We start from the raw sequence: 144,179 nt of genomic DNA, 5'->3' as shown, positions 1-144,179 counted from the left end.
GGATGAGTGGTTCGGATTCTGTGCAATCCGAACCGCAGCTCGGGTTTTCCTGACTCGGATCCCACTTCGAGGCCAAACGTCATCGTCCTGACGTCGGATTCTCATGAGAGTTGTTTTCTACATAAGGCGCTGCGACCGGAACTCAGCGCCATTTCACTCTCGCGCTTGCATGCTGCACACTGCTCTGCTGAGGCTCACTGGCTGTGCTGGTAAAGTGACTGTATAGGGGGCACTGACTTCACACTGATGTATGCTGCAATATGCTCTGCTGATTAAGTGTCTGTGTCCAGAGACTCACAAGTGGCTGTGCTGGCAAGTGACTGTGTATAGGGGGCACAAAGCACGCTGATGTATGCTGTGCTATACTCTGCTGATTAAAGGGGCTGTGGGCCTGATTCGGAGGCATCCGTCTACCCCAGGAGAGGGACCCTACCCCGATCATATCACAATTGGTGGAGAATGTGGGCATTGCACACTGGAAATTGCAGCAAGAGGAAAAATTCTACATTCAAATTTAAAGCGACAGACACCAATTTGTTGTGATGGATATCAACTCGTGTTCTGTGAAGTCCATGAAGGTGGCGTCGACAGATGCTTAGAGAAGCCAGGTTTTGCTACAAACCTACACCTAATGACAAAATGGAGGACATTGTTAAAGCCTTGCTCCAAGCTACGGCAGCTCAGCAGGAAACTAACAAACTGCAGCAGGAAGCTACCAGAGCTCAACAGGAATCCACCAATGTGCAACTGTTGGCCTTGGAGACAGCCCAGAGGCAACATCAAGTCGCCATCGAGGAAACCCACCAGGCCTTAAAAGAGGTAGTGCAACTCTTGGTAGCCCGGACTGGGGATGCTTCCACTGACTCTCCAACCCACACTCGCTCTATACGAGCCAGTCATTTTTTGCAGAAGATGACCCCGAGTGATGACGTGGAGGCATATTTTATGGCCTTTGAGAGAACCGCAGAAAGGGAGAGTTGGCCCAAGGAACAGTGAGCAAGTCTTGTGGCACCCTTCCTGTCTGGAGGACCACAAAAGGCCTACTATGACTTGTGCCTGGCTGATGCTAAGGACTATGCAAAGCTAAAATGGGAGATCCTAACTCGCTTGGGAGTCACCTCATTTGTTCGGGCCCAATGAGTCCACCACTAGGAGTTCCAAATGGAAAAGCCTCCACACTCACAGATGCATGACCTTGTCCATCTAACCACAAAATGGCTACAGCCCGAGACGCTAACAGGACCGCAGATCATGGAAAGAGTCATGATGGACCGGTATCTGTGATCATTGCCTGCATCTCTGTGCAAGTGGGTGAGCCATGCAGACCCTAAGTCCGCAGACCAGCTAGTCGAACTGGTGGAGAGGTATATGGCGGCTGAGGAACTGTTGAGTGTGTCCCACCGGGCCCCGATTCCGCAACGGCGATCTTCCGTGACTACTGGTAAGACTGTTCCAGGGGAGATGGGTTGCTGGGCGGTGGAATGAACTTAAGATTGTGAATTTGGAACCTGGTTATAGGCCAGGAAGGTTCTTACCCCATAAGAGACTTGATAATAATATGATACAATGTTTTCGATGTAGTGAATTGGGCCATATTGCTGCTAATTGTCCACTCACCTCTGAACCTATGCAATGTGCTACTGCTTATGTCCGTCGAAGAATGTCTTTCTTTGCACAGTCTGCCTGTACTGCTGACCGACAGGCTGAGACAGATAAGCAAATGTATAAAAATAGTTATGGGTTTCGCGCTATAGAGTAGTACCTCTAGCGGCTGAGCACCAAGAAGGTAACCCCACCTTCTTTAATAGATTAATAATAGTAGTACGATATGGTGTCTGCGCTCTGAGGTGCTTATTACGTCATGTGTTGTTATTAAACTTCAGGGTGTTTATGGGATATATCTGTTGTAATCTGTGAGTGGGTTGTAGATGTTAGCAATGTCTGTGTTTGATTTGAGGGCTCCCCAAATTCAAGACTTTACTTGGAATGTCCTGGTGTAATCCACCTCATGGAAGCTGTAGGGTGGTAGTTCTTAAAAACAGCAATCCTGGTGGTGTTTACTGGTGGGCAAAAACTTTGGGCGGAATTTTCATCTGTGTATATACAAAGTTACTGTAAAGTTGTTGTAATAATTATTTTGAAGTTCTTAAATAATAGTTGACGTGTATGCGGTAGATGTAACCTCCCCTCTCCAAATGGTCTCTGTCCTGGATAACAGCCATGTCTCATCATCATCAGTCACATTAGGGTCGGGAGAGAGGAGAGAGCGGATTACTGTGCTACACAGCGAGGGGCAGTGAGAGCGGGTCTCTGAGGTAACCATCAAGCAGTCGTTATAAACCAGCTGGTGGTGGCACTGTTAGGTGCGGGACCGGAGACCTGAGCGTCAGGAACGGACACAGGTGGAGTGGCTGTTATCCAGGACAGAGACCATTTGGAGAGGGGAGGTTACATCTACCGCATACACGTCAACTATTATTTAAGAACTTCAAAATAATTATTACAACAGATTGCTAACATCTACAACCCACTCACGGATTACAACAGATATATCCCATAAACACCCTGTAGTTTAATAGCAACACATGACGTAATAAGCACCTCAGAGCGCAGACACCATATCGTACTACTATAGATAAGCAAATGTGTAAGGTTACTGTAGAAGGCAATCAAGTAGCGGCTCTGTTAGATTCTGGCAGCCTGGTTACACTTATGAGAGCTGAACTGGTGGACCCCTTAAAGCGCAAGGGGAAAGCTGTTGGTGTAACCTGCATACATGGGGATACTCGGTATTATATTACTGTGGAACTGAACATAGAAACACAGTGTGGTTCCGCAATAGTCTCTGTGGGTTTGGTGCATGACTTGAAGGGTATGCAATCGGGAAGCCGACTGCCTAAATACCGGCAGCTGGCTTCCAGACTGTCATATCCCGGCAAGGGTGAAATGCTGGGCGTCTAGATGTAGACGCCTGGCATTTCACCCGATGCCGGGAGACCGGCGCACGGCATCTCGATCGTAGTGATGCCGGGCGCCGCGAGCGGACAGCCGCGGGGGGGAGGGTTAGGTTTAGGGCTCCCGGGGGGGACTTAGGGTTAGGCACCCCCGGGAGGGTTAGGGTTAGGCTAGGGGGAGGGAGGGTTAGGGTTAGGCACCCCGGGGGGGACTTAGGGTTAGGCACCCCCCCGGGGGACTTCGGTTTAGGCAGCGGGGAAGGGGGTGGTTGGGTTAGGCACTTAGAGGGGGGATTAGGGTTAGGCACTAGGGGGGGAGGTTAGGGTTATGCACCCCTAAGGAGGGTTAGGGTTAGGGGGGTTAGGTTAGACAATACTTACCTATCCACGATCAGGATTTCCAGCGCTGTCGGGCTTCCGCTGCCGGGATCTCTGCTGATGTCGGGCCGGCGGTATTTCATACCAATTCCGCTTGAAGTATGATATAATGATGCGGAGAGACTTTGCTCACTTCTGGATGTTGTGGGAAAGCCGATTTATTACAGAAGTAAATAACCCCGACCCATTTGAGAAGGTTGCTGATGCAGTAGCAGGGGAAGTTTCTTCGGAGTTTGAGAAGTTCCCTTTTCTAGCGTCACTGGTGAACCAGAGAATACTGAGGTGGGAAGTGTTGTTAAACCAGGTGATCGTCTGTCTGATCTTGAGGACAGAAAAGAGATCTTTGCAGTGGAGCAGTTCAATGACCCTACTCTGGTAAAAGCCGGGGAAAATGTAAATCTTATCAAACCTTGGAAGGATAGAGCAGCTCTGTCAGCCGTCCCGGCCCCTCCAGTAAACCCAAGGCCTTTGGTTCCTGAAGTGACAATAGCAAAAACCCTGTTGTCCGTTCAACAGCAAGAAGTTAAGGAATTTCTTATCAGAAATAGTGTTTTGTTCTCAGATGTACCGGGCAAAACCACAGTCATTAAACATGACATAATCACTGAACCAGGTGTTAAGATTAACCTAAAGCCCTGTAGGTTACCAGAAGCCCAAAGAGAATCAGTGTCTAAAGAAAATAAAAAAATGTTGTAACTGGGTGTAATTGAAAAATCGCATAGTGAGTGGTCAAGTCCCATTGTGCTTATTCTAAAGCCTGACGGGAGTGTACTTTTCGGCAACGATTTCCGAAAATTGAACAGTGTGTCAAAGTTCAATGCCTACCCAATGCCAAGGGTGGATGAACTAATTGAAGGGCTTGAACAGCCAGGTATTTAACCACTCTAGACTTAACCAAAGAGTATTGGCAAGTGCCATTAACTGAGAGTGCCAAAGAAAAGAAAAGCTTTTTCGATTCCAGAAGGGTTATACCAATACAAGATGTTGCTCTTTGGGTTACGTGGGGCACTGGGTACCTTCCAAATTATGATGGATAGACTTCTAAGACCCCATAAACGGTATGCTGCTGCTTGTCTAGGTGATGTAGTCATTCATAGTCCTGATTGGCAGTCTCATTTGCCTAGAGTACAAGCAGTGTTGGACTCCATCTATAGGGCAGGGTTGACAGCCAACCCAAAGAAATGTTGCCTAGGGATGGAAGAAGTAAAGTATCTTGGTTATACTGTTGGCAGAGGTTTAATAAAGCCACAGCTTAATAACAAGGTGGTTCTTGGCATTACAAAGTTTCAAGTTCACAGTAGAACACAGGCCAGGAAGCCAGCTGGCCAATGCAGATGCTTTGTCACGTCCATTGTTTGGTGGCTGCAGTTGTTCTGCCCATAGGTCGAAACAGAGCGGGGGATATGTGATAGAGGCACTGGAGAAGTTGAGGATGGCATGTATATGTGTCCCAGATTCCTGTCATATGTATTTTAAACCCCCAGGAAAAGTCTGTTTTGGTAAAAGCCGGATAATGGGTCCTGGGGTGTGGTTGTGGGCCGCTTCAGGTGTTGGGCTTTTCAGCCTGAGAGCAGGCTAATTAATGATTACACCTGGAAGTGGCTCATAAGAGCTGTGTAGAGTTTTGATGCAGTGTCTCACACACCCTGGGGAGAACAGACATTGAGGTTTTGTTCTGAGACACTGTGATATTGGTATGTACCATGTTTGTGGTAAGGCAGAAGGCCCTGCCACATCGTAGAGAGGGAGTTACCTTTCTAGTTAGAGCCCAGACGGGCTTGAGGCTTGGATGTAATTACCCTCAAATTAAATCTGAAAGTCTGCAGTTAAAGCACATCTTGTTTGTTTCATTTCAAAGCCATTGTGGTGGTGAATAGAGGCCAAAATATGAAAATTCTGTTAATGTCCCAATATTTATGCACCTGACTGTATATATATATATATATATATATATATATATATATATATAAAACGCAAATATCGGCACTCCACAAGGCTGTATATAAATAATTATAATGGTCGGGTGCCCTTCAACTCCTCAGAGAAATATAGACTACACATGGCGGCACTCGCGGATATATCAATACAGGGTCACAACGACCTCTCAGCTGTTCAACAGTTTCGGTTTATTCAAAAACCTTCATCAGGAACATGAAAATATAGAAAAGCATCTTACCTTAAATAAAGACACCCATAAGTGTGACATTCTCCCTGATTTCTTCCCTTCCAGCGCACACTGCAGCACACCTGTGCGGAAATGACGTCCATGCGGGGAATCTCATTCCTGTCAGGATAAAGTGACATCACCATCACCATAGTAACCAATCAACGATACGTTAATACAAAGCTAGAAATACAAGTTGCAGTCTAATAAGTACTATATACTAAATTACAAGAAACAATTTAATTGTAGAGAATCATTTAAGCCATACGGTCTTAAGGTATTTAAATACTTGATCCACCAAGCCTCTCTTTGCAGCAACTGTCTATCCCTATTACCTCCTCTACGATCTTCTGCAATCTGGTCAATCATTATGTATCTAAGTGTCGCTAGTGTGTGTTTATTCTCCTTAAAGTGTCTAGCGAAAGGCTGTTCATTGGATTTACCCTCTAAAGCGAGTCTAATAGCGCTGCGGTGCAGTGCCATTCTCTCTTTCAATTTTCGGGTGGTCTTGTCTATATAAAATAAACCACAAGGGCACCTAATGAAATACACTACAAATGTAGATGAACATGTCAGAGTCTGTTTGATCTTAATCGTCTTTCCAGAATGTGGATGACAAAAAACATCACCTGTTTCTAAATAGCTACATGTCGTGCAGCCTAAGCAGCGGAAATTACCAGGCTTTCTAGACAAGAAATTAGTGGGAATTGTACTTTTAGGGGTTCTCACATCCGTACGTACCAAAAAATCTCTAATACTTTTGCCTCTCTTATAGAAAGGGAGTAGTTTAGTGCATACTTACCTACATTGCTGGGCAGCTTTCCGGGAGCAGCAGGAGGGGACCTGCTGCTCTCCTCTTCGGGGGGCGGGGCCAGACGATAGACGGCATTAGGCCCCGCCCCCTTTACAGTAAACCCCCGTGATTGGCGGGTCCGTGAGGAGGGGGCGGGGCTAAATGACGCGATTTGACTAATTTAGCCCCGCCCCTTCCCGACGGACCCGATAATTTCAGGTAAAATCTCCCCATCCTGCCCACTTCACTAGGAAGTGGGCGGGATGCGGGAGATATGCCTACTCTTCCGGGATCGCGGGGGGTTACCCGGAAAATCGGGAGCCTCCCGCGATTCCCGGGAGAGTAGGCATGTATGGTTTAGTGTTTTGCAGTAACGGCAAATCTGTATCTGCCTTAATAATTGGCCAGTATCTCTTGGCAGTTTTGACAATCTTGTCACTACTCATGTTGTAATTGTTCCCCCATACTAAAGAGTCCGTAGTGTCCTTAGATCTAGTACTTCGGAGGGTTTCTTGTCTTGGAATGCTTAATGCTTTCTTTTTTTTTTCATCAATAAATTTTTATTGAAAATATACAAAAAGGTAGGGTACAGAAAAAAGAAAAGGGGTAAATAATAAAAGGGGAGGTAAAGTAACAGGACATCCAGAGATATTAAACAAATATTACATTTAGAAAGACATATTGGATAAATGAATTAAGCATCTGAGTCTCCCGAAGGGAGTTCGTTCAAATAACAAGGTGAGGGCGGGGTTTGTGGGGTAGGTCGTGCAGAGGGCGTACCTCTACCATCAGTAACATAGATATGCCATGGATACCACTTCACAATAGGAGAAGATGAGGCCATAGAATAAGTAGCGTCTCATCATACTTTAGTGGAAAGTAGATGTCAGGTATTGAAATGCAAAATATATAACCAATTGTATACTATCGTGAATATTTATTCCCCTAATCAAAAACAGAGGCAGTTTTTTTAGCAAGGTCTTAAGACTTCTGGAGCCGCTGAGAGAGGGATGCGTAGTGTTAGGTGGGGATTTCAATTGGTCTTTAGACCCGGTTTTAGATTGCTTGTCGAGATCATCCCCAGCCCCATTACGAGAGCATCGTAGAGTACGTCAGCTTTTTTCTGAATATCAACTGATTGATTTATGGAGGACTCAACACCCAACGGTTAAAACTACACGTTTTATTCTACTCCACACTCTGTGTACTTACGTATTGACTACTTTCTTATAGATCATAGGAACCTTCAATATTTTCCCCATAGTCAAATAGGTCAAATCACATGGTCTGATCATGCTCCAGTTTTTGCGAATATGTCTCTTCCTAATGCGACTCCTAAACCATGGACATGGTGTTTTAATGAGCTTTTACTTAGTGATCCTCGTACTACAAATGATCTTCTTAAAGCCATTACTGAATATGTTGATATTAATGATGCTCCAGATATATCTGCAGTGATGGTGTGGGAGGCACATAAATGCGTTATCATAGGATACTGTATTCAGCTAGGCTCCAGACTAAAAAAGGAAAAGATGGCCCAACGAAAACAACTTTTGACTCGTATTAAGTCCCTGGAAACATCCCATAAATCTATTTAGGTCTGCAAGTCGCATAACAAATAATTGCTTTCCAATCCAATTATGGTTCCAAAGCACAAAAAAGTTATATTATTCAATGAAAAGTATAACGTGCTGTGATCTAGACAATTAGCGCAAAAAGCAAGTAAATACAAAGGTACAAGCCCATACATATGCATGCGCACTGGCAGAGCCGGCCCTTACCAATTTGGTGCTTCTAGGCAAAATTTTGACTGGTGCCCCCTACACATACATATATATTGTATATATATATATATATATATATATATACACATACATAGTAATGCCCCTGTAGTAGTGCCCATATACAGTAGTAATACCCCCCATAGCAGTGGCGTAACTAGGGTCTCCGGAGCCCAGGGCACCCCCCAGTCCCCCCACCCCACAAACATACACACACATATACACAATGCAAAAATATTTGCGCTCGGAGGCGCGTGTCAAAGAAATGGGCACAGTCAAATAACAGAAGGGACAAGGTCACTTTAAATGGGGTGTGTAAACATGACATGTCACCCATTTCTTGTCACTCTGGGAACATTCTTTTACATACCGTATGCACCTTACCTATATGGTGGTTTCTCACAAAGTGGAACCTCTGAAGAAATGTATCTTCCCTGGAAGACAGCGTCTTCAATCAGTATTCACTATTCATGTAGGTCACATCGTCCGGAAGATGCCTGTTTGTGTAGGAATATTGATAAGGTCATCATCATACAACAGCGGTTCACCCAGATGTGTGCCCCTTGTGTAACTTCCTGCCCCCTGTGTCTCTCAGCCACACCATCTCCCCCTGGGTCATCTGTTAGCACACCATCGCTTCCCCCTCCTGCATCGTCTCTCAGTCGTGCCATCATCTGCCCCCCCACGTCATCTCTCGGTATTTGTACCCTGACGTCATCAATTACTGTCCAACGTCATTCCCTAATATCCACGTGGCCACAGAGGGGGAATAAAAACCTGTGGCGAGCGAACAAATTTCTTCTTTTTGTGGACTGTATAGGCATGGTACTGTACTTCCACCATCACTGCACGTCACTCCCAGGTATAAATACTGAAGGGGATCTATACACTATCCTGTGTATTTGATGGACACAGACATGCACACAGACACATACACACACACTGACACAGATACACACGCTGACACAGATACACCCACGCTGACATATACGCACACACGCTGACCCAGATACACACGCTGACACATACGCACATACGCTGCCACAGATGCACAGACGCACCCACACTGACACAGACGCACCACCGCTGACACAGACGCACCCACACTGACACAGACGCACACACGCTGACACAGACGCACACAAGCTGACACAGACGTACCCACGCTGACACAGACGCACACAAGCTGACACAGACACACCCACGCTGACAGACGCACACAAGCTGACACAGACGCACATAAGCTGACACAGACGCACCCACGCTGACACAGACGCACACAAGCTGACACAGATGCACCCACACTGGCACAGACGCACACACACTGACACAGACACACACACCCTGACAAAGCCTACACAGGCACACACATACACTTCTTTCAAATACAGCCAGCCTGAGCCAAATACATACAACAGATGTAAAAGTCATCTCCCACAGGCACCTTCCACCCCTGCTGGCACTACACACTGGTACGCACTTGCAATGCAGATCCAGAGCGCTGGGGAAGGAGAAGAACTCAGTATCTGACAGGTGTTACCCGGCGCCGGCAAGCAAGGTAATGTCTAAATCCCCTTCCCCGAGAGGACCCTGACGTCATCAGCCAGTGTCCAGCGTCATTCCCTGCTATCCAAGTGGGCATAGAGGGGGAATATAACCATGTGGCGAGCGTAGCGAGCCACCGTGCCCGAAGCGTGGCGAGCGCAGCGAGCTCGCGAGGGGACAACAAACTTGTGTAAGTGGGGACAACCTACTTCTGTAGCTGGCTGTCATGGGCAGGAACTGCACTTCAGCCCTCACTCACGTCAATTCCAGATCCCTAGCGCGAAGGGGAAATACATCCTACCTTGGCAGCCCTCAGTATCAGCAGCATGCAGCAGAATGAATGATAGAAGACCTGCCTTAGAGGGGCTGCGTGCTTTTGCTGCAGCTCCCCCTACAGTCAGCCCCAGCACTAGCAGGCTGCTCAAGTCATTCACACACAGTAATTGTCATCTGTCAGGGAGCAATGGTTCCGGCGGAGGGGGGGGGGAAGCAGAGAGCGGGCAGTGCAGGTATGATGCCCCAGAGCCATCGGATGCCCCTGGGATTCCTGAGTCGCCCCTAGGCATTTGCTTATAATTGCTATACCTAGGGCCGGCTCTGCGCACTGGTCCCAGTATCCAGTCATCAATCCAGAAGCCTGTGGTCATCCAAAGAGAATGGTTGCATACTATAATCAGTACTCAGATTATATACCTTACAGAGTTCAGCTCTAACAAAGAAACTAGTTAACAGATTTCCATTGGTTCTTGCTCCTGGACATTCTGGTACGATGCAGGTCATAGGTCAGTTCATACAGTGTTACTAGGGGTATGTCCCAGTTCCTCAGAAGTTTCTTTGTGTGGTTTTCCCACCGAAGAACTGGTTTAAACTAGCCAAAAGACCCTACATACAGAGGTATACATTCTAACCACTAATTTCCTATAATCCATAACTTGCGGACGCATGATGCAATCTCCTTGCCGATAGAACCGGAGATCTGCGAATAAACAGTGATTTAGAATGGTACCAAACATGACATGTCTACTAGTTTCTGTACCTTAAATATCATATACATTACATTTCACATCATAAGCATTTGCTAATAAAACCTCTAATATTAAGCTTAATATGAAGGAACCTTTTTATAAGTGCGTGCATGTGTGAATGTGAGAATATTGTGTACTTCGCTAGTATGCGTTGTGCGTCTTGTATATTTTATATGTATTATCTAATGTGCGTATATTTTTTGGTTGGACTTTCAACAATATGCAGTAGTTAAGCAGACGCACGACGCTAAAAATAACCAAGTATAGCGTCGTACCCGATGGTATAGTGCTGACAACGCAAAATGGCGTCATCAGAGGCGACGCAAGATGGTGTCGCCAGATATTAATTTAAAAGATTTGGTCTCAGCCAATCATTCGGCTTCGACACAGTTAAGGCAGGTCAGACCTTACTCAGGAATTGCTTACTTCAGTGCACGCTATGAGGCCACAGGCTGGTTTCGCAGTGGATAATTTATGCACGCCCATGCAACGGCGTTCAAATGCACTGGCACGCCTGCGGTCGGCTGACCACCCCCCCATCACCACCCCCAAACGGCACTTCCTCTCAATCACTCTGCGATGGCTCTGCATAGTCAATGCGATTGCAGTCTCGATCGCAATGACTGGTTCATGTTTACGCGCACTGCAATGCATACGCATGCGCATAACGCAACAATCGGCCACGGAACAATCGTTCCTTGCTGAATCAGGCCCATTATTTTAATATATAATATTTAGGGTAAAATAAGCATACCTTACATTGTGACATGTCATATGAGCAGATAGAATTGATAACTGACAGCTCTCTACACAAGGGTGACCTTTTTACCAAAGCATTCAGTATACTGAAGTGAAAAATCACCTTCTGGGTGCCTTTTACCGCGGTTATCAATCTATATATAATCTATCTATCTATCTATCTATCTATCTATCTATCTATCTATCTATCTATCAGGTAAAAATATGCTTACATTGCAAGGTCGGAAAACATATTAACAGACACAGGGCCTGATTCAGAGCCGGACGCTCTGACCAGAGTGCTCGCTCTGAATCAGGGCCCTCCTACCTCAACTTGGAGCGGCCTCCCGGCCGCTCGCATAGCTGTGGGTGACCACCCACAGCATATGCGAGCGTCCATGATGATGGTCGCGATGCTCAAGACCATCGCGACCATCGGGCTTGCGACGAGATCGTGCGGTAGGGTCTCGGTGACCGCAAGCCCTGGAGTGATTTTGGCTCTATCAGAGCCAAAATCACTCCCACTGATATCACTAGTGATGTCAGTGGGGCCGAACCCAGACGGTATGCGTTCCCATGGGAACGCCTCCGTCTGACAGCCACGCCCCCTGGCACGCCCACCAAAGGGGGCGTGCTGTCAATCAACATCGACAGCACGCCCCCTTTGGTGCGAGACCCATAACGACGGCTACCCCGTCGTTATTCGGGTCTCGCGCATGCGCACGACGGAGCTCCCTCCGTCGTGCACATGCGCACTAGGGCACCATCGACCCGCTTGCGAGCGCTCAGCGCTCGCGAGCGGGTCAGAATCAGGCCCACAGTTGATAACTGACAGTTCTATAGCAAGTCACATGATATAATATACATATATATTAGGGGTGTGCACCGGCCACTTTTTGTGTTTTGGTTTTGGATCTGGATCTTTCTTCGTGTTTTGGATCTGGATTGGTTTTGCCAAAACCACCCTTCCGTGTTTTGGGTTCTGGGTTTTGTGTTTTGGATCTGTATTTTTTTGAAAAAAAGCATAAAAACAGCTAAAATCACAGAATTTGTAGGTTTTTCTGCTCCTATGCCATTATTAACCTCAATAACCTTAATTTCCACTCATTTCCAGTCTATTCTGAACACCTCACACCTCACAATAGTGTTTTTATGTCCAAAAGGTTGCACCGAGTTAGCTGGATGACTATGCTAAGCGACACGAGTGGGCGGCACAAACACGTGACCCATCTAGGCATGATACTGCAGTGGCAGACAGGATGGCAGTTTGAAAAACTAGGCCCCAAACTGTACATAATGCAAAGAAAAAAAGAGGTGCAAGATGGAATTGTCCTTGGGCCCTCCCACCCACCCTTATATTGTATAAACAGGACATGCACACTTTAACAAACCAATCATTTCAGCGCCAGGGTCTGCCACACAACTGTGGCTGAAATGATTGGTTCATTTGGGCCCCCACAAAACAAGCTGGCAATTAATCTGTCCCTGCACAAACTGGCTCTACAGAGGCAAGATGTCATCCTCATCCTCCTCATCCACCGATTCCTCACCCTCTTCAGTGTGTACATCCTCATCCTCACAGAGTATTAACTTGTCCCCACTGGAATCCACCACCACAGGTCCCTCTGTACGTTCTGGAGGCTGGTCTCCCTGGAAGAGCTGATAATTAATTTTGATGAACATCATCTTCTCCACATTCTGTGGAAGCAACCTCCTACGCCTTTCGCTGACAAGGTTCCCGGCTGCACTAAACACTCTTTCGGAGTACACACTGGAGGGGGGGCAACTCAGGTAAAATAGAGCCAATTTGTACAGGGGCCTCCAAATTGCCTCTTTTTCCTGCCAGTACAGGTATGGACTGTCTGACATGCCTACTTGGATGCTGTCACCGATGTAATCCTCCACCATTCTATCAATGGTGACAGTATCATATGCAGTGACAGTAGACATGTCAGAAATTGTTGCCAGGTCCTTCAGTCTGGACCAGATGTCCAAACTTGGTCCTGCCTGCCCTGCATCACCGCCAGCGGGTTGCTTAGGATACCTTAGTTTTTTCCTGGCAGCCCCAGTTGCGGGAGAAAATGAAGAAGGAGCTGTTGACGTGTCACATTCCGCTTCAGCTGACACTGTGTTCACCAGCAGGTCTTTGCACCTCTGCAGGCTTGTGTCGGCCGGAAAGAGAGACACCACATAGGCTTTAAACCTAGGATCGAGCACGGTGGCCAAAATGTAGTGGTCTGATTTCAACAGATTGACCACCCTGGAATCCTGTCAAAGCGAATGAAGGGCTTCATCCACAAGTCCCACATGCCGAGCGGAATCGCTCCGTCTTAGCTCCTCCTTCACTTTCTCCAGCTGCTTCTGCAAAAGCCTGATGAGGGGAATGACCTGACTCAAGCTGGCAGTGTCTGAACTGACTTCACGTGTGGCAAGTTCGAAGGGCTGGAGAACCTTGCACAACACGGAAATCATTCTCCACTGTGCTTGAGTCAGGTGCATACCCCCTCCTTTGCCTATGTCATAGGTGGATGTATAGGCTTGTATGGCCTTTTGCTGCTCCTCCATCCTCTGAAGCATATAGAGGGTTGAGTTCCACCGCATCACAACCTCTTGCTTCAGGTGATGGCGGGGCAGGTTCAAGAGTGTTTGCTGGCGCTCCAGTCTTCGGCACGCAGTCGCTGAATGGTGAAAGTGGCCAGAAATTTTTCGGGCCACCCAAAGCGTCTCCTGCACGCCCCTGTCGCTTTTCAGAAAATTCTGCACCACCAAGTTTATTGTGTGAGCAAAACATGGGACGTGCTGGAATTTGCCCAGATGTAATGCCCGCACAATATTGGTGGCATTGTCAGATATCACAAATCCCCAGGAGAGTCTAAGTGGGGTAAGCCACTGGGCGATGATTTCCCTCAGTTTCTCTAAGAGGTTGTCGGCGGTGTGCCTCTTACTGAAACCGGTGATACACAGCGTAGCCTGCCTTGGAACGAACTGGCGTTTCTGAGATGCTGCTACTGGTGACGCTGCTGCTGTTGCTGCGTAAGGTGATACATCTACCCAGTGGGCTGTCACAGTCATATAGTCCTTAGTCTGCCCTGTTCCACTTGTCCACATGTCCGTGGTTAAGTGGACATTGTGTACAACGGCATTTTTCAGGACACTGAGGACACTTTTTCTGACGTTTCTGTACAGTCTCGGTATCGCCTGCCTAGTGAAGTGGAATCTAAACGGGATTTGGAACCGGGGACACACTACCTCCATCAATTGTCTAAATCCCACTGCACTAATGGCGGATACCGGACGCACATCTAACACCAACATAGCAGTCAAGGCCTCAGTTATACGTTTTGCTTCAGGATGACTGCTGTCGTACTTCATCCTCCTCGCTAAGGACTGTTGGAGGGTCAATTGTTTAGTAAAAGTAGTGGTGTTCCTACTTCCTCTCTGGGATGATGAATGACTCCCAGCAGCAGCAACAGCAGCAGCGGCAGCAGTAGGCGTAGCAATGCAGGATCCTCCGGAGGAATCCCAGATAGGAGAGTCAGTCATGCCAGTGACATGGCCTGCAGGACTACTTCCGATCCTGACTAAGGAGGAAATTGACGAGGAGGGAGTTGACGGTGTGGTTTGCAGACGCTTGGATACAACAGGACAAGGGGATTTAGGTGTCCCTGGACTGCTTATGGTCTTAGCCAAAGTTTCTGAACTTGACAGTAACTTTTTATGAACGCGCTGCAGGTGCCATATAAGGGAGGATGTTCCTAGGTGGTTGACGTCCCCACCCCTACTTATTTCACCTTTACATATGGTACATATGGCAAGACAGTTGTTGTCTGGATTTGGATAGAAATATTGCCAGACCAAAGAGGTGGAATGTTTGGTCTTCTGCCCAGGCATGACCGTGATGGGCTTTTTCATCCCACGGACAACAACTGTCTCCCCCGGAGCCTGATTTAAACAAACCACATCACCATCAGAATCCTCCTCGCCAACTTCCTCCTCAGCGCCAGCTACACCAGTATCCTCATCCTGTTGTACTTCAACAGTGACATCTTCAATTGGCATATCAGCAAGTGGACTGTGGGTGCTCCTTTCAGCACTTGCAGGGGGCGTACAAATGGTGGAAAGAGCCACCTCTTCCCGTCCAGTGCTGGGAAGGTCAGGCATCGCAACCACCACCACACTTGGACTCTCCTTGGGGATTTGTGATATCTTCTTAGAAAGCACAGTTCTTCGCTGTGCTTTTGCCAGCTTAAATCTTTAGATTTTTTTAGTGGGAGGAGGGCTTCCATCGTCATGTGAAGCTGAACCACTAGTCATGAACATACTAGGGATCGACCTTAGCCGTTCCTTGCCACTCCGTGTCGTAAATGGCATATTGGCAAGTTTACGTTTCTCTTCAGCTGATTTAAATGTTTTTTTCAAGGTCATTTTCCTGAACTTTGTTATTTGGGATTGTATGTGCCCTCTATTATGACATTGGGCATCGGCCTTGGCAGACGACGTTGATGGCATGTTATCGTCTATGTCATGACTAGTGGCAGCAGCTTCAGCACTAGGAGGAAGTGGTTCTTGATCTTTCTCTATTTTATTTTTATCGGAGAAAGTTTGGTCCTCCATCTATGTTATATCGATTTGATATATACGTGCGGCTAAACACAGAAAATATTTTTTTATTTTTGCTGGAGAGTAGTGCACTTTGTGGGTTACACCAGCCTTTATGAAATGAGCCAGCCGGCTCTTTACTTATGGGACACAGGCGCACGCTTGGCGCTGCTCCTTTGTTGATGCACGTGCGGCTACTGCGCACACAATTCACAAACACAGAAAATATTTTTTTTTTTGGTTTGGACTGGAGTGTACTTTGGGGGTTACAGCACCCTTTAACGGTCAAGCCAGCCGGCCCTTTACTTATGACACAGGCGCACGCTTGGCACTACTTTGTTGATGCACGTGCGGCTACTGCGCACACAATTCACAAACACAGAAAATAATTTTTTTTTTGGTTTGGACTGGAGTGTACTTTGGGGGTTACAGCACCCTTTAACGGTCAAGCCAGCCGGCCCTTTACTTATGACACAGGCGCACGCTTGGCACTACTTTGTTGATGCACGTGCAGCTACTGCGCACACAATTCACAAACACAGAAAATAATTTTTTTTTTGGTTTGGACTGGAGTGTACTTTGGGGGTTACAGCACCCTTTAATGGTCAAGCCAGCCGGCCCTTTACTCATGACACAGGCGCACGCTTGGCACTACTTTGTTGATGCACGTGCGGCTACTGCGCACACAATTCACAAACACAGAAAATAATTTTTTTTTTGGTTTGGACTGGAGTGTACTTTGGGGGTTACAGCACCCTTTAACGGTCAAGCCAGCCGGCCCTTTACTCATGACACAGGCGCACGCTTGGCACTACTTTGTTGATGCACGTGCAGCTACTGCGCACACAATTCACAAACACAGAAAATAATTTTTTTTTTGGTTTGGACTGGAGTGTACTTTGGGGGTTACAGCACCCTTTAACAGTCAAGCCAGCCGGCCCTTTACTTATGACACAGGCGCACGCTTGGCACTACTTTGTTGATGCACGTGCGGCTACTGCGCACACAATTCACAAACACAAAAAAAATATTATTTTTTTAGCACTTGGGGGGAGCACCCCTGATGGACAGAGCACCCCCTGGACAACACTACAGCACCCCTTTAGGACTGGGACACTGCACAGGACTTTGGAGTGGACCCTGACTGCACAACACAGTCCAGCCAGCCCCTATGGACTTTGAAGTAGTGGACACAGCCCCTATTAACAACAGCAGCACAGCACAACACAGCCAGCCCCTATGGACTTTGAAGTAGTGGACAACAGCAGCACTACACTACACTACACTACACAGCCCAGCCAGCCCTAACTCCCACCCTCCCTCTTCACTGTCCACAGCCGAGTGAGAAAATGGCGCCGACGCGGGTACCTTATATAGGATCCAAAACCCGCGAGACTCGGAAGGCGGGAAGATGACGTTTTGCCTCGATTTCAGAATCCGAGTCAGGCGAGAAAAGTCGAGCCTGACTTGGATCGGACTCGGATCGGGGGGGCTCGGGGGGGTTCGGATTTCAGAAATCCGAACCCGCTCACCCCTAATATATATATATTGTAACATGGGGTGTGCAAATGAGGATTCAGACAGGCAGGTACTTGGTAAAGCAGTGTCTTTTAATGGCAGCAGACACTACATCTTAGCATACTTGAGCTTAGGCCTGAACACACACAGGCATATAACACAAATAAACAACTAAACATAAAAAGTCTCAGCACTCCTCATACTCAGTAGTCAGCAGTGGCTTGCAGCCACAATCGGCCATGCTCTTCCAGCATAGCCCTTGGTCCCTGGCACTACAGACACTTAATCCTACTACCTGGCTGCTAGACAGCATCAGGGCAAAGAGCAACAGGCAGATGAGAGTTTTAAACTCTTTCTCTGCTGCTCAGTGATGAGCTGCAGCTGGGCCTATGCAACTGTGAAAACATGGAGCTCCACACCTCCCTAGCTGCAAATTTCACAGGGTTAATTCTATACTCCCTTGGAGGGAGCTAATCCCATAGGAATGTGGGCAATTCAGGTGAGAGACAACCCCTCTCACCACAATATATACATATGACATTTACATACATACATATATACATTATACATATATAATGGTATGCAGTCAGGAAGCCGACGGTCGAAATGCCCGGCGGTCATTCATACCGATCCCATATATAACACTTAGGTTCAAATGCATAATTTTGTGAGAAAACTAGAAAAACAGTTGTAATACTTATAATTTTTGGCTGACTGTGTAACCAGCTGAGCAGCTGGTTATCATAATGCTGATGATGGGCCTATATTTATGTGGAGGCCTGGAGCTGTGGCTCCATCCACCCCATTGTTAATCTTTCTCTGTATGAGAGTCTGTAAGAATGGCAGCCAATCAGAGCAAGCCATGTGACAGCCTCCAATAAGGTCTTAGCAGTGGGAGAAATGATGTGTGCGCATTTCAATGCTGGGGAATTTGCAATATTGGGCCTGATTTTGAGTCACACACAATCTGCTTGCAATACCGATGTTCACTTAGTTGAGCAACTGCGCATGCGTGAAATATTCTGAAAGCCCCTACAACACATGCATTACACAGTGTGTGCTCACAAAGGTGCTGTTGCAATCAATTCATATGGTATCAGAAAGTTGGCAGAAAAGTAATGGGCGTTCCTGGGTGGTGGCTAGTAGTGCACGCAAAAATAGACGATTCAGTGGGCGTATTATGGAGTGTTGCAGACGTGTCAATGCAAGTTGCTGCATTTCCTATTACACAGCTGCAAGCATAGGAGGTTGTGGTCAGACAGAGAAACTGCGCCTACTCGTAGACAGGTGACCGCCAATAGTAACCATAGTAATATCACACTGGAACCTTAACAAGCAAAGAAGCTTGCTGTAGGGATGCACATCGAAAGCCGATGTTTAGCAGCCATCGTTTTTTCCGATTCGATGAAAGTACTTTTTCCATCGGATACTGGAAATTCGATGGTTGCCAGCCATCGGATGCAGCTTTCCGATGCCCATCCGATGGCTGGCTGTGGAGGGGGAGCACACACCCCTGCTCTGCATAGCAGAGCAGCAGATTTGCAGCAGTAGAATAGATGCTGTGCGTATGCGCACGGCATCTATTCTCTGTATAGGAGGAGCCTGGGGGCAGCCCAGCATCTCGGAAAGTGCTGGACACGCTCCCAGAGTGACTTGGGAGGAAGGTGCTACGAGGCCCCATTCCCTTTTTGGCCAGTACTATAGTACCGTATTGTTGCAATGCAATGGCTAGTTGCCATCGCATCACATGATTTGATGGTGGAAGACTGGCAACTATGCGATGCTGGGCTTCTGATCAGTGGCGTCCCTACCTTTCTTGTCACCCGGTGCCGGCATTATGTACTATGCGCGGCGCAGCCACGCACCAACAAATAAGGGGGTGTGACCTCATGTGAGCGTGCGTGGCCTCGTGACCCGAACCCCCGTTTTTTGTCACACCTGGGGTGCCGGAGGTGCAGGCTGCCACCGGGGACCAGCCTGTGTGAAGTGCTGGTTCCCTTACTGTTCTAGGAGCCGAGTGCTGCATGTAATGCTGGTGACACCCAGGTGCGGCCTGCACCCCCCTTGTGACGCCAGTGCTTCTGATGTCCAGCTTGCTGTGTTGTACATGAGGGGTAGTTGTGTTGTCTGGCCTTCAATTAGGGCTCTATTTACTACAACCCGCATTAAAATGCAGATTGTAGTGTGATATTTCCGACTGAGGGCCTGATTCAGACCCGCTCGCGAGTGCATAGCACTCGCAAGCTGGTCGATGGTGGCCCAGTGCGCACGCGAGCCCCGGAGAGTGAGACCTTTACTCTCTCCAGAGCTCGCAGCAAAACGGGACAGCTGTCGATGTTGATCGACAGCTCACCCCATTTTGTAGGTGTGTAGGGAGGGTGGCTAAACAAACGGAGGCGTTCCCAAAGGAACGCCTGCCGTTTGTGGGCGGCCCTACTGACATCACTCGTGATGTCAGTAGTGGACTTCCGGCTCTATTAGAGCCGGAAGTCCACTTGGCATTGCGAGTGCTGAGACCCTACCACAAGGGTCTCCTCGCAATGCTGATGGTCGCGATAACTGCGACCATCGCCAGGCCGCTTGCACAAGCTGTGGGTGGTCACACACGGCTGTGCGAGTGGCCTAGAGGCCGGAATTAAAAAAAATAGGGAAGCCCTGATTCAGAGTGAGCGCATGCAAGTAGCATGCGCCTCTGAATCAGGCCCTGAATTCGCATTGCAAATTCAGGCAATATCACAGGGATTTATTAAAAAATCCCTTCCCTTGCAGGGACAGAGCTTGCGAAAAAGCTCTGGCCCTGATTCAGAGCCGGACAATCTGACAGAGCGCTCGCTCTGAGGGCCTGATTCAGAGCCGCTCGTAAGCGGCCGCTCGTTCGCTCCAAGCGATGTTCGCACATCTGCATATGCGTATGGGTTGTAATGCGCATGCGCCAACCAGTCAGTGCGGTCGGAAATCGTGTGCTCGCAAAATAGCGAATGCCTGCTAATTTGAGTGACAGGATGAGGCGTTTGTGGGTGGTAACAGGGGAAGGTGCTTGAAAACGGGGAGTGGAGATCCGAACGCAGGCGTGCCAAATGGTCAAAACGGGCGTTTTAAGGGTGTGCATAATTAACAAAGCAGCGTCATCGACCACGTCACTTGGTTGTCTTTTAGCCTGAACTGCTCGCATGATTGCGGTAGGAAAATGCTACCACAAGAATAGCGAGCAGTTCATACGCCTTTCAATGTACTCGATTAATCTAATAAATAGCGGAGATGACGTATGATGCGATCGGCCAAGGGGCGTCTTTACAAAATAGCGAGCGCATGTTTCGGACGCTCGCTCAGACATAGAGGCGTCAACAGACCGCAAAGAGCGAGCGCTCAATTTAAATAGCCAGCCCCTTTTTCTGAACGAGTGAGCGCAAATAGCGTCCGGCTCTGAATCAGGCCCTGAATCAGGGCCGTCCCTCTGAATTTTAGAGCGGCCACCCACAGCCGCGACCGCCCACAGCTATAGCGAGTGGCCAAAAAGATGGTCGCGATGGTCAAGACCATCGCGACCATCGGGCTTGCAACGAGACCCTTGTGGTAGGGTCTCGTAGCCGCAAGCCCTGGAGTGCTTTCGGCTCTATCAGAGCCGAAAGCACTCCCACTGACACTCCGTCTGGCCAGCCACGCCCCCGGCACGCCCACCAAAGGGGGCGTGCTGTCACTCACCATCGACAGCACGCCCCCTTTGTAGCAAGACCCATAGCGACGGCTTGCCCGCCTCTGTCGTGCGCATGCGTACTGGCCTAACATCGACCCGCTTGCGACCACCCACAGCTATAGCGAGCGGCCATGATGATGGTCGCGATGGTCAAGACCATCGGGCTTGCAACGAGACCCTTGTGGTAGGGTCTCGTGGCCGCAAGCCCCAGAGAGATTTCGGCACTAACAGAGCCGGAATCTCTCCACTGACATCACTCATGATGTCAGTGGGGCCACCCCCAAACGGCAGGCGTTCTCATGGGAACGCCTTCGTTTGGGCAGCCACTCCCCTGGCCCACCCATCAAAGGGGTCGAGCTGCTACTCAAATTCGAGAGCTCGCCCCCTTTGGTGCGAGACCCGGAGCGACGGATTGCCCGTCGCTAGCTGGGTCTTGCGCATGCGCACGACGGAGCAGGCGCCGTCGTGCGCATGCGCTGTGGGCCACCATCGACCCGGTTGCGACCGCTCAGCGCTTGCGACCGGGTCTGAATCAGGCCCTCTGTTCTGCCTGTTAGAGCAGAGCAGGAGTCGGCTAACCAGGGGAGACCCTGAATAACGCCACCTCCAGTTGGTGTTCTTATCACTGGGCTTCCCCCGGTATTTTTTCACATTTTATTTTTAGTAAAACCTCAGGCAGATCGCATTTCCCAATCATGGGAAATGCGCTCTGTTTACTAAAAATATGTGATAATTAGGGCTTGGAGTAGAATTTTACGAATTCTACTCCAAATGCCCTTTAGTAAATTTAGGTGACACTAAAATAAAGGGAAAAGGGTTTGAAAACACGCCTTTTCACTTTATTTTAGTAAAAGTAATGTCAATAATTAGAGCCTTTAGGGCTCTATTTACTACAATCCGCATATTGAATGCAGATTGTAGTGTGATATTATCGACTGAATTTGCATTGTGAATTCAGGCAATATCACAGGGATTTACGCAAAAAATACCGTGACAAGGTGACCGCGCATGCGCCGACCGCCGCTGCTACCCCCCCCCGGCACTAAGCCCCACCCCCCCTCCCTTAATTGCACTTACCTGCATGAGCCATGCGTCCGGTCAGGTGATATCCCATACTGCACTGGGACCCGATCACCTGATGACCGGGCCGCAGTGCACTATGGGAGACCAGCTGACTGGAGGGAAGACATCACCGGAGGCCTGATCACCGATCCCTGGAGTCAGGTAAGTAAAAAAAAAATTTGACAATTTTTTTTTTTTTTACAGTAATCAGCTTGTGGTCTGTTTAGACCATACAGCTGATTACTGGGACCGACTCCCGGCTCTGCTCTCCCCGTTAGAGTAGAGTAGGAGTCCGGTAACCGGGGGAGACCCTGGATAACCTCCAGGTGGCGTTATCACAGGGTCTCCCTAGGTATTTTTTTTCACATTTTATTTTTAGTAACTTTGGCCAGATCACATTTCCCATTACAATTATGGGAAATGCGCTCTGATTACTAAAAATAAGTGATACTTAGGGGTTGGAGTAGAATTTTACGAATTCTACTCCAGTTGCCATGTAATAACTATAGGTGATACTAAAATAATGGGAAAAGGGTGTGAAAACACCCTTTTTCACTTTATTTTAGTAAAAATAATGTTAATAAATAGAGCCCTTAGTGAGAACTGTGGTTAACAACAAAATTAGTTTACAGCACAGTAAAACTTGTAATACTATATAAACTAATGTTATAATGCATATTTGGAGCCAAGGAAACACTTTAGAGGATCCATGGAGGAGTTTACTAATTTTTAGCTATACATTAGACTGAAAAGAGGGACTGATGTGGAGGATAACGTGCATACCCCGATATGTGATGTGAATCGTCTAGTAACAAGCAGCAGATGGCGCTAAAGACAGAAATGTCCTGTACTGTAATGCGGGACACGGAAGGGGGAGTCTTTAGTGTCTCACATTGGCCAACCGTAACATGGCGCTGGCGCATCAGAGGGTTCCCGGAAGTTACCAAGCTGTCACCGACTAAGGATGGCGACTGACGGGGATTTTCTGCTGCGTTACCGGGCCGTGTCCAATAAACTGAAGAAGTGAGACACTGTACTAAGGCTAATATTCCAGCATTTTCCCTGACCGCTTTATCACCTATTCATTCCCAGCAACGCGTGTTATTTAGGCATCACTGATTTCTTCTCCCTCCATACATTCCGTCTGATGTACACACGGTCATCTATATGTATTCATTGCCCGTCCTGTAGCAGCCTGTCCATTTGTGCGGTGTCCCCTCCTTATCTGCAGCATTGTTCCTTGTTTCTGCCTTTTTCTCATAAGTTTCTCATTGCTGTTTATGTGCTGATGCAGTTACTGTACAGGGGTGGTCTTTGCCGAAGGGTGAATTTCCCTGAATATTGGTATACTTTCCTGTTGCTATTGTGTTTGGGGGAGGAAAGGTGCCATGTTATACAGTAAGCACTTGGACTTGTCACACTGACATCATTATACTGTATGTAACAGGAAAGATTTTATAAAGCTTTCTTAATGTTATTATTTTTTCTGGCATATCATCATCCTTCTATCCAACCTCTCTGTTGCTTCTTATTCTAAATCTGTACACAACATTATTTTGCCATGGATGTAATGATGGTTATTTACCAACATTTCTGAAAATTGTAAATATTTAGAACATATAGCTCCAACATATTATGCAGCACTGTGCAGAGAATATTGTATCCTTCACATGCCACATTGGAGCTTACAATCTAAATAAGTACCCACACAAAACGCACGCATCCTTATACACTTTTGGGATGTTTTGTCTGCATCCAATAGACTTCCAACTTGTTATTGGACTATGGGGCTAAATTATTATCGGGGACCCATTGGAGGTGAATACTATAGTAACAGAGCAATCAATATTGCTCCAAAAGGCAGCTGTCCCGCAATGCCTATCACTAATGCTGGGTACACACTGGCTGACATATCAGCCATTTAATTGAACGGGCGATATATTGTGTGCCTCTTGGCCAGTGTGTACAGACGATATGTCTGTGAACTACATCATTCACAGACATATCGTGTTAGCTGTACAGCACAGCTGATGACAGATATAGCTGCTCATTGTGTTGTGTGTACGAGCGGTCAGCGGATCTGCCCATACACTTGCGGCAGGGAGGGGATCAACCGGCCAGCGGGATCGCAGATGATGGTTGTTCAGTGTGTTTTGTACGGGTTGGGTATGTAATCCCAGCACTCGGGATGCCGGCTGTCAAAACACAGATCGCAGCATCCCGATGCTGAGGATTCTGACGGGATAAGTAAGTATGCTATCCCACTCCCCTCCACACCCCGCACCCTAACCCTCCTGGTTAGTGCCTAAACCTACCCCTTCCGGTGGTGACTAACCCCAACCTCCCGCAGCTACCCTAACCTTCCGCCTCCCAGGGTGCCTATACCTATTATTATTATTGAAAGCATGACCCCAACACTTGATATAACATGAAGCCTGAATATATATAACATTAAGATCATAGCAACCGATGAAACGTTTGATTTTGTTGTTTCACCTGGCTGATGAAAGCTACAGTCTTAACTAGTTACTATTCATTTAGAGCAGTATTGCAAGCTGTTATAATGTTAGTACATAATCTTTATTAACTCAATCATGTACACCTATGAGGTTCTATACATTGTCTCTCCTCTCTTTCCAAACCTAGGGGTATATTTACTAAAGTGAGAGTTTATAGATATGGAGATGTTGCCCAAAGCAACCAATCAGATTTTACTTAACATTTAACTAGCGCCTTCTAGAAGATAATAGCTAGAATCTGATTGGTTGCTGTGGGCAGAGTCTCCACTTCTAAAAACTCTCACTTTAGTAAATATACCCCCTAGAGTGATTCCACAGTGCTGTTTGCTTGTATTCTAGCTTTAAACTATGCTGTTTATTGATCTGTAAGGTGATAGTTTTCATTAATCATCTGTAATTTATTTAATGCAATTTGGACACATTACGAATAGTGCAGTACCTTACACTTTATACATTTCAATTGTAGGAGATTCCTTCGGAAACCGAATGTGGCTGAAGCCAGTGAACAGTTTGGTAAGCCAGTCCTCTCTGTGCTTTTATATGATCACTAATAAAACAGGCTCTAGTGTTGATACTTATATATAATTCTTCCCTAATGTCAATTATTACACTATTAGAAGTCACATAAACATTCTTTGACCATATAAAAGAAAAGGACTACAAGTAGAGTGCTTTTATAGCGGTCACTAAAAATACAGGAGTCTCCCTCTTAAGTTATCGGTTTCTGCTAATCAGCTGAGATCATGTCAAAAGGCCTGATTCAGCAAGGAGCGCACAGGAGAGAACACACACACTTGGCCGATGTTTTTGTACTGTGTATGCATCGCACTGTGCGTGCGTGAACTAGCCAGTACAATCGGGTAAGCGTACACAGACTACACGCAGACCCCTTCTAATATTGATTGCCAGGAAGTGCCGTTTGTGGGTGGTGACAGGGATGGTCAGGTGAATGCAGGTGTGCCTGTGCGTTGGGATGCCGTTTCAGGGGAGTCCATAATTAAGCCGGTATGGCGACGGACGCAGTGATGAGATCCTGTGCGCACAGGAAGTTGCCAAGATCCTGCGCGAGGTCTTGTCAACCACTATTATGGTTCACGATGTTACCAGTGTTTACGCTATCGTGTGTACTGATCAGGCTTTGAGTAAAGGGAGATGGGCGGCTTAATATAGGGCTGGGCATCTGCATCTTGTGCTTGCTGTCTCTGTGCGTATGCATTGATGAGCATATTCTCGCAGCGGACGGGTGCATGCGTTCTCTCCTTTGAGTTCCTTGCTGAATCAGGCCCAAAGTTCAGTGACTGTAATGCATAACAAATACTGGTGAATGCTCTTCTGGATTCCAGACAGGAAGACCCGCACAGTCCACTAGAGACCTCTGGTGAGCTTCAGGGATTCCAAAGTGTAGGCCAACTCATGGATTTTCATGCATATGAAAAAGTGCCGCCTTGACCAGTGTAGGAAGGCGGAACCCATTAAAAAGTATTATATAGTAATATGATATAGCTACGGTGCTGCTTTGCTAAATAAAAGGTGTGTGTGTGTGTGTATATATATATATATATATATATATATATACATACACACACACACCACAAAGTAACTGGCACTCAGACCGCAATCATAATAAATCCATGTGTATTGGTCTAACGTTTTCAGGGACATAGCCCCGCCTTCAGGACAACATACATACAACAAACAGACATTGTATGTATGTTGTCCTGAAGACTGGGCTGTGTCCCTGAAAACGTTAGACCAATACACATGGATTTATTATGATTGCGGTCTCTGAGTGCCAGTTACTTTGTGGTTTCTATGGGATTTCTTTTGATCTGTGCAAGGGAGCAAGTTGATTATTTTGATTGAGTGCCGGCAGACTGACGAAGTATGTGTGTTGTATATATGTGTATATATATATATATATATATAATATACACACGTGTGTGTTTACTCTAGCTCCGGCGGCAGGCAGGGCGCCGGAGCTAGAGAGGGCAACCTTGTGAAAAGGGGGGTGTCTATAAGATGCGTCCCCTTTTCGGCATACTTGGGGGCGTGCCCGGCGCTTACGGACATGCTGGGCAGCCCCCAAGCGCTGCAGAAAGGGAGAATAGATGCGTCTATTCTCCGGCGGTGACCGGGTCACCGCATGTTTCTCCACCCGCGGGACACTGCGTCCCGCGGGTGAGAACGGCACCCGCAGGCTGTGAGGACAAGGCGCTTTTTGCCCTCCTCCTGGGCCCCGCTAAAACAGCCTAGCGGAAACGCTATATATATATATATATATATATATATATATATTACAAACACTATGTAGACAAAAGTGATTGGACACTGACAGCAAATATATAAATGAGATTTCATTGACGTCAGTACTTTTTGGGTTCACCACGTGCAGTGATTACTGCTAACATCATTCTTGGCAAACTGTCCACAAGTTCCTGGAGAACAGCAGGGGGTATGTTTTGCCATTCCGCCTTAAGTACAGTGACCAACTGTGACACTGAAGAAGGTCGAGTCGGCCTAGAAAGCACCCGTCGCTCCAATTCATCCCAGAGGTTCTCAATGGGGGTTAAGACTCTGAGCTGGCCAGTTCATCCGGGTTACTAAACTTTCTGTTTACCAATCCAGCGTAGCCCTGGCAACTTGTTGTCCTAGCAAAATATTTGTTTCTGTAGAACTGCAAGTGCATGGGCCTCCCTACGAAGTGTTCTTGTTGAAACCGCCACATTAGTGGCCATTTGGAACTCGTGTGCAATGGTATGCGTTTCGCTTGCGAGGGACTGTCCAATTACTTTTGTTTACATAATATAAATATATATATATATATATAATAGTGTTTATTAGATCAATCAGTATGTCGGTCAATGTTTCAATCCTCACAGGGGCCTTTGTCAAGACACATCCAATGATTGCAGCAGGCAGCATCAGTTAGCAGAACAGGAAGCATACTGACACTGGGCCTGATTCAGGTTGGTTCGCAATGCTGCATTCGCACGCAGCCGGCCGATGTTTGCAATCTGCGCATGCATATAAGACAGGCAGCACACAGACCCACCACTCAGTGATTGACAGGAAGTGCCGTTTGTGGGTTGTGATGGGGGGTGGTCATGCGAACGCAAGCATGTCAGGGCGTTCGAATGCCATTGCAGGGGCGTGCATAAATTATTCACAGCGAACCTATACGTAGCCTGAGTACTCACTGCTTGCAGGAAGTTTAGCAACTTCTGCGGCAGGGTCATGTCAACCACAAGTGTGCCTGCAGCTCCGATGTTACCGATGATTTTGCATACTTGCACATTAGTACGGATGTGAGAAGAGGGTAAGGGGGTGGCATTATGTTGTGCTGGGCATCTGCATCTTGTGCTGCAGCGGCAGTGCGAATGCATTCATTAGCATATTTTCGCAGTGGCCGGTTGCATGCGAACGCAGCATTGCGATCCGACCTGAATCAGGCCCACTGTCTGCATAGCCCCCTTATATAAACAATTGGCACCAATTAGCTGAGTAAGGCGCCAAAACTGTATGCAGTTAATCATGGAACGCATGGCTTACGGGAAGCTGTTATCCAATCAGAGGCGATAAGGACGCAGTTTGCATTCCACCGTAGAACGCAGATATATAACCAATCTCAAATCAGATGTTAAACCATGACATGCATTAGACGCTAACATTGTAGCTAGCAGGCCTGTGGAATATACACACAATTCTGAGAACTTAACGAATGAAAGGCATTATGGGAATGTGTTCCAATCTGTCAGTTGACTGACTTATGTGCTGATTTGATTGATCTGAAGTTGATGTAATAAACACTACATTTATTTGGACTTGTGTGTAAGCAGTGTCTCCTGTCTTACATGAATCAGCAGTAAAGTGCAGTTACAATTAGGGGCCTTATCATAACCGATCAATAACAGCATCCTTTCACCAGAGAAACCCTACCTTCCATCTAGTGGTCCAGTGTATTTTAGTTCAGAAACTTGGGAGCAGAAGTTCCAGATATGCACTGAGTATTATAGCTAGAGTATGATGGCCAAATGCAGTCAGACAGTCCTTTCCTCTTACACAGCCCTGTTTATGCTGTATGTCTGTTTTATAAAAATGTTTTCCTGGATCCAAAGAGGCTCTTTCCTTCCATTATCTAATTCTCTGTCTGTAACTTTTCTGCAGTCTGCTCTCCACATCATGACACTGCCTTTGCCACATGGAGCTCTATCCTCCATGCCCAGTCACATAAATGGACAGGTAATTTGCTACAATGAAATAGGGATCAACACACTCATCTTTTGAATACTCTCAGTGCTTGTGCATTATATACTACCCTGTGTTCCCAACCCACAGAAGATACGTCAGCTATGTGTCCCAACACACTTGGCCTGATTCAGAGTTGCAAAGTTTCTAGATCTGTGGCGATATTGTGTGCTTGTATATCGCTTATGATTTTCGCCTGCATTCAGAGGTGGCCGGTTCTATGCGTCTTCCCTATACATTGGTTGTAAGAGCAGACGTCATCCCTGTTAGCATGGATTTGCACAAGCCCTACCGTGAGTGAAAAAGATTTATCTGAAATCACTGGATCTCTGCAAATGCCCAAAACTGAAGAGTGTTCCCGCTAGACTGCGGGCTGAGGCGCTGAGGGTGCGTGCACAGAGTCTCTGCGCGCGCTGAAGGCGTGCTTCAAAAAAGGGGTGTGGCTGGCCGGGGGGAGGGTGTGTGGCCTTGTGACACGCCCCCAATTTGTCATACTTGAGGGTGTACCCTGCACTTACGGAGGCTGGACTTCCCCCAAGCTCTCCCCTCACTGTGAAAAGATGACGTGCGCATGCACACTAAATCTATTCACCCGGCGTAGAATGGTGACTGCAACTTTTCCCACTCGCAGGACACTGCGGTCCACGGGTGGGGAAGGCATAGTACAGGCTGTTTAGGGGGGTGCTGCTAAAAGTGCACGGCGCATTTTGTTCCTTAAAAAATCAGGCAGGGCACGGTGCCGCGCTAAAACAGCCTAGTGGGAACACTAACTGAGTAGACTGCAATTCTGTCTAAACGCCCATGTCAAAATAAATGCTACGTGTGAATGCCCTATTGCCATCTAGTTATTCTCATTTCTCCTCATGTGAAGATCTGGCTGTCTTCCATGATACTCTGAATAGCCTGCAGATCTGAAGAGATGGGAATGTTGCCCCGGTCGGCCTTGTGAGCATGCACAGTACAAAAAAAACCCACACATGCGACCACATTACTTTCAACTTTAAATCAGGCCAACTGTTTCAGCCTTTTGAACATACATACCATGCCAAGACTATTCTACCAGCCTGTGCCATATACAGAATTAGCTTTGTTCACTCACATATAATATACCAGCCAGTGCCACTCACAATTAAATGGCTCTCGGAGACCATTCATAATTCAGCAGCCGTGTGCCAACAGATTAATGTACCAAACACATTCACATAACAGCCTGTTCCACACACATAATTTACCATCTACAGTGGCCTTTTTCAGTAACTGTGCCGTGGCACACTAGTGTGCCGCGAGGTCAGAGCTGACTTTACTTGTACTGCTGGCCCAGGCAGTGTTGGGCTCTTCAGGGAGGCTCAGGCGTGCCAGGACCGTGACCTATGGGGATGCTCAGCGCTACAAAGTCACACAGAGCTCCTGCGTTATGTGTGGCACGACTTGGAGCACATGGAGGATAGATGTATGTGGACACATCTGTACTAAAATGCGGATATTTACAAGTGGAGATGTTGCCCATAGCAACCAATCAGATTCTACTTAACATTTATTTAGCATCTTCATAATAGCTAGAATCTGATTGGTTGCTATGGGAGACATCTCCATTTCTAAAAATCCGCACTATAGTAAATATACACCATACTGTTTACAACACTGCTGACCTTTACACATTTTTATCTATCCTCCCCTGCTATCTAAAAATGAACCCTATATATCCCACTAAACCCTACATAATATATACAGTATAAGTCGCCCACTGTCTATACCTAAACACTCCTACACTTCCATTCTAGCGATACAGTTATGTCAGGCTGCGTTAAACTACATCTCTGAACTTTGCTTTTTATTCACACATCTACATATTAAACTTTTATCTGTACTTCCTCAAATACTGAACAGTACCCCTTCCATCAGCAGTTACACTTATTTAGCGGTCATGGTTTGTTGACCCTTACAAAGCATCTGCACCTGGGCCCGTAGATATGGGCTCGCTCATCACTTATCTTTGAAAATAAGAGTTGTACCGATGTGTCCAAAATTTTATACTGAGACTTCAGTCGGGCTAAATAGTGTCTCTCCGGTGCCCCGGGTCCCTGGCGACTCGGCCGTGCCTGGCATTTTTTGTCGCTCAAAATGTGCGTTTTATTCACATAAATAATGCAACTGGAAGCGACATAACTGCATTGCTAAATTACACAGACCACTGGGGCTTGTGACGTTTGTACATCTGTGTGCGACTGAGTCTGAATCTATGTAAGAAGGGCTCCGATGCGAGCAGCCGCTGCTTTTCCTCAGGCCAAGTTCCGTTTCATCAATTACTTTGTAGGTGTGTAAAGCCAATTCCTGTGCAGTTACAGTTGCAGCCTAGCATCTCTGTACACTGTGAGCGGCTTTTCCTTGCACCTGCGATGCGACTACGGCGCAAAACTTAAAGAAAAGCACAGTACGCTACTTGTCTCAGAGCCCGAATGTCTTGCAACATATGGCGTAAAACCGCACCGTGTATGAGGACACTTCTGTATGCTTTACTGGGTTTGTCCAAACTGTTTTATAGAAAACGTTTTCATTGCCATCATCATGCTCCATTAGAGACACACCTAACATAAATGTTGACTTGATGTTCGCAAATTTGTTGGATACATATACAGGGGCAGGGCCAGGGCTGTCAGAGAAGCTTGTTTTTAATCTCTATCCTACACTAGAGGAACTACAAAGCTTATATTAACCTATATAGTTACTGGTCTTCCTTTTAAGTACTTGTGTTTATAGTTTTATCCTTAACCTGTATGTAAATGTGATCAGGTACCCAGAGCTCAATAATAATAAATAAAGAATTATTAATAGGTCATAAGGTTCCATTATTAACATTACATTTAAGTACAAAATGTGCACCTGATCACAGCAAACAATAAGCAATTCGCTTTTATCTGTCTAGTGCTAGTTAGACAATGGAAGCAAGTCTATTAATGAAATCTTAATATTCCTTTCTTCCAATATCATAAAAAAACATTATTTGTATGGTTTGGGGAGACTGCCCTTTGCAATCCTGGCCAGCTGTTGGGCATCACATTGAATCTTAGTAGTAGACAACAGAAAATCTGAAACAGTCACCAAAACCTCAGTGCGTGCTTCTTCCATACTAATATTACGTCTGATGTCTCTGTATACAGTAAGGGGCTGATTCTGAGTCGGACGCTCGTCTGCGACTTTATGCAAAAGCCCTTCCCCGGTGAATACCTGTGCGTCTGAATGTGCATTGACTGAGATGCCCGCTGTCAGCATCCGATTGGTGTATTATACTTGCGCCGAGTTTGGCCGCCTATGTAAACGTTTGAGCATCTAAGAATGCAGCCACTTTCAGCGAACGCTACCGAAACCCCCATAACTCGCCCATAAGACGTAACATCTCTGTGCTTGCACTAAGTCACCACTCCCACTACATTTTCACCACATTTCTGAGTCTATTTGTCTGCCATGCGCCTCAATCACAACTCCGACTCTGCGCACACTATCTGGACACGTGTGGTACGACAGACGAATGTGCAGAATTAAAAACCGCTTTACTGTATCCGACATCAGCAGTGCGTGTGACACAGGATCAGGCCCTACGTTACTTAGAGATGTTCTGTTCCCCTTTTAATGACTACAGTAGTATCTTGTATAATGGATGGTGAAAACCAATGCACTTAATACAAAAGTCCTTTGACCAGCTATTAAATGAAATGACCAGTTGAATGATGCAATGGGCCAGTGGGAGGACAGTGGAAGATAGAGATAGAACACCATAGAGGTGTTACTCAATATGTAGGATCACATGTTTTTTTTTTTAGTAATCTTTACCTAAAATAACACCTTCAACTGCAATGGATGAAAATTTCCAGGCATGCTTATTTATGGTTACTGAAAAGAGTGACATATGGTTCTATCCCTAATATTTCTTAGTAATTATTTTCTTTTAGAGAATATAACAAACTATTTCCATCCATGTACTGTGTAACTGTGAGACCCTGGTGCCTGGAGCTATCCTTTCGTTTTTACATTTGTAATTTGCACTGGTCCCGGTTATGGTTACTATAGTGTGCACCAGTTCCCCCTTTTCTCCTTTGATTATGTAAAATTGTAATGTTGTAATGTATATTTCTCCATCTCTCAGGTCAGTTGGCAAAAGAGCTTAAGCAACAGGACTGCCTTCAGTATGCTGGCTTCTGTAACCTGGCCATGGCACGGTGAGTTTGTGTGTTTAGTTATCAGAAGGATGTTTATGAAGCACTGCTTCTCCATTCTGTTGGTAGCGCAGTGGTCTTAGCAAGAAGAATTCTCCTCGGCAAGTCTGTCTAACATTAAGGGCGGTATTCAATTAGAAGCGCAAAGTTGTTTTCGCATGGTTTTTAGCGATAATTTTTCCTTTTTTTTACTCCGTAATCAATCCATTTCCGTTTTCGCCTCTGCGGAAAGTCAATGCACTGTAATAGGCGATACTTTTTCTCCACAGAATAGCAGGAGAAAAAAAAAAGTGTAAAATCTGTATTCTGGGGTGCAGATGTTGGGAAACCACTCAGAACCTTGGTACTATCTCCTCCCCCCCAAAAAAAAAGACAAATCACCCCAAAAAAAGAATAAAAAAAAATTCCAGGATCCCCCCCCAAAAAAATGCCTTTGAAATTGGGGGCGAGAATGACAAAAGTGGGGAGACAACTTCAAAGACTAGCGAAACAAGCTTCTGGGGAGGCTCTAAGAAGGGGCCAAGTGTTTTTGGGATTGCAGGTGCTTGTATGCAGGAGGAATTTGACTTTTCTAAAACTTCACTTTAGAGACATTAAAATATGCTAGCCCCCATTTTCAAGTACCCCAAATTTGACTACTTATTTTCACCAAGAATACTGCTTAATGCCATTCTTCACCACTTTTGCAAGGACGCTAATAACAAGCATTTTAAACAACTTCAGTACTCCAAATAGTTTTATTAGGGCTATTGGGACACTTCTACATTGATCCCCAATGTTGGGTCATCTTTTTTTTTGGGGGGGGGGGTGTAAGGCTGATTTCCCCAAGTCTGACAGTACTTTCCGCCTGTTGTGCATTCGCCGCTTGCAGTTTTCGCCTGTTTTGGAATTGAATACGGCGGAAAGCAGGGACGCGCATGATAACTTTCCGTGTCCAAAACACCCGATGTCGCCGAAAAGTCGGGCAGGTGAAACTAAATTGGATACCGCCCTAAGTTACCAAATTTGTTTAAATGAATCTGGACCAAGTCATCCTGGATAGAAACGTGAGTGTTTTTGTTAAATTAAACATCACTGGGCCTGATTTAGAGTTTGGGACTGATTCATGATTTGCATACTAATCCGGTGGTGGCCGATCGGCACATGTGGCGATTATTGTCTGCGAGCTGGCTCACAGAGCCCAGATACTGTATCCTGATTTACAGGCTACAGCAGTGTGGAAGCAGCATCCCTGAAATTGGGGGTGTGTTGACCTCGTTTTCTGGGCATGCTGAAGCCAGTGGTTCCATCCTATCCTATCTATATATCTATCCATCTGTAGCCCAGAAACCCACAACCGCACATTTTTATCCATTTTGAAAACCATTTCTCAATACAATGTATGAAAATACAATTAAAAGCAAATAAACCTCTCGCTACAAGAACCAGCTAATTTGGTCTTAGGTTTTCTGAAATTTATGGGCCTGATTCTGAGTCGCATACAGGATCAGACCATTATGGGGAAGCATACGAAATGCAAACGGATTTCAAAAGGGAATGGTAAAGCGCCTATACATGCGTCCTAATGCATATGCATTGCCCCATCTCGCTGCACAAGTGTCATCATTAGTATCGACACAGCTGCACCAAGATCAGCCTGAAATACACACCACACAGTATAGGACATAACTCTGGCTGCGCGCCCATGACACTACCACGAGACCATTCTCTTCTACGCATATGCCTAGTTGACACCCAGAAATGCCCATTTTACTTACAGAGTGAAACGGACAAAATGTGTCTGACTCAATCACCCGGAGATACACAAAGATGCACATGTGCAGTAGCGGATGTACACAGGCCTGATGTTTGCTGAGGATTCTATGCTTTGGTGTATTTTGTTACAGGTGTGAACAGACATTGTTTAATGCACCTGGAGAAGCCATGGCTTTGACCGAAGCAGCTCGTCTCTTTCTGCAAGAGGAGAAGGAGAGGCAGCATTTGAGGTGTCCAGGATTTGAGGAGCATTTGCAGGCTGCTATCAACTGCTACAGTTTTGCTATCAAGGTTAGCTGTACAGTACTTTAGCATCCATTGTTCTAGAGTACTGTTTTAAAGGGATTCTAACTAAACAATTTTCTTTTTGTGATAATTAGGATAACTTATTTTCTTTGTGCAGGCAATTTAGTTATTCCAAAACCTTAGAGCTATATCACTCCCTTTTATTTACGTTTGTGCCCCTTTAAAAACATATATTTTTTTGTCATTATTAACTTGCACAATCAAAATGTGTCACAGGACATACAGTACTGTATGTCACCTTTAAATAAATTGAGATTAACTTTGTGTATCAGTTCCTTTACTAAACATTTGCTTAGATTATTAATACAATACTTTATTTATATTTGAAAGTATTTCTTGAACTTGGATTGACGTTCAAGATAATTGTACTTTAAAATATTTTCAAATGAATTCTTTGGTTGTCGCATGTTCTTTTAGGTACTTGACTCTAGAGTGACTTGAGTGTCTTTGATATACTTAAATTCACGATGCTCTTATGAAATTCTTTAGATTGCCAAATGAAAATCGCAATTGACCCTTTCACTCTGAAGCTTGTTTGGGCATTTATTGGTTGTAATAGTAGATTTTATATTATCTAATATTTATTTTACCTATTCTTGACAAAAACAAAGTATGACACCTGCGTGTTTGATTGTTGGTAAAAGCTATATACAAAAATTGATATAGATTTCATTGCACATACTGTGACTGGACATACGCTGTACTGCTTGGACCAAAACCTATTTTTAATTCAAATGTCAATGTATTTTTTCCATAATTATTATTAAAATAATTACAGATTTATTGATCCTTATATATCTTTGCTGCGGTCGCACTAAAAAGCCCTTTTCTGCATGCCAGGTCCGTGAGACTGTGCTTGTTAATCTGATATGCGACACTTGTATATCTGAGTGCGACTTAGACATATTATCGGCAAAAAAAGACGCCTGACGTTAGCAGAATAGCGCGACTTGCTCACTCACGGCAGGCAAGTCGCGCTGCATGGCGTATTGAGTCTAGATGTATGAGGACACATCTGTACAGTGGTTATGAGCAAGCAAATAAAATGATACAATGGTTACAATTTTGGAAACAAAACATATATAGAACATATAGTGTTCACTATAGCTCCGGCGGCAGGCAGGGCGCTGGAGCTAGAGAAGGCACCTTTGTGCACGCGCGCCCGAAAAAGGGGCGTGGTCATTGAAAAGGGGACGTGTCTATAAGACGCGTCCCCTTTTCGTCACTCTTGGGGGCGTGCCCGGCACTTAGACACGCCGGGCAGCCCCCAAGCGCTGCAGACAGGGAGAATAGATGCCGCACATTTCTCCACCCACGGGACACTGCGACCCGCGGGTGAAGACCGCACCCGCAGGCTGTGAGGGCAGGGCGCTTTTTGCCCTCTTTCTGCAGGGCAGGGTGCTTTTTGCCCTCCAGCCTAGCGGGAACGCTAAGCATAGTACATATCAATGATTCAGAACAACAAGTCAGTTGTATGAGGAAGGCATGTTTCTTAATCGCCCTGACATCTGGATAATCAGCCCCTTTATTGGTTGCCTGTATTTTACTGAATCCAAAATTAAATATACTATGTACATACATGATTATTAGCAAGACTACACTAATACACATCTCTTTATTTGCGCAAGATTTGTGTCTCTCATCCACACTTATTATCTGATCACTGTTTCCAAGACGGTTTTCTGTGGAACGTGCTCCCTTACACAACAACCTTAACCTTCAAGCTTTCCCTGAAAACTCTTCAGGCAAGTTTATAAAATTCCTGAACCACCCACATAACCTCTAGAAACTATATCACCTCGTTACACAATTCACACAAAACTTAATTCAGTTCTCTTTCTATACTCAAACTATCGCCTGATCACTTTTTACCCTTGAAATCTGGCTGGACAAATATGCCCTTAAACACGTGTCATACTTTATAGATCGGAAGCTTGTGAAGTAGGTCTCTCTTACCTCTCTGTCTGTTACAGATGTGTCCTCATACGTCTAGCCTTCCAGCAGATGGTAGACGGGGATAGTTCATCTAAGCGCAAGCCTTCTAGAAGGGGGCGTTCTCTGCCCTTATCTGAAGGCGATTCAGAATCTGAGTTGTCCTTAGAGCATGAGATTAGTATCTCAGTCGCCTCCAAAGTCGAAACTTCCTCAGTGCCTGAGGATTCTGGGCCTGATTCAGAGCCGGACGCTCTGACAGAGCGCTCGCTCTGAATCAGGACCGGCCTTCTGTTTTTCAGAGCGACCACCCACAGCTATAGCAAGCAGCCAGAAAGATGGTACCATCGCGACCATCGGGCTTGCGACGAGACCCTTGTGGTAGGGTCTCGTTACCGCAAGCCCCAGAGTAACAGAGCCGAAAGCACTCCCACTGACATCACTTGTGATGTCAGTGGGGCCGGCCCCAGAAGGTAGGCATTCCCATGGGAACGCCTCTGTCTGGGCAGCCACGCTCCCTGCCCGCCCACCAAAGGGGACGTGCTGTCACTCAACATCGACAGCACGCCCCCTTTGGTATGAGACCCGGAGCAACGGTTTGCCCGTCGCTATCCGGGTCTCGCGCATGCGCATGACAGAGCCGGCTCCATCGTGTGCCTGCGCACTGGGCCACCATCGACCCGCTTTCGAGCGCATAGCGCTCGCGAGCGGGTCTGAACCAGGCCCTCTGTGTCTAGAGTTGATGTTGAGACTTTGTTCAAGGCAGTTAGATTGGTACTCCAAGTGGAGGATTCTAAACAGATTCCTAGGTCCAAAGCCTGAGTTTTCAAATATCTGAAGAAGGCAACCACTGAGTTCTCTTCTTCGGGGCAGTTGTAGGACTTCCTTGCGGAAGCATGGTCTCATATTAATAGGCGCTTCCAGTTGTCAAAGAAAATTCCTTCTACCCACTACCAGTTGCAGAGCTGGCTAGGTGGGAGTCTCATCCTCCGGTTGATGCCCACATCGCTTGCCTTGTTAGATCTTTCATTCTTCCTATTTCTAATACGGCTTGCCTTAGGAAGCTGGATAATTTTCTTAAGACAGCCTATACCAATGCAGGGACTATTGCACGCCCTGCTTTGGCTTGGGTGGCAAAGGCCGTTGTCAGATGGGCAAAGGCATTGGAAGCCGGCCTCAGCTCTGGTACCAGCAAAAAGGATTTGTTGTCTCTTGTGGGGCACATTAAGGAGGCAGGTTCTTACCTGGGTGAGGTGGCCATTGGTACAGGGGTCTTGACCTCTAAGGTGTCGGCATCTACTTTTGAGGCCAGGAGAAACCTCTGGCTTTCTTCCTGATGAGCTAGTACTGATTCTAAGAAAGCATTAGAGATGCTCCCATATTCTGGCAACATCCTCTTTGGTGTGGAGTTGGACAGGATTGTTGCTACAGTGGCAGTGTCCAGGGTGGCCTTTCTGCCTTTGGCAGTACCTTCGAGTGCCATAACCCTTTTGTTCCGTTCGACCACAGGGAAAGGCCAGATGTCAAGCATCCTCTAGATTCCAAAGTCCCTGCTCCATGGGAACTAAGTGACGTGGTAAGCAGTCTTGGTCCACCAGGTGTCCAGCTGACAAGCCTGCCAGATGACTGGGCGGGGCTCCACCTGGGGGACCCCAGTGTGGGAGGCCGGCTTTTATTTTTCGCCAAAGTTTGAATGCAAACCTCGACAGACGCTTGGGTCAGGGGTGTAGAATGAAGATGAAGACGAATTAAAAGTGACCTTCCTTCATCCAGCTGAACCTTCACCATCATTCTTCTATCCAAGGAAGCAGGATGTACTATGGAGACTTTTAATAGGTGTATTATACAAAGTCGACCCTATAATTCTAACTGGAAGAATTTATGTCATGTCTCCTGATGACACTTTAAAAACCACTGAGGCATTGTCAAACTATCTTCAGCTAACATTGTTGACTGACTAATACAATGTCAAGTATTTCTATTCAACTTGATTTATATAATTAAATTAATGAAGCCATCAAATCTATTATTACCTATTGCTACTTGTAATACACCCGGCTTTTTTGAATAAACTACCTTTCTTTAAAATTATTTTTAACTATGAACTCATTATCCTCCCACTTTAAAATTTTTACAAACATTTAACATTAGTATAGACTATTTCCAGAATTTTTTTTTACTTTTTTGTCGACGTACTTTTTGAGATAATCATGATCAAAATTTCAGTTTGAATTTGGAAAAAGTTTTTCCTCACAAAGTCTATTGTGTTGTATATCATAGGGCATAAAAAACACAGTAAAATGACACCACTCCCACCTCTCTAGCTTAATTAGGAGAGCTGTTATGGCGATGCTGGTTGTGCGTTTTTGACAGATTTTTAAAAACTTTACATCGTATTATGGAAACGGCATGAGATATTTAAATAAAATTTTGTATTATTCTTAGACTAAATATATATTCTCCAGATACCATATTTGAACAAAATCTGAGCTGGTGAGGTAAATTTTTTTTAAAAAGTGTGTTGATTTGACACGGAATGGCTCTGAAGAATAAAAGAGGATTTATGGTCTTACCTTGTTTCTTCCTTTTCTTCAACTTCATAGGGGACACAGGGTGCCCACCTTGACACACCTGGCTTGCGGGGGTTAGTTTCTGTGATACCGGTTTTCTGCAACCTTACCTCTGTGTGTATGCCGGTCTTTCTTCTACCTCTCTTTTTCCTCGCTCCTTGCCGCGGGCTTGCTAACTGAACTGGCTGGTTGGGGGTAGGGTATAGGGGAGAGGAAGCTCTTGGCTGCTGGGTAATTAAATTAACTGGTGCCCACCAGACTTTTTTCTCCAGGCGATACCCATCGTCCTTTTTGTGTGTATGTGTGTGTATATACATATATATATATATATATATATATATATATATATATATATATATATATATACCACAGACGCAGAGCAGACTTCGACCAGCACACTTCCGGGTGCATTGCGTCACATGGTGACATCACTGCTATATATGTGGGAGAGTGGAGATATTATTGCCCACAAGCAGCCGCAATTAACAAGGATATAATAAAAAATCTGGGCAAATTGATTACTAATAGTCTAAGATTTTTAATTTCAAGTGCCGCTATTACTGAAATGATATTCGGAGCTGACTTATTGTGGGGCACTATAGACGACACCTCAAAAAAGTGCCTTTTCCATTTATAAGCCTGTGCAATACTGGTATATGAATGGAACTCAACAGATAATATTTTGAATTTGTTTTTTTATTAGGAATGTTAAATACATATTTATTCTTTATTTGGAATGTTAACTACATAGTTAATTATCCCATTTTGTTCTGTATTTATGATGCTGGATTCTAGTTAGATATTACTGCACTGAAATCGAACATAATTTGTAAGGTTGTTATTTAGTGTAGTGTACATAAAGACAATATTTGATCCTTATATCAAAATCCTGGCTGTATGAATATTATGCCATCTCACATCTTTATTTTTATTAGCGCGGCTCTTACAATTTTTCTCTGTATTGCAAATAGCAGGTCTGTAAAGCTTTTGCAAACCATTAATAATTTGCTAAACAGACACAAGAGGGCAGTAGCCCTGTGTTAATCTTGAAGCCTGATATTGTGTATTGTAGACTAACTGCCATGCCTTATCAGTACGGTAGATCCAGCAGAATTGAGAAGAGTCTAATGCTGGGTACACACAGAACGATCGTCAGCGATAATGATATTGCAGAATGATCTCCACTTAAAAATCCTGGTGTGCTGGATGAACGATATTGTTCATCCACACACCAAAAAACCACCAACGACCCACGATCAACGATCGCTGATCCCTATGAAGAGATAACGATATCATCCAGGTTGGCCTGCATGCATGAACGATGGTCGATATCGTTATCGTCCAGCGGGAGCGTGTATCGTTGGTCATCCATTGCATACACACAGAACAATACGAACGATATATCGTTGAACGATATCATTATCGTTCATATCGTTGAAATATATTCCGCGTGTACGCACCTTAAGGGGTCAATTCAATTAGACACAAGTTTGCAAAAGCAGACCCACAAAATGCAAGATTTATTTAGTAGTGGTGAAGTTGTGCGATAGTTTTCTTTAAGATAGCAGGACAGTATAGAAGGTTATTGGTTTCCATTTGGAAAGTAATGGAGGTTCTTAAAAATATGTGCTTATTGTGTCTTAGGTTTACATTGAACTCAATCAGCCTGTGATGGCAGCCAGTCTATGTTTGGAACTGGGAAACGCATTAAAGGTATTTTACAATTGTACATTAAGTTTAATTTTTTTTTCTTAATCAGTCAGTCATTGACCATTTCGGGTTTTGCATTTGTTTATTTTAAGAAATGTTTCCACAACCCAATTCGATACATAATTACCAGACGTTTTCCCACAAGACCACGTCTCTTATTCATAGACCATTCTCCTTATCCATAGATCTTATCCATAGACCATGTCTCTTATCCATAGACCACACCTTTAGGCATCCAACACATAGACTGACTTTGATACTGCATGAGTTGGCATTCCGTTGCTTTGTATGTGTTCTTTTGAGGAGAAATCACACTTCCCACCTCTGCAGATCAGGCAACCACTTAATTGGGGTATGGTATAAAAGATCGACAGTATAAAGGCCAACAATCAATATGTCGACACCAAATGGTTGACATGCAAAAGGTTGACAAGGTTAAAGGGTCTACAGGTTCAAATGGTCGACACAAAAATGGTTGACCTTTTTTTTTGTAATTTAACCATAATCCCTCCCCCTAACCTTAAAAATGTTGAAAAAAAACATGTCGACCATTTGAACCTGTGCTATTAACTGTCGGCCAATTCATTGTCGATCTTATATCTGTATACCCTTTATTGTAGAGATTTCTTAAACTTTATTTTCAATAAATAAATGTATTTTCTTTCACATAGAAACCCACAAAAATGTTCAGTCTGTTCAGATTGTAGTGATGTTTTTTCTTGCTGTCTAGGACATGAATAAGTTGGGTGAAGCTTTAATTTATTTCCAACGTGCAGCTGAGTTGCAAACACAGGTTCCCATTGAGTGCCTGCTGTCTCTGGGATATGTGGCAACTTGTAAGATCATGACACGTGAGTAGCTGCTACCTGTTTTGTATGCATGCAATTTGCGTAGTGCACATTTTGGCAAGAGATCTGGTCCATATGATAGTTCTATTTTATATACCGTATATACTCGAGTATAAGTCGACCCGAAAATAAGCCGAGGTACCTAATTTTACCGCAAAAAACTGGGAAAACTTGTTGACTCGAGTATAAGCCTAGGGTGGGAAATGCAGCAGCTACTGGTAGTAATCCCCCCCCCTGGTAGTGCCCCCAGTAGTAATCCCCCCTGGTAGTGCCCCCAGTAGTAATATCCCCCCCGGTAGTGTCCCCAGTAGTAATATCCCCCCCTGGTAGTGTCCCCAGTAGTAATATCCCCCCCTGGTAGTGCCCCCAGTAGTAATATCCTCCCCTGGTAGTGCCCCCAGTAGTAATATCCTCCCCTGGTAGTGCCCCCAGTAGTAATATCCTCCCCTGGTAGTGCCCCCAGTAGTAATATCCTCCCCTGGTAGTGCCCCCAGTAGTAATATCTCCCCCTGGTAGTGCCCCCAGTAGTAATCCCCCCCCCGGTACTGCCCCTAGTAGCCCCCGCCCAGTGGAGAGAGATGTAATAAAAAAAAAAAAAACACTTACCTGAAACCCTGCTCCTGGTCCCGACGCTGCTACCGGGTCCTCCGGCCGCTTTGCATTATGGGAGAGACATCATGACGTCTCTCCCATTACCCACTGCGGGAGCCGGAGATGGCTCCCGCAGTGGGAGCAGCAGCAGCCGATGGGAGTCTGACAGACTCTCATCGGCTGCTAATTACAACAAACACACAGCTGCCGTTGCCGGCGGCTGTGTGTTTGGCACTGTGTAGTGCTGACCGAACTCTGTCCGGTCAGCGCTACACATGCGGTGCAGCTGTGCCACAGAGACAGTTTGCACCGCGGCCTGCATGGTACGCAGCTGAGTGAGACGCCCTCCAATATGTGGCGCCCTACTCAGCTGCGTAACGGGAGATCCGGCCCTGGTCCTGGACCATCACTCGAGTATAAGCCGTGGGGGGGCTTTTTCAGCTCAAATAATGTGCTGAAAAACTCAGCTTATACTCGAGTATATACGGTAGTTATAATTGCTGGTATGATTCACATACACATGCACAGTATTTGTCATTTTTAAAGGGCAAAAGAGGCACAACACAAAATCTGCCAAATGCACCAAGATTGCTGCCATAGGGGTAAGAAACATGATGGTGGCATGTGCGAAGGAGTTGTGGTTTGCTCAGGCCGTGGGGACAAGTTGGGCGGAGCGAGGGCATACCTTGCTAAATACGGAGCAGTGCACTAATGAAATGTTGTGCTGCAGATTATAGTAATGGGGAAAAGGGGGTGCTCCTTGCAGTGCATGGAAGAGCTTGGCTATTTTCTCTAATACAGGACTTTCGGACTCAGAACTGGAGGTGTTTGCGTTATATCCTGTGCTTTTAATGGAATGCATTTTACGCCTTTCTCCTTGCACAAGGAGAGAAGCACTTTTTTATTTTTGTCCCCAGAACTAATTATTTTAACCTGACATAGCTATATTAAACAGTTATAACTTTAAAAAAGTAACATTGTTTAGCAGACATTTACTAATACAATACGCATTACTAACCACAACGACAAGCATGCCATGCTCTATGAGGCCAACCATTTACAGTCCAACTGTACATGTATCACTGATATGCATGCTGGATCTGTTACTCTGATTCTGTTGTAACTATAGATGTTCTGATTTATCTAGCTGCGACACTCTGTACCTGCAGCCATCTGATTACTCAGAAACGTATGTTTAGCTTTCTTTGCAAAATGAAACCAACTACAGTATTTCCAAATTCTCTGCAGGTGATTACGATGGAGCTTTAGCAGTGTTCACAGAAATGCAGCTTCTGGCTCAGGAGAAGGGTCTCCACACCCCAGGAAATAGTCTACCAGTAGGTAAGAAAGTCATATGAACCATAATGTATGTACAGATGTGTCCTCATACACTTAGCGTCTATACGCCATATGGCACGAGACACCCGATGTGACTGAGTCTCTCTGAGGGATGTGACGTACCGTCTTTCTCTCTAAATTTTGCTTCTTATTTGCGTTGCAAACTCAGCAATACAGTACTCAAAGTGTAATAGTGAAGCTGGGCTGTGATGCTAACGGCACAGAAATTAGTAAGCCGCAGATGAAGCACAACGTAACTTGGCGTAAGGAAGAGTAGTGGCCGCTGCGTAGCTTCGTATACAGATTCAGACTTGCATACAAATGTCGCACATCAAATTGATCAGTGCAATCTAGCAAAGTCGTTTTGTCACTTCCAGTTGTTTTATTTATGGGAATAAAACATATTTTTAGTGATATAGACATTCGGTGCAGGCGAGTCTCTTGGAACCTGACGCATCGCTGTTTAGCGCGACTGAAGCCACAGTGTATGAGTACACATCTGCACAAGGAAGAATGGATGAAATAATAGACGTCATTATTAAGGAGTGGGATTGTTGGTGGTTTTAAAATCACCGCACATCTCCAGCCAAGCTGCCAGATTTATGGTTTAACACAGAGTTTCCCAAACTCTGCCATTACAGTCCAGGTTTTAATGATATTCATGTTTGAGTTTGGTTAAATCAAATTGACTGAGGTACTAATTAAGTCACCTGTACTCAAGCATGGATATCCTTAAAACCTGGACTGTAATTGCAGAGTTTGGGATACTCTGGTTTAACAGATGGGAGGGTAAAAACTGAGGGACTGATTCAGTAAGGATCGCAATAGGGATTACGCATGCAGTCTCACTGCGAAGATATGCTAATGATTGCAATCTCAATGCCATACGTAGCCTAACATAAGGACGCCCACCTCAGCTTACACACATCCATAATACTTATCAAAACTGCAAAGCCATCGGTAACATAGAGTACCATCAGAGCCTCACGCACACATGCTCTGACCTTACTCAGAAATTGCTAACCTCATCGCACGCAGTGAAAACCCAAGCTGCGTAAGGCATCGCAATGGCTAATTGATGCGCACCCCTGCAATGGCTATTAATGCACTGGGCACGCCTGCGTTTTGCCAACCACCCCCCCGTCTCCTCCCCCAAACCTGTCAATCACTCTGCGATGGGTCTGCGTAGTTACTGCCATCGCAGTTCTGATCTCAGTGATCTCAGCGCACTGTGATGCATGCCAGGACGCAACAATCGGCCGATTGCGTGCATAATCGCAATAGCGATCCCTGCTGAATCATCAGCCCCTGAAATTGCAGTAAAATTTTGTAATGTCAAAAACCTGAAATCACCATTAGAAGTGCAAAAAAAACCAACAAACGTCTCCTTGTTTGCACATGCTGACCGAGAAGACTGCAAAAACCTTTCTGCAGTTTGAGCTAACTCCATTTTTCTGGGATTTATTATGTTGGATTGTGACACCTCAGCTTAATAAATGTCACAATCTGTACTCTTAACATGTTAAAATTTGAGATAGCAATTTCCATTGTTGTGGTTTTAACAGCAGTGCCTTTGCGGCTATTTTACTGCGGTTAGATATTTAATGAATCCAACAGTTTGATTACAGCCCAAAGAAATGCCAAAAGCGCAGTTTGATAAATCTCTGTTTTTTTTCTGTATTCATGGATGAACTGACTGCCCCAAAGCTAACGTCCTATTGAATTTAAAACCTAATTATCCCACTTTGTTTGGTTTGATATTTTTTTAAATTAAAATTGAATATTGTATCCCTGCATTTACACTTATTACACATATTGTACTTCATTACATTTGCAAGAGTTCACTGTTGTAAAACAGGTAATGAGTGAGAGATCCGCAAATTCTCAAAAGTGTAAGAACACAGGGCCTGATTCAGACCCGGTCGCAAGCGCTGAGCGCTCACAACCGAGTCGATGAGGGCGCATGCGCGTGACCCGGCTAGCAACGGGCAATCCGTCGCTCCGGGTCTCGCACCAAAGAGGGCGAGCTGTCGATGTTGAGTGACAGCTCGCCCCCTTTGGTTGGCGGGCCGGGGGGGGTGGCTGCCCAAACGGAGGCGTTCCCACGAGAACGCTTGCCATTTGGGGGCGGCCCCACTGACATCACGAGTTAGAGCCGAAATCTCTCTGGGGCTTGCGGCCACGAGACCCTACCACAAGGGTCTCGTCGCAAGCCCGATGGTCGCGATGGTCTTGACCATCGCGACCATCATCATGGTCGCTCGCAATAGCTGTGGGTGGTACCACTAGGTGCTAACACCAGGTATTACCATGATACATTCATAGCCCCCAGCAATTGGTCAAACAAGGGCAACCATAGACAACCTACCAGAGAGGTAAAGAGTTTAAATCAGGCTTCACCAGCTTATTATTATCCACTAATGGGACGTTTTGCGGCTGCACATATGCCATACCTACAATGCTGAATGGAATCCATGGCGCCAGCCCGACCATTACACACAGTACGCTGGCGTGTAGGGTGCCATGCTTCATTCAGGGAGCAGCACATAAATCTCCACCCTGCCTCCTGATCGCTGTGGAGTGAGGGGAGAGGGTGGAAAAAGGGAGGGTAAAGGGTGGGGAGAGGAAGGGGAAGCTTACCTGATGTAATCAGGTCTGTCCTCCCCTGTTTGCAGCCCTGCAGCTGTTAATGTGCTGCATTTTCTAAGCTCCTTGTAAAATATGATTAAGGAAAATTCTCAGAAAGTTTGGGTTAAATTTACTAAGTGAGAGTGTTTAGAAGTGGAGATGTTGCCCATAGCAAACAACCAGATTCTAGCTATTCTCTTCTATAAAGTGCTAGTTAAATGTTAAGTAAAATCTGATTGGTTGCTATGGGCAACATCTCCACTTCCAAAATCTCGCTTTAGTAAATAAACCCCTTTGTGTTCAACTAAATCTTAAAGACACTGAAATCTCAAGTTTATTTTTAAATCTTTCCATATGGTTTTACCAATAGTATTAATGTGAAATATATAAATATCCTGAATATTGATGCGCTAATAATGTAACTCTAGGATTTTTGCATTGAAAATAGTTTTTAATCTTTTATCATCCCTACTAGTGAATATATTATGTAGCTTTCACCATTTTTTCTGTGAACCTTGGTTGTGGGAATGTTGAGCGCACTTTGGCCCTGATTCAGACCCACTCGCGAGCGGCTGTCCGCTCGCAAGTGGGTCGATGTTCTGCACTGAGCATGCGCACGACGGAGGGAGCTCCGTCGTGCGCATGCGCCAGACGCGACGAGCGAAGGACTTTCCTTCGCTCGTTGTGTCTGATCAAAGGGGGCGTGCTGTCGATGTTGATTGACAGCACGCCCCCTTTGGTGGGCGTGCCTCCCTGACGGGGGCGTTCCTAAGGGAACGCCTCCCGTCAGAAGCCGGCCCACTGATCACTAGTGATGTCAGTGGGAGTGATTTTGGCTCTGATAGGGCCAAAATCACTCCGGGCCTTGCGGTTGAAAACCTCAACCGCAGGCTCCAGCTCGCAGTTTCGATGGTCAAGACCATCGCGGCCATCAAACTGCACGCTCGTATAGGCTGTGGGTGGTGACCCACAGCTATACGAGCGTCCAGGAGGACGCTCCATAGTTATGGAGGCCAGCCCTCATTCAGAGCGTGCGCTCTGCTCAGAGCGTACGGCTCTGAATGAGGGCCTTTGTCTCTCCAAATCTCTGTTGCTGATGTGGGGTCTGCTGTGTCCAACATTATCTGTGCATGCAGGTAATGGTTGTGAAGTCCTCCCTGTCTCAGATGACCCCTACATACAGATAGCTGCTATGAAGTCTACTGTGTCTCAGATGACCCCTACCTACAGATAGCTGATATGAAGTCGTCTTTGTCTCAGATGACCCCTACATACAGATAGCTGATATGAAGTCTACTGTGTCTCCGATTATCCCTACATACAGATAGCTGATATGAAGTCTTCTTTGTCTCAGATGACCCCTACATACAGATAGCTGATATGAAGTCTTCTTTGTCTCAGATGACCCCTACATACAGATATCTTATATGAAGTCTTTGTCTCAGATGACCCCTACATACAGATAACTGATATGAAGTCTTTTGTCTCAGATGACCCCTACATACAGATAGCTGATGTGGAGTTCTTTATGTCTCACATCATCCCTACCTACAGTTAGATGACATGGAGTTTATGGTGTCTCCTAGAATTCCTACATCCATGCATAGGGGTATATGTGCATACTCTGACTCATATAAATACTACTTCAGTGTACTCCCCCCAGAAATTTTTTACAGCTGGGCGGCATTATGAGGGGAGTGATTGAGGACTCAGCGCCTCCCCTCCCACCTGGCATCTCTCCTACTCTTTGGTGTACTCCAGGCAGGAGAGATGGAGGCTGTGTGTCTGCATTGCTTGCCTCCATTGCGAAATGGGCCGGGCCCGAGACAGAGTTAACTTGAGGAGGGGAGCCCAGGCCGGGATCCTTTTTCTGGCAGGGGAAGCTCCGTACAGTGGGCATTTCTGTTGCTTATCACGGAGCTTTCTGCTGACTGGCGCCAGCGTACACTTGTATAAGTCTGGCCGGCCCTGGGTGCCTGATGTCAGCTGCATATTGTGGGGTAAATGCTTGATGCAGCACCCTTGAAAAAGTCCTTGGGGAGAACACTGTACTTGCTGATAGATGGTTTTGGTGTACACAGTGTCTATCTCACCTGTTATGCGTTGGTATTCTGGTATTGCTATCTGACAAGGAGTATAGCGAGTCTTTAATTCTAGGGTTATTATACCTTTCCGCTCTCTGCATGGCGAGTGTTGGTGCATGTTTATTTGAGATGTGTTTCCTCCTCTACATCACTAGTATGTTATTTTAGCCAAATGGCTCCTAGTAAAGATACATAAAGTACGATGACTGGCACCTTGTACTTTGTTCATTTTTTGAGTGAATTTATATATTTTTTTGTGGGGTACTGCAAGGTTTCTAGCAGCATGAAAATCCCATAAAGCACTGTAATAGAGTAGTCACTTTGTCACAAAAAAATGTAAAGTGTGGTCAGCATTCAAGACAAATGTTCAGCCTTATATGTGAGATTGTAATGATGCATACCAAAAACATTATTGGCTGTAGAGACTGACATTATTCAGTATCTGGTTACAGTGACTTATTTTGTCTGCCTAGTTGTCCAGTTTCTCCAGTGTTATGATACAGTAATGCTGATGTTGTTGCAGGAGCCTTCTTGGACATCATAGTAAAGTGTGAAGTCTCGCGGGTCCTTCTCCTCATGTTGCTGCAGGTAAGCGAAGGCTACATCACATCTGTTACTGTCAGTGTTTTTAGCTGAAATTAATATGAAAATGTGGGGCTTTTATGTTATTTGCACAGTACATAGAAGTGTGTTTTTCCACCATGCTGCTGCAGTGCATCTCATGTGATGACATCTCAGGGATTCCCATAAATCAGGTGTTGGTACAACATTACCAAGTTAAACTTGTGTTGTTTGTAGCTGTGAAATGCTTCTACGTTTGTGACTAAAACACATTTTTGGGTGAAAAAGACGCAACTACTGTGATAATATATGGTATTGCAGCAGGAGGCATCTTGTGTAAATAGACGCTTCCTGCCGGCTTCGGTGATGCGGTGCTGTGTCCGAAGACACAGCATCGGATCATTTGCGTACTTGCATGAAGATCAGCCATCTGAGTGACCCTTCGGTTACTCAGAATGGCTGTTTGTTCACGCTTCTGGAGCCATTCAATCTGTGTCGGAAGACACGGACACTGGCCCCGTCACTTCCAGAGAATGAGGCCGACGCATCCCAATTTTTTGGAAAGCAGCCCAGTGCCACCCCGTCCCTGCCCCCAAATGGTCACAGCATGTCAATCATGCTGCAGCTTAGGGGCACTGCAACCACAAGAGACCTACACATGCACAGTGCAGCACCTTGCAGATCTCTAATCACCTGAGATGTACGTAAACCATCGGGTCTACGTACATCTCTGAATTAGGCTCTATGTGCGGATCCCCTGCTTTATTGTAATATGCTGTCTTACATATTACACACTATGAGGTCCTTCTATGTCACGTGTGGGATGTTACTGTCTCTGATGTGCGATTCCTTATACCATTAATCTATAACAAAGCTTGTGTGTCATTGACCTAAAATATATACCTGAAATAAAAGAATATGTACAGCACACAAGTGATGCTAATATATGTTTATGTTCCTGTGAATTATATCATCACATTTAATAAAACATATTCATAGTACTTTATTATTGTTATTATTATCCTTTATTTATTTGGCGCCACAAGTGTTCCGCAGCGCCTAACATAGTACATAGAACTAATAGGTGAACAAGAAACAAGTAACTTACAGTACATTACAGTGCAGGACAAAGACACGATTTATACACATTGCTGCAATAGCGATTAAAGCACTCACAATAAGCTGCCGGGAGTTGGCAGTCCTGTGTTAGGTGCCCTAATGGGGAGTAGAGAGTAGAAGAAAATGTAAAGAGAAGCACATGAGGGAAGAGGTCCCTGCTCATGAGAGCTTACATTCTAAGGGGAGGGACAGACAGACAGGCGTGACACAGAAGGGGAAGATAGGAAGGAAAGAGCATGAGGTGAGTTAGGATGAGTGCTGAAAGGCCTTGATGAAGTAGTGGGTCTTGAGAGCCCGTTTGAAGATTTGTAGAGAGGTGGAAAGTCTGATAGGGAGAGGGAGAGCGTTCCAAAGGTAGGGAACAGCACAGGTAAAATCTCGGTAGTGGGAGGAAGTAATCAGTTGGCAAGAGAGGCGGCATGCATTAGTTGAGCGAAGTGGACGAGCGGGAGTGTGAAGGGAGAGAAGGTCAGAAATGTATGCGGGAGAGGATTTGGTGAGGGCTTTGTAGGCGAATGTAAGAACCTTGAATTGGCATCTGAAGGGGAAGGGGAGCCAGTGTAGGGCTTGAAGGAGAGGGGAAGCAGATGTAGAACGTCTGGAGAGGAAGATGAGCCGAGCAGCAGCATTGAGAACCGATTGTAGTGGAGAGAGGTGAGAGACTGGGAGGCCAGCTAGGAGAAGGTTACAGTAGTCCAATCTGGATATGACCAGTGAGTGGATGAGGGTTTTAGTGGCATCCTGGGTGAGGAAGGGTCTAATCCTGGAGATGTTTTTTAGGTGAAAACGGAAGGACTGTGAGAGGTGCTGAATGTGCGGTTTAAAGGAGAGGGAGGAGTCTAGGATAACTCCAAGACAGCGCACTTTGGGGCTAGAGGAGATAGTTGTGCCATCAATAGATAATGAAATTGTGGGAAGTGATGTAGTGGAAGAGGGTGGGAAGATGATCAGCTCGGTCTTAGACATGTTAAGTTTAAGAAAGCGCTGGGACATCCACGAAGAGACAGCAGAGAGACAGTTGGAGATACGGGTAAGGAGCGAGGGGGAGAGCTCAGGGGTTGAAAAGTAAATTTGAGTATCATCTGCATAGAGACGATATTGGAGGTCAAAGGAGTTGAGTTCACCTAAAGAGGATGTATATAGGGAGAAAAGGAGAGGTCCAAGAACAGAAACTTGGGGAACTCCTACTGTTAGTGGAAGTGGAGGGGAAGAGGAGTCATGAGAGGACACAGCGAAGGAACGATCAGAGAGGTAGGAGGAAAGCCAGGAGAGGGCAGTGCCACGTAAACCGAGAGAGTAAAGGATTTGCAGGAGGAGACGGTGGTCTACAGTGTCAAATGCAGCAGAGAGGTCAAGGAGAATGAGCAGATTTGGCTTGGATTTGGCAGCAAGGAGGTCGTTGCTGACTTTCGTGAGGGCAGTTTCAGTGGAGTGGAGAGATCGGAAGCCAGATTGAAATGAGTCAAGGAGGGAGTGGGAGGAAAGAAAGGTGGTAAGGCGGTTGTAGACAATACGCTCAAGGGAGAAGAGAGATGGGTCGATAGTTGGAAAGTATGTTAGGATCAAGGGTAGGTTTTTTTAAGAATGGGGAGACAAGAGCATGTTTGAATGCAGAAGGGACAGTGCCAGATGATAGGGAGAGATTAAGGAGGTGAGTCAGATGGGAACAGGCAGAAGGAGACAGGTGGGAGAGGAGACGGGAAGGGATAGGGTCAAGAGGGGAGGTGGAAGGAGGGGAGGACCGGATGAGGGCCATGACTTCCTCTCCAGAAGCAGGGGAGAAGGATGTCAGAGTTGGTGAGACAGAAGGGGAGGGGTGGTAAGGGCTAGGAGGGGAAGGAGTGCTGAGGGTCTGATGGGATATGATGTCCTCACGTATGGAGTCAATTTTAAATGTAAAGTAGGTGGCAAAGTCGAGGACAGAGAGCGAGGAGGGAAGGCGAGGAGGGGAAGGGCAGAGTAGGGAGTTGAAAGTGGCAAAGAGACGCCGGGGTTTTGAGGACTGGGAGGAGATGAGGTTCTTGAAATATGTTTGTTTGGAGAGAGACAGGGCAGCACTGTAGGAAGAGAGAATAAATTTGAAATGGAAGAAGTCGGCCTTGGAGCGTCACTTTCTCCACTGACGCTCTGCAATTCTTGAACACTTTTGTAGGTATCTGGTGCATTTGGAATGCCAGGGTTGTGGTGTGGATCTGCGAGGGTGAGTAGTTATTGCTAGAGCAACAGAATCAAGAGCAGAAGTAAGGGAGGAATTGTACAGGGAAGTAGCTTGTTCAGGACAGGAGAGAGAAATGATAGGGGAGAGAAGAGAGTCCAGCAGGGAGCAAAAAGCAACAGTGTCAATAGCCTCAATATTACGCTGAGTAATGGTAGCCTTAGGAGTTAGAGGAGGGGAAGGAGAGAGGGATAGGTTAAAAGAGAGAAGGTGATGGTCAGAGAGGGGGAATGGGCAATTGGAGTAATCAGAAATATCACAACGGTGAGTGAAGACCAGGTCAAGTGAGTGCCTACTCACATGGGAGGGTGATGAGGTCCATTGGGCGAGACCAAATGAAGAGGAGTTTAGCTGCAGAGGATTCTGTGGGAATGTCAATAGGAATATTAAAATCACCTAGGATAATGGAGGGAAGATCTGAGGAGAGAAAGTGAGGGAGCCAGGAAGCGAAGTTGTCAAGGAATTTGGAGGGAGAGCCAGGGGGACGGTAAATGACAGCTACTCTGAGGTTTACTGGTTGGAAGAGGCGTATAGCATGAACCTCAAATGTGGGGAATGTAAGGGATGGTTCAGAGGGTATTAGCTGGTAGGAATAACTGGTGGATAGAAGGACCCCAACACCACCACCATGGTGACCCCCAGGCCAGGGGGTGTGGGAGAAGGCAAGGTCCCCAGAGGATAGAGCAGCAGGAGAAGTGGTGTCAGAGGGTGAGATCCAAGTTTCAGTGATGGCTAGGAGATTAAGAGAGTTGGAGACAAAAAGGTCATGGGTGGGGGCCAGTTTATTACAGACTGACCTGGCATTCCAGAGGGCACAGGATAGAGAGATAGCATTTGTGGGGGAGATGTGAATAAGATTATCCGGGTTGCTGTAATGTTGAGGTAAGATTAATTTGGGGGACCGATATGAATAGAGTTTAGTGATGATGCGGGCACCTGAGCTAGAAAGGGAACCTATAGGAGGTGGGCAGGGAGGGAGATGTGGATGGCAGTGGGGTGAAGTGACAGGGAGAGGAGTGTAGGAGGAGGGTTTGGTGGTGGGGTAGTAGGACAGAGGGCGGGTAGAACAGGAAGAAAGTGGAGTAATGGGTGAGGAGTGAAGAGTAGGCAGACAGAGGAGCGGGGAGAAGGGGAGGAGGAGGTGGAAGAGATAAGGGGGAAAGGATAAAGGTGGAAGCAGGGGGCAGAACAGAGGATAAGGTAGAGACTGAGGGCCTAAGGTAGAGACTGAGGGCCTAGAGACTGAGGGAGCTCCGTCGTGCGCATGCGCGAGACCCAGCGAGCGACGAGGAATCCGTCACTTGGGGTCTTGCACCAAAGGGGGCGTGCTGTCGTTGGTGAGTGACAGCACGCCCCCTTTGGTGGGCGTGCCGGGGGCGTGGCTGCCAGACGGAGGCGTTCCCATGGGAACGCCTACCGTCTGGGTCCGGCCCCACTGACATCAGTAGTGATGTCAGTGGGAGTGATTTTGGCTCTGATAGAGCCATAATCACTCCAGGGCTTGCGGCCACGAGACCCTACCGCAAGGGTCTCGTCGCAAGCCCGGTGGTCGCGATGGTCTTGACCATCATGACAATCATCATGGACGCTCGCTATAGCTGTGGGTGGTAGGAGGGCACTGATTCAGAGCGAGCGCTCTGGTCAGAGCGTCCGGCTTTGAATCAGGCCCTGAGTGAAGGAGGGAGTTGACGAAAACCTTGTCATGGTGTTTATAAGTAAACAAGAAGAATGAAATTTGGAAATGTAAATGAGATATGAGTGCAAGAGATTTGTAGGAATGCAAGTGAAAAAATAGTGATGTATCAATATGTATGCAGATTAACAAGATTGTTGTAGGGAGGATTAAAAGTGGGGTTCTAATGTGTTAAGAATTTGAAAAATAATGCAGATTGTAAGCAGATAGAGGATGTGAGGCTAGGCAAGAGAGCTGAGATAAAGGACAGTGGGCCTGATTCAGAGCCGCTCATAAGCGGCCGCTCGCTCCGAGCGATGTTCGCACATCTGCGCATGCGTATGGGTCGTAATGCGCATGCGCCAACCAGTCATTGCGGTTCGGAAATCATGCGCTCGCAAAACAGCGAGGGCCTGCTAATTTGAGTGACAGAATGAGGCGTTTGTGGGTGGTAACAGGGGAAGGTGCTTGAAAACGGCGAGTGGAGATCCGAACGCAGGCGTGCCAAACGGTCAAAACGGGCGTTTAATGGGTGTGCATAATTAGCAAAGCAGCGTCATCGACCACGTCACTTGGTTGTCTTTTAGCCTGAACTGCTCGCAGTGATTGCGGGAAGTAAAACCTACCACAAGTACTGCGAGCAGTTCAGACGCCTTTCGATGTACTCGATTAATCTAATAAATAGCGGACATGACGTATGATGCGAACGGCCAGGGGGCGTCTTTACAAAATAGCGAGCGCATGTTTCATTCGCTCGCTCAGACATAGAGGCGTCAACAGACCGCAAAGAGCGAGCGCTCAATTTAAATAGCCGGCCCCTTTTTCTGAACGACCGTTGGCAAATAGCGTCCGGCTCTGAATCAGGCCCAGTGTTTCAAAGTTGATAGATGTAAACTGACATGGGAAAAAGTACGATAAGCATTGAATTGTATGCGAGAATCAGAAGACCAGCATTATTAATAGCAATAGAACTATTCTTGCTGTGATTGTACAGGGAGTCCAGTTGTAGTCTGAGTCTATAGATTGTTGAGGTTTGTTGCTTGATGGACCTTTTCTCCTTCTGTTTCTCCTCTGTTTAACGCTAGTTTTGCACTTAAAAACACTGCACTTTGAAAAAAGCTGCACCCAGTGAAGGCTTTCCCAGCCAAACTGCTGACACTTATACAGGGATGCAAGCAAGTGTGGACACTAATTAATGAAAACCCCCAAATGGCCAGCCAGAGAAAGCTAGCAATAAAAATGGCTTAAGTCAACAATGAACACATACCATACATCTAAGGCTACAAATAAGTCAAGCATTCACTTCAGTCAATAGACTGAGAGTCCTTAAAACAATTTAACTATTACAAATCATAAGGCATTAGAAACAATAGCATAAGGATTCAGTAAAGAATAAGCTAGTTACCTATGATTATAATTAATAAAGGAGGCACAGGAGGTGAAATACTTTGCAGTCAGTCAACTTCAGTTACCTATGATTATAATTAGTACATATTTTCCTGTACTTAAGGAGTACATTTTGGTACATTTACAATTAAACATGGAATCATCTCTAATGATATTATTGTGTTAATTTGCAGATGCAGTAAGTTTAACTCATACTCAATAAATATTCCTTAATTTACACCTTACAGTATGAATTGGTAGATCTAGCCAATAACTGCACACTCTGTTTGGAAACATAATGTCCTGCTATTAAAGTGTCTGTGGGCAGTTGTGCCAGCCATGTTGGCATGTACATGTGGAGATGTCATATGAGGAAGATCTAACTGGTTGCTCTTGGTTTGGTTGAACCAATGTTTTACTAGTTAAGTAAGCTCTTACCTTTAAATTATAAAATGTATAATTCTTTTGGATTAATAGTTATTTTAGTGTTGCCTAATTATCTAGTAAGATTATTAATGATGATGGTCTATACTGTATTGCTGACATCTTGTTCTGAGTAATATTACATCTTGTTTTAGCCTCCCCCTCAAAAACTGCTGCCCGAACATGCACAGACTCTAGAAAAATATGACTGGGAAGCTTTCGACAGTCACAGCCATGGTGAGTATCTGGTTATATCTGATTTGACACATACAGTACAAGCATAAACTTTACGATTCTGATGAATTTTTGGTGCAGTTAAGTGGTTCCAGCAATAGGACTGTCAGAAAAAAAATAGGCATGAAGAAGCAGGCATCAGTACCATGAAACGTGTAACTAAGTTTATGCAGTTTATCACATGCTGTACCAGATGATCAAGAAACATTTGTATTAATGCCATACTTACTACAAGTCTTCAATAAACTATTTATTTCGAAGAAGTGGTACCGATTACTCAATTGAGGGAACTTGCGCCAGAGAACATTGGCCCTCATTCAGAGCCGTACGCTCTGAGCAGAGCGCACGCTCTGAATGAGGGCCGGGCTCCATTTTCATGGAGCGTCCTCCTGGACGCTCGTATAGCTGTGGGTCACCACCCACAGGCTATACGAGCGTGCTTTTTGATGGCTGCGATGGTCGAGACCATCGCGACCATCGAAATTGCGAGCCGGAGCCTGCGGTTGAGGTTTTCAACCGCAAGCTCCGGAGTGATTTTGGCTCTATCAGAGCCAAAATCACTCCCACTGACATCACTAGTGATGTCAGTGGGCCGGCTTCTGACGGGAGGCGTTCCCGTGGGAACGCCCCCGTCAGGGAGGCACGCCCCCGGCACGCCCACCAAAGGGGGCGTGCTGTCAATCAACATTGACAGCACGCCCCCTTTGATCGGACACAACGAGCGAAGGACTTTCCTTCGCTCGTCGCGTCTGGCGCATGCGCACGACGGAGCTCCCTCCGTCGTGCGCATGCTCAGTGCATAACATCGACCCACTTGCGAGCGGACAGCCGCTCGCGAGTGGGTCTGAATCAGGCCCATTGTTTCCATGTGCTTAAAGCATGATATAAAGTGTCCCTAAACCCCAGAGTACTTTATCTCTTTGTTTCGATATCACTGTTTTGACTCTCAAGGGTGCACCTCTGCAAACTTATATCCTACCACCCAGAACAATTTACTTACTGTGGATTAAATCTATGTCAACCCATTGTAGCACTGACCAGTAATTCTTAGTGCTCAGAATGTTCCTTTCCCTTTGTCACCTATATATTATGTGCATAAAACATTCAAACATTGGGCCTGATTCAGTAAGGATCGCTGTAGTGATCGCAATAGCGATTACGCAATCGCAATGCCATACGCAGCCTAACATAAGGACGTCCATTTTACCTCCATACACATCCGTAATACTTAGCAAGACTGCAAAACCATTGGTGGTAACATCGAGCACAATCGCAACCTCATGCACCCTTGCACAAGGTCTGATCTTACTTAGGAATTGCTAACTTCATTGCACGCAGTGAAAGCTCAAGCTGCGTATGGCATCGCAGTGGCTAATTTATGCACGCCCCTCTAATGGTGTTGAAACGCAGTGGCACGCCTGCATTTCCACAACCATTCCCCCGTCACCACCCCCAAGTGGTACTTCCTGTCAATCACTCTGCAATCGATCAGCGGAGTCCCGATCGTAGTGGAGTCTTTGCACACTGCGATGCATACGCATAACGCAGCAATCGTCTGATTGCCTGCATAATCTCAGTTGCGATCCTTGCTGAATCAGGACCATTGTTCAAAGGCTGCACACAGGCAGTGGTGCTGAGAAGGGGGGGACAGGTATTACTTACCATGGCCGATTGGAGGGGCCCTAGGCTCTGTGACCACCCCCACCTGAAAAAGTTTCCTCTTTGCCCACTACAGCTGCGTCTGCTTCTGGATAGCAGTGAGAGAGAGGAGACTGCTGCTGCTTACAGAAGCAGTCTCCTCTCTTTCACTGCCAAATGTGCTGCTGTGGCTTTTGGGGAGAGGGTGTGGTCACGCTTCCCAGATTTGGCCACACCTCCTCCCCAGTACAGGAGGCATGTTTATTGATGCAAGGACAGAAAAGAACACACTGTTTAAGGGGTTGTCCCCCTTTTTCTGGTGGGGTCCCAATTTTTTTTACAAAAGAATTACTACCTTGTACCAGTGTGTAACCTTTGACCAGATAATGACGCACACATTCAGTTTTTCTGTGGGAAGAAACTATCATTGGCTAGCACTAGCTACACACAGAGTTCATTTTGAGGTTGCTTTCTCTCTCTTGATTTACCAAGATTTGTGTAACACTACCAACTAGTGATTGATATAGTCACTTTGTTTTTTTTTTTTATTCCCCACAGTGAGCATCATGTCATATCCACCAATGATCACCATATTATTGAGTATATGCCATACCTATCAGTAATGATAATATTGTGCCCATATTTAGCATATGATATTCAGCAATGACCAACATTTTGCACCCAAGCAACAACCTGACAGTTGATTCCTAGTGTTGGCCTCTCTGTAGATCTTCAGCAATGACATGCATATTGCACTCTTGCATATCCGAATGATTGCTACATATATTTCCCATAAATACAATGACCAGCATATATTGCTTACCAAGGACCTACGTATGATTAGTATGTAGCACCCTCATGTCCTGTACGGTAAATTGCTCCTCACCCTGCTACTTAATGCTGTGTATTGCAAAGAATACTTAGGTGCTTGATGAATGAACTAAAGCCCCCCTGATATGCTACAGCTGATTGGGGTAGTCAATCCCAAAGTGCAAAAAAATCTAGTATAAAGAGCAGCTGGTACAGTATATCAGGGAGTATATACAATAACAAGGTTCGTCTTGATAAAAGTATTTTTATTTTGTATTGTTGAAATATTAAAAGGTTTTCAAATACATTAACCCCTAATTGCAGTGAAGGAATAGTATATACAATATACAATAAACAATGTCAATTGAATAAAATTAGCTTATATTCCTGGAACCCGCATGAGCAATGTCTCTTAAATAATAACCAATTTGGTTAGGATATACAGTAAGTTAGTATACTTGCCAGTCTTGTAAGGAAAAATAGAGGAACAAATTTCCTGAGTTGCAGATATTAAGCGCTGACAGTCAATTGTTGACTGTGATGAGATAGAGCAGTTTGAATAACGGTGTCGCTATGAAAGGCTCTACCTGTTTGTAGGGAGCCTGGACCTCCGTGTGATGGCTGTGGTAAGAGGCAATGTTCCATGGTAAAGGCTTAAACCTCCATTTCGGGGCCGATCTGAATGTTGTCAGGGAGAATATTACGTTGGATGGTATTCACCTTGGATCGGGAACCAAGCACGTGGGATGGTGCAGGTTGGTATCAATGTTGCATACCTGTCAGCTCAACATGAAATACGGAGCCGAATGAGAGCCTGTGCGGCTGGGCTGGCAGAGAGCTCTGGTATGTAAAGCAGCAGGGAGCAGACCACAACGGGTGCTGTGTCTATTGGCAATAGGTCTGTGTATCCTTGTGCGGCATCAGGTAGCTGTGGCAGTCGGGGTTAGGTTTAACAGGAAGTTCACCTACGCGTTTCAACGCTACTCTGGCGTCTTTGTCAAGGTGTGAGTGTCAGCTATCTCATGCTCTATTTAAACAGCCAGACAAACTGATTTAGCATGATTGATTAATATAGTTGAATTGATTAATATAAACTCCTGTTAAAAGCGAACCTTGTCAGTTGTATATCTGAACCTCAATTAAAATTAACATAGTTCATGAATTGCATATTGTTATTTATTCATATTTAGACTTAGACAACAGTTATATAGTGGACCTCTTGTATAAACACACGTAATCTCATATAACATTGTAACATTATAGCATTGTTTTAAAGAGATCCCACATTTATTCATATGCTTCTTACATACTAAATTAAATGCGTAAGGATGGTGAGAGTTTCAATAGTATTTGAAACAATTAGGTATTTCTCTATTAATCTAATACACATAAATATTACATAGAAGGCACAAAATGTATTATAAGAAGTTATATAGTGTGTTCTTCAATTTATGTAATGACTATAATTTATATAATGACTGAGACACACAGGTAGAGCCTTTCATAGCGACACCGTGATTCAAACTGCTCTATCCCATCACAGGCAACAATTGGCTGTCAGCGCTTAATATCTGCAACTCAGGAAATTTGTTCCTCTATTTTTCCTTACAAGACTGGCAAGTTTACTAACTTACTGTATATCCTAACCAAATTGGTTATTATTTAAGAGACATTGCTCATGTGGGTTCCAGGAATATATGCTAATGCTAATTTTATTCAATTGACATTGTTTATTGTATATTGTATATACTATTCCTTCACTGCAATTAGGGGTTAATGTATTTGAAAACCTTTTAATATTTCAACAATACAAAATAAATACTTTATCAAGACGAACCTTGTTATTGTATATACTCCTTGATATACTGTACCAGCTGCTCTTTATACTTAATGCCGTGTGTCCTGCAAACTCACATTATGTAAATGAAATCGGTATGTAATGCCGGCTGTCGGGATGCCTCCTGTCAAAATACAGACAGCGGCATCCCAATGGTTGGTATCCCGACAGGGATAGGGTAAGTATACCTAACCTCCCCCCTTCCCCCCCCTAACCCTAACTCTCCCTTCTTGTAGCCTAACCCTAACCTTCCGCACCCTAACCCTCCCCGTTAGTGCCTGTACCTAACTCTAACCCCCCCCTCCAGTGGTGCCTAACCCTCCCCCTTAGGGGTGCCTAGCCCTAACCTCCCCCCCCAAACCTAACACTAACCCCGCTATTCTACCTAAACCTAACTCTCCCACCCGCGGCTAACAGCTAAGGGCGCCCCGGACTTACCTTGTTAGGGCTGGCGTTCTTCTGGATTCCAGCGTCGGGATTAAGATCGGCGTCGGTATTTCGACACCTATCTTAAGTCCCTTGTCGGGCTTCCCCCGTCGGGATTTAGACCGACGGCCGCAATAACTACATCCCATGTAAATGATGTCAGACTCCTGAAGACCATGCAGCTAATTCACCAGCCTATGAGTGTCACCCTGCTCCTTACTGCTGTGTGTCCTGCAAGCTCACATTATGTTTAATTATTGCAGACTCCTATAGATCTTGCAGCAACCACACCAGCCAGTGGGTCTCATGTCTGCAGTCTTTAGATATGCAGATAATCATTCTGGGGATTTTGGTGTGCTGGAAGAATGGTGACACAGTTATGATTAGACGGGTGTTTTACATTGGCAGGTGTAGTTACAACATAGGTAATTTTTCCCTTTGTCACATTCACTAAGAATTAACTTAACTGTTTGTAGATGCAATAATTCCTCAGTACACATTTTATTACTGATAGTCATTCATTGGCTGCAGTACTGCAGTCCACTGACTTTGTGAAGGTACTGATAGAAAGTATACTTTTGTCATTTACTTTGATCCCCCAAACAGTAATTGTGCTCTTAATTTATTTAACAGTTAGAACTCTTGAAAATATTTATTTTAAAGACTCATCATGCTGCTCCCCACAGATCCTCTAACTTGCTAAATAGCGAGTCCTCGTTTCCCATTGTTAAGGGCCTTAGTTCATGTTTTTTTTTCTGGGTGTCTCAGTCTGCGGTTGACAGGAAAGCCGTGGGAGGAATTACTTGTTTCAGATTAGTATGAGTTGTGCTGCTTACAGTACTTGTTTGGCTGGTATTTTTCCCATAATTATGGGTTAAAAACCACTGGAGTTTTGTGTCATTACTAAGGTATGTGATGACCAAAATTAAAATCACAGTTCAAATTTGCTTTTTCACATTGATATGTTTAAACACCTTTGGACAAAGCAAAAGTAAATGATAATAAACATGTATGTAAAATATTGGCAGGTCAATAAAAAAATATGTTCTATATATGTAAAGTAAAAGATATGTAATAACTTGCAACAAAATTGTAAAAAGAACTCCAGTTTTTTTTTTATAAAAGAGGTGTGGCTTAGGTGCTAATATAGCAACATATTTATAAACAAAGTTCCAAGCTAAAGTGACTGATAAGGAAGTAACTGTAACAGATGTAGCATCTTTCTATTCTGTAATGGATGAAAAATGTTGAATTTTAAAGCAGTTGTGTTGAGTTCAAAGTAACATATTAATTATTTATAAGAGTTGAAGGACAGCTTCATAAAATTGTTGAAAATGTAAGCAATATTTTAAAATCTTTGTCCTCTTAAACTACATTTGTATACATGTCCCTATGAGGGCAATTCAATAATCTGCGATGGCTCCAAAGTGCCTTCAGAATGGTAACAACACTGATTCCTCTTTCATCCTATCTGGAGAACACTGACACTGGGTTATAAGAGAGAGACAGAGGAGTAGACAGGTAGGAGTAGTAGCTGACTACATAACCAGGACTATCATCACTGGACTCCCTGTTTGGTCGCTAAAAAAACCTTATGCCTCACTTGCTACTATTTGTGCTGGCTCTGTACTTTACATTTAATGCATACTGTATCTGTGTTAATGTCAGATTACCCTCTTATAATGTCTCTTTAACTTTGCCCTGTTTCCTAGTCTTACATCATCTAGCTACTACCACTGTCTACTTTATTATTAAATTTCTCCTCCATCAAATCCCCACTATTAATATACTCAATAATAAACTTTTGTTGTGCTGACACCTTTTCCTACACTGTACTTTTACTTGTATTTCTGGAAATCTGCACGTTCCCTTACATTCTTTCTTCATTCCTACTTCCAACTTTTCCTTCCCCTATTTACCTCAACCTTACCATGACCATGATTTCTTTAACTCCCCCCTTCACTCAGTGTCTACCTAATCTTTTGTTCTGCCCCCTGCTTCCACCTTTATCTTGTCCCCATGGTCTCCTCTACTTCCTCTCCCCTCCTCTGTATGTCTTCCTCCGCCTCTTCTCCCATTGCTCCATTTTCTTATACTCCACTGGAGTTCTACTACCCCACTTCTAATCTCTCTTCCCACCCTCCTCTCCCTCTCACTTCACCCCACCTCCATCCTCATTTCATTAATCCCCCTCCCTGCCCACCTCCTACAGGTTCCCCTCCTTGCACTAGAGCCTGCACGATCACTACACTCTATTCATCTCCATGTCACCTCCACGCTACAGCAACCCTGATAATCTCATTCACATCTCTCCCACAAACTCTGTCCCTCTATCCTGTGTCCTCTGGAATGCCAGATCAGTCTGTAATAAACTGGTCCACACCCATGACCTTTTCATCTCCAATTCCCTGAATCTCCTAGCCATTACTGAAACCTGGATTTCACCCTCTGACACCACTTCTCCTGCAGCTCTCACCTCTGGTGGTCTCACCTCCCACACCCCCTGGCCTGGGGGTCGCCATGGTGGTGGTGTTGGGGTGCTTCTATCCCTATTTACTCCTACCAACTCATACCCTCAGAACCATCCCTTACTTTGAAGTTCATGCTGTACGCCTCTTCCAACCAATACACCTCTGAGTAGGTGTCATTTACCGTCCCCCTGGCCCTCACTCCAAGTTCCTTGACAACTTTGCTTCCTGACTCCCTCACTTTCTCTCACCTTTTCTTTATTATCCTAGTTAACATGAATATTCCAATTGATATTCCCACAGAATCCTCTGCCTGCAAACTCCTCAACCTCACGTCTTCATTTGGCCTCTCCCAATGGACCTCCTCACTCTCCCATGTGAGTGGGCATTCGCTTGATCTGGTCTTCACTCACCGTTGTGATATTTCTGATTACTCCAATTCCCTCTCCCTGACCATCACCTTCTCTCTTTTAACCTATTCCTCTCTCCTTCCCCTTCTCTACCCCCTAAAGCCACCATCACTAAGCATTAACATTGAGGCTATCGACACCTTTCCTATTCTTCCCTGCTTGACTCATTTCTCTCCCCTATCCTCTCTTTGCCCTGAACAAGCCACTTCCCTGTATAATGCCTCCCTTACTTCTGCTGTTGACTCTATTGCTCCGGCGATCACTACTCACCCTCGCAGATCCACACCTCAACCCTGGCATTAAAAATCTACCAGATACCTGCAAAATTGTTGACAAACTGATGAGCGACAGTGGAGTAGATCACGCTCTAAGGCAGATTTTCTCCATTTCAAATTTATGCTCTCATCCTACAGTGCTGCCCTTTCCCAACATATTTCAAGAACCTCATCTCCTCCCAGTCTTCAAATCCCCAGCGTCTCTTCACCACCTTCAACTCCCTCCTCTGCCCACCCCCTTCTCTTCTCCCCTCCTCGCTCTTTGCCCTTGACTTTGCTACCTAATTTACATCTAAAATTGATTCCATATATCAGGACATCATATCCAACCCGTCCCCCAGCTCTCTACCTCCTCCTTTCCCGGATCACCCATTCCCATCCATTTTACCGACTCTGACATCCTTCTCCCCTGTATCTGGAGAGGAAGTCATGGCCCTCATCCGGTCCTCCCCTCCCCATCCACCTCCCCCCTTGACCCTATTCCCACCCACCTCCTTTGCTACCTCTCTCCTTCTGCCTGCTCCCATCTTGCCCACCTCCTTAATCTCTTTCTCTCATGACTGTCCCTTCTGCATTCAAGCATTGCCTAGTCTCTCCCATTCTTAAAAAAAACCTTCCCTTGATCCTAACATTCTCTCTAACTACCGACCCATCTCTCTCCTCCCTTTTGCTTCCAAACTCCTTCAGCGTATTGTTTATAACCACCTTTATTTCCTCCCACTCCCTCTTTGACCCATTTCAGTCTGGCTTCCGTTCTCTCCACTCCACTGAAACTGCCCTCACGAAAGTCCTCCTTACCGCCAAAACCAAGGGCCACTACTCTCTGTTCATTCTCCTTGACCTCTCTGCTGCTTTTGACATTGTGGACCACCCTGTCCTGCTGCAAATCCTTCAGTCCCTTGGTCTACATGACACTGCCCTCTCTTGGCTGTCTTCCTACCTCTCTGACCAATCATTCTGTTTCCTCTCATGACTCTTCTTCCCCCCCCACAGCCTCTTACAGTAGGTGTTCCCCAAGGTTCTGTTCTTGGACCACCCCTATTCTCCATCTATATGTCCTCTCTAGGTGAACTCATCAGCTCTTTTGACCTCCATTATCATCTCTATGCTGATGATAATGAAACCTACTGTACCTTTCCTCCCTTGATCTCTTCCGCTCTCTACTGACTCGTATCTCCAACTGTCTCTCTGCTATCTCTTCCTGGATGTCCCAGCGATTTCTTAAACTTAACATGTCTAAGACTGAGCTGATTGTCTTCCCACCCTCCCACATAACCTCACTTCTCACTATTTATCAATCGATGGCACAACTATCTCATCTAGCCCCATAGTGCGCTGTCTTGGTTTTATCCTGGACTCATCCCTCTCCTTCAAACCACATATCCAGAACCTCTCGCAGTCCTGACGTTTCCATCTCAAAAATATTTCCAAGATCAGACCCTATCTCACCCAGCATGCTACTAAAAACCCTGATACACCCACTGGTCATCTCCAGATTTGACAACTGTAATCCCCTCCTATCTGGCCTCCCCAAATCCCATCTCTCTCCTCTCCAGTCTGTCCTCAATGCTGCTGCTTGGCTCATCTATCTCTCCAAACGCTCTACATCTGCCTCCCCTCTCCTACAAGCCCTCCACTGGCTCCTCTTCAGAACCCAATACAAGGTTCTCACAATTGCTTACAAAGCCCTCACCCAATCTTCTCCCATTTATATCTCTGATCTCATCTCCATTCACTCTCCATTCCGCCCTCTTTGTGCAACTATTGCACACTGCCTTTCATGCCGACTAATTACTTCCTCCAACTCCCGCATCCAAGATTTTGCCCGTGCTGCTCCCCACCTTTGGAACTCTCTCCCTCTCCCCATCAGACTCTCCACCTCTCTACAATCATTCAAATGGGCTCTCAAGACCCACTAATTCATTAAAGCCTTCCAGCTCTCCTAACTTGCTACTACTTGTTCCTTCCTCCCTGTTTGCTCCATCTGTGTCGCATCTGTTTGTCTGCTCCTCCCTTTTAGAATGTACAGTAAGCTCTTACGAGCAGGGCCCTCTACCCTCTTGTGCTTCTCCCTATTTTTACCTACTTCTTACTTCCCACTAGGGCACCCTATGCTGCATATGCTCTGCTGCTTATGTGTGTGTTATGGTCACTAATGTACTGTAAGTCACTGGTCACCTGTTTGTTCATGCTTTGTGAGGCGCTGCGGAACACTTGTGGCGCCATATAAATAAATAATAATAATAATAGACCTTATTAATAATAATGACCCTCTCCTTTCCCTAGCTCCTCTCCTTTTTTTTAAGTGCCTGTTGGAGAGGCATGAAGATATGCTAGGGCTTATTTATTTCTAGCGTTTTTTTTCCCACCTTCATATTAGGTGCCTAAATCTCCTTACAAGATCAGGCTAAGGAGGAGCAGGGCATTGGGACAGCACCGGTAGCCGGTGTCTGTCTCCCCCTGCCGCATGCTGCTCCATGCACTGGGTCATGAGACACCCATGGGTGTTCTGGGACCCTACGTTACTAATGCAAGTCCCCCCCACATGGCGACACTTCCCAGATGCACCGGCTTAGACTACACGGCCGCCACAGCTTACTGAGGTAATGCTGGCTGACTGAGTGGCAAGATTGACATAACACAGGGTCCAGTGCGGTTTAAGTGAGCTCCGGTACATCTAAGGGGGTGCAAGGAGGCACGGTGGAGCCAGTGCTTACCTGTTTGTTTGGGTGCCGTCTGGTAATTACGGCAGCCATCTTGCACACACTCCCAGAAGACAGAGAAAGGTCCTTTCAGGTCAGGCCCCTTCCGGCTGTTTCCCAGGACTGCTTGAAAAGAAAGACAGCTGCTCCCATGCTGCATGTGAGGAGCTCGGAGGCTGGGAAGTGTGGTATTGTACAGACTGAAAATCATTGTACTTGTTTTATGCTTGTGTATTTATCAGAGGTAGTTAGAGTTATTTTATTTTTTTGTTTGTGTTTGTTTCTTTTTCTTTCTTTTGTTTGTGGCTTGACTGATATATGGCATGTTCAGGCAAGCTAGTTAGTGTTTAAAAAAAAAAAAGTGGCGATACAGGCCTTGTGTCCTTGTCTCTGTGAGTGTTGCAACTAGTGGTGACGATAGAAACATATAATTTGACGGCAGATAAGAACCACTTGGCCCATCTAGTCTGCCCCTTTAAAGGTATGTCTGCAAAGGGAGATAGACCTCCCTAATCTAAGCAGGGAGCTGCACATCTCCTAAATTATAAATGTTTTAATTATTTTGCCAAACTTCTTAAAGTAAGTAAGGTCTGGTTTCGGCTTTGTCCATACTCTTTCAGAGCTAAGAGAAGGGGAGGGTATATAAGGGAGGGGGAGTTTCATCTTATTGACCTTTTAGTGCCTACTCCTCGGCCTCTCCATCATAACCCAGCGTCAGTGTCCCCCAAATGGACTCAGAGGAATTGATTTTACAGTGAGTAGAAGAAAATCCCCTTTTTGCCTTGCACACTATAGAGGTGCGCAGGAAAATGAGCAATATTTGGCTCTGGTAGTATAATGCACGGTGATTTGGGCAGCTGAACATCGTGGTGGCAGATTTCCTGAGAATTTAATCTGCCTCTAGGTTAGTGTCTAGGTGAAAAGAAACCGGATTAGTTGTCGCTTACTGCACATTTTATGACTATGGTATTTCTACCCACTAATTTTGGTTTCTCTTTCTATTTTTACAGTGAATTATTTGACTGAAGAGGTATTTTTACTGTTGCAGTCTGTTGTGGTAAGTATCAGTATTTACCTATAAGACTTGCTTGGTACATTGTGATATGCTTACTTAAATAAGATGTTTTGTGTCAGAGATCTACATAAACTTTCGGCATAACTTCACATTTTATTTTTGGATTGTGCAGTTTTTAAGAGTAACTGTAACCACTATTTTGTTTATACAACCAGATAGGGTGTTCTTTTTTACTCATCTGCAATTGGTTGCCCTATTAGCAGAGATGTGCTTCTCTAGCTGAACAAGCAGAGAGTGATTAACAAACTTGCACTCCAATTGTTGAATATATGTCCCGAAATTCATGCTTGTCATCTGGGCATTACTGGACAAAACAGGCAGGGCTGTAACTAGGGGTGTGCAGAGCTCTGTGGGCGACACCACCACTCACCTATGGCCCCTGCATCTGGCTAGCAGGGTGCCTGGAAAGACATGCTACAGCAGTGTTGGCTAACCTTGACACTCCAGCTGTTATGGAACTACATAACCCAGCATGCACTGCTACAGTTTTGCTATTAGGGCATGCTAAAACTGTGGCAGGGCATGCTGGGATATATAGTTCCACAACAGCTGGAGTGTCAAGGTTAGCCAACACTGTGCTACAGCCAGGATCTCTGCAGCAGTGCTGCCTGGAGCATCCTTAGGACGCTTCAGACGCAAACACCGCTGCCTTACAGGCCCCCCGGAGCATCCTGAGTATCCTCCTTGCATTGCTGGCGATTGTAGCCCCGACCCCTCCGTATGACGTCATGCAGAGAGGGCATGGCCTGCACGGGGCGCTGGGACCCCTAGTTCCAGCACTGAACACAGATGTGTCCTTGCTCATCTAGCCTCAATACACCATGCAACGCGATATGCCTGTTGTGAGTGAGCCACAAGGTCCCGTGCTAGCATTGGGCGTATTTTTTTGCTGAAAATGTGTCTAAAGGGGCCTATAAACGGTGCGATTTGCAAACGATCCGATGTCGTATGCAATCGCCCTTGAGCTCTCTCTGGCAACGTCTCGCGACACCTGACTAGATTGAGGCTAGATTTATGAAGACACCTCTGTATTTGGATAAAATGCAATTGTTTGAAATGTGCTGTCTAATGTAATAGTGGAGGGTTCTGTGTAGAGGTTGAAATTTCTTGTGTGCACATATGAGAATTATTTTCTTTTATGAGTGTTATGTTTTTCAGATGGCATGCCAGGAAAATGATGTAGAGTCTCTAAAAATTTTGCAAGTTGAACTCTGGTGAGTGCTTTCTATAGTAAAAACCACAAGTAAATCCTTGCACTTTAATTTTGGCAAGAGGTGGACTACACCGCGACTCAACCTAAATGACACATGTGGCAAGATTGGATGAGAGCCAGCCTTCATTAAACACAGGCTTATGGTCTATGGGCCTTATTCAGAGGCGCTAGCAAAAAGCGCTCGCTCTGAATCAGGGCGGGCGCTGTTTTTTTTTAGGAGCGGCCTCTTGGCCGCTCGCATAGCTGTGGGTGACCACCCACAGCTATAGCGAACGGCCATGATGATGGTCACGATGGTCAAGACCATCGCGACCATCGGGCTTGCGATGAGACCCTTGTGGTAGGGTCTCGTTCATTGCAAGCCCCAGAGAGCTTTCGGCTCTAACATGATGTCAGTGGGGCCGCCCCCAAACAGCAAGCGTTCCCTCGTTTGGGCAGCCACCCCCCGGTCCGTCCACCAAACGGGGCGAGCTGTCACTCAACATCAACAGCTCGCCCCCTTTGGTGCGAGACCCGGAGCGACGGCTTGCACGTCGCTAGCCGGGTCTCGCCTATGCGCACGAAGGATCCGGCTCCGTTGTGCACATGCGCTGTGGGCCACCATCGACCCGGTTGCGAGCGCTTGCGACCGGGTCTGAATCAGGCCCTATATGAAGTTATGGAGCTGTACTGGACATGTGCAAACATGCTAATAATGGACATCATCTGAGCACATTTACACATTCACAATAACAATTCAAGCAATTTAAATTGGATCATTATCAGACAATGTCGTTGTTTTAGAGGCAGAAATGCAGCATTTAGAAGTGCATTGCCTGATATTGCTGCTTGGTCAGTGTCTGTTATTATATATTGCCAATAACATAAACCATTTAAAATTCAGGTCAATTATTTTTGCAATCTTAGTAGTAATAACTGTAAAGAGTTATTTGGTTCAGGGACTAATGTAATTTAAAGCAACAATTAAATTGACTGTTTTTTTCTTTGTAAATCCACTGTACGCAGGGTGCCACAGCTGTTATTTAATATACATATAGCACTTCTACTCTTTCCAGACAGGGTTAATCCTTGTCTTAATCTTTGATTAATCCTTAAAGGAATCCTGAAATACCATGCAGACCAATATTATAGTTATGCAATTCTCAGTCTCACCCACACTGCTCTGCAATTATTTGTTTTTATTTACCCTGTGTTGCATTCCCTATATTACTGGTTTTCCCTAATATCATTACTAATCTAAAGGTAGATACACACCTGACAGATATATCAGCAGATGATGGTCGTTCATACACACTGAACAGCGATCATCTGCTTGTGCCCTCATGTCCCGGCGGGTCGGGGCGTGTCCTGCCCCCCGTCTCGCGGCTGCCGCTGTGTGTGTACGGGCGGTTTGCGGACCACCCGTACACACCTGTTGATGGACAGATATGTCTGCAGATATATCTGTCCATCGGCTGTGCAGCACAGCAAATGTGATATATCGGTGAACGACGACATATCGCGGGTACACACTGCCCGACGGGCAGCAGATATATTGGCCGATCAATTGATTGGCCAATGTATCTGTCAGTGTGTACCCAGCATAAGTGACAAGACCAATTTTCTTGATGAAACACTATTGGAGAACAACTCAGAGACACTGTTCATTAAGTTATACTAAGCATATTCTTACCTTCTTTACTCAAATGGAAGCCTGGTAGATCAGCTTGTAACTAGCGTTTATTTACAGAGTTCCAGCATTTTCTGCAGTCCTATAAAATAGTGGAGATAGACATTTTGTGGCCCAAACTGATGTCCATTAGAATGTGGCCTATAATTTATTTAGTAACTAGTCAATCGCGGAGACATTTTGTAAATAATTACAACATGGCTGCCTCCACTTACTTTCCTTCTCTCCTGGAATTTCTGTGAGACTCCTAAATTTGGGGTAGTTCCCCAGGTTCTAGGAGAATAGGCAACCTTCACAAGAGAAGGGAACGTAAGAATGTGATTCACTGTGAATCGCTTTATTGTGGCCCTGCCCACAACACAATACGTAATGCTGTGAATTGCCACTCCCACTTGGACCATACTTACCGACATTTGGGCAGCCCCCTCCGAGAGGGCTGCCAGGTCGGTGCAGCAGGGAGGGTTGGGGAGGTTTAGGCAGGCGGAGCAGGGGGGTGCCGCCGCGATTGCTTCATCGTGGCCCGCCCCCCTGCTTTAAAATGCTGATATTACAAGCATTATAAAGCAGGGGGCGGCGCTACGATGACACAATTCAGCGCAAATCACATCATCGCACCCCCGGACCGCCCACTTTTGTGGCAATCGTGAAGGGGGACGCGGGGGGTGGCCTTCATTCCAGGGGACTTGCCTACTCTTGCTGGGTGCCTGGTGCGGCATCCGATTTTCGGGAGGCTCCCGGCAGTCCTGGGAGAGTAGGCAAGTATGACTTGGACCTTCCTCTCCTCAGATCTTCCCAGTACAGCTTGCAAATGAAGGTAGTATGCTGCCTCCATAAATTGTTTCTGTTGTGTCACAGGTTATTAGTGAAATAATGTAAATGCTAATAATAGTCATTTCATATGCAGTAACAATTGGCTAATCAAATACATTCAATTAATTCATGGTTCCCAAACTGTGCCACGATGACCGGTGGCCTAGATAGGCCAGCCAGTGAATATTTTTATTTTTGTGTAAAATATATATATTTTACACGGGTGGGAGAGGGGTTGGCGGTGCGGAGTAGAGCGGTGGTTGCAATGAGTGGGGGGAGAGCTGTTACTGTAAAGCAACAGGCAATAAATCCTGAGGCTGCCTGTTGTTGAGGATCCTATAATGCAGTATGTTGTGGGAGATCAGACAGGAAGTGTCTGATCTGAGGAGCGATGCTGCAGAACAGCGCTGACTATTACAACTAAAGGTAAGTAAGAGGGGAGACATGGAGGGGGCAAATGGAAAGACATTGAGGGTGCAAAGGAAGAGACATTGATGGGGCAAAGGGAGGGACATGGAGGGGGCAAAGGGAGGGACATGGAGGGGGCAAAGGGAGGGACATGGAGGGGGGAAGTGGAGAGACATGAAGGGGGCAAATGGAAAGACATTGAGGGTGCAAAGGAAGAGACATTGATGGGGCAAAGGGAGAGACATGGACGGGGCAAAGGGAGGGACATGGAGGGGGCAAAGGGAGGGACATGGACGGGGCAAAGGGAGGGACATGGAGGGGGCAAAGGGAGAGGCATTTTCAAATGCTTATTATGTTACATTGACCCAACGGAACTGCACAGTAATTATTTTGGCTTGGGGGTGCCTTGAAATAATTACGGAGGCCCTAAGGGTGTCACGAACTGAGAAAGTTTGGGAACCACTGAGATAATGGATCTGTATTACCTTGTGGTATAACTTAGAACATTTAGAAAGAAAAATTCTGTACCTTTTTTTTTTAAACTATTTTTTAGTGTAGTGTGATTGCCCAACTCCTAATATTTGTATTCCATAGACACACATAAAATGCCAGTAAGTCAAGTTTAGTTTTGAACAAACACAAGCTTAATTCAGATAAAAACATCAGAATGTGTAAACAAAACATTACAGTTTTAAAAGTGTGTTCCTTATATTTGCAATAAATAAGGTTTTCTTCCCATTAGAGCACACAGTAAAATGTCCTAGTATGCATTTGTTAGATTAATAGTCTACAGTATATCATGTTTATTGTTGCTGTGTCCCATTATCATCAAACACACACAGTAACCTCTTGTAATTCCTTTAATTATCATCTTATTTTCAGGCCTCTTTTAACAGCAGAACAGAACCATCTACTGCATCTGGTCCTTCAGGAAATGATTTCTCCTTCAGGTCAAGGGATCTGAGTATGGCATAATTAGATATAACACATATTTGGAGTTGTAGGACAATTGGATTCCATTTTGTTGTAGACTTAGATATGGGACTCTTACATGTTGATGCTTTTTTTTTTTTTTACATACGTTTATTTTTGTTGTTGTCCTCTATGCTTTATAAAAAAAGTGATGTATGTATTTACTTGGTTTATATGTTTCCATAAAATGTAATTAATTCAGGGGCCATTCCCTGTTTTTGCACTAGTTACATTATATAAAACTCTATAATATTGTAGTTTATTTATGTGAAATAAATGTACCAAGGAAAACAAACTTTCAATTAAAATTAGTTTCCTTTGGTTGTATAAATGCTTTGAATTTATTTTGCCATATTTGTGGGGACATCTTTTGGGGACACTTTTCCATGTTGTGATTAAATCAAGCTTCTACAAACCTAGGTAGTATTTGTAGAACCCTCTTACCACTTCACACTAACAACCCAACAAGTTTCCAAGTTCCAGCATGGAAAATATTGTAACTCAACTTTGAGCATTGGTGGCCTGAATCAGCGAGAGGCAAGGCTGAAGCCGTGCTCTTCTGTACCTGCCCACACATGTAGTGCATGGAGAGAATCAGCAGAATATATAGGTTTGTGGAAGTAAACAAATTACAGCAGCATAGCTGTGATATAATAAAAAAATGCTGATAGAAGAACAAAAATAAGAATAGAATGTAGAATCAAGTCTAAATTAGGAAATTAAATTATACACATTATGATCTTGTTCTAGGAGAGTCTACATCAATGTATGGAAAGCTTATAATCTTTTGCCATAGTTCATTAAATAAGGCTTGGTAGTACTACTTATAACAAGATGGAAAAATAGGTAAAAGCACTGTGGCATGTTACTTTGTGTGCAAAATGCTAAGTTAAAAAGCTAGGAGGTGGCCAAAATTTCTGGGGTCAAATGTAATAGCCCACGATTTGCAGTTCTGGCGAGATAGAAACAGAATTTGACGGCAGATAAGAAACATTTGGCCCATCTAGTCTGCCCCATTATTACACATATTGTTACCTCAACCCTTATTGATCCTTACTTATTCTGAAGGATATCCTTATGTCTATCCCCTGCATGTTTAAAGTGACTAATTTTTTATGTAATTCAATGGGTGATTATAATACGATGGCTGTGGTATACGAAATCGGCATTCATAATGTTGACATTCACCATATCGACATGAGAATGGTCTGAATGTCGTTGTTGTGAATGTTGAAATGGTTTCGAATCGACTCTTGTATCTATTATGCATGTCAACACTACTATGTAACCCTATCCGTAGCTTAACCTTAATGTTCATCTGTTCATAAAGTAGACCTGTATAATGTCGACATTTTTAACATGTCAACGTTATCAACATGTCAGCATTCAGAACCATTCGATATTAGTGTCAACATTGTTAAAATCCGACAGTATGATAGTATACCAATAAGAGGGCCCAGACCTTTGTTAATTAAACAATGGGACAAGCATTATATTGACAAACAATAAAATGGATTGCAAGAGTACTGTAATTCTATTCCAATTAATTTACAGCTTATTCTACTATGAGGCATGCTCAATATATTATTATAAAGTATGTAACATCTCCAGACCCATTGTAGTTTGAATCTGGCCCTGATTATAGTGTATTATTGAAGCACCAGCAAACTCGTGAAGTGTGAAGCACCCCATTAATGGACATGAAATAGATGCCTGGGAGTTTCTACCTCCTACTCAACCTTTTCTACCAACATAATCTTGTTTTTAAGATGCTGCTGTTTAATTTCCAGAGCCCATCTCTGCTCTACGAAACTATTATTACAATAACATGTGAGTAGTTCAGTTAGCAGTATGTACATGATCAGTGCTCAGAATGAATGAGAAGGGTTTAGATGGGAACAGCTGGACCTGATTGCGCTATGGATTAGGAACCTCCATTACTCTGCAGCAGATGTCTGTGATTTCATAGCAATGAGTCAGGTTGGTCTATGGGCATTGGGATTAAATGGGCACATTAGAAGCAGTTTGTTGATTCCAAGGCATTGTGCACAGTGTCTTCCTTCCTTGCTCCACTATACAACATAGGAATATTTTTATGTCCTCATACCTCTGTATATCATGCACCTATCTTCAGAAGCTGCAGCATCCGCTAGATTCTTGCAGAAAACGACGTCAGTAAGTGCTTCTATTGCTAACTCTGCTGCTATGTTCTATTCCTTTATAGTTTTTGTGCAACTTTAAGAATACTGGGCAATTTGTCCGTATTTAAATAATTTTCTCAATACATGGCTTTGTATATGTGTAATATACAGTGTGTGTGTATATGTGTGTGTGTATGTATATGTATGTATATATATATATATATATATATATGATTGTTTTAGTCCGCACACCCAAAAACACTCTCTTGTATAGCTCTGCCTTAAAGAACATATTGGGGTGGTTCGTGGTTGCTAAGAGTTAAAATATATATGGAACTGCTCATTCAGAGTTACACTATACATTTTGCTATGATAAATTCATCTGGACTTCTGTGTTATGTTGCTGAATCACTGTAATACTGTAAAGGGGCACATCCACTAGACGATCTACTCCCTGTCCAATCTCTAAACGATTTTCCCTTGATTTTTTCCCTTGAAATTTAATCTTTCAGTCTGAACGATTTGCAAACGATCTTTCATAGATCAAGTGAAATTGACCTGCATGTTTGGTCGACTGACAAGACGATCAAACGACCAGCGGGTGCGCGCATCGTTGATCGTTAACAACCAAACACTGCACGATTTATAAACGAATTTTGAACGATAACGACGTCGTTATCGTTCAATCGCCTGCTAAAATCGTATAGTGGATGCCCCCTTTAAGTCTTTTATCTTAGAGACACAGATGGGGCTGCTGGCAGAATTATACTGTAGTTAAAATTGTATATAGCGATTTCACTGTTACATGTAATATAGTACAGGTAGGTGACTGTTACACAGCATATACCTTTTTTGAGTATTGCACCATATGAACTTGCTTGCTCCTTTGTATTTTAAAGTATATTATCATATTTGCAGGCATATGTTGACTTTTAAAATAACCTAGTAAGAGTATTTATTATATCAGTTGGCATGTTTCTTTTTATAATTAATCTATGAAACCAGAATTATTTAACAACTAACATGTAACCCGCTATAGGGAAAATCCTCATGTTTGTATATTTATAATGGTTATGTGATTGTTCTATTTGTATTGTAAATGGAAGGAAGTATTAGGGTGTCATAGGATCATATAAGTAAAGGATTATACATAGTTTTATGTAAATTAAATCATGATAGCATTATTTTTAATTACTATGGCTGTAATGACCCATAAAGCCATTCTACAGCAAGCATTATGATTGGTCTAAATCGAGCTAGTCTAAAGGTGCCCACACACATACCGATCTGCACACGATCCCACGATGTGTGCGATTTCCCCTGAACTCTCCCCCGGCAGCTCCTACACACGATTTGGAGTGAAAAGCATAAGATCTATCGTGCTTCTTAACTTTTTTTTTTTCCCAGTGCATTTTGTTCCAGATTGTCAGATCTGCCCTACTGCACGGCAGATCTGACGATGCGATGTGCGACCAGCGGGGACCCGCATGGCATCGTGATCGTGAGTTAGGACTCACGATTTGGCCATATTTTACACGATCTGTCGTCACGATTCGTCGGAATCGGCCAGATCGTGTAAAATATCGCTATGTGTGTGGGCACCTTAAAGAAGCAAACATGGTATCTGGCTGCAATTGGTTTTTGTACTATTTCAAACACGTCTTATGTAACTCTTGGTGTTTGGAAGAGAGTTGTTAAATAAAAAACACCTAATTGTTTCAAAGTGCAAGCAATACATTTTTACTGGGTTGGTTAAAGTAACCCTGCATAGATGTAAATACATATTCAGGTGGTATCCCTTTTTAGTATAGAGGCACGCCCTCCTTTACATGCAATTAATCTATACAGCTTCAACTCTGTACACACACAAGGCACTATGTAATAAGTACATTAGAAGGTAGTGTAGGACATAGTCGCAAGTTCTCTTTAGAGTAATTACATTTACATTGTACAATTATGCAAATATTCAACAGAGATAGAAAAGTATAAAAATTTGAAGATACTATACTCTTTAACTTCTATCATCATACAAAATGCTAACCAGTGATATGTAATGTTACCATTAAATGTCATATATCTGGGTATTCAGTAATTTCAGAAAGTACAGTAATACTCTTTTCAGAAATAAGCAAAAACACGGGAATTTGCCAGGGCATGGTGAGTCAACCCGGGTCCTATTTATGTCTGAAAGGGTCTGACCTGGGTTGACAGTCCCGGGACTTGCAACCTGTGTCAGCGTCCCGGCTTACGTCTGATAGGCATGACCCAGGTCTTGATGATACGGGTCATGTTTTAAAGGACTTGATTGGTGGGTACAGTAGTGCTTGGAGATTACATCATCTCCAAGCGTCCACTGTTTGGACCTGTCTTCCATCTATGTGAAGGGTGACGACTCGGGAATAACCTGTGTCCATTAGCCAGGTGTGAAAGGGGGTTATGTACTGAAACCCCAGCTTCAACCCGTGTTCAAGGGCTATAATTTGCGTCCTCAAAGAATCATTCAGTAGATAGAAATCCCCAAGTTGGGTCAAAGTTGTGTCAGGGATTCCTGTGCTGACACTGTTGGAGATTCAGGCGGCCATACTACTACTATGCCATAGGTAAACAATATGACACTGGACTAGACAAACCTGACTAGTAGAAAGGAAAAGCCAAAAATAATTTACCAGTTAAAGTCAAATCTTGTAATGACCCTAGTAAAGATTTATAAAATTAAAGCTTATTGGTTTTCTTTAACTGCATTGTAATCTTTTTGAATGTTAGGGTCCTTATCTTAGTTCCTGTTGCAACAGGCAGTATCTACAGATATGTCCTCATACACCTAGCTTCACTATGCCATATGGCGCAACTGAACAGCGCCAAGAGGTGTGGCGTGTACCGTTTTTTGCTTTACATTTTACATCTTATTCACATTGCAGACTCAATGAAACACCACTCAAGTACTAGGATGCTGGGCAGCGACTTGACCCACATAGGAATTATTTTTAATTCAAACACATACAAAGTCGCAAATAACGCACAACAGAAAGGCGTGAGAAAAACCGCGGCTGCTGCATCGTGGCACTTTGATCAGTGTAATCTAGCAGCATAGTTTTGTTGCTTCCAGTTGTTTTATTTGTGTGAATAAGACTCACATTTTGAGCAAAAAAAGATGCTCAGCGCAGTGAGTCACCCATGACATCGCACGCCAAGAGTTGCTGTTTGTCGGACTGAACCCACAGTGTACCCTGCATGTACAGTATTTGCATACAGGGTATATTAACTTAATTTTAGGTAACCTTTAAGCACTGCTATATTTTTCTTATTGATTTTGTATTTTGAATAGACATTTTTTCCAGATTGTCTTTGCTTAGCACAGAAAGACATACCATATGCAGATCAAAACATCATCTAACAGGGTCTTCTAACAACTTGAAACATACATTAAACTTTGCAGATATTTAATTGTTTCTCCTACAAAATACACACAACTCGCACTGGACACTAAGAAGAGAATTAAATTAGCCAGGATAAAATGTTAAGTTAACCATAACTCTAAGGGCGTAACTACAATAGGTGCAAGGGGTACAGCTGTTATGGGGCCCATCTTCCTTGTCAAAGTTATATACACTTTCGCCATTGGGTGGTACATCGGGGCCATTACAAAATTTTTTATCCTATTATTCTGCACTTTGCAGAATTTCACCACAACATTACATGTAATTATTGGCCAAATTCAGCTAATTAAAAACTAAGGGCCTGATTCAGAGCCGGACGCTATTTGCGCTCGCTCGTCAAGAAAATAGGGGTGGCTATTCAAATGAACCGTTCGCTGTTTGCGGTCTGGTCACGCCTCTAGGTCTGAACGAGCCCCCGTGGGAACGCCCCCGTCAGGGAGGCCCGCCCACCAAAGGGGGCGTGCTGTCAATCAACATTGACAGCACGCCCCCTTTGATCGGACACAACGAGCGAAGGACTTTCCTTCGCTCGTCGCGTCTGGCGCATGCGCACGACGGAGCTCCCTCCGTCGTGCGCATGCTCAGTCCATAACATCGACCCACTTGCGAGCGGACAGCCGCTCGCGAGTGGGTCTGAATCAGGCCCTTTGTTTCTATTCGCTCCACCTTAAGCTGGACACATGCAGATCTGCTGCCACCACCAAACTCTACCATTGGCGTTTGGAACCCGCTTCTTGCGTACACTTAGGCTCCTACCTCCGGCACCTGGAACCGCTGCTGCGTATGCGTTGACTAGCTGCGGCCACAACCCCTGATTAGTGTCAGCTGCTTCCTCCTGATCCCTTTCAATGGACCAGGCTCTGCACGGTAGCTGGCAGAGGGCTTGAACTTTGGAGATGCTTTGCTCAATCCAGAACAGCCAGCGAACGGAATAGCGTTTTGCGCAATTCTGTTGGTCGCAGGATTGAGATGCAGTTGTAGTCAGGCAAAGATGTTTATTGCTCACAGTCTTGAAAAAGACCCTTCCCCTTAGCTTTAAGGGGGTATAGCATACAGATGATCCAGCAGTCTTGATGTCCACAAAGATGTACAGAGATATACAGGGCTCACATGGCCGCCTTTTATGCCACTACAATACACATTACCACAGGGGGGTAAGTCTGCCCTGGGTTCCTCTTAGCCAATCATGCTATCTCACAAAACATAAATAAACACATCTTACATTTCACAGAAATTAACTAAATTTCCTTGTTACCACCCAAAAACATTTGGCTTTCCCAAAACACACAAACTTATCATAGTCTCTCTCTCAAATGGTAAATATATCATTTTACTGATAACTTGCATTCATTCTTTCAAATACGAGGAACAATGCATAAAACCAGTTTGATTTTCCCTGTCTTAACACCTCCAGTTCTTAGGAAGTTCAATCCAATAACAGTTTATTCACACAAACAAATTGTTTTCCCCAAACTTGCTGGATATTTTACACAGAGACACACAGGAGCCTTCCTAGCCCGCATTTCAATGAAAAGGCTTGTTCAGTCAACACCAACCCTCCACTGCCAGGCTAGGGCAATTATCATATCAATCCCTAGGTGAGGATGTCTAAAGAGCAGTTTGTCTCCAAATGTCACAATACCTTTTACATTTCTACAAGTGCATAATCCTGTACATTCAAACATGTCATAGACTATTAAATATACTGTGCTTTATACACCAATGCATTGCAGATCAGATGCAGTGCTTTATGGCAATATAGATTTATGTACTTTAATACAGTTCATTATAAATCATGTGTAGTGTTTGTGCTTTTAAACTGTGTCCACGTTAGGACTTTAACTCTTTCAGTGCAGGTTGTACTAGGAGCTTTTCTCCCAGTCCTCCAGCACTCTACAGTGCAACCAGTAATTCCCTAGCCCTGTAGTCTGGGACTGCTGGGGCTCTCCTAATTACCTGGTCACAGTGCTAGGGGTCCAGGGAACTGGATCTCCCTGTCCCCTAGCGTGCAGCTACTCTACCCACACTCGCCCGGTTCAGCGCAGGGCACCCGGGGTTAACACTCCTCATTGCTGCAGCCGCCAGAGCGAGTCCGGGCTGCGGCATATAAAACATTAAAAGCACACTTAACGCTTGTCGCCTAAAGCCAGGTACACATTTACAATGGGCGCCTAGCGCCTATACATTTCAAATATGGCGCCGAGTCACAGGGTTAACCCCTTCAATGCCGTGGCTGCCATTAATCACGTGTGGTCGGCCTCCGGCCACAACTAGTATCATGTGAGACGTGTTCAGCCAAACCTGAACTGGTTATACTTACAGTAGCTGCATACTGACTGTCATAGTGAAGAACTGTTTTTATTACATTAATACCTATGTCCAGGACAGATCAGTAATGTACTATAAAATGCCATTCATAAATAAATAAATAATTCATGTTTAAACCTGTTTGGGTTAGCCTTATGTTAGAAACATCTGGATATTTAATCTGAGGTTACCAGTTCAAGTTTATTAATCTGTAACATCCTTGTGGCTCCTCCAAGATGCATGCATATGTGCTCTCCGTAGATGGGTGAGTAAGGGAATGCTAGTTGATAGTTACAGTTCTGTGTCATAGACACATTTTATATTTGTACTCTCAGCGCCAAAGAGGCTGCTAGGTGTATGAGGACACATCTAATATAAAAATAAAACAAATGATTACCATCACATTGATAGGTTGTACCTAAGAATAATTGCACACTATTAAATGAATAAAAATAAAAGTTATAGTTGTATTACAGAATTTCTCAGATTAGTAAACAGCATATATGAGAGGTATGCAGGTGACGTGCTTGTTTTCTGTGCTGATGACATACAGAAAGTAAATCCACTGAATTTTATAGTATATGTGCTACCCAGGTGAAGATGGGGGCGTAGCCTAATCAGGGGAGACGTGGCCACGACCCCTTAGGGAAAAGAAGAAAAAAAAACATTTTTGCAGCTCCGCTGGGGAGGTGGGCGCTGTGAGCCCCTCAGCCTGGCGCATAGCCAGTGGGGGGCGCGATCAGTGTGATCGCTTCCCCCACAGGCATAGGAGACTGCTGCGGCTGCTACTTGCCAGCCGTGAGCAGTCCCCCAGTGCAGCCCAGCACACAGCAGCATGCTTTGATGTAAGAGGGAGGGGGTATCGCCGGGCCTCTCCAGCAAGCCCAGGTCTGGGTAATTTTACATCAAATATCAGGAGTATGACAGCTACCCTGACTGCATGTCCCTGTCGTGCACTATGTGCATGATGATCAAATTCACCAATAAAATATATATATATATTTTTTTTTTCACTTTTTTATATTTTATTTTGCAAATTTTTGTTAACCCTTGAGGTCAAATTGTTTACTTTTATGACATTAAAATCTTAATGATAAATAGTATTATATGAGATAAATACTTGTACAGTATGTTCAGAATACAAACTATTGCCTTGAAATGTGCATTTGCTACAGAATATTACAGGACGCTCTTTCTGACATACAGTATGTTAAACTTTATTATCAGTGGACATAACAGTGTTTATTTAACAAATATTAATTAAAGCACCACTACACCTAAGATGTTAATTGTCTTCTATAAGTAGCTTATGATCAACATTCACAGATACATATATAAAAATGTGAATAAGTCATCGGTGATGAATACACTTCAGGTAATACTGTGATTATTGTGGATTGTATTTAATAGTGACTATCATTTTAAAATTTCCTTCTGTAGATGGAGCTCAGAGAGGTTGTCCACTGGCGTCGTGCTATTCTGGCAGTGAGCTTCAATTTTGTATCACTGGCTCTCTCCACCACAGCCCTTCTTAGCAGCTACTGGTGTGAAGGCACTCAGAAGGTTCCTAAACCACTTTGTGGCAATGGAAAGGCCACCAAATGCATAGTGGTCCCCATAGCCATGGAAAGCATCAATGCCTCTGGGCAAGATGTGGTCCACTACAGCTGGGAGACTGGTGACGACCGATTTGCTTTCCGTTATTTCCACACTGGGATCTGGTATTCTTGTGAGGAGAACATCTTGGGGGCAGGTAAGAAAACAATAGTTTTTGTTCTGAGTGTAATGGTGCTGAAAAAGAAGGATATTAGATTATGTTTATATATTATGTACCAGAGGGGCTTAATAAGGATCATTGGGTCACAATCTGAAAGTGTGTCTTATTGCAATAAAGATCACCAAGACACTTCTTACTAAATTGACCTTCGTTCTATGGGACATATCCAATTAGCCAGGGGCAGTGGCGTATCTATAATGGGTGCAGTGTGTGCGGAGAAACACAGGCCACTGGGTCCAGGGGAAGCCCCGCACCGCACACCCTGCACCCATATTATTTTAAACTCACCTGTCCGTGGTCCCGTGTCGGGTGTCAGCGCTGCTCAGAATAACGGAAAATAGCCGCCGCGGCCATTTTTCCGGTGTTTTGCGCATGTGCAGTAGACTCCGGGCACACTCTAGTGCCCAGGGTCTACTAATGCTCCGGTGGCTGGTCAGCTGCTGGCCATCGGGGAGAGAGGAGGGGCCCCGCACGGAGAGTGCACACGGGCCCCCTCCTCTCTTAAGACGCCCCTGTCTTGGGGGTTTACCCTATGGCTAATCGTTGGCTTGGACCTGCTCAAATAGGCCTTGTGCGTTAAGCCCTGAGGGTGCACTTTTCCTCTCATTGGCTGCAAGGAAAAATCTGCTAAAATGTACCCTCTTGAATTTAACTCACGGGAAAACTCATAGAATTTGCATTTTACATTAAATCTATGGGTTACTGCGCAGGAATATCAGAATAATTGAATAGCTCTGGCCGTTGAACCCTGGAGCTTTTCCCCAAACATTGTGTATGTTCAGACAGATTATGGTGATTCACAGGCACTTCCATAACTTGGTTTTTCACCTAAATTAAGTAATGTTAATTATATTTTAATATTAATGAACACATTTAATTTGTACATAGAAGTTAAGTTCTGGATTGCAAGTGCATGATTATTTGAATCTGAATAATCTGATCCAGAGGACACAAGGCAACTAAATGCCTCAAATGAATAAATAAACCTACCATCCATCACAAGCAATTAAAGCCTACTTATATATTGTATGCCTAATGGATACCCAACAGTGAGTGGTGGAATATATATAATATACTCGATTTGCATCTACATCTACCTTCTATAGCATTTTGAATCATTATGTGGGCATAATACTATTTTTTCGAATTAATAATCAATCACCTTCTTGAGATTAAATTGGTAAGGTAACATCTATTAACCTTACACATATATATAATATAGGTTACTTTGCTTATAAATGAAGTATGGCAATATAAGGGAATATTTATTGTATACCATAAGGAATGTCCCATTGAGATGAATACTGAGAACTTTATACCCCATGGCAAATGATGGTATGTCTAATGGAAACATTACTGTGTGAATAGACATCATTGCATATCTGTACAAGAGATACATTGTTCCCAATACACAGCAGATGTGTAATAAGCCTAACAAGATGCATACACACATAACGATCTTTTGAAAGATTTGTCGTTAACAACGTCGTTATCGTTCAATTGTTCAAAAAATTATTTAGTTTCTGAGTTATAACGATGAACAATAATCGCTCAAGCACGCTTCCGTTTGTAGTTATTGGTCATCGTCCATTTCAGACTGTCCAGCATAACGATTTTCATTAAGGGAAGTAACATTTTTCTACTTCAGGGTCCATAGGGTATCCACAGGATACCTTGGGGTATAGGTGTGACGTCAGTCGCAGGGCACCAAAGAGTTAAGCTTTCAGCCTCCCAGGATGTAGGTCCCCCTCCTATACCCCGCCCCCGAGCCAAGGCACCTCAGTTTAGTTTGGTGCCCGGCCGGAGTCGGGTGCACCTGTTGGAGTGGGGGCTAGAAGAGCCCCTGAAGCTTTTTCTTCATGCAGCTGTGGCTGCACATCTGGATGAACAGCATGGACAGTCAGTCCTGACGTCCATGCTGTCTTCCCTACACCCCGCCGTACCAGAACGCCGGTACTGATCCGGGGATGCTGGTGGGCATCTGGGGTCACAGCTAGCGGTGACCCCAGATGTTCCGGACCATGGCCGGATTCAAGGGGGACAGAGGTAAGCAGCGGGGTCCCGCGGTGGGTCCCCGCTGATCACATGGTCCTAAGTCCCCAGGCAGGGGGCTCCCTGGGGACTGGCTGCAGCGTGGAGCCAGGCGACCAACCTGCGCTTCCACTACCCCCTGGGACAGCGGACCGCAGCAGAGCGGTAGCGCTGCGGCGTCCCAGGGGTTAAATGCATGCCAGGGGAGTGCGCCTTCCCTGTCTCACAGCCGGCGCCTCCCCCGCTGCACACAGCCCTCTCTGCACTGTGCTGACTGGCCCTGTGTCAGCGCTCCTCCCCCAGGCCAGCCTTCTCTCTGCTCCTCGGCAGCCATCTTTTCAGAAGCATGGTGAACGCTGCTGGAAGCCTGCATTGGAAGCATCGTGGTCTGGGTCCCCCCGCATACCTCTCCTCCGCTGTGGTCAGGTCTGTGTATGCAGCGCTGTGTCCTACCAGGCCCTGTGTCTGTGTAGTTGAGTGATCAGCGCTGTTAGTGCAGGAATTGATTTTCTTTGCATTGTATGTGACTGTGCTAGCGCTGCTGCCTGTAACTTTTCTTCACAAGACTGTCAGCTTTATTACTGTCCCTGTTCTTTCTGCTAAGCCCTTGCGGTGCGGTGCTGCAGGGTGGTCTCTCGCCTATTTAATATATAATTGGTGAGAGGGGTCACATACGTGGTGCCATCATGTCTGAAAGTGATTTTCCCCTCCGGATACAGTGTACCACGTGTAAAGTACCGTTAGCGGAGGGGGAGGGTAGCGCGGAGGGCCTTTGCCGGCAGTGTTTGTCCATGGCGCGGCCTCTTACGGTTACAGCACCGGTACAGGAGCCGCCCTGGGCTTGTTTCGCTCAGGCGCTAACAGCTTTAGTGGGCCAGTTAGCTCCGCAGCCCGCATTTTCTCCGATGGGTTTGTCCCAGCAGTCTGTGGTGTCGTCACCCATGCAGGGTTTCCCACGACAATTGGTGGTACCCCACAGTCTCCCTATTTCCCCGCTCCCGGTTTCTCAGGAGCCAGCGTGGGTTAACTCCCTGACGAGTTCTGTACAGCACTTGTCGGATGTGTTGCAAGGGGAGTCTGTGATGCGGCCTCATAAACGGCCGGTGGCGTCTCTGTCCGCTCCTTATGAGGATGACGAAGGGACGTCTGATGATGGGGAGATTCTGGATCCTTACGATCAGGAACCTCTCCATACTAAGGACGCTGATGCTAAGTCCAAAGTATATATTCCTGGACTTATTCGGGCGGTCCGCACAGCCTTGGTGATTGAGGACGAAGTTCCCCCAGCGGCTAAGTCTAAGTATGCCTTTTTCAAAGACGTGAAGGGCGATGCCACAGTCTTTCCTCTTTCGGGTCAGTTGGTGGACCATTTAGAGGAGGCGTGGAAACAGCCTGGCAAAAGATACCAGCCGCAGCGACGCCTGGCGGTGGCTTATCCGTTCGCGGATAATTATTTTGCTAAGTGGGAATCCCCTCCACAGGTGGATTCTCACGTGACCCGTCTTGTCCGTAGTGCCACATTGCCGATGCCATCCATGTCCTCCCTTAAGGATGCTATGGACCGCAAGGTGGAAATCTGCCTGAAGTCCGCTTATTCCCTTGCAGGGGGGGCAGCACGGCCGGCTATGGCCATTTGCTGGGTTGCCAGAGCGATGGAGCGCTGGGCGGATTCATTAGAGGCTTCTTTTGATTTCGACTGTCCGGCCGAACAGGCGGAGTTGATTGGCAATCTCCGTGATTCGGCCACCTACATCAACGAGGCGGCTCTAGACATTAGTACTCTGGTGTCTAGAATTTCTTCAGCAGCGGTAGCTGCTCGTCGCACCTTGTGGCTGCGATCCTGGAATGCGGACGCAGATTCCAAGAAGGGTCTGGAAGCGTTGCCGTTTACCGGAGAAGTTCTCTTCGGTCCGGATCTGGATAAGATTGTGGCCACGCTGGCGGCAGCCAAATCGGCTTGTCTCCCGTCGGCCGCTGCTCCTTCTGGTTCTGGACCATCATCCTTTCGGTCATCTATGGCCCAGGGCAGGCCCAAACCACAGTCGTTTCCTCGTCAGGCTGGCCCTAGGAAATCGGTCAAGCCCCGGAAGCAGGCATGGAGTACCAGACGTCCGGCCCCCAAGCCAGATGACAAGCCTGCGGCCTGACGGTCCGGGCCTCCCTTTGGGGGATCCCAGGGTGGGAGGCCGCCTGCTGCAGTTCGCCCAGTGTTGGTCGGTCACTACGACAGACACTTGGGTTCTGGAGGTGGTCTCCAATGGGTACGCCCTCTCCTTCCGGCACAGACCCCCGGCTCGATTCTTCACCACGGGTCTACCATCAGACCGGAACAAGGCTACGGAGCTGCGGAAGGTATTGCACACTATGCTCCAGGCTGGAGTTATAGTTCCTGTTCCATTCTCCCAGAGGGGCCAGGGTTTCTATTCAAATCTTTTTTTGGTACAGAAACCCAATGGGTCGTATCGTCCGATTCTCAACCTCAAAGCACTCAACAAGTCTTTGCGGGTACCGAAGTTTCGGATGGAGACCCTACAGTCCATCATTCTGGCGCTGGAACCTGGGGACTACATGGTGTCATTGGACATACAGGACGCTTACCTGCATGTCCCTATTCTTTTGCGCCATCAACAGTTCCTCAGGTTTGCAATCCGCAGTGACCACTTCCAGTTTCGGGCGTTACCTTTTGGCCTGGCGACAGCACCACGTGTTTTCACCAAGGTGATGGCGGTCATGGCGGCTTCTCTGCGGCTGCAGGGAGTCCGCATGTTGCCGTACTTGGACGACCTGTTATTGTTGGCGGGATCTCCAGAGCTCCTGTTACGCCACTTGGACCTGACCATTGCCCTGCTGCAACGGCATGGCTGGCTAATCAACTGGCAGAAGTCCACTCTAATCCCGTCTCGGAGGATTCTGCATCTTGGAGCCTTATTGGACTCGGGACAGCAAAAGATCTTCGTGACGGAGGAAAAGATCTCTGCTTTACAGTCAAGGGTGCGCAGTTGTCTGCACAGCCGCCGGGTGTCTCTACACTCGGCGATGAGGTTACTGGGCTCCATGGTGTCGGTATTCGACATGGTGGAATATGCCCAGTTTCACTCCAGACCTCTGCAGCACCTGATCCTGTCAAAGTGGAATGGGCTGCCTCAGTCTCTGAAGTCCCAGACGATTGTGTTCACCCCGGAGGTTCGCCTGTCCCTTGCTTGGTGGTTACAGACGACCCACCTCAGCGAGGGACGTCCGTTCTGGGTTCCAAATTGGGTCCTGTTGACAACGGACGCCAGTCTTCGGGGCTGGGGAGCAGTTTCAGGTCCACATCTGTCCAGGGCAGGTGGACGCCGACAGAAGCGGAGCTTCCAATCAATATCTTGGAACTCCGTGCGGTCTTCAATGCTCTCCAGCAGGCTCATCGGTTTCTCCAGGGTCACCCGGTACAGGTCCAGTCGGACAACGCTACCACTGTGGCCTACATAAACAGGCAAGGAGGAACCCGAAGCCGGGCGGCTCTCGTAGAGGTGTCTCGGATCCTGGTTTGGGCGGAGCACAATCTTCCGGCCATATCAGCGGTCTTCATCCCGGGAGTGCTCAATTGGGAGGCGGACTTTCTAAGTCGCCAGGACGTTCATCCGGGGGAATGGTCCCTGCACCCAGACGTTTTTCAACTACTGGTGGACAGATGGGGTCTTCCAGAGATTGACCTCATGGCGTCCCGGCACAACAACAAGTTGCCGGTGTACGGGTCTCGCACAAGAGACGAAGGGGCGTCTCTGGTGGATGCTCTGTCCGTCCGGTGGACATTCCGGTTCGCATACCTGTTCCCTCCGGTCTCCCTTCTTCCACGGGTAATCCGGAAATTCAAACAGGAAGGAGGGACGCTCCTGTTGATAGCTCCCGCGTGGCCCAGACGGCACTGGTTCTCAGACCTTCAGGGTCTGTCCGTGGACAGTCCTCTGCGGTTGCCGCTACGACCGGACCTCCTGTCTCAGGGTCCTTGTCGTCACCCGGACCTGACTCGGCTGTCTTTGACGGCGTGGCTGTTGAGACGGCCATGCTGAGGTCCCGGGGGTTTTCCAGCTCTGTGGTGCGTACCATGTTGCGAGCTCGGAAACCGTCTTCCGCGAGGATATACCATCGCGTGTGGCATACGTTCTTCCAGTGGTGTCGACCGAGAGGTTATGCACTGCGGGAGTTTCGTCTGTCTCGGATTCTCGCCTTCCTGCAAGCGGGACTAGATCAAGGGCTTCGCCTTGCTTCTTTGAAGGTACAGGTTTCGGCCCTGTCTGTCTGGTTTCACCGTAGGATTGCTACAATCCCGGATGTGCGCACCTTTATGCAAGGTGTTGTCCGCATTCAGCCGCCCTTTGTTCCACCTGTGGCGCCTTGGGATTTGGCTGTGGTCCTGAGGGCTCTCCAAGGACCGCCGTTTGAACCACTGGGATCAGTGGATCTTAAATGGCTAACAGCTAAGACTGTTTACTTTCTGGCTATTGCTTCGGCCAGACGTGTTTCTGAGTTAGGGGCTCTTTCTTGTAGACCCCCTTTCTTGGTTTTTCATGGGAACAGGGCAGTACTCCGCACTCGGCCCGAGTTTCTTCCCAAAGTTGTTTCCCAGTTTCATGTTAACGAGGAAATCGTTGTTCCGGCCTTTAACTCATCGGGTCTTTCCGTGGGTGAGGCCTCTTTGGATGTTGTGCGGGCCTTAAGGACTTATGTTGACCGCACTTCTTCGTTTAGGAAGTCGGACGCTTTGTTTGTCCTCTATGGCTTCCGTAAAAAGGGTTGGCCTGCTTCAAAGCAAACTTTGGCAGCCTGGATCCGTATGGCTATTTCTGAAGCTTATCTTCATGAAGGCCTACCGGTTCCTCCTTCTCTGAAGGCTCATTCCACTAGGTCTGTGGGTCCTTCGTGGGCAGCTCGACGTGGTGCCTCTGCAGTCCAGATCTGCAAGGCTGCTACGTGGTCCTCTGTCCATACCTTCGTGAGGTATTACAGGTTTGACACCTTCGCCTCTGAGGATGCTTCCTTCGGGCGGCGGATTCTCCTTTCTGCACAGGAGCGTCCCCACCCTTAAAGGATACTGCTTTGGGACATCCCCAAGGTATCCTGTGGATACCCTATGGACCCTGAAGTAGAAAATATGAGATATGGTAAGAACTTACCCTTGTTATCTCTATTTCTAAGAAGTCCATAGGGTTCCACAGGACTCCCGCCCTGTCGCACCTGTGCTGCAGATGGGCTTTGCTCTGGTCACCGGTTTTCCGTCTCCCTCTGGTGAGAATGTGATTCTTGTATGTGTCCAGATCTTTGTTCTCTCTCTTCCTTCTCCTCCTCTGGCCTATGGCTTGATAACTAACTGAGGTGCCTTGGCTCGGGGGCGGGGTATAGGAGGGGGACCTAGTGCATCCTGGGAGGCTGAAAGCTTAACTCTTTGGTGCCCTGCGACTGACGTCACACCTATACCCCAAGGTATCCTGTGGAACCCTATGGACTTCGTAGAAATAGAGATAACAAGGGTAAGTTCTTACCATATCTCATATTTTCGTTCATCGTTGTAAAAATCGTTCATTACACTTCAAAAATCGTTCACTTTTTCAAGGAAAAATCTGTCAGAAAATCGTTGGTTACAAAATCGTTACGTGTATATGCACTTTAACTGTATGGTTCTCCCATTTATTTAGATCTGGATAGGAGAGAACTGTTATGAAATTCATTATGGCTCATTGAAATTAAATACAAATATACAGTATATAGCATCATAATCTACAACAATTGATCAGCACAGTTGGGGTATTAGCCCCGAGCGGCTTGGTTTTTTTTACCCACTTATTTATCTTTGTTTATTACACGTATCTATCTTTTATATTTCACTGTCTTATGGATTTAATGTTCTAATTCCTTTCTCTGAGATTACCTTCGCTCACCTGTGTACTAACACATTCCACTACCTCACCTCTGTAGTAACACATTTCCCTCCCCTGGATTAGAATGATGAGGGCGCTATTTTAGTTGCTACCTCATGCAACAAAGCTTTAGTAGCTTAATAAACCTATTTATGAAACTAAAAATTGCATTCAATACTCTGAAAATGGCTGATTTAATAGTATTCCCTTTAGAGCAGGGGTTCTCAAACTTGGTCCTCAGGACCCCACACAGGTCATGTTCTACAGGCACCCAGCATGTGCACAGGTGTACTCATTACTCACTGACACATTTTAAAAGATCCACAAGTGGAGCTAATTATTTCACTTGTGATTCTGTGAGGAGACCTGGAAAACCTGCACTGTGTGGGGTCCTGAGGACCGAGTTTGAGAACCTGTGCTCTAGAGTTTCAACAATTCCCATAGTTTTCTATGGGGACTGTGATAATACCCCATCTACCAAGCTCTCAAAGCTTTTCAGAGCTCAGCCCTGTTGGCTGTGCATGTGCATTGAGCAAGCTGAGGGCCTGATTCAGACCCGGTCGCTAGCTGCGTACGCTCGCGCTGAGCGTATGCAAATTTTCCAAGTTGACGTCATGGGATGCGATCGCTCGCCAAGGCATAAGCACACCCATTTTGGCTGTGCGAGCGATCACTCTGTGTATGCAGATACCCCTTAGTGTATTTAGAGGCGCCCACTGGCAGACGTCATCTCCAGGAAGTGTATGAAAACATTGGTACATCGCGGACCATCGGATGCGAATGCAGTGCTTGTGGTAGCCTTACCCTACCGCAAGCTCTGCGAGCATTTCAGTGTAAAAAAGAAGCCAAGTGACGTTTACTATGATGCTGCCTGTTAATTATGCACGCCTCTGAAATGGCGTTGAAACACTCAGGTACGCCTGCATTCGCATCGCCAACCTCCCGCCCGCCCTAGATAGCCAGTGTAGCGCCGACCGCAATGACTGCGGTCAGCGCTACACATTTGCACAGGACCGGCGCTAGGCTTCCAGCGCCGGTCCTGTGCTGCACGCCTGAGCCCGTTCCCTCCCCCTGAGCGCTTGCCCAATAGCGCCAGGAGGTGGGCTCAGGCTGTGCGTAACACACGCATCGCCGCCAGCGCTGGCGGCGATGCATGTGTTAAACAGCAGCCAATGAGAGTCAGATAGACTCTCATTGACTGCTGCAGCACCCACTGCAAGAGCCGGACGTCAGTCCCATAATGCTGAGCGCGCCAGCCTGGGCGGACTGGAGGGCGGGAGCGGCATCGCGGGAGCAGGAGTGGAATCAGGTAAGTATATTTTTATATATATTTATTTGTTTTTAAACCTATCTGCACAACGGTGGAGGGGTTGGCTACTACTGGGGGGACCTCTACTGGGGGAGGTGTGGCTACTACTGGGGTGCCATTGGGAGGACCTCTACTGGGGGGGGGGCTACTCTACTGGGGACTACTACTTGGGGGGGGGACTACTACTGGGGGCATTCTAAAAGGGGCCTATTACTAGAGGCACTGCACTCGGGGGACCACTACTGGGGGCAATAATAGGAAGGGCCACTACAGGAACCACTGGATAGGGGGGGTCACTACTGGGAGCATGCATCAGGGGGACCACTACTGGGGGCACTGCATGGGAGGGGGGGACACTACTGCTGGGGGCACTATATAAGGGGCTTACTGCTAGGGGCACTGCGGGGACCACTACAGGGGGCACTAGATAGGGGGGATCACTACAGGGTGCCTGCATAAGGGGACCACTACTGGGAAAACTGCATGAGGGGGACTACTGCTGGGGGCACTATATAAAAGGGCACTGCATAAGGGGATACCGCTACTGGGTGCACTGCATTGTGGGGACTGCTACTGGGGGCACTGCATAAGGGGGAACACTACGTGGGGCACTGCATTTGGGGGGGCCACTACTGGGGGTACTGAGTAAGGGGAACTAATTGGGGGCTGTATAAGAGGGACCACTACTGGGGATACTGTATAAGGGGCACTACTATGGGCCTGCATGAGAGGGACCACAACTGCATACTGGGGGTACTGTATAAGGGGTACTACTGGGGTTAAGGTGCATATGGATAGGAATGTTCAGTTTGAAAATAAAGGGGTGTGTCATGTTGACGCCCCATTTTTAAGTGACCACGGCCATTTTTTGCCGCGCACATGGGGGGGGGGGCTCCCTTTTCAAATTTGCCCTGGGCTCCAAATACCCTAGTTACGCCACTGGTCCACATACTGTACTGTACATCCATACTACAGCATCAAACTGAATATGGAACATCTCTGGAAGTTTCCTTAGCAACCTACAGTATATTGTTACACAAATTAGACTCAGAAAGTCCACAACTCCCTTTGCAGTTTTACCCAAGGCATAAATAAAAACATATATGTAAAATTTGACTTGATGTCCGATATATTTCTAATCTACTATCTTATACCTTGTGCTGTAGACACATTAAATCTGACTTTTTTATTGTCTTATCTACAATTCAAATAAATATTTTTCATTTATATAAAAATATGCTCTATTTTTAAAAAATCTAATGTACAGTTTATTAGGCGACTAAATTAATTCTAAAAGGAGAAATACAACATAGAGCAATTAAAGTTTTTATTTAGATAAATGATTATAAAATCATCACTATATTCACTGGTGATCATAAAAGTGAATTGCCTGGAAACAAGTTGGTGTCCACAGCAGCCAATCAGATTCTAGCTGTCATTTTTCTTGTACAGCTAAGAAAAAATAGCACCCATCTGGTTGCTAAGGTCAACAAACCTGTTCTACACCATTATCTGTAGCAGGGTGTTCATAATTGTCTGTTAATATATCACAGCTATAAATCTAGGAAAAGGGGTAGGGGGAGACCCTAAGCACTGGTACCAAAAAACACTGTATATATAGAAAAAAGAGGCAGATATAACTCCACTAAAATAAAGAAAGTCACTACAAGGGATGTATCCCAATGTAATAATAGCAAAAAGGAGGTGCACCCATGAGAGTAAAATGTAGTAGAAAGAGAAGTACTCTCTTTTGTTGGGGCACAGTATCCGCCTATATAGTATAAAACTTATCTTTTAATAAATTTATGATGTAAGACAGGGACTAACAAGACTAGACAACAAATAACAAAAACAAGCTAAATATCCAATCGATATATAGGAGAAGGTATCAGTGACCATCATGTCTTAGATAAAAGTAGTACATGAAGGCATTGCAGCATATACAGTCAGGTGCATAAATATTGGGACATTGACAGAATTTTCATATTTTGGCCTCTATTCATCACCACAATGGCTTTGAAATGAAACAAACAAGATGTGCTTTAACTGCAGACTTTCAGATTTAATTTGAGGGTGATTACATCCAAATCAGGTGAACGGTGTAGGAATTACAACGGTTTCTATATGTGCCTCCCACTTTTTAAGGGGCCAAAAGTAATGGGGCAAACTAAACAATCCTAAATCAAACTTTCACTTTTTAATACTTTGTTGCAAATCCTTTGCAGGCAATTACAGCCTGAAGTCTGGAACGCATAGACATCACCAGACGCTGGGTTTCATCCCTGGTGATGCTCTACCAGGCCTCTACTGCAAATGTCTTCAGTTCCTGCTTGTTCTTGGGGCATTTTCCCTTCAGTTTTGTCTTCATCAAGTGAAATGCATGCTCAATCGGATTCAGGTCAGGGGATTGACTTGGCCATTGCATAACATTCCACTTTTTAGCCTTAAAAAACTCTTTGGTTGCTTTTGCAGTATTCTTCAGGTCATTGCACTGTGAAGCGCAGTCCAATGAGTTCTGAAGCATTTGACTGAATATGAGCATATAATATTGCCCGAAACACTTCAGAATTCATTCTGCTGCTTTTGTCAGCAGTCACATCATCAATAAATACAAGGGAACCAGTTCCATTGGCAGCCATACATGCCCACGCCATGACACTACCACCACCATACTTCACTGATGAGGTGGTATGTTTTGGATCATGAGCAGTTCCTTTTCTTCTCCATACTCTTCTCTTCCCATCACTCTGGTACAAGTTGATCTTTGTCTCATCTGTCCATAAGATGTTGTTCCAGAACTGTAATGGCTTTTTTAGATGTTGTTTGGCAAACTCTAATCTGGTCTTCCTGTTTTTGAGGCTCACCAATTTTACATCTTGTGGTGAATCCTCTAGTCCCAAGCATTTCAGATATGGGAGATGCAACTTGAAATATCATAGATCCTTGAATAGTAGTATTCATATTTATTGAGTTGCTGGTGGTAGTAGGAATTATGGGGTCCATTAGTACTGATTGTCTCGTGATCACCTGTAATCACCAAATACTATTATACTGCACTATGGAAAACATAAGTTTTCCATAGATGGAATAGGGCACCCAATGCAAATGGTTAGCATCATTTAAAATACAGGGTTCCTGGCCCTTTACATTCTTTTATGATGAGTCTACATGTTTGTGATGTTACTTTGTATTATGCCTTTTTGTCTATTGTCATTTACATTGCTTCAATAAAAATATATTATATAAAAAAAAAATATAGGGTTCCCCTCTTTCAAGCACTTTGGGACCTATTACTGTCTTATCACTAGACACTATTACCCTGGACTACAGAAAATATATTTTTTCTTTAGATGGGGGAGGTCACTACATGTGCCCTAAAGCACCCATATTGGCATCTGCAGGGCCGCCAAGAGCCAAGGCGGGCCCCGGTAATAGGGGGCGTGACCTAATCACGGGAGGCGTGGCCACGCCCCCTTGCCGAAAAAAAAATTAAAAAGATTTTCAGCGCCGCGAAGCAGCGCTGTGCGCCGGGGAGGGGGGCGCTCTGAGCCCCCTCAGCCCGGCGCAAAGCCAGGGGGGCGCGATCAGTGTGATCGCTCCCCCGCACAGGCATAGGAGACTGCTGTGGCTGCTGCTCAGCAGCCACGAGCAGTCTCCAACTGCAGCTCAGCACACGCTGTGTGCTGGGATGCTGTGAGGGAGGGGTGGGCGGCATCGGACCCGGGCCCCCGCCAGGCCCCTCAGGAAGCCCGGGCCCGGGTAATCTGTACCCGCTCCCCCCCCCTCTCGGCGCCCCTGGGCACCTGCACAGGTAGGGCAACATTAGGGAGTGTCCTGTTTCAAATGATGCGTCCCCTTAGCATTAATTGTCTGGTGATCACAATATTCTCTACGGGGGAGGGCACATTGCTCCCTATCTTCCTCATACTGGTCCAAACACACGTGGGACCGCACACTTAGACAGTACACAAAAAATACAATTATCTACGAATGGAGGGGAATCTAAAGACCAGATCTCACCCATCTTGCGTCGATGGTGGGACCGATGGTGTGGTCTGAAGACTCTCAGATGGGGTTGTCTCAGTCCTTGCACATTCATATGCACAGATGTACACCACGGAAGGGCTTGTAGCAGTATTGGCATAAAGTCGCAGATGGGCGACCGCCAAAAGATGCATCCACGGCCACGTCTGCATCCAACTCAGAAGCAGCCCCATTGTGTACTGATACTCTACTTCCTGTCTGCTGGTATTCCCAATGTTCCGCTGTTTTATTCCATATAGTGTGTAAGTAGCACTGATATAAGCACAGCCTCAGTATTCATCACATCATTCATCTACATTACATGTTACCTCTGTTCACAGCCCAGCTTGCCACATTGTTTGATCTCTTCATGTAGCGAGTTACTATTCTGCTCTGTGCTAACACGCCACACAGCTTAGTTTCATGAGCAAATGTGGGCACTTTCTGAGTCAGATGCATCTGCGGCTGCAGTAACGTACGGCTGCGGCAGCCTGTTTGCTACCTTATGCTAATGCAAGTATCCACCCATCTATGCCGATTATCCGCACAAATGTTTGTGGATGGCCGGCCCACCCACTGTTATACCTTCCGCAGCCATCATAATTAGTATCGGGACTTGCACCAATCCCATGCTGGGTAAAAAAGATCCATATGAAACAGACGCCCTATATCCATCTGCACATGAACAAGCACGGAGGTCGGCTTACATGCCTATGACACTCCCATGAAACAACTCTCCATCCATGTTTTGCATGCGTAGTCGGTGATTATGTTATATGGTCCATGTGCAGTTTGCAGATATGCGCTAGATCTGTCCGGATTTTGGACATGTGACCAACTCAGAATCCGGCCCCTTATGTTCTGCAGTAGGTCAATGGTAGGCAGCCTGATACACATCAGGGCTTGCATGGGCATACTTGCCTACTAACCCAAACTGTCATTAAGATACCTGCACAGACATGGGGCCTCATTCACCAGCATACACAATAGCGATTGCAGCTGCAATTTCGTACAGAAGGCAGCAGCGAAAATATGCTAATGCTTGCCAAAGCACAGCTGGCATAGGGATGCCCACTGCTGATTTCTCATATCCATCCAACATCGCTTTTCTGCGTATACAGTGGTACCGTCGATGCACATCAGCCAATCATGCAGCATTTACAGCAGGTCTGACCAGCCGCAGAAACTGCAAGGCTCGTCGCACGAAGTGAGTACTCAAACTGCGTAGACAATAGCAGTGGCTAATTTATGCATGCCCATGAAACAGCGTTCAAACTGACCACTCCCCGTCACCACCCCCAATCGCTGACAGACTGTTACTCAATCTGCCATTGGATTCCTTTGTGCACGCATAATCGCAATGCGATCACTAGGCACGTACAGCGCAGCCTGTACGTATGCGCAATGCGTACATAATCACTATTACGTACACTGCATGAATATGGCCCATGGAGCCCTAAAAACAACAGTAAAATTAAAAAAATGTATAGACAGTTTCCAAACCTAAAGTCTCAGCAATGTGTCATCAAATGTATATAGCTTCAGCCGTGGTCCATCGCAGGCGGCATAGACCATGGCAGCACCAGGATCCAGAGAACATAACAAAGACAGGCACGGAAACCATACAGTGTGGCCGGTAAAGGGTGAGAGAGCTTACATACTCTTCATTAATTTATACCGTCTAATTGTCGTTCACTTCAGTGCACACAAGTTGGCTGAGCCATATAAACTCCAGTAAACTGCTTGTTCTTTTCCACAAATCTTGATGTTAAGCTATGTTGGATATTTACTTATTAACCACATCCAACCAGTCTATGGCTTACTAATCAATACTACTGTAGCATCTGCTGAATAGTTGAATACATGGCTGTTAATTGATTCCTCTATTAATATACATTTGATGACACATTGTTGAGACTGTAGGTTTGAAAACTGTCTATAGGGTAAATTTTTAGAATTGTATTGTTGAAATTATGGGCCTGATTCAGACCCGGTCGCAAGCGCTGAGCGCTCGCAACCGGGCGGCAACGAGACCCTACCATAAGGGTTTCGTCGCAAGCCCGATGGTCGCGATGGTCTTGACCATCGCGACCATCATCCTGGCCGCTCGCTATAGCTGTGGGTTGTCACCCACAGCTATGCGAGCGGCAAGGAGGCAGTTCTAAAAAAAAAATTAGCCCGACCCTGATTCAGAGTGAGCGCTCTGTCAGAGCGTCCGGCTCTGAATCAGGGCCTATGTTCATACATTTTATATACTGTAATTTTAGAACTGTATTGTTTTATTGTGTTATTTTAATTATTCAAATGTTTTGAATTATACTCCTGTTTTTAGGTTTTGATATTTCCCTGCAAGTAAACTGCGCTCCATTTGGTTTTATTTTTATCATTTTGTTTGGAATTTTTAGAGAGTCAGCTCCTCTTCATGGTATCTGCAGCTTGCTAGCTGTGATAAGTATTCAAAAATATAAATTGTATTGGTTTATCTATAAGTGTGACTAGCTTTATCAGCGTCCTCTTGTCTTTATTTTTTTGGTTTACTTTAGTCCCCACTAACTCTCAGGGGAGTAAGTCTACATCCCACATACCGCCCACTTCCTAAGGAAATGGACGGGATGAAGGGCACAATGTGCAATTCTCTGCTAATTCCATCATTATGGCCCCAATTAATTTCAAATTTGCAACATTGCACTGCAGGGAATGTGACTGACACAAATCACCCCACTCCCCATAGTGGCCTCTCGCATCTCCCCTCTGCAAAATTGGCATGTTGGTAAGTATGTGCATGGGCAGTCTTCATACTTTCAAAACGGCAGCACATACCCTTAGGGCCAGATTCAATTAGGCACAAGCTGCAAATGGAAATCAGCTAGTGAGAGGTAATGCATGCAGCTGCCAGAATTCGGCCAGGGGTGGTTCAAGAGAGGAGGCGGCCCGTGTGCAATCTCCAAGTGCAGAGTAAACTCTGACACTGTGCCAGAATCTACTGCGCATGTGCAAAACTCTGGGAAAATGGCACCGGCGCCATTTTCCCAGTGATTTGTGTGCTCAGTGGAGAGGTATGTACAGTCTGAGTGCAGGGTGCGCTCACACCTACAACCATTATAGATATGCCGATCATACGTGTAGCCATAGTAGGTGCCATTTCTTCGGAGCCCAAGGGCTTAGGGGGCCAGCTGCCCTGCACCAAAATCATATAGTTGTCTTCTAAATTCCTGGGCTTGCCGACTAAGAAATTGGTTCCGGCCCATTGCTGACCTGAAAAAGGGGACTCATCTGCACTTGTATTGTTGGTGATCTCTGGGCCTAATTCAGACCCGCTCGCGAGTGCAGGACGCTCGCAAGCGGGTCGATGGTGCCCTAATGCGCATGCGCACGACGGAGGGAGCTCCGTCGTGCGCATGCGCGAGAACCACATAGCGACAGCCAAGCTGTCGCTATGGGTCTCGCACCAAAGGGGGCGTGCTGTCGATGGTGATTGACAGCATGCCCCCTTTGGTGAGCATGCCGGGGGCGTGGCTGGCCAGACAGAGGCGTTCCCTTCCGTCTGGAGCCGGCCCCACTGACATCACTGATAGAGCCAAAAGCACTCCTAGGCTTGCGGCAGCGAGACCCTACCGCAGGGTCTCGTCGCAAGACCGATGGTCTTGACCATCGCGACCATCATCACGGACGCTCGCATAAGCTGTGGGTGGTAACCCACAGCTATGCAAGCGTCCAAGAGGCCGCTCCATTTTTAGGTAGGAGGGCCCTGATTCAGAGCGAGCGCTCTGGTCAGAGCGTCCGGCTCTGAATCAGGCCCTCTGTCTCTTCCTTTCTGTAAAGTGCCACAATGTTATTATCCATCTCCCCGCACTTCTGTTTCACACTTACAGGCACATCTAAGCTAATCGGTGACCCTGGCACTTTCGGAGAGTAGACTTCTCATTATTGCAGCCTTTGTGAAATGATCTAGGTGCAGGGATTTAGCTCCTGGATTAGGATTCTCCCAGAAAGGGACAGTGGGCCTGATTCTGATTTGGGAATAGAGTAAGACTCCATACATCAGGACCTCATTCCACCAGACACTCAGCACCCCACCCCCTCTTTTCCCAGACCACCCCTCCCCGTCCATCTTTCCACGTCTGACATCTTTCTCCCCTGTATACGGAGATGAAGTCATGATCCTCATACGGTCCCCCCCCCCTTCCACCTCCCCCTTGACCCTATCCCCACCCGCTTCTTCTGCTACCTCTCTCCTGTTGCCTGTTCCCATCTTGCCCACCTCTACAATCTCTCCCTCACATCAGGCACTGTCCCCTCTGCATTCAAGCATGCCCTTGTCTCCCCCAGTCTTAAAAATTCACCCATGATCCTAACACTCTCTCCAACTACTGCCCCTCCTCTCTCCTCCCGTTTGCCTCCAAACTCCTTTAATGGATTGTCTACAACCACTGTGACAACACAGCTGTGTTGTGGAAGCACACACTGACTCTGGACTTGTGCACTATGGTTTATTTCATTAGGATGACCGCAGACCAATATACAGTTTATGTTCATATGAGCCATTGACAAAGGTTCTCAACTTCATACAGAGACTTCCCAAACAGCCCTATAACTGACAGAGATCTTTTCTCTAGCCACCACCCAGCTTTTCAAGGGTTGGTCACACAGATGCCCCAGACAGTAATTTTAGACCTTAAACTCCCACCTTGCCTTCTTAAGGAAGTGGGTCACAGCTGCTCTGTTTGATCAGTTACATGCCTTCAGCCGCACCAGGCTGCAGGAGAGAAATGCACTGAAATCAATCAAGCAGGTAAGAAACACATTTTCTATCCTCCAAACGCATGACTTCCCTGGGTTTAAAAGCTAAACACTTCTGGTTCCTCTGTAGTACACTGCTACTACTGTGACACCGCCTTACCGACTATCTATCCTTCCTGCTCAACCCATTTCAGTGTGACTTCTGTCCTCTCCACTCCATTGAAACTGCCCTCATGAAAGTCAGCAATGATCTTCTTGCTGTCAAATCCAAGGACCACAACTCTCTACTCATTCTTCTTGACCTCTCTGCTGCTTTTGTCACAGTGGACCACCCTGTCCTCCTGCAAATCCTTCACTCCCTTGGTCTGTGGGATACTGTCCTCTGGTGGCTGTCCTCCTACCTCTCTGACCGCTCTTTCTCCATCTTCTCTCATGACTCCACTTCGCCCCCCACTAACAGTAGGTGTCCCCCAATCTTCTGTTCTGGGACCTCTCCTATTCTCCCTCTATACATAGTCTCTAGGTGAGCTCATCAGCTCTTTTGGCCTCCAATATCTATGCTGATGACACCAATAATACATTTCAGCCAGTCTGGATATACTCCAATTTGTCTCTTATGCTTCAACCAGTCCACTTCCTACTGTACATACGTCTTCCCTTAGACCTAGTGTTCTCATATCATATACCAGATAGTTATGTGGAACAGCACTGAAGCTTTTCAGAATCCAATTCTGTCAATAGCACTACCAAGTTCCAGTTTAAAACATATTTCCTCATTTAAACAAATTAGATTTGCAGTCATTTATGAAACTGTGCTGTTAACAAATTATTTTCTACAATATATTTCTCATTCCTCAGTATCTCTACAAATAAATTACAGATAATTTCTGTTTGAAGATTTTAATCCTTAAAATTATATCTGCTGTTTAACCAATAATATAGCAGGGCTGCCTATTTAGATGGGTTATTTTGTCAAAGTCTAATCTGGCCTTTCTATTCTTGAGGCTTATGAATGGTTTGAATCTAGTGGTGAACCCTCTGTATTTGCTCTCACGAAGTCTTCTCTTCATGGTAAACTTGGATAATGATATGCCTACCTCCTGGAGAGTGGTCTTCATTTGGCTGGTTGTTGTGAAGGGGTTTTTCCTTACCGTCGAAGGGATTCTACAATCATCCACTACTGTTGCCTTCTGGGGAAGTCCAGGCTTTTTGTATTACAGAGCTCACCAGTGAGCTCTTTTTTTTCTCAGAATGTACCAAACTGTTGATTTGGCAACTCCTACGGTTACCTCTATCTTTCTAATGGTTTTTTTTTGTTGTTTTTGAAGCCTTATAATTGCTTGTTTCACTTGCATTGTGAGCTCCTTTGACCACATATTGTTGGTTTACAGCAACAGTTTGCAAATGCCACACTTGGGGGCCTCATGCAACTTTACATCCACCAATACGGGCAATTCTTATGAGATTAAGGAACATATGACCTGTGACTCCAAGGGGGTAATATATCTTCTTAGATGCACATGTGGATTAGAATATGTAGGCAGAACTATGAGACCCTTTAAGCAGAGAATATATGAACATATACGTAACATCAAGATAGGCCTCGAGCATCACAGTGTATCTAGACACTTTAAGGAACAACATCATTGCAATTCCTCCGAAATTGACTTTATAGCAATAGACAAACCCAAGCAGAATTGGAGAGGAGGGGATTTTTTTAAATTTTTGAATAAAAGAGAGGCCAATTGGATTTACACACTAGGGACTTTAGTACCCCGGTGCCTTAATATTGACTTCAGTATTGCTAGTCTCTTGAACTAATAGTGATCATTCATCATGCATGCAGAGGTGCACTTATCAATGGGATTTGTTCACTTATGTATGGCCAGCTAATACACATAACGTACGTGGGAGGGTATAATCATCATTCTACACGATAGTGTAGTAAACAGATCCTCTACACGGACACATGGAATTATTTGGTTTACCATTTATGTACATGGTACAGATATCAATTTTTAATAGATATGCATAATCAGATAGTTAAACTGGCAAATAATCTGATATGATCATTCACAGATAGGTGTATTTAGTTATTCATTAATTAATTTTATATTATAATCTGTGCGGGCCATCACCATGATACTGGTTATCTTATATTATACTCAGTCTTCAGCAGTTGTTTTTTAAGAATAAGATAGATCTAGTGGCTCAAAATTTGACGTGTTCATCCTAAGATAGGCGTACACACTGAAGACGCAGGACGTAGACTAAAGAAAGAAGACCAGCCGGCTAGGAGGAGGACCGGCTGCCGGGAGGCCACGTAGGGAGGTAAGTGTCCTTTTGAGGGACTACAGGCATCGGGTCTTCACCTGACCCACGCCGGTAATGTCCCTCTTTGGACGGAAGCTCCCCCTGTGATCCCGGCCTGCACCGCCGGTGAGCGGCTGGATCACCCAGCCTCCACGCCAGCGTTCCGGGCGGAACACGAGTGTAGAGCACCCGTCCAGGACATATGCCCCATACTCACAGCCCTGCAGCTGTACTCCCTCTCCGGGAAGACATCCCCGGGGCATCCACCCTATTCCAACAGCCGTATTAGCGGGACGCCGCTCTTGCATCTGAACAGTGTTTTTTTTCCACATGGATACCACAGACTGACAATTTATTCAATCAGATCAGATAAATTTGTGTCTGACCCGCCATGGTCATTGTTTATTTTCAGTGTTTATGACCCGCCGTGGTCATTCAAGTCATTTCTGAACAATACCTGGTTTATCCAGGACTATTCACATGGAATTATAGTCTGATCTTCTCTTTTTACACTGATCTTGTGACACATGCACAAGATCATTGCATAGATCAGCATTAGGGTATCAACATTTTTATATATTATTGTATCTATCAGTAAAATCATTTTGCTATATTACAGTGTGCTGATATTTCCCTTACATCTATATTAATAAGGGACATTGGTATACAGGGCCGTAGCTAGGGTAGTGCGGCCGGTGCAATCGCACAGGGCACCACAGGTCAGGGGGCGCTGGTTGGGCCTACCAAATTTCTATTTATTGTCATTCCTGTTTGTAGCTTCCTCTTATTTCATCCCCAGCATCTCCTGGCCTCTCCTATACTTTCCCTTGCCCTTCCCCATGAAACCATGGCCCTTTTTTGGGTGCATTATGTCCCTTTGAAAAATGAGGGGGGCGCCAATGCTCTTTCTGGCACAGGGCACCAAAAAGTCTAGTTACGGCTCTGTTGGTATATCGTTATTTCATATACCTAGTATAGACGTCTTATTAATTTATGGTCCTGGACCACATCACTCTATTTCCATATATAGTGTGTAGGGTGTAGCACTTCGGAGCTACCATATAATACTTAACCTTGAAGGAGAAGGGACATTTCCATTTTTGAAGCAGCTCCTTTATACATTAGCTCGCTTATCTAGAGCGCAAGTCTGTCTTTTATTCCATATAAGTTTTTTGTCCAAATAGATTTTGCTGCACAGATAGCAGAGGCACGTCAACAGATCTTTTTAGATTAACTAGATCAGATAGGGCCACTAATGCATTCATCACTATAGAGAAACTAGCGACCAAACCATCAACCAAGGTGATTAATGACACATTGACGAAATTAGAGAAAGGAAACCAAAACATGATGGGACAAATACATGCTACAATGGTATTTAAAACATGATATGGTCCCAAAAGGTCTTAGACTTAATGAATTACCCACACACAATAAGAATGATGACATTTTTTTGAACAGCTGGAAAAAAACCTTACATAACTGTTCTAAGGATCTAATCAGACTGATCATCATCAAACATGATGAAACAGTTAATGATCTTGGGACCCAGATTCTTAATCTAAACACAAAATTGGATCCATATAGAAAGGAAGAAGGCTTTACAGATATAGAACTCATCTCTAACACTAGGTTACAGAACAAAGAACAAAAAATTATAAAATCTAAAATCAAAAAAATTACATGAGACCAATTAACTAAAACTACAGAATCATCTACACATAGGACAAAAACACTGCTTCCTAATACCAAGTTGGGACAATTGCAAACTAAAGTAACACATGGGAAAATGAATAGAGACAAAATTACGACACCTATATACAAAAAAATAGGTTTAACTTATCAAGAATACATCAGTAAATACATAAGCAGGTCAAGAAGAGGAATATATACTTGACTACAGAGAAAGGTAAGGATATTGATGCTACATTAAATAAACCAACAAAGATTTATACTGTAGAGACTTCTCATCCGACATTCAGGATACATTCAGGATACATCATTCTCAGTATATGACTGGGAGGAAGATTTAAATCAGGAACAGCTAGAAAAACTAATTTGACAGAGGGTGGATCAACACAATTAGAGGAGAACCAGTCGTTATTGACAATGACACAACAACAATACATGATGTACTGAGTGACATAGACACCACAACACAGGTAGTTTTAGATACCACTAAACACTTAGATCAAGATAGAACATGGGGACAGGGTCCTGCACCCCGACATCACAAAGTATACAGCGACAGAAAAGGAAGAACGTAGAACAAGACAGGGATGCAGAGGTGGTCAGGGCAAACACACCCAAAAAAACGAAACACAAATTAATGCAAACACAGACACACAGATAACTAATGAACAACCGAAATAGCCGGAGATCACACAAGCTCATGTACATAATAATACTAATAAGGATATAGTTGGCACAGAATCAGGCATTTTCAATCTCAGCTCTATATCTCTAGATAAAGCACATATTTCAGTTTTGCAGAAAGGACTTAAATTTGCACCTAATAAGAAACTTAACAAATTTGAAGCATATCTAAATATTAAAGCATTCACTAGGAAATTGACTTTAAAAAAATATTTCCTACAAAACAAACAAACACAGAAAAATGAGGGCAGCATGTCTATCTACCAACACACTCAATTTAGACCTGAATCACAGTTCAATCCAACTTATTTGAAGGAAACTTCATTACCACCTTTGAAACTTTAGTACAGCAAGATATAAATAAACGTAATGATTGCCATAAGAAATACAACAACAGTAATATTACGAACAAAGAGAGAGTGGCTCTAAAACAATTAGAAACTAATACACAGATCATAATTAAACCAGCAGATAAAGGGGGAGGCATTGTCATCTTAGATAAAAAAGACTATATAGAAGAATCTATGAACATCCTAAGTGACCCACACACTTATAACATTTTTAAAGTAGATCCAACAGCCACCTTTAAAAAGGACCTCAACTTATTATTAAAGAGAGATTTGGAACAAGGTATCATTACCAAACAAGAATTTGATTTCCTTGATATACCTCATCCAGTGATACCAGTGTTCTATCATCTTCCAAAGATCCACAAGGATAAGGAACATCCACCTGGTCGACCAATCATATCCGGTATACATTCACTCACATCCAAATTATCCCAATATATAGATTCGTTTTTGCAGGAAATAATTAAAACACAATGTTCATACATAAAAGATACCACCGACATTTTACGCACATTGGTTAATAATGCATGGCAACAAGATTTTTGGCTTGTCACAAGTGACGTGGTGTCACTTTACACTGTAATCGATCACGATCAGGGACTCCAGAGGGCCCAACATTTTTTGGAAAAAGACACCAGTCTGCCTAGTGACCAAATAGATTTCATTATTCAAACAATAACATTCATTCTGAATCATAATTACACTTAATTTAACGACACCTTTTACTTACAAACCAAAGGGACCGCCATGGGAACAAGGTTCGCACCGAGCTATGCCAACCTCTTTTTATGAGCAAGTGGGAGGAGGACAACATCTGGCAAGGGCATGAGTTTGGTGCAAACCTTGTTCTCTGGCGGAGGTACATCGATGACATCATCATTATCTGGCAAGGATCAGAAGTTAGCCTCCGGAGTTTTATTGCGCATATGGGTAACAACCCCAACAACCTCAAGTTTACTACCCATTTCTGCAAATCAAGAGTGGAATTTCTAGATTTGGAAATTTTCATCGAACAAGGCGAATTACATACCAGAAATTTTAAGAAAAATGTGGACGTTAACAGCTATATTCTAGCCAACAGTGGACATTTACACAGTTGGCTGGCTAATATACCCAAAGGACAGTACACAAGAATCAGGAGGAACTGCAGTAGGTTGGAGGACTATGAAACACAGGGAAAAGAATTATCACAATTATTCTTAGATAAGCATTATGACCAATCACTAGTACAGGAGTCCTACCAAGCCATTAAGACGCTTGACAGAGACACATTATTACAGGTAAAGGAACAGTGTACCACCAATAAGCAAGATTGCCCCTATTTCGTCACAATACAACCAATCAGCTAATGACATTATGAAGATCATATGTAAACATTGGAACATTCTCCTACAGGATCAAGACCTAAAAACCATTCTTCTAGGACATCCAAAAAATTTTCACCAAGGCTCCTGACATAAAGCAGAAACTTGTGAAGAATCACATACCCCCAAAAGTTACTATTCAAAGCACACTGTCCAACAACTAGACATCAGGGTTTTTTTTTACTGTGGTAGGTGCTACGCATGTAGAACTTTAAAAAAAAAAAACGTAGCACTAAGGCCTCATGCAACTTTACATCCACCACTACGGGCAATTCTTATGAGATTAAGGAATATATGACCTGTGACTCCAAGAGGGTAATATATCTTCTTAGATGCACATGTGGATTAGAATATGTAGGCAGAACTACGAGACCCTTTAAGCAGAGAATATATGAACATATGCGCAACATCAAGATAGGCCTCGAGCATCACAGTGTATCTAGACACTTTAAGGAACAACATCATTGCAATTCCTCCGAAATTGACTTTATAGCAATAGACAAACCCAAGCAGAATTGGAGAGGAGGGGATTTTTTAAAATTTTTGAATAAAAGAGGCCACTTGGATTTACATACTAGGGACTTTAGAACCCCGGGGCCTTAATATTGACTTCAATATTGGTAGTCTCTTGAACTAATAGTGACCATTCATCATGCATGCAGAGGTGCACTTATCAGTGGGATTTGTTCACTTATGTATGGCCAGCTAATACACATAACGTACATTGGGGGGTATAATCATCATTCTACACGATAGTGTAGTAAACAGATCCTCTACACGGGCACATGGAATTATTTGGTTTACCATTTATGTACATGGTACAGATATCAATTTTTTAATAGATATGCATAATCAGATAGTTAAACTGGCAAATAATCTGATATGATCATTCACAGATAGACGTATATAGTTATTCATTAATTAATTTTATATTATAATCTGTGCGGGCCATCACCATGATACTGGTTATCTTATATTATACTCAGTCTTCAGCAGTTGTTTTTTAAGAATAAGATAGATCTAGTGGCTCAAAATTTGACGTGTTCATCCTAAGATAGGCGTACACACAGTTATTCACTAACCCCTAGTGGATATCTGTGTGGAGTATCATTATGATACTTTTTATCCTGCAATACATTTAGTCATTAGTATTTTGTTTGTGTAGTATAGGTTAACTGTAACATTTTCTGCACCTGGATTGTTAGCCATTTCTACACTGACAGACTCTAATTTGGAACCATCCCCTTAACCACACCCCCTTCTTGATTGAACTTCACCTGGACCAACCCCCCTTTAGGGTACATAAGTGCCAGAGGTTACAACCAATGAGCAACTCCTTGACAAAGGCACAAGCCAAAACGTGTTGGAGAAAGACACAGCACCTAACAGCATACACTAGTTTGCCAGTGTTTACACAGACGTGATACCTTGAGGTCTGGCAGTCACGTGACCACCGCCGGGACTACACACTGAAGACGCAGGACGGAGACTAAAGAAAGAAGACCAGCCGGCTAGGAAGAGCGGCTGCCGGGAGGCCACGTAGGGAGGTAAGTGTCCTTTTGAGGGACTGCAGGCATCGGGTCTTCACCTGACCCACGCCGGTAACGTCCCTCTTTGGACGGAAGCTCCCCCTGTGATCACTCAGCCTCCACGCCAGCGTTCCAGGCGGTACACGAGTGTAGAGCACCCGTCCAGGACATATTCCCCATACTCACAGCCCTGCAGCCGTACTCCCTCTCCAGGAAGACATCCCCGGGGCATCCACCCTATTCCAACAGCCGTATTAGCGGGACGCCGCTCTTGCTTCTGAACAGTGTGATTTGTGTGTATTTCTGCATGTGTACCTAATTTAAAGTGTTTATTTTTTTTTAAATGATGTAGGGTACCAGCCCCAGACTACTCAACCAGTCCTGGTTCCTAAAATTACGGGGAACAAAATTAGTAGAGTTCCCCCTCTAATTTAGGAAACAGCACCTGGCTGCAGGGAGAGCTCTGGTTTTAAATATAGGGGGGAAAAATGCATAGGGGTCCCCCTGTATTCAAAACCAGCACCGGATCCAAACCAACCGGGGTGTAATGCCACAGCCAGGAGACCCTATCACCGGGTCTCCAGCTCCAAAGCATTAACACCCCAAGCAAGTCAGCCCAAGCTGGGTCCCCCCTCTCCCGAAACCCCAAGCTTGGGCTGAAGCTCGGGGCTTTTCCCTGCACCCCTGGGCTGTGGGTAATAATGTGTTAAATAGTTATAAACTATTGTATTTTACAGTGGAACTACAGGTACCAGCATGCCTCCCCTTGGACACTTGTGGAACTACAAGTGCCAGCAGGCGGCGGGCACCCGTACCTCCACTGTAAAATAAGTAGTTAAAAAAATACAAAACACACACACAGTCTAAAGTAAAACTTTATTACACACCTACCTCCCTCACTCACACATACTTACCTGTGCCAGCTGGTCGGTCCACTTCTCCCATGTAGAATTTGTTTGGAGTACCTGGATTAAGGATCCTATACTCACCTCCATCCTCGCGCTGCTCACCGTAGCATCCAGGGATTTTGACAACATAACAAATCAAGTAACCAAACCCATACGGACAAGTATTGGTATGTGTTATCACACATCCGAATACTTCGTGAATGCCAGCCAACGGGCCTCCTTAGGAAGTCCCATGGCCCGCCAGCCAATCAGAGGCCGCTTTACATGTAGCGGCCGCTCATTAGCTGGACCCACGTGTAACCAGCCAATGAGCGGCCGCTATATGTAAAGCGGCCTCTGATTGGCTGGCGGGCCGTGGGATTTCCTGAGGAGGCCCGTCAGCTGGCATTCGCGGAGTATTGGTATGTGTGACCACACATACCAATACTTGTCCGTATGGGTTCGGTAATGTCATCTAAACTTGCTACTCGAGAGAGAAATTTCGATCTGCTTCACCATCGGCCATCTCACTTTCAGCTAAACTTACTTAATAAATTTGCGAGTTTAAAAATGGGAAAATCACCCAAGTTTCAGCGAGGCAAATCGAGTTTAAAAAAAAACAAACTCAAACAGACTTGATTCTTAGTAAATTTACCCCTTGGAGTCAACTCCAGACCTTTTGCCTACTTAATTGATAAAGAAATAATGAAGGAATACTGTACCTGTCCTAAAACAGCTTATACCGGTAAGTCATTTTTGCAATTGCTTATGGTCCCTTGAAAAAGAGGGGGCTACAATTAAACAGCTGTAATTCCTAAACCTTTCCTCCAATTTGGATGTGAATACCCTCAAATGAATCTTCATCTTGAATATGTTTTGGTAAAGCAGCTAAAATAACAATAAATATGTCAGTATCCAATTATGCTTGGATGCAACTTTGTCCAAGAATATATATATATATAATATATTCGGAGTCTGATAAAAATTTTTATCAATCTGGAATGTAACGTCTGGTGGTCTGACTTATGACCCCTCCCACGAGTGAGGGGATGGTGATAGAGAGACACAGCTGGGAAGACTATATAGAAGAATCTATGAACATCCTAAGTGACCCACACACTTATAACATTTTTAAAGTAGATCCAACAGCCACCTTTAAAAAGGACCTCAACTTATTATTAAAGAGAGATTTGGAACAAGGTATCATTACCAAACAAGAATTTGATTTCCTTGATATACCTCATCCAGTGATACCAGTGTTCTATCATCTTCCAAAGATCCACAAGGATAAGGAACATCCACCTGGTCGACCAATCATATCCGGTATACATTCACTCACATCCAAATTATCCCAATATATAGATTCGTTTTTGCAGGAAATAATTAAAACACAATGTTCATACATAAAAGATACCACCGACATTTTACGCACATTGGTTAATAATGCATGGCAACAAGATTTTTGGCTTGTCACAAGTGACGTGGCGTCACTTTACACTGTAATCGATCACGATCAGGGACTCCAGAGGGCCCAACATTTTTTGGAAAAAGACACCAGTCTGCCTAGTGACCAAATAGATTTCATTATTCAAACAATAACATTCATTCTGAATCATAATTACACTTAATTTAACGACACCTTTTACTTACAAACCAAAGGGACCGCCATGGGAACAAGGTTCGCACCGAGCTATGCCAACCTCTTTTTATGAGCAAGTGGGAGGAGGACAACATCTGGCAAGGGCATGAGTTTGGTGCAAACCTTGTTCTCTGGCGGAGGTACATCGACGACATCATCTTTATCTGGCAAGGATCAGAAGTTAGCCTCCGGAGTTTTATTGCGCATATGGGTAACAACCCCAACAACCTCAAGTTTACTACCCATTTCTGCAAATCAAGAGTGGAATTTCAAGATTTGGAAATTTTCATCGAACAAGGCGAATTACATACCAGAAATTTTAAGAAAAATGTGGACGTTAACAGCTATATTCTAGCCAACAGTGGACATTTACACAGTTGGCTGGCTAATATACCCAAAGGACAGTACACAAGAATCAGGAGGAACTGCAGTAGGTTGGAGGACTATGAAACACAGGGAAAAGAATTATCACAATTATTCTTAGATAAGCATTATGACCAATCACTAGTACAGGAGTCCTACCAAGCCATTAAGACGCTTGACAGAGACACATTATTACAGGTAAAGGAACAGTGTACCACCAATAAGCAAGATTGCCCCTATTTCGTCACAATACAACCAATCAGCTAATGACATTATGAAGATCATATGTAAACATTGGAACATTCTCCTACAGGATCAAGACCTAAAAACCATTCTTCTAGGACATCCAAAAAATTTTCACCAAGGCTCCTGACATAAAGCAGAAACTTGTGAAGAATCACATACCCACAAAAGTTACTATTCAAAGCACACTGTCCAACAACTAGACATCAGGGTTTTTTTTTACTGTGGTAGGTGCTACGCATGTAGAACTTTAAAAAAAAAAACGTAGCACTAAGGCCTCATGCAACTTTACATCCACCACTACGGGCAATTCTTATGAGATTAAGGAATATATGACCTGTGACTCCAAGAGGGTAATATATCTTCTTAGATGCACATGTGGATTAGAATATGTAGGCAGAACTACGAGACCCTTTAAGCAGAGAATATATGAACATATGCGCAACATCAAGATAGGCCTCGAGCATCACAGTGTATCTAGACACTTTAAGGAACAACATCATTGCAATTCCTCCGAAATTGACTTTATAGCAATAGACAAACCCAAGCAGAATTGGAGAGGAGGGGATTTTTTAAAATTTTTGAATAAAAGAGGCCACTTGGATTTACATACTAGGGACTTTAGAACCCCGGGGCCTTAATATTGACTTCAATATTGGTAGTCTCTTGAACTAATAGTGACCATTCATCATGCATGCAGAGGTGCACTTATCAGTGGGATTTGTTCACTTATGTATGGCCAGCTAATACACATAACGTACATTGGGGGGTATAATCATCATTCTACACGATAGTGTAGTAAACAGATCCTCTACACGGGCACATGGAATTATTTGGTTTACCATTTATGTACATGGTACAGATATCAATTTTTTAATAGATATGCATAATCAGATAGTTAAACTGGCAAATAATCTGATATGATCATTCACAGATAGACGTATATAGTTATTCATTAATTAATTTTATATTATAATCTGTGCGGGCCATCACCATGATACTGGTTATCTTATATTATACTCAGTCTTCAGCAGTTGTTTTTTAAGAATAAGATAGATCTAGTGGCTCAAAATTTGACGTGTTCATCCTAAGATAGGCGTACACACAGTTATTCACTAACCCCTAGTGGATATCTGTGTGGAGTATCATTATGATACTTTTTATCCTGCAATACATTTAGTCATTAGTATTTTGTTTGTGTAGTATAGGTTAACTGTAACATTTTCTGCACCTGGATTGTTAGCCATTTCTACACTGACAGACTCTAATTTGGAACCATCCCCTTAACCACACCCCCTTCTTGATTGAACTTCACCTGGACCAACCCCCCTTTAGGGTACATAAGTGCCAGAGGTTACAACCAATGAGCAACTCCTTGACAAAGGCACAAGCCAAAACGTGTTGGAGAAAGACACAGCACCTAACAGCATACACTAGTTTGCCAGTGTTTACACAGACGTGATACCTTGAGGTCTGGCAGTCACGTGACCACCGCCGGGACTACACACTGAAGACGCAGGACGGAGACTAAAGAAAGAAGACCAGCCGGCTAGGAAGAGCGGCTGCCGGGAGGCCACGTAGGGAGGTAAGTGTCCTTTTGAGGGACTGCAGGCATCGGGTCTTCACCTGACCCACGCCGGTAACGTCCCTCTTTGGACGGAAGCTCCCCCTGTGATCACTCAGCCTCCACGCCAGCGTTCCAGGCGGTACACGAGTGTAGAGCACCCGTCCAGGACATATTCCCCATACTCACAGCCCTGCAGCCGTACTCCCTCTCCAGGAAGACATCCCCGGGGCATCCACCCTATTCCAACAGCCGTATTAGCGGGACGCCGCTCTTGCTTCTGAACAGTGTGATTTGTGTGTATTTCTGCATGTGTACCTAATTTAAAGTGTTTATTTTTTTTTAAATGATGTAGGGTACCAGCCCCAGACTACTCAACCAGTCCTGGTTCCTAAAATTACGGGGAACAAAATTAGTAGAGTTCCCCCTCTAATTTAGGAAACAGCACCTGGCTGCAGGGAGAGCTCTGGTTTTAAATATAGGGGGGAAAAATGCATAGGGGTCCCCCTGTATTCAAAACCAGCACCGGATCCAAACCAACCGGGGTGTAATGCCACAGCCAGGAGACCCTATCACCGGGTCTCCAGCTCCAAAGCATTAACACCCCAAGCAAGTCAGCCCAAGCTGGGTCCCCCCTCTCCCGAAACCCCAAGCTTGGGCTGAAGCTCGGGGCTTTTCCCTGCACCCCTGGGCTGTGGGTAATAATGTGTTAAATAGTTATAAACTATTGTATTTTACAGTGGAACTACAGGTACCAGCATGCCTCCCCTTGGACACTTGTGGAACTACAAGTGCCAGCAGGCGGCGGGCACCCGTACCTCCACTGTAAAATAAGTAGTTAAAAAAATACAAAACACACACACAGTCTAAAGTAAAACTTTATTACACACCTACCTCCCTCACTCACACATACTTACCTGTGCCAGCTGGTCGGTCCACTTCTCCCATGTAGAATTTGTTTGGAGTACCTGGATTAAGGATCCTATACTCACCTCCATCCTCGCGCTGCTCACCGTAGCATCCAGGGATTTTGACAACATAACAAATCAAGTAACCAAACCCATACGGACAAGTATTGGTATGTGTTATCACACATCCGAATACTTCGTGAATGCCAGCCAACGGGCCTCCTTAGGAAGTCCCATGGCCCGCCAGCCAATCAGAGGCCGCTTTACATGTAGCGGCCGCTCATTAGCTGGACCCACGTGTAACCAGCCAATGAGCGGCCGCTATATGTAAAGCGGCCTCTGATTGGCTGGCGGGCCGTGGGATTTCCTGAGGAGGCCCGTCAGCTGGCATTCGCGGAGTATTGGTATGTGTGACCACACATACCAATACTTGTCTGTATGGGTTCGGTAATCTCATCTAAACTTGCTACTCGAGAGAGAAATTTCGATCTGCTTCACCATCGGCCATCTCACTTTCAGCTAAACTTACTTAATAAATTTGCGAGTTTAAAAATGGGAAAATCACCCAAGTTTCAGCGAGGCAAATCGAGTTTAAAAAAAAACAAACTCAAACAGACTTGATTCTTAGTAAATTTACCCCTTGGAGTCAACTCCAGACCTTTTGCCTACTTAATTGATAAAGAAATAATGAAGGAATACTGTACCTGTCCTAAAACAGCTTATACCGGTAAGTCATTTTTGCAATTGCTTATGGTCCCTTGAAAAAGAGGGGGCTACAATTAAACAGCTGTAATTCCTAAACCTTTCCTCCAATTTGGATGTGAATACCCTCAAATGAATCTTCATCTTGAATATGTTTTGGTAAAGCAGCTAAAATAACAATAAATATGTCAGTATCCAATTATGCTTGGATGCAACTTTGTCCAAGAATATATATATATATAATATATTCGGAGTCTGATAAAAATTTTTATCAATCTGGAATGTAACGTCAGGTGGTCTGACTTATGACCCCTCCCACGAGTGAGGGGATGGTGATAGAGAGACACAGCTGGGAAGGAGTTAGGGAAGAGAGGGAAAATAAATAAATATATATATATATATATACTGTATATATATATTTTTTTACTTTCTAATATGAAGAAAGGCTTCATCAAAATTGCTAACAATTCTTTGTAAAATGTATGTACCTCTTAAAAACACTACATGTAGAATATTTAAATACTCTATTATCATCTTATTTACTTAAGTCCTAAACTGATATCATTCTGCACATATAATCTTTATTTTTATTGCACTGCAGATGAAAAGTGTCGAAGTTTTCTGGAACTAACTCCACCAGCTGAAAGAGGTACATATGAGCCTTTAATATATTACAGTTATTCATAGCGGCCACAGTGTACACCATGCTTGCCAACTCTCCCTGATTGTCAGGGAGGCTCCTTGAAATAGTAGCAATCTCCCTGACTCCCTAAAGAGTCTACCAATCTCCCTGATTACACATTACCCCCATTAAGTAGCTGTTATATACATCAAATGCTATAATCAGTGCCATTTCCCTGCATTGGTTATAAGGCACAATGATCATTGGTTATAAGGCACAATGATCCTATGGCTACATGCATTTTCATATAAAGTTTCTTGTGGCCACTTATATATATAACCACTTGTAAAACACAATAATGAGCAAGCCCCTAAAAGAATCAGTTTGTTTTCAGCAAAAGTAGGCAAGTATGGGGTACATATAATTTCTTACTCTTTTTCCTAATGGTCCCCATTCACTTTTAAACCACATGTTTAAAATAATTGTTTGTGGTAACAAATATGGGTTAATTATATACTATTAGGGGTATTCAATATGGAGCGAAAATGCAGTTTCTGCGAGGTTTTCGCTCGGATTACGTCATTTTCGCCGGCTTGATTTTTACACCGTATTCAATTTCAAAGACTTTTCGCAGGTTCGAAAAGTCTTTGAAAAAAAACGGGGATAACTTTTCACCACTGAATAGGTGGCGAAAAAAAGTGCAGAATTTGGGGTTTAGGGGTGCAGGCTTAAAAAAAATATCCTGCATCCCTGGGAATGTCATTTTAAAATAAACTGTGTCAAAAAAAGTTTAAAAAAAAAATAGGGACACCCCAAAAAATTATTTAAAATTAGGGGTGAAGAAAAAAATGGGAAAAAAGTATTTAAAAATAGGGAAATAGGTTCAGGGCTATTCTGCAAATACGCGGCAGGTGTATTCTAGAATAGATTATTAGCGGCAGGTGCATATTTGCAGAATTTTTAAATAAAGACTTTAGGGACTTAAAAATATGCTAGTACCCATTTTCATGTACCCCAAATTTGATGGGACCACTTAAAAAACGAAAAAAATAACCTAAGTGCTCTTCTGCAACACTTCTTCAGTGTCAGGAAAAAAACACCTGCAGCCGCTATTTAAAACCCTGACTTTCATTTGCAGGCTAAAACAGGGGTACCCATAGTGATCCCCCATGTTTTTACAGCTTTAGGGGGGTGCTACAATTTATTCCAGGAAAATTTCGTATTTTTACGCAGATCCCACTTCGCAAGTTCCCGTTTTCGTAGCTTTTATATTGAATATGGGGATAAAGAGGGCGCGCGCACGATACTTTATCCCAGGAAAATCTCCGATGTGGAGCGAAAAGTCCAGCACGGACTTTTCGCTCCCATATTGAATACCCCTCTATATATACTATTATATAATATAGACTAATTTTAACCCATTTTGTTAAACGTCATACTTTTGTGTTCAGTTAATTAATGAGTAGAACACATAAAATTTATTGTAAGCTCTCATGAGCAGGGCCCTCCTCCTCTACATGCTTTTCCACACCTAAAACATCATTACCTTCCCACTGCCAACAACAGCACCAATCCTTTGGGTTTGGCCTCTACTGCAGAAATGTTTATAAACCTTGTCCATGTTCTCCAATGTTTTCTAGTCACTATTTTCTTGTTCTGGTCATACTACCTCTGTTTCCTTACTCTGTTTAGCACTGCAGACCTCTTGTGGCGCCATTTAAATAACGGATAATAATAATAATGTATGTTGCTGTCTTTTGTGAATGTGATCAAAGGGAAGTTGCCAGTAAAACCGAGTTTCTCTTTACAGCAGGGTTAGGCACAGCTGCTGTGGAAGTGCAAGTTTCAGCATACTGGCTAGCTTCATGTTGCCATAGCCTACAGTGCAATATATATTTTATTAATTTTATGTTTTATTAATGACTGTGTGCAGTTTCTGGGAACCATAAATTTCCAGCTCTGTCACCATTATATGGTTTGTCCATTTGACACTGTCCTTTCTAGGGTGTCTATTTATTATTACACCCTTGTGAGAATGTCTGCATGGTATGCCAAAACTAAATAAGCAAAGTGACAAGTATTGAAAATGTACGCCTAATTATTTATTGAACAATTCTCTACGGTGATAAGCGTCCTCTTGGTGTTTTGGTCTGTTTGTGGTTTGTTGTAGGTCCGGATTGGCAGGGGCATACCAAGGGGAACGTCTGTATTGCCAAAACTGACTACATTTTTTTCAAATAAGGACAATTTAATCCTGCACATTTTTTTTTTTATTTGAGGTGATCTAGTTGTATTGCTTTGAATAGGGGTCCTGTCGTGGGAGTGGTCCACATGACCAGCAACGCTATACAGTCTGGTGGCAGCAGCACCTTCACCCACCACTCACACCAATGTCAACGTGTGCCCTGTGTACAGACTGCTATGTAGCCTATCCTATTCACCCACCACTCACACCAATGTCACCGTGTGCCCTGTGTACAGATTGCTATGTAGCCTATCCTATTCACCCACCACTCACACCAATGTCACCGTGTGCCCTGTGTATAGACTGCTATGTAGCCTATCCTATTCACCCACCACTCACACCAATGTCACCGTGTGCCCTGTGTACAGACTGCTATGTAGCCTATCCTATTCACCCACCACTCACACCAATGTCACCGTGTGCCCTGTGTACAGACTGCTATGTAGCCTAACCTATTCACCCACCACTCACACCAATGTCACCGTGTGCCCTGTGTACTGACTGCTATGTAGCCTATCCTATTCACCCACCACTCATACCAATGTCACCGTGTGCCCTGTGTACAGACTGCTATGTAGCCTGTCCTGTTCACCCACTGCTCATACCAATGTCACCGTGTGCCGTGTACAGACTGCTATGTAGCCTATCCTATTCACCCACCACTCATACCAATGTTACCGTGTGCCCTGTGTACAGACTGCTATGTAGCCTATCCTATTCACCCACCACTCACACCAATGTCACTGTGTGCCCTCTGTACAGACTGCTATGTAGCCTATCCTATTCACCCACCACTCACACCAATGTCACCGTGTGCCCTGTGTACAGACTGCTATGTAGCCTGTCCTGTTCACCCACCACTCATACCAATGTCACCGTGTGCCGTGTACAGACTGCTATGTAGCCTATCCTATTCACCCACCACTCATACCAATGTTACCGTGTGCCCTGTGTACAGACTGCTATGTAGCCTATCCTATTCACCCACCACTCACACCAATGTCACCGTGTGCCCTGTGTACAGACTGCTATGTAGCCTATCCTATTCACCCACCACTCATACCAATGTCACCGTGTGCCCTGTGTACAGACTGCTATGTAGCCTGTCCTGTTCACCCACCACTCACACCAATGTCACCGTGTGCCCTGTGTACAGACTGCTATGTAGCCTATCCTATTCACCCACCACTCATACCAATGTCACCGTGTGCCCTGTGTACAGACTGCTATGTAGCCTGTCCTGTTCACCCACCACTCATACCAATGTCACCGTGTGCCGTGTACAGACTGCTATGTAGCCTATCCTATTCACCCACCACTCATACCAATGTTACCGTGTGCCCTGTGTACAGACTGCTATGTAGCCTAACCTATTCACCCACCACTCTCACCAATGTCACCGTGTGCCCTGTGTACAGACTGCTATGTAGCCTATCCTATTCACCCACCACTCACACCAATGTCACTGTGTGCCCTGTGTACAGACTGCTATGTAGCCTATCCTATTATCCTATTCAAGTGAACACAGGCCCAAAGTACCTACCCCCCACTCCTTACCAGCCGTGCGTATGGCGCCATACATATATATATATATATATTATAATAAAAGAATGTTCCATAGTAGTAGTGACACATTAATTAACAATACAGACTTAAAATACTACATGTGCACAGGGTTACAGTTTAGAAACAGGCAACCAGTCAGTACTGCCTCCTAGGGTGATGCAAGCACAGAGGAAGGATGTCTGTATTCTACTCCACTACCACTCTTCTGAATGAATATAGAGTAAAATTACCCTCCAATGCATTCTGTCATGTAGGTCTTTATCTAATGGAAACTTGGCACTGGGAACAATGCATTTTAAAAATGAGGGCTCAGCACTCCCACCAGTCAGCTCATAGTGGGTGTGGTTTTTCGAGACAATATGATATATCTTTTCATAGCCTATCACAATTCAGTGGGTGTGTACTAATTAGCCAATCAGATTTTCAGAAACACATTGTCAAGATAAATTTATAAAAGCAAGACAAATTTGTGCAATAAGGAGAAATCTATAACAGGCAACGCCATATATGTACCATGTAAAGCCTATGGAATATAATTAAACATAGCACAGATGGTGTAATGATTAGCATTCCTGCCTCACAGCACTGAGGTCATGGGTTCGATTTCCACCACGACCCTAACTGTGCGGAGTTTGTATATTCTCCCTGTGCTTGCATGGGTTTCCTCCGGGTACTCCGGTTTCCTCCCACACTCCAAAAATATACTGGTAGGTTAATTGGCTCCCAACACAAATTAACCCTAGTGTGGATGTGTGGAATATAATAGGGAATATAGGGAATGTAATAGGGAATATAGATTGTAAGCTCCACTTACTGATGTGATGGTAGGGACTGATGTGAATGGCCAAATATTCTCTGTAAAGCGCTGCGGAATATGTGTGCGCTATATAAATAACTGGTAATAAATAATAATAATAATATAGAGGGCTTTTGATTCCGGCTTATCATGGGCGGCTGCTGAAGCGAGCAACTTCGTTACTGCCGGGCACTTACTTTACTTCATGGCCTCTGATAGGCCACCAAATCATGGCACAAAGCAATCAAAATGCCCAGCACACCCACAGCTCTGCATGGATAGATTAATGATGCCACCTGAACCAGGAAAGACCCAGTGGCACCGGGCAGACAGGTGTACCAAAGAATCCAATATGGCACCGGACGCTGCACAAACAGCTGATATTAAAACACAAATATCTGAACTGTTACAGAGAATACTAGTGGGGGAATTATTTCTGAATGTAGCCACATTAAAGAAAGTCTCCAGGTTATAATGGTCACACCACCAGATTTGGAATGAATTAACAGATCCCTCCGCAACAATTTACACATTGTGGGACTGCCAGAGATGGTCAAGGGCCCTGGGTGCTATGATTTTATTCATAGTATGCTACCATCCTTTACTACAGATAACAGATGTTTGCGGTGACCTAATCATAGAAAGACCACACGATGTAGGACCACAATGCACACACGTGGGTGCACGCCCTCGGGTAGTTTTGCTTAAATTATCTGCACAGAGAAGCCTTCTGGACAGCTTCCCGCAAACACTGTGACTTGGGACTCATACAAGATATTTATATTCCAAGATTACTCGACTCTACTCACAAAAGCTCTCAAAGAAATCTCACCACCATGCTTACCATAAATTAAAGAAAGAATTATTATATCCAGCTTGCCTTCGTTTATATGATGGGACATCTTCTGTGGACTTTAAGTCAATAGCAGACGCTGAGGCGTATCTTAAGGTACTGACAGCAGAGCTACACTAGAGTCGTATGGATGCTGCAGACTGGTCCTAACATCCTCACTCACAAACTGCCTATAATTGAGAAGAATGTTAAGTCTGGATAGACATTTGGTTTTCTGGACTGTAATAATAGCTGGTCCATTTAATGACTCCAGGATCAGGTTGTATCATTTTAGTGCATTCTTACACATAATTAGAATAAAGATGACTCCTGCACTCTTTCAGTTGCATTTATGTTATATACCTTGTATAGTTTGTTTTAGTGTTCATTAAATTGAATAGTGGCTGTCATACAGAATATTGTACACAGTATAAGCACAGAGATTTATTAGTCTACTTTCTCACTGGGTACAAGGCTGTGTTGCCTCTATTATAGTTAATACTGTCATTGCTACTGGGTAGGTTAGAAGTTTGAAGTCACGGGGGCAATTCAATTGTTTTTTAAGTTGCAGTAATTAATGGGCACCCAATGGTGCAATTCAGTTGTTTTGGGCGCCCATTAATTATCACGCTTGTCACGCCCAATTAGACTGGATTTAGCCATGTAAAAAGGTATGTTTAGCCATGTAAAAGTAAAGTCCAAGTTAGGGCACCCAAACCACACTTGCCTACTTTTGAAAAAGCATTTCAGAGAGATCGTGAAAGCAACACCTAGGTAAAGTGAACGTGTGTGAGGTTCTGGTTTTGTTGTGGACCTGGGGTGGTGATAGGAGCAGACACAGAAGCAGATTTAAATGAAAATGTGGAACTTTTAATAAGTGATTTAGTAGACATGAATATGGCAAAAGTAAAAGTCCAGGCAAAGCACTGAAGTGCACTTGGGAACTGTAGTGAAGCAAATGGGAGAATGTTCAGATAGTGACAGGCAGGGAACAGTCCAGTATGCAGGTATGGTGAGCTGAAATGATATGCAGGCAGAGGAGATACAGTCAGGTGCATAAATATTGGGACATTGACAGAATTTTCATATTTTGGCCTCTATTCACCACCACAATGGCTTTGATATGAAACAAACAAGATGTGCTTTAACTGCAGACTTTCAGATTTAATTTGAGGGTAATTACATCCAAATCAGGTGAACGGTGTAGGAATTACAACGGTTTCTATATGTGCCTCCCACTTTTTAAGGGGCCAAAAGTAATGGGACAAACTAAACAATCCTAAATCTAACTTTCACTTTTTAATACTTTGTTGCAATTACAGCCTGAAGTCTGGAACGCATAGACATCACCAGACGCTGGTTTTCATCCCTGATGATGCTCTGCCAGGCCTCTACTGCAAATGTCTTCAGTTCCTGCTTGTTCTTGGGACATTTTCCCTTCAGTTTTGTCTTCATCAAGTGAAATGCATGCTCAATCGGATTCAGGTCAGGGGATTGACTTGGCCATTGCATAACATTCCACTTTTTAGCCTTAAAAAACTCTTTGGTTGCTTTTGCAGTATGCTTCTGGTCATTGTCCATCTGCACTGTGAAGCGCCGTACAATGAGTTCTGAAGCATTTGACCGAATATGAGCATATAATATTGCCCGAAACACTTCAGAATTCATTCTGCTGCTTTTGTCAGCAGTCACATCATCAATAAATACAAGGAAACCAGTTCCATTGGCAGCCATACATGCCAACGCCATGACACTACCAGCACCATGTTTCACTGATGAGGTGGTATGTTTTGGATCATGAGCACTTCCTTTCCTTCTCCATACTCTTCTCTTCCCATCACTCTGGTACAAGTTGACCTTTGTCTCATCTGTCCATAGGATGTTGTTCCAGCACTGTAATGGCTTTTTAGATGTTGTTTGGCAAACTCTAATCTGGTCTTCCTGTTTTTGAGGCTTACCAATGGTTTACATCTTGTGGTGAACCCTCTATATTCACTCTTGTGAAGTCTTCTCTTGATTGTTGACTTTGACACATATACACCTACCTCCTGGAGAGTGTTCTTGATTTGGCCAACCCCTGTGAAGGGGTTTTTCTTTACCAGGGAAATAATTCTTCTGTCATCCACCACAGTTGTTTTTCGTGGTCTTCCGGGTCTTTTGGTGTTGCTGAGCTCTCCGGTGCTTTCTTTCTTTTTAAGAATGTTCCAAACAGTTGATTTGGCCACACCTAATGTTTTTGCTATCTCTCTGATGGGTTTGTTTTGATTTTTCAGCCTAATGATGGCTTGCTTCACTGATAGTGACAGCTCTTTGGATCTCATATTGAGAGTCGACAGCAACTGATTCCAAATGCAAACGTCACACCTAGAATCAACTCCAGACCTTTTACCTGCTTAATTGATAATGAAATAACGAGGGAATAGCCCACACCTGTCTATGAAATAGCTTTTGAGTTGATAGTCCCATTACTTTTGGCCCCTTAAAAAGTGGGAGGCACATACAGAAACCGTTGTAATTCCTACACCATTCACCTGATTTGGATGTAATTACCCTCAAATTAAATATGAAAGTCTGCAGTTAAAGCACATCTTGTTTGTTTCATTTCAAAGCCATTGTGGTGGTGAATAGAGGCCAAAATATGAAAATTCTGTCAATGTCCCAATATTTATGCACCTGACTGTATAATCCAGCAAAGTGTAAGTGGAGGCAAGGTGCAGGGTGATGGCACACTCAGGTACTCAGGCAGGAGGAAGGTAAATGGAGGGTGCAGGGAAGTCCAGCGATTGGAGCAGGCTAGGTAGCGTTTCCAGGAGGCAGGTAATGAGCACAGGAACTCACTCTCAGCTGTCGCTGAGAAACATGTTTCACTGGCAATGAAGGGAGGCTCTAGACCTCCCTATATACATTGGACAGCTGAATCACATGGCCGGAGGCAAGATGGTGGTGGCCATGCCGGGCGGAATGGAAGCACCGCCATGCCTCACCAGCCCAGAGTGACAATGTGTCCGCACAGAACCATGCACAGCCAATGCCCCTCGCCAAACACCAGCGTCACCGCCAGACGCGCCCCGCCACATTGACCTCACAGGTATTACCCGTCGACCACCATGCCGAGAAACCCTGATCGTGACAGTACCCCCCCCCCCCTTATGGGTGGCCTCAGGACACTCACCAGGTTTCTCAGGGTGGGCAGCATGGAACTTCTTGATGAGGGCGGGAGCATGGATGTCTCGGGCATCGGTCCAACAGCGTTCCTCTGGGCCGTAACCCCTCCAGTCCAACAGGTAATGCAATCGCCCTCTGCGTACAATCCAGGACCTGGGAGACCTCAAACTCCATGCCTCTTTCAGTCTGGATACGAGGGGGAACAGGGAGAACTCTGCAGAACATGTTCAGCATCAGGGGTTTAAGTAGGGAAAAGAATTGGGGACTTTCAGATAAGAGGGCAACTGAAGGCGATAAGCCACTGGGTTGATTATTTCAATGATGGAGAAGGGTCCGATGAAACCTGGAGCAAACTTCATCGATGGTACTCTGAGCCGTAGGTTCCGGGTGGACAACCAGACTTGGTCTCCAAGTTGCATGCGTGGTACCTTCCTACGCTTTTTATCTGCCTGAAGTTTGTATTGAGAGGATGCCTTCTCCAAGTCAGTACGTACTTGAGTCCAAATAGATGCAAATCTCCGTACAGTATCCTCCATGGCTGGTACATCAAGGACAGGCAGGCTTTGAAATTCAGGAACCCGAGGATGAAGGCCGTAAACAACTTGGAATGGAGTTTGGTTTGTAGAAGAATGATAGGAGGCATTATGTGCAAATTCAGCCCATGGTAGCAATACAGACCAATCGTCTTGAGAGGATGACCTAAAAATCCTCAGGAAGGTCTCAAGGTCTTGATTAACCCTCCCTGTGGATCCATTGCTTTGTGGATGATAAGCCATGGAGAAGTTTAGTTTACTTGTAGAACAAAACATAGGGCTCTCCAAAATCTTGCTACAAATTGAGCACCACGATCAGAAACTATTTCGGCAGGAAGACCATTGAGACAGAATATGTGTTGGACGAACAGATGAGCCAAGTCAGGAGCAGTAGGCAGTTTCTTTAGAGGTACATAATGGACCATTTTCGAAAATTGGTCTGCTACGACCCAGATGGTAGTGTAATCCTGAGAGCTCGGTAGATCCGTTACGAAGTCCATGGAGAGATGCGTCCATGTACATGATGGAATAGGAAATGGCAACAACTCACCAGCTGGAGCTTGATGTGAAGACTTATGCTGGGCACAAGAGGTACATGAAGAAATAAACTCTAATACATCAGCCTTCATGGATGGCCACCAATAGCCTTTCTTTAAAAGTTCCAGAGACTTCCGAGTACCTGAGTGGCCTGCAAAGCGAGAGGAATGAGCCCAGCTGAGGAGCTGTTTCCTTAACTCCGGGGCCACAAAAGTCTTCCCAGTAGGAGGCTCTAACTGTATGGTGGCAAACACTCTTGACTTCAAGACAGGGGCATTACGTTGGATCTCTGAATTGTTGTCACAGAGGAGGGATCTAGACAGAGCATCCACTTTCTGATTAAGGGCTCCAGACCGGAAGGTCAGAGTGAACTGGAAACGAGCAAAGAATATTGCCCATCGGGCCAGACGAGGGCTCACACACTGGATATTCTTGAGGAAGAGGGGGTTCCTATGGTCAGTGAAGACAGTGAAGGGAAATTTAGCCCCTTCCAGCAGGTATCTCCACTCTTTTAATGCCAACTTCACTGCCAAGAGTTCTTGTTCACCTATAGCATAATTTCTTTCGGCAGGAGAAAATTTCTTGGAGAAAAACTCACAGGGATGAACTCGATTGTCTTCAAAACGGTGGGATAGGACTGCTCCCACAGCTTCTGATAACGCATCCACTTCCAAAAACAAAGGCCTATCCAGATCTGGTTGGCGTAGAACTGGAGCAGAAATAAAGGCTTGTTTTAAAAGCTGGAAGGCTGTTTCTCCCTCAGGTGACCATAGGGCAGGATTAGTGCCTTTACGGGTCAGGGCTGTAATGGGAGCCATCAATGACGAAAATCCCTTGATAAAGCGTCTATAGTAGTTGGCGAACCCTAACAGTTTCTGGATGGGTTTCAAGGTTTGAGGTCGGGACCAATCCAAAATCACCTGCACCTTCTTGGGATCCATTTCTAGACTGGAGCCAGAGATGACGTAACCAAGGAATGGCACCCTGGGTACACCAAAGACACAGTTCTCCAATTTGAAATAGAGGTGGTTCTTCCTCAGACGGGATAATACTTCCTTCACATGTTTATGATGTTCCACTAAAGTAGACGAAATAAATCAGTATATCGTCCAGGTAGACAACAACTGAGACATATAACAAGTCCCAGAAAATTTCATTATCAAAGCCCTGAAAGACAGCAGGGGCATTGCATAACCCAAAGGGCATCACAAGGTATTCAAAATGTCCATCTCTGGTATTAAAGGCAGTCTTCCATTCATCACCTGCACGAATATGGATGAGATTATAGGCCCCTCTCAGATCTAACTTTGAGAATATGATGGACCCCTTAACCCTGTCAGACAACTCTGTGATCAATGGAAGCGGTTATCGATTCTTGACCGTTATATCGTTAAGGCACCGGTAGTATATAAAAGGTCTTAAGCGACAAAAAAGAACCCAGCTCTGGCAGGAGAGGTGGGGGGACAAATAAATCCTTTCGCTAGGTTCTCCTGGATGTATTCGGACATAGCTTTGGTCTCAGGCAAGGATAGAGGATAGGTGCGACCACGAGGTGGCACCTTGTCAGGCAACAGATCGATTGGACAATCCCATTCTCTGTGAGGAGGTAAGACATTCACCTGTTGTTCGGAAAAAACATCAGTGAACATCTGGTACTCCTTAGGAATTGCTGGAGATATTAATGAAACTGTTTTCCTTACAGGTCGTATCTTGGGAAGACAGGTTTTCTGACAGTCAGCCCCCCATGAAAGAATTTGCATTGAACATCAGTCTGTCCTGTGATTATGCTGGCATAACAAGGGTAGTCCTAAAATGATTTCTTGGGAAGCCTCAGGTATCATAAAGAACTTTAAAGACTCGGAATGGAGTGCTCCAATATGGACTAGTACAGGTTGAGTTTCTTTGGTGACCACTCCATTAACTAGAGGCCGCCCATCAACAGCGGTCAGGGAAATCGCGTGATTGAGAGATGAACAAGGAATCTGTAGTTTGTCAACTAAACTGGAGGTCATGAAATTTCCGGCTGCTCCAGAATCTAGTAGAGCAGTAACAAGGACAGGTTTAGACTTGAGATCTGTAGCTAAGATAATTCTGAAGTCTTTAGTATTTGGGGATGGGCTCATAACTCCTAACTTGATGTCCCCAGGGTCAGTTAGGAACGGGCGTTTCCCGATTTACGGGAGCAGGAGGCCACCAGATGACCCGAATCTCCACAGTATAGGCAGAGGTTTTTTAGTATCCTTCTCTGACTTTCCTCTTTGGAGAGATGGGTATGGTTCACCTGCATAGGCTCTTCATCCATAGGGGATGGACGGGTAGACATGGGAGGAGTAGATGACCTTTGCCGGTCAGTTCTATGCTTTTCAGCCTGACGTTCTCTGAAGCGTAGGTCAATCTTGTTGCAGAGTGAAATCATCTCGTTTAAGTAAGTGGAAAGCTCATGGGTGACCAGATCATCCTTTAGTCGGTCCGAAAGTCCATGCCAAAAGGCTGAGGTAAGGGCTTCCTCATTGCACTTGAGCTCTGATGCCAAAATTTTAAACTGTACGGCATATTGGCTGACAGGACGGATTCCTTGTCTGAGTCATGATGCTGGACGATGCTGATACAGTGCATCCAGCTTCGTCGAAAATCCTCCTGAATGATGATACAAAGTCTGCATAGTTATTCAGCAATGAATCTGAACACTCCCAGAGTGGGGAAGCCCAATCCAGGGCCGGGCCGGACAACAGAGACACTATGTATGCCACTTTAGTTCTTGCAGTGGGAAAGTTATCAGGCTGTATGGTGGTGTATATAACACTGATTCAGGAACCCACAACAGAGCTTAGGGTTGCCGTCACATTTGCTTGGCATAGGAAGGTGTAAACGGGGGGATACCCTGTTCCCTGTATTTCCAGGCACAGGAACAGATGTAGTTGCTGATACCCCAGGGGTGGATAACGAGGTTTGCAGATTATCTTGTCTTTAGACATCTCCTGTAGAAATTGAGCCATTTGGTGCTGCATAGCTTCCAGGTTTCCCAAACGGCCTGCAATACACTGGAATAAATCCACTCCAGGCTCCTGTTCCATGGCCAGATCCATGGGGCCAGTGCAAACTGTGAGGTACTGATTTTGTTGTGGACCCAGGGTGGTGATGGGAGCAGACACAGAAGCAGATTTAAATGAAAATGTTGAACTTTTAATGAGTGATTTAGTAGACATGAATATGGCAAAAGAAAAAGTCCAGGCAAAGCACTGAAGTGCACTTGGGAACTGTAGTGAAGCAAATGGGAGAATGTCCAGATAGTGACAGGCAGGAAACAGTCCAGTATGCAGGTATGGTGAGCTGAAATAATATGCAGGCAGAGGAACATATAATCCAGCAGAGTGTAAGTGGAGGCAAGGTGCAGGGTGACAGCAGACTCAGGTACTCAGGCAGGAGGAAGGTAAATGGAGGGTGCAGGGAAGTCCAGTGGTTGGAGCAGGCAAGGTAAACAGGCTAGGTAGCGTTTCCAAGGAGGCAGGTAATGAGCACAGGAACTCTCTCTCAGCTGTCGCTGAGAAACACGTTGCACTGGCAGTGAAGGGAGACTCTGGACCTCCCTAAATACCAAGTGCCGCACCGTGACTGGTCGAAGAGAGCACGTGACCAACCAGGATTGGACAACTGAATCACATGGCCGGAGGCAAGATGGCGGCGCCCATGCTGGGTAGAACGGAAGCACCGCCAGGCCTCACCAGCCCAGAGTGACAATGTGCCTGCACAGAACCACGCACAGCCAATGCCCCTCGCCAGACGCCCCCCACCACAGCGACCTCACAGGTATTACCCGTCGACCACCATGCCGAGAAACCCTGGTCGTGACGACGTGTACTGCTACGTCTGAGAGGCGTGTCATAAAATTACCTTACATCCAAATGTAAACAAGCCCCAAAGCAGTTAGGAAGCTCTACTTGATGATGAAAACACACTGATACTTTACAGGGCTTGCTCATGTATTGTATTTTATAAGGGGTTCCATATTAGTGTCCAAGAGAAATTCTATATGAAAATGCATGTAGCCATAGGGATCATTGTTCCTTATAACCAATGCAGGGAAATCGCACCGATTATACCATTTGAATGTAAATATCTCTGACTTCTTTTTTTCCAAGCATATAACAGCTTCATAATGGGGGTAGGGTGCAATCAGGGAGATTGCTGGACTCTTCAGGGAGTCAGGGAGATTGCTATTATTTCATGAGTCTCCCTGACAATCAGGGAGAGTTGGCAAGTATGACCCAATCTCTCATTTGGGTAGCCAAAACCAGGACTTATCGCACATATCTGCTCGTCTCCTCAGGAGGGGTCGAGCAGAAATGCTGGCAGCTGTTCACGCCCCAACAGAGCAACAAATTAATGGGCCCCTAGCACTGACAACTGCTAGCAAAACCATTTGAATCCCCCCTAAGTGTTTTCAATTTGGCTGTAGTGCCTCACGTCTTCTACACGAGAAGTTCACTTTTTTTAATACTGGTTCAAAGTGAAGCAATTATTGTGATTGTGATTTTTGCTAAGCTTTCTTATTTTGCTTTTGCAGATATTATAATTGGTTTATACTATTTTTTGCGTGTCTGTCCATATCTCTCCTCCTGTGTCTCACCCCGTCCCTTATTATTACAATTAATAATAGAAAAGCACTCCTGTACCCGCGAATAGCACAATACCCATTATGTCTGAGTAATGGTTAAGATAAAGATTGGTTCATGAAATGTTGGAGGATTTAATGCACCATAGAAGAAGAAAAAATCCTGCTGTATTTAAATTAGCTTAAATTAGATATTGTTTATATACAAGATTCACATTTTGCCACCTGAAATTGCCAAACTAAATATGTTGAGAAGGTCAGTCTTGACATCTACAGCCAGAGTTGTGGTAATCTTGATTAAACAAAATTTGCAAGTGAAACTCCTTTCTTCTAAAAGAGACCCAGAAGGACATTACCTTCTATGTGACGTACTGATTGCTGGTCATACATTTACACTATGTAATGTATGTGCACCAAACAGTTATTCAAAAGTTTTTATATAACACTTGATAGCGTTGCTTAGCCCTTATCAAGATGGTTATTTGTTTGTGATGACTTTAATCTGATATCCTCAACGCACCTTGACAAACAAACCACACCAAAAAAAACTAGTAAAGCCCCTGAAATTTGGAGTTTCCAATTGACTGCAAGTTTACATCTAAGATGCATGGAGGGTTTTCCACCCAGTTAAGACTGCCATCAGAAATCGTGGGGCCCGGGACTGAGAAAATAGGCAGGGCCCCCACCAGGGGGGGTTTGGCAGAGGTAGGTGGAGCTACACCAGAGGGTTGGACACCAATTTGTGCATAAACCAATTTATGAAGCAGTAAAGCAGTGTATATTTTATATAAATAAATAAAGAGAGGGTCACGGGCGGCACTTACAGGCCTTAGTAGTAAACAGGGAGACACTACTACATATAGTTGATTATTCAACTATATGGAGTAGTGTCTCTCTTATTTACTACTATTGCTACTAAGACCTGTTAAGGGGGGCAGGACAGGGAAGGCTGGCAGGACTAGGAGGGAGACAGGGAAGGCTGGCAGGACTAGGGGGGAAGCACAGGGCAAGGAAGAATGGCTGGAACAGGGGGGGGGAGCAGGGCAGGAACGGCTGGCTGGACTGGGCAGTAGTAGTAGTAGGCTACCTGTTTTAGAATTTCTTCAACTGAGGAGAGAGGGGGGCCCGGGTGGCTCTGGTAGTAGCGCTGCATCAGCATTTCAAATATGGCTCGGCTGTGAGCCAATCACAGCTTGCGGACCAGCAGCCAATCAGGAGCGCCCGGTCCGCGAGCTCCGGCTGGCTCGCGGCGGCACCATAAATGACATGCAGCCGGCGTTGTATTTCAATTCTATGTGGCTGCCAGCTGCACTCGGGCCCCCTCTTTTTCCCCTGTTTCCAGGCTCGGGACTCGAGGCCCACCAGTCCCCACCTGATTGCGCCCCTGCACCCAGTAGTTAAGAAATTAACTTGTCTTCTAGCAGCACATGGAACATTATCTAGAATAGATTATATGTTACCATCTACTATTTTGATATAAAATATTTGTAGAGCTGAGATAGAGCCTTTCTGTTTATCAGACCAGGCACTTTTATGGTCCTAGCCCAATCGCTCAAATTTTGCAAAAAAGTGGAAGCAGCTTAGGAAGAGTATCACATTAATAACCTTCCCCACTAAGTGGAAGACTCCATTTTATTTTAGAAGGCTTCTAAAGCGGTGGTTAAGAGGGCCATTATTTCTTCTACCTTTACACATAGGAATAACTGCAAGCTGGTTATCTTCAGGCCCAACAGCAACTATCGTCTGACTATCAAGCCTATCTAGCTTCTTCATCAAGGTCTACTAGAACAAAATATTTAGACTCAAAGGGGTATATTTATTAAAGTGCTGGTTATAGAAGTGGAGATGTTGCCCATAGCATGTTAATTTGAACTCTACGTATCCTTTAATGGGACTATTTCTATTATTGTTTTCGACCACAGTCATGTCTCCATATTTTATAGACATATTGCTATTTTAGTAACTTTGCTAAGATTTAATATAATTCTTATATTGAAATTTTTGAAGTTTATGATATGTTTCTATACTTATGCGCAAATTGCCTTAGGCTGGCCCAAAGCATGTACCATGTCGACAAAGATGGATTTGTGTGTTTAACTGACTGTTGAACAAATTGTGTCATTAGGATATATATGCATCAAATGTTTTATTTTTATTGTATATAAAACTGTTCAATAAATATGTTTTGAAAACGCATACAGTACATGAAAACTGATGTATTACAAAACGTTAACTGTAAAATGTCACTTGGAATGACCACAGCCCCAATGTCACATTGCTATATGATATAAATAAAATGGAAAAGTTCCAATTAATGTTCTGTCCTAATGTGATAGTAATAGATAGTGGTCATTTTTCTTTTGTGATCTGCACTTTAAAACCAAAATGATATTGAGGAATAAATGCAAATATTGCTTATGAACTTGCTAAGTGGATGATGCATGGTCCTTGTGCATGTACTGGCTGTGGGAAAAAATACATACCTATAAAATATGTTGTACATCATATAAATATATGTGTAATATAAGTAGTGCTTTTCGTTAATGATCCATGGTGTATTTTTAATTTATAGGAGTGAAGGCATTGTGTTCCCTTTTATTTTAAAACCTGTTTTCAGATGATTGCTAATCTAATGATACATGCATTTAGATTTTAAGGCATAAGTAAGTACATAATTGTTGATCATATAAATTGCAGTTGGAAGTTACACCCATAAAACAAATTAGGTTGATGTAGGTTATACAGTAGCGTGCACTGTTGCCTGACATCCTACAGCTGATACTGTGGGGTAAATGTAACAACCTGCGGACTGCAGGCATCGGTGAGTTCCGTGTGAGGCTGCCCGATGTTTTAAAGTAGCAGTAATTTAAAAGTCAAAATCAACCTGGTTCAGCCTTTTAAATGACTGCTACTTTAAAACATTGGGCAGTCTCGACCAGCACTCTCTGATGCCTGCAGTCCGCAGGATATTACATTTACCCCTGTATGTTGATAACTTATTCTTGTGTTCTATATTACAGGGATCCTGTGGCTTTCGTTGGGGTCTGAGCTGGTATACATTACATTACTTGTAATTAGTTTTGGGCTGCTGCTATTGGAAATGCTTTACACTGGGAACCCTGTCTGTGGACTGAAACTCAATGCTTTTGCTGCAATGTCCTCTGTGCTTTCAGGTAATGAGATTTCATGTCAAAATGTGATTTTAATTACAAACAATATTGAAAATGTAAAAATAAGTCTAATAATTCAACTGCTTGTCTAAATCATAAAAACATGGTAAGTTATTGATTATAACTGTTTGTTGCTTATGTTTAGGCCAAGTCCAGTCTGCTGTTTTTTTCCCCTTATTTTGAAAAATACTGGACTTTTTTTTCATGTTGATACAACCTGATGTTTTCTAGAAACCTGTAAGGAGCATTGTAGATTTTTTTCATTCCTATTCAAGTTAGTTGAAAAAGCTTTTTAAAGGTATACAGTAAGAATATCTCCTTAAGAAAGTCGACATTCACAATGTTGACAGTGGAAAGTCGACATTGATTGTGTTGATATGGTTAAAATGCCAGCACCATTCATTTTGACACATACAAAACATGATCATAATATTGACATTGTCATAATGTCTCCATTTCCATTAGGGTTAGCGTTAGGGTTACCATCAGGGTTGCGGTAAGGGACAGAACTACATTAAAAAGACAATGTCAACATAACATCAGTGTTGACATGGTGAATGTTGACATTATGAACATGTCAATATTACGATCATGTTGACATTCTCATGTCGACATAATGAATGTCTAAACAATATACCACACTCTTTTCAAAAGCATCTTAGAACTGTCATTTCACTGTAAAAAACCCCTGTCCCTCTAAAGGTACCTAACTTACACACGTCTACTTAAAGCAGATTTAGCGACTGGAACATCCCCCACACTATTTCATTTAGCATTACCAGGTGCTACATGTAAACAGGCTCTTTATACTTGTACCACTCATTATATGAAGTCTTGCATGCAAATATGATCACAAATTCACATTCACAAATGACTACTAAAGAAAGCGTCTGCTGTATCCTGTGAGAGTCACCATCGCTAGTCCCCCGCTGGTCTCAGAATTGCTGTAGGCAACATTCAAAAGTTGAATACTGAATGTTTCTAATGCACAGAATGCAGCATTGTTTGGGAAATACTATAGTGCAATAGTGGCAACCTGGATCAGAGCAAGTTGCAGCAGTAAGGCCATTGCTCATCCTACCACAGGGGTAGTAGGCCACCTCCCAGGTGTCAGTAATAATTTAGCCTGCACACTGGGCCTGCTCATGTCACACTCAGAAAGGCAAAATCCACTGTGCTCACTTGAAGGGGAAATCTTCTGAATATGTTTCAAACTCTCCTCTTGTACAGTATGACATTGAGATCCAGCACTTGTCTTCCTGGGACCTTACTACCTTGCAAGTTTATTTTAGTAATAGATGTATATGTCCTACTATTAGAACTCAGACTGATAGAATGAGTGATACAGGGGTCTATTTACTAAGCAGTGTTAGGAGACAGAGTGAAAAGTGATAAGGTGCCAGCCAATCAGCTCCCAATTGTCATTTTTCAAACACAGCCTGTGAGATGACAGTTAGGAGCTGATTGGCTGGCACCTTATCACTTTTCACTCTGTCTCCTAATGGTGCATACACACGGTCAGATTTTTCTTCAGATCTGAACGATAATGATTTAAAAAATCGTTCATATCTGAAGGAAAATCTGACATATCTGACATGTCTGAACGATGCACGTTCCCGATGGTCAGATAACGATATCTGACATCTGATGTGTTTGCAGTCAGATTTGTACGATTCCATTCATTTTAATGCAGTCAAAAATCGTTCATAGTTCAAATCGTTGGTCAAATCGTTCATCAAATCGTTCAAATTGTTCAATCGTTCATCTGACAAGTCTGACCGTGTGTATGCTCCATAACACTGCTTAGTAAATAGACCCACAGGCTGCTCTTATTCACAGGCTTTGTTGCAGTATGCATATTTGCCAAGTTTACCTGATTTCTGGGGACAGTCCTAGGTTATAGCTACCTGTCCTTGGAAATAATGACGTTTGTCACAAATAAGGAGCTTACAAATAAAGCAAGTTCTGCCTCCTAGTCATAAAATAAATAATTAATGTGGGGGGGGGGGGTCCCTCACAATTTTTAACCAACCTCTGTGCACGAACAATCTGGGTGCATGCTTGGTGCGTTATAGATCAATGAGCAGTAGAAAAACATTGTTCCACTGTGTATGACATCGGCAGTGCATGTCTCTATCAGAATCAGGCCACTAGCCAGCACACATATGAAGGCAAACATTGGAGTACATGGTATATAAATTGGTTAAGCACAAAATGTAGCAGCAAGAACCAGCACATCTGCATCACATAATAAAGAGAAAAAGAGTGTAACAACACTCTAACATTTCAAAGTGCGATAAACATGTATGATTACATGTTGGTATTAAATAGCCAATCACTTATTGTGAGTAGTGTCAGGGTGGTATTATGCTGGCAAGCAATGAATCAGTTTAGATCTATGTATTTGCTACATAAAACTGTGGTGACCTGAATGAAGTATCACTTATTATACTGGTTATAGGGAAAATGGGGATATACACTGCAGAAATCTACTATCCTAAACCACCTCTCAGCATTCCTAGGCTGTGTAATCATCCAAGGCTGTGTTAGTTAAATTAATGACAATTTGTGAAGTAGATAATTAATTATATGTTTAGTTAGTAATACAAAAAAACTTGTGGCAATATTTGTAGGCAACATCAGTGAGTGTATTAATAAATTGACATGAAACTAGTTTTAATTTCCAGCATGCTACCCAGGGGCCGTGGAAGGGTACTAGACAAGCTTTTTATCATAGACAACCCCCTTCATAGGAAGCAGGGGTGAAGTGGGTGTTTGTTAGTCTCAGTGCTGAGAGGGTTATTACCACATTTTATGCATTGAATATCATTCCATGTTTTAAGTACTTTGAAATATTGGCACTCTCCTGTGATCATCTCAATTCTCTTAACCATAACCATTTCAGTGCACTCTTAGGGTGCCATTGCCATAAATACTACTGTAAATTATATATCACTTGCTCTGTTACCAACCGTGACTTTTGGCTCTACATCCCCAAATATCAAAAACATTTCAGGTTCAGCACCACGAGAAAGTGCGTATGTGAGATGGGATGCTATCTTCTATGGTCAGTGTAATGAGGCAAAATTATCTTTACAGAGTGAGCTTTAACAACTTATAGAAAGATATTATCACAGTGAAGATTAGTCAAAAGTAAAGATGTAATATTGGCTAAGGTGAAGGACGATGGTAGACAAAAAGGCGGCTTTATCTTTAACGCAACGAGGGCAACTAAATCAGCGATGAACACAGGCTTTCTGTTCTGCTGCACATTCGGTTATTGCCAATGCTCTCAGTCATTTTTGGTTGTTAGAACACACAAAGGGGAGAATGTTTGCAAAAGTGATGATTTTGATTTTTCTGCAAGTTTGCAGCAGGACTTAAAGCGACAATATTTTAATAGGCAAAATTTACTTTTTGCGTTTATAAAAAGCTGTCAAGTGACAAATTCTGAACTTTTGCAAATTCGGACCCTAATACATTTCCCCCCAAAGGATCCTTTTTAACTGACTGTGTGGAACATTGGTGCCCCTGTGACAGGGGCTGAACTACTGGAGACAGTAGAGGTGCCTGACTCCGTTCGCCAGCCCTGAAGGGGAATTTCATCCATTTCTCCAGTGTCCACTCAGTTCTAACTTTGGCCTGGGCAGTGCTGGGCTCTTCTGGGTGGCTCAGACGGGGCTCGGTCCATGACCTACAGAGACGCGGTCACATGATATCATAGGTCATACAGCCGCGCACGCCGTGACGCAGTCCCACCCGCACAGTGCTCTATCACTCTCTCTGCAGTGACTGAGGGATTGGGAGCTTCTTTCTCTTCTCTGATACCGACAGGTCAGGTAAGTCTTCTGTGGAGGACTGGGGCAATCATTGTGTGTTTTATTTTATTTTCTCTGTAATGGCCAATGTGTTTGTTTTTTTCCTGTGGGGGGCCAATGTGTTTTATTTTGTTCTGTTGAGTCCAATGTGTTTGTTTGTTTGTTTTTGTTTTTTGTGGGGGCCAATGTGCGTTTTTTTTTCTGTCGAGGCCAATGTGTTTGTTTTGGCCCCACAGAAAAAAAACAATGTGTGTTATTTATTTTCCAGTGGGGGAACAATGTGTGTGTTTTTTTCCTGTGGGGGCCAAAGTGTGTGTTTTTTTCCTGTTGGGGGCCAATGTGTTTTATATTTTTCTTGTGGGGGACAATGTGTGTATTTTTTTTCTGTGGGGTCCAATGTGTGTAGTCTTTTTCCTATGAGTGACAATGTGTGTGTTTTTTTCCTGTGGGGGCCAATGTGTGTGGGTTTTTTTTCTGTGGGGGCCAATGTGTGTGGGTCTTTTTCCTGTGGGTGACAATGTGTTTTTTTTTTTCCTGTAGGGGGCCAATGTGTGTGGCTTTTTTCCTGTAGGGGGCCAATGTGGTTTATATTTTTCCACTATGGTTCCTATTCAATTCGAGGCGAAAAAGCTGCGAACGGCGAAAAGTTTTTGCTAATGCGCCTTTTTCGCACGTTTTTGAAGTACCAGCCTATTCAATTCCAGGACGTTTTCGCCTAGGCAAAAACTCCATAGGCAAAAACTGGCGAAAAAGTTTCTCCACCAAAAGGCAGGAGAAAAGAAGTGCAAAATCCATATTTTTGAGTTAAAAAAGTGGGGGCTTGGTTCAGAACCCTTTGGGTACTCCCCCTAATGACTAGTTTTAAAATTGGTCTAAAGTACTGGGATAGGTATTTTGGGGTGCTTTATAGATGGGATAGGTGTTTTTATGATTGCAGAAGGCTGCTGCAGGTGTAGATTAAAAAAAAAATATTCTGCAATTTACAACCCCCAAAATATACTAGTATCCATTTACATGTACCCTCAATGTAACTACAGCAATTATTTTTCGTAAAAGACATTGGACCTCATTCAGACCCGGTCGCAAGCGCTGAGCGCTCGCAACCGGGTCACTGTTTAGGCCCTGCTCACGCGCAGCGGCCACACTGCGTGTGCGCAAGCCCCGGAGCGAGAGAGAAATTCTCTCGCTCTGGAGCTCACTACAAAAGGGCCGGCTGTTGATGTTGTTCGATGGCTCGGCCCGTTTTGTAGGCGTGGTGGAGGGGTGGTTTCACAAACGGAACGCCTGCCGTTTTGTGGGCGGCCGCACTGACATCAGCAGTAATGTCAGTGGGGAGCTTCCTGCTCGATCAGAGCAGGAAGCTCCCTGGGGTTTGCGGTTACCGAGACCCAACCTTAGGGTCTCGTCGCATGCCCCGATGGTCTTGACCATCGCGACCATCAACCTGGTCGGACGCTAAAGCTGTGTGTGGTAACCCACAGCTTAGCTAGCGACCAGGAGGCCACACTTAAAAATACAAGCGGCCGGCCTCATTCAGAATGAGCGCTCGCTTCTTGCGAGCGTCTCTGAATGAGGGCCATTGTTTAATATAATTTTTCCACACTTATACAAAAATGCATATAATAGCCCTTTGACACAAAATAAGATCCCTAATTACTTTTATTATGGCTAATAATACTCTTCTATATTGCTTCCCCGGGTGAGTTAGGATTTATTGGTGGTACAGACCGATTTCCCCCCAAAAAACTTACCTTTCCTCTATTCGCTGCATTTGCCCATATACGTTTTCACCAGTTTTACAACTGAATAGGGTGAAAAGTGGGTGCACGCATTGAGTAAGCAGGCAAAAACTTTGCCTCGAAACACGTTAATAAGGGGAAAACATAGCGCTTTTCAACGATCTCTGCTTTTCGTGGTTAATTGAATTCGTCCCTATGTTATATATATTTCCAGTATGTGACAATGTGTGAGATCACTTTTGCTACCGGGGCCAAAATTCTGCAAAAAAGCAGCCCCCATGAAAAGCTATGGAAGATGCCCTCCTGTCTCCCCAGCCAGCTCCCCTCCTGTCTCCCCAGCCAGCTCCCCTCCTGTCTCCCCAGCCAGCTCCCCTCCTGTCTCCCCAGCCAGCTCCCCTTCTGTCTCCCCAGCCAGCTCCCCTTCTGTCTCCCCAGCCAGCTCCCCTTCTGTCTCCCCAGCCAAGCTCCCCTTCTGTCTCCCCAGCCAAGCTCCCCTTCTGTCTCCCCAGCCAGCTCCCCTTCTGTCTCCCCAGCCAGCTCCCCTTCTGTCTCCCCAGCCAGCTCCCCTTCTGTCTCCCCAGCCAGCTCCCCTTCTGTCTCCCCAGCCAGCTCCCCTTCTGTCTCCCCAGCCAGCTCCCCTTCTGTCTCCCCAGCCAGCTCCCCTTCTGTCTCCCCAGCCAGCTCCCCTTCTGTCTCCCCAGCCAGCTCCCCTTCTGTCTCCCCAGCCAGCTCCCCTTCTGTCTCCCCAGCCAGCTCCCCTTCTGTCTCCCCAGCCAAGCTCCCCTTCTGTCTCCCCAGCCAGCTCCCCTTCTGTCTCCCCAGCCAGCTCCCCTTCTGTCTCCCCAGCCAGCTCCCCTTCTGTCGCCCCAGCCAGCTCCCCTTCTGTCTCCCCAGCCAGCTCCCCTTCTGTCTCCCCAGCCAGCTCCCCTTCTGTCTCCCCAGCCAGCTCCCCTTCTGTCTCCCCAGCCAGCTCCCCTTCTGTCTCCCCAGCCAGCTCCCCTTCTGTCTCCCCAGCCAGCTCCCCTTCTGTCTCCCCAGCCAGCTCCCCTTCTGTCTCCCCAGCCAGCTCCCCTTCTGTCTCCCCAGCCAGCTCCCCTTCTGTCTCCCCAGCCAGCTCCCCTTCTGTCTCCCCAGCCAGCTCCCCTTCTGTCTCCCCAGCCAGCTCCCCTTCTGTCTCCCCTTCTGTCTCCCCAGCCAGCTCCCCTTCTGTCTCCCCAGCCAGCTCCCCTTCTGTCTCCCCAGCCAGCTCCCCTTCTGTCTCCCCAGCCAGCTCCCCTTCTGTCTCCCTAGCCAGCTCCCCTTCTGTCTCCCCAGCCAGCACCCCTTCTGTCTCCCCAGCCAGCACCCCTTCTGTCTCCCCAGCCAGCACCCCTTCTGTCTTCCTAGTTAGCTCCCCTTCTGTCTCCCCAGCCAGCACCCCTTCTGTCTTCCTAGTTAGCTCCCCTTCTGTCTCCCCAGCCTGCACCCCTTCTGTCTTCCTAGTTAGCTCCCCTTCTGTCTCCCCAGCCAGCCCCCTGCAGCCCACAGACACTTATCTTCTCCTGTGTATTCTTCACGTTGCAGATGGCTCCTCTGTCAGGGAGGTCACATGCACCTTGTCTCAATAAGAAAAAAAAAGCTTTATTGTACCAGACAATTGCCGGCAAGCGGCTACCTGGACGGATCCCAAATTAATGGATATGATAGATCCATCTATAGCCGCTGCCTGTGCAACTGCAGTGATCCGCAGGATGCAAGCAGTGGTTATAGATGGTTCTCTTTGTACCCCTGTGACAGCTGACTCCCCGAGGCCAATGCTTCCATGGCCTGCTGGAGTTCTGTCACTGTGCAGCTCTCCAGATATCAGTGGTAGAAGCCAGGGGCGGGTCCCCATCACTGTCCAGGCCCGGGACTCTGGTCCTGGCAGTTTTCCCCTGATGGTGGCCCTGGGTACAAATATGCCAGAAATAAAGCATAATAAATATACTCTATATACTGTATGCACACATGGACAAAGAAAGGTAAATTATTTGCCATTTGAAATAAAGGCAAACCTAGTGTTTCCTTTCAGGAGGTTTATAAGACATAAACTCACAGAGTATTGGGAGAAAAATCTAAGGTTTATATTAATAAAGTTGGATTGCCAAATGTGTTATAGTAGGCCATGCTTAGTGGTGACATTGTGAGATATGCACTTGTGTATGCATGGACCCGTACAATTGCTGCAAATACGTATACATGAATTCTCTGAACAACGTAAGTCTTGCTCTGTGGACCCACACTGACTGACTGATAGTGGGATGCAGACAACAATAAATAAAACTTTCATAAGTAGACATTTTTGGGATTACTTACTTAAATGTTTTTGATCCCCCTCCTTTTTAAAAAAAATAAATAAATTACAATTACAATAGTTTTGCACGTTGTGATCCAAACAGATATGATATTGTAACTTTTTTAATGATGTAATATGTATATATATTTATGTTACAGGACTTTTAGGGATGGTGGCACATATGATGTACACTCAGGTTTTCCAAGCCACAGTCAGTCTTGGACCAGAAGACTGGAGGCCACATTCCTGGGATTATGGATGGGCATTTTAGTAAGTTTCTATATTATGTTGAACGATATGCAAGCACACATCTGAAGCCCATGTTTTTTTGAAGAATAAGTTTTACATGTAAGATAAAACACAGTTATGCTTTCTGTTGATCATTTCCTCTGTATTTTAGCACTGCTTGGGCTTCTTTCACTTTCTGCATGGCCTCTGCTGTGACAACTCTCAACACTTACACCAAAACTGTACTGGAGTTCCGAAGAAACCAGAAAGCGTTTGAGCAGAGTTTGAAAGAGCAGACTTGCTTCCTGAATCACAAAGAGATGAGTTTCTATAGAGACAAGCCTATCCACTCTGTGTCAGAGAGTGTGGACTTCTACTCGGAACTTCATAAGAAAGTTCTGCTCAGAGACCATTCAATGGACCTTCAAGATGTGGAAGAGTCCATGGATGAGGAACACTGCTAGGTAGTAGGAAGTGAACACAGCACTGTTCGGCAATAGGCTCCACATCATGAAAATATAAGCACAATAGTCTTGTATGTAATTACAGTGGATGCAAAATAATTTATCCGCCACTATATGTAAAACATGCAATGGCTAGCAGGAATGGCCTTTACAATTCCCAGAACTATCAGAACTATCTGTAGAGACTAAAGATCGCTCTCATGTGCACTGCACTTTCGTAGCTCAGCTTTTTTTTTTGCTTTTTGTTTTGTAAATCTCCAGCTCAGTTTTAGTATGTAGCATCTAATATGGATACACATTTGTTCCTGCAACTACAGGTCCTTCCTATTGAGTTCGTAATGACCTTCTGCTGATGACAGGCTGCTTGACAACAAAAAGCCAATGATATGTGAACCAGATCATTGAACGGATGTTTAAGATAAACAGCATGCACACCAAGGAGAGTACTAAAACCTGGGACTAAAATGGCTCTAATGGCTGTAAAAATACAAGCATGTGAAGATATTTCCTCTTCCTCACTAATTAAGTTTTTTACAAGATGAGAAATTTGAGTTGCTCACCCGGGTCTTAAAAATTTACTTATTTATGAGTTTTGAGAATCACTGTTGCAGAATCCGGACTGTCAGATCAACTGGAGATGGACTGCTAAACACAGGGTACGGTGTGTATATTAATACTGTATTTACGTCTGGTGGTAGGAGGAGGCAGGAGCTTCCTCTGGAAACTTCTGGTGATAGGGGTGACATCCTCTGGAAACTTCTGTTGATCGGAGGAACATCCTCTGAAAACTTCTGGTGATAGGAGGAACATCCTCTGGAAACTTTTGATGATAGGAGGAATATCCTCTGGAAACATTTGGTGATAGGAGGAACATCCTCTGGAAACTTCTTGTGATAGGAGCAACATCCTCTGGAAACTTCTGGTGATAGGAGGAACATCCTCTGGAAACTTCTGGTGTGAGGAGGAACATCCTCTGGAAACTTCTTGTGATAGGAGGAACATCTTTTGGAAACTTTTCACTTTTGTGTCAGGGATTAGAATCTTTTGTATATAAACACTGTCCTGTGCAGATCTGCATTTATAAGCAATTTTATTAAAATGTTTATTTCTACTTCAGGTCCATAGGGTATCCACAGGATACCTTGGGTATAGGTGTGATGTCAGTCGCTGGGCACCATAGAGTTAAGCTTTTCAGCCTCCCAGGATGTACTAGGGTCCCCCTCCTATACCCCGCCCCCGAGCCATGGCACCTCAGTTTAGTTTGGTGCCCGGCCGGAGTCGGGTGCACCTGTCGGAGTGGGGGCTAGAAGAGCCCCTGAAGCTTTCTTCAGTGCAGCTGTGGCTGCACATCTGGATGTACAGCATGGACAGTCAGTCCTGACGTCCATGCTGTCTTCCCTACACCCCCACTGGTAGCAGAATGCCGGTACCAATCCGGGGATGCTGGTGAGCATCTGGGGTCACCGCTAGCTGTGACCCCAGATGTTCCGGACCATGGCCGGATCCAAGGGGGACAAAGGTAAGCAGCGGGGTCCCGCGGTGGGTCCCCGCTGGTCACATGGTCCTAAGTCCCCAGGCAGGGGGCTCCCTGGGGACTGGCTGCAGCGTGGAGCCAGGCGACCAACCTGCGCTTTCCACTACCCCCTGGGACAGCGGACCGCAGCAGAGCGGTAGCGCTGCGGCGTCCCAGGGGTTAAATGCATGCCAGGGGAGCGCGCCTTCCCTGTCTCACAGCCGGCGCCTCCCCCGCTGCACACAGCCCTCTCTGCACGCTGCCGACTGGTCCTGTAGCAGCGCTCCTCCCCCAGGCCAGCCTCCTCTCTGCTCCTCGGCGGCCATCTTCTCCAGAACGCATGGTGAACGCTGCTGGAAGCGCTGGACGGAAGCATCGTGGCCTGGGTCCCCCCGCATACCTCTCCTCCGCTGTGGTCAGGTCTGTGTATGCAGCTTTGTTCTACCAGGCCCTGTGTCTGCGTAGTTGAGTGATCAGCGCTGTTAGTGCAGGAATTGATTTTCTTTGCATTGTATGTGACTGTGCTAGCGCTGCTGCCTGTAACTTTTCTTCACAAGACTGTCAGCTTTATTACTGTCCCTGTTCTTTCTGCTAAGCCCTTGCGGTGCGGTGCTGCAGGGTGGTCTCTCGCCTATTTAAGTTATAATTGGTGAGAGAGGTCACATACGTGGTGCCATCCTGTCCGAAAGTGATTTTACCCTCCGGATACAGTGTACTACGTGTAAAGTACCGTTAGCGGAGGGGGAGGGTAGCGCGGAGGGCCTTTGCCGGCAGTGTTTGTCCATGGCGCGGCCTCTTACGGTTACAGCACCGG

The 144,179-nt window shown here is 44.9% G+C and overlaps 2 protein-coding genes across 3 annotated transcripts; both read left to right on the top strand.

Moving 5' to 3' along the window:
* The first annotated feature begins 23,128 nt into the window (after positions 1–23,128).
* On the top strand, positions 23,129–73,577 carry LOC148532284 (40-kDa huntingtin-associated protein-like). 2 transcript variants are annotated; one of them, XM_088468125.1, is made up of 13 exons: positions 23,159–23,274; positions 25,237–25,283; positions 28,935–29,009; positions 33,157–33,229; positions 35,113–35,272; positions 41,434–41,502; positions 42,230–42,350; positions 44,187–44,279; positions 49,512–49,576; positions 56,520–56,601; positions 68,175–68,221; positions 69,398–69,453; positions 73,222–73,577. In XM_088468125.1, the coding sequence occupies exons 1-13, from the start codon at positions 23,216–23,218 to the stop codon at positions 73,301–73,303; spliced, it is 1,029 nt and encodes a 342-aa protein (XP_088324251.1). In that variant the 5' UTR covers positions 23,159–23,215; the 3' UTR covers positions 73,304–73,577. The 2 variants fall into 2 exon arrangements, with proteins under 2 accessions (XP_088324250.1, XP_088324251.1); XM_088468124.1 differs by lacking the exon at positions 28,935–29,009 and having other exon boundaries at positions 23,129–23,274; positions 73,222–73,571.
* Positions 73,578–75,429: 1,852 nt separating this feature from the next.
* Positions 75,430–142,967, top strand: GSG1 (germ cell associated 1). Its single transcript, XM_088468123.1, has 6 exons — positions 75,430–75,486; positions 82,637–82,949; positions 115,813–115,860; positions 133,140–133,292; positions 141,319–141,430; positions 141,561–142,967. The coding sequence occupies exons 1-6, from the start codon at positions 75,430–75,432 to the stop codon at positions 141,850–141,852; spliced, it is 975 nt and encodes a 324-aa protein (XP_088324249.1). The 3' UTR covers positions 141,853–142,967.
* Positions 142,968–144,179: the final 1,212 nt, after the last annotated feature.

Source organism: Taudactylus pleione, unplaced genomic scaffold (assembly GCF_031769625.1).
Source record: "Taudactylus pleione unplaced genomic scaffold, aTauple2 ptg000080l, whole genome shotgun sequence".
Taxonomy (NCBI): Eukaryota; Metazoa; Chordata; class Amphibia; order Anura; family Myobatrachidae; genus Taudactylus; species Taudactylus pleione.
Note: the sequence above shows the minus strand (reverse complement) of the source record. Positions and strands in the feature narration are given on the sequence as shown.

Excerpts from the sequence above, each read along its gene's own strand:
- LOC148532284 (XM_088468125.1), top strand. The coding sequence starts at position 23,216 with ATGGCGACTGACGGGGATTTTCTGCTGCGTTACCGGGCCGTGTCCAAT. Across the intron at positions 68,222-69,397 it reads TACTGTTGCAGTCTGTTGTG|ATGGCATGCCAGGAAAATGA; the intron begins GTAAGTATCAGT and ends TATGTTTTTCAG. Across the intron at positions 69,454-73,221 it reads ATTTTGCAAGTTGAACTCTG|GCCTCTTTTAACAGCAGAAC; the intron begins GTGAGTGCTTTC and ends TCTTATTTTCAG.
- GSG1 (XM_088468123.1), top strand. The coding sequence starts at position 75,430 with ATGCACCTATCTTCAGAAGCTGCAGCATCCGCTAGATTCTTGCAGAAA. Across the intron at positions 133,293-141,318 it reads AATGTCCTCTGTGCTTTCAG|GACTTTTAGGGATGGTGGCA; the intron begins GTAATGAGATTT and ends TTTATGTTACAG. Across the intron at positions 141,431-141,560 it reads GATTATGGATGGGCATTTTA|CACTGCTTGGGCTTCTTTCA; the intron begins GTAAGTTTCTAT and ends TCTGTATTTTAG.